The 144,179-nt window shown below is 37.1% G+C and overlaps 1 protein-coding gene and 1 long non-coding RNA gene across 6 annotated transcripts; both read left to right on the top strand.

The window, feature by feature from the left end:
* The first annotated feature begins 70,225 nt into the window (after positions 1–70,225).
* LOC143921910 (uncharacterized) lies at positions 70,226–127,655 on the top strand. Its single transcript, XR_013261522.1, has 2 exons — positions 70,226–71,137; positions 127,293–127,655. It is a non-coding gene; the product is annotated as an uncharacterized LOC143921910 (long non-coding RNA).
* On the top strand, positions 127,323–135,206 carry LOC143921908 (uncharacterized). 5 transcript variants are annotated; one of them, XM_077445231.1, is made up of 3 exons: positions 127,323–127,712; positions 133,533–133,557; positions 133,660–135,206. In XM_077445231.1, the coding sequence occupies exons 2-3, from the start codon at positions 133,552–133,554 to the stop codon at positions 133,957–133,959; spliced, it is 306 nt and encodes a 101-aa protein (XP_077301357.1). In that variant the 5' UTR covers positions 127,323–127,712; positions 133,533–133,551; the 3' UTR covers positions 133,960–135,206. The 5 variants fall into 5 exon arrangements, with proteins under 5 accessions (XP_077301357.1, XP_077301356.1, XP_077301354.1 ...); XM_077445230.1 differs by having other exon boundaries at positions 127,323–127,763; XM_077445228.1 differs by having other exon boundaries at positions 127,325–127,763; positions 133,077–133,557.
* Positions 135,207–144,179: the final 8,973 nt, after the last annotated feature.

Here is a 144,179-nt window from a genome sequence, read left to right as displayed (position 1 = left end):
CCTCAACAAACTTAACCCAACCTTGCCTAACTATCACCGAAATCAAAGAATTCGATATTGCAAAAATAGACACAAAACTCGCTTACCTCACCAATTCTAACCCAACCTAACCTAACTATCACCGAAATCAAAGAATTCGACATTGCAAAAAAATACACAAAACTCGCTTTCCTCACCAAACCTAACCCAACCTAGCCTAATTATCACCGAAATCAAACAATTCGACATTGCAAAAATATACACAAAACTCGCTTACCTCACCAATTCTAACCCAACCTAACCTAACTATCACCGAAATCAAAGAATTCGACATTGCAAAAATATACACAAAATTCGTTTTCCTCACCAAACCTAACCCAACCTAGCCTAACTATCACCGAAATCAAAGAATTCAACATTGCAAAAATATACACAAAATTCGTTTTCCTCACCAAACCTCACCCAACCTAGCCTAATTATCACCGAAATCAAACAATTCGACATTGCAAAAATATACACAAAACTCGCTTACCTCACCAATTCTAACCCAACCTAACCTAACTATCACCGAAATCAAAGAATTCGACATTGCAAAAATATACACAAAACTCGCTTTCCTCAACAAACCTAACCCAAACTAGCCTAACTATCACCGAAATCAAAGAATTCGACATTGCAAAAATATACACAAAACTCGCTTTCCTCAACAAACCTAACCCAAACTAGCCTAACTATCACCGAAATCAAAGAATTCGACATTGCAAAAATATACACAAAACTCGCTTTCCTTAACAAACCTAACCCAACCTTGCCTAACTATCACCGAAATCAAAGAATTCGACATTGCAAAAATAGACACAAAACTTGCTTTCCTCAACAAACCTAACCCAACCTAGCCTAACTTTCACCGAAATCAAAGAATTCGACATTGCAAAAATATACACAAAACTCGCTTTCCTCACCAAACCTAACCCAACCTAGCCTAATTATCACCGAAATCAAACAATTTGACATTGCAAAAATATACACAAAACTCGCTTACCTCACCAATTCTAACCCAACCTAACCTAACTATCACCGAAATCAAAGAATTCGACATTGCAAAAATATACACAAAATTCGTTTTCCTCACCAAACCTAACCCAACCTAGCCTAACTATCACCGAAATCAAAGAATTCAACATTGCAAAAATATACACAAAATTCGTTTTCCTCACCAAACCTCACCCAACCTAGCCTAATTATCACCGAAATCAAACAATTCGACATTGCAAAAATATACACAAAACTCGCTTACCTCACCAATTCTAACCCAACCTAACCTAACTATCACCGAAATCAAAGAATTCGACATTGCAAAAATATACACAAAACTCGCTTTCCTCAACAAACCTAACCCAAACTAGCCTAACTATCACCGAAATCAAAGAATTCGACATTGCAAAAATATACACAAAACTCGCTTTCCTCAACAAACCTAACCCAAACTAGCCTAACTATCACCGAAATCAAAGAATTCGACATTGCAAAAATATACACAAAACTCGCTTTCCTTAACAAACCTAACCCAACCTTGCCTAACTATCACCGAAATCAAAGAATTCGACATTGCAAAAATAGACACAAAACTTGCTTTCCTCAACAAACCTAACCCAACCTAGCCTAACTTTCACCGAAATCAAAGAATTCGACATTGCAAAAATATACACAAAACTCGCTTTCCTCACCAAACCTAACCCAACCTAGCCTAATTATCACCGAAATCAAACAATTCGACATTGCAAAAATATACACAAAACTCGCTTACCTCACCAATTCTAACCCAACCTAACCTAACTATCACCGAAATCAAAAAATTCGACATTGCAAAAATATACACAAAATTCGTTTTCCTCACCAAACCTAACCCAACCTAGCCTAACTATCACCGAAATCAAAGAATTCAACATTGCAAAAATATACACAAAATTCGTTTTCCTCACCAAACCTCACGCAACCTAGCCTAATTATCACCGAAATCAAACAATTCGACATTGCAAAAATATACACAAAACTCGCTTACCTCACCAATTTTAACCCAACCTAACCTAACTATCACCGAAATCAAAGAATTCGACATTGCAAAAATATACACAAAACTCGCTTTTCTCAACAAACCTAACCCAACCTAGCCTAACTATCACCGAAATCAAAGAATTCGACATTGCAAAAATATACACAAAACTCGCTTTCCTCAACAAACCTAACCCAAACTAGCCTAACTATCACCGAAATCAAAGAATTCGACATTGCAAAAATATACACAAAACTCGCTTTCCTCAACAAACTTAACCCAACCTTGCCTAACTATCACCGAAATCAAAGAATTCGATATTGCAAAAATAGACACAAAACTCGCTTACCTCACCAATTCTAACCCAACCTAACCTAACTATCACCGAAATCAAAGAATTCGACATTGCAAAAATATACACAAAACTTGCTTTCCTCAACAAACCTAACCCAACCTAGCCTAACTATCACCGAAATCAAACAATTCGACATTGCAAAAATATACACAAAACTCGCTTACCTCACCAATTCTAACCCAACCTAACCTAACTATCACCGAAATCAAAGAATTCGACATTGCAAAAATATACACAAAACTCGCTTTCCTCAACAAACCTAACCCAACCTAGCCTAACTTTCACCGAAATCAAAGAATTCGACATTGCAAAAATATACACAAAACTCGCTTTCCTCACCAAACCTAACCCAACCTAGCCTAATTATCACCGAAATCAAACAATTCGACATTGCAAAAATATACACAAAACTCGCTTACCTCACCAATTCTAACCCAACCTAACCTAACTATCACCGAAATCAAAGAATTCGACATTGCAAAAATATACACAAAATTCGTTTTCCTCACCAAACCTAACCCAACCTAACCTAACTATCACCGAAATCAAAGAATTCAACATTGCAAAAATATACACAAAACTCGCTTACCTCACCAATTCTAACCCAACCTAACCTAACTATCACCGAAATTAAAGAATTCGACATTGCAAAAATATACACAAAACTCGCTTTCCTCAACAAACCTAACCCAACCTAGCCTAACTATCACCGAAATCAAAGAATTCGACATTGCAAAAATATACACAAAATTCGTTTTCCTCACCAAACCTCACCCAACCTAGCCTAACTATCACGGAAATCAAAGAATTTGACATTGCAAAAATATACACATAACTCGCTTTCCTCACCAAACCTAACCCAACCTAGCCTAACTTTTAACGAAATCAAAGAATTCGACATTGCAAAAATATAAAACACAAAACTTGCTTTCCTCACCAAACCTAACCCAACCTAGCCTAACTATCACCGAAATCAAATAATTCGACATTGCAAAAATATACACAAATCTCGTTTACCTCACGAAACCTAACCCAACCTTGCCTAACTATCACCGAAATCAAAGAATTCGACATTGCAAAAATATACACAAAACTCGCTTTCCTCAACAAACCTAACCCAACCTAGCCTAACTATCACCGAAATCAAAGAATTCGACATTGCAAAAATATACACAAAATTCTTTTTCCTCACCAAACCTCACCCAACCTAGCCTAACTATCACCGAAATCAAAGAATCCGACATTGCAAAAATAGACACAAAACTCGCTTACCTCACCAAACCTAACCCAACCTAGCCTAATTATCACCGAAATCAAACAATTCGACATTGCAAAAATATACACAAAACTCGCTTACCTCACCAAACCTAACCCAACCTAGCCTAACTATTACCAAAATCAAAGAATTGGACATTGCAAAAATATACACAAAACTCGCTTTCCTCACCAAACCTAACCCAACCTAGCCTTACTATCACCAAAATCAAAGAATTCAACATTGCAAAAATATACACATAACTTGCTTACCTCACCAAACCTTACCCAACCTAGCCTAACTATTACCGAAATCAAAGAATTCGGCATTGCAAAAATATACACAAAACTTGCTTTCCTCAACAAACCTAACCCAACCTAGCCTAACTATCACCGAAATCAAAGAATTCGACATTGCAAAAATATACACAAAATTCGTTTTCCTCACCAAACCTAACCCAACCTAGCCTAACTATCACCGAAATCAAAGAATTCGACATTGCAAAAATATACACAAAATTCGTTTTCCTCACCAAACCTCACCCAACCTAGCCTAATTATCACCGAAATCAAACAATTCGACATTGCAAAAATATACACAAAACTCGCTTACCTCACCAATTTTAACCCAACCTAACCTAACTATCACCGAAATCAAACAATTCGACATTGCAAAAATATACACAAAACTCGCTTACCTCACCAATTCTAACCCAACCTAACCTAACTATCACCAAAATCAAAGAATTCGACATTGCAAAAATATACACAAAATTCGTTTTCCTCACCAAACCTAACACAACCTAGCTTAACTATCACCGATATCAAAGAATTCGACATTGCAAAAATATACACAAAACTCGCTTTTCTCAACAAACCTAACCCAACCTAGCCTAACTATCACCGAAATCAAAGAATTCGACATTGCAAAAATATACACAAAACTCGCTTTCCTCAACAAACCTAACCCAACCTAGCCTAACTATCACCGAAATCAAAGAATTCGACATTGCAAAAATATACACAAAACTCGCTTTCCTCAACAAACCTAACCCAACCTAGCCTAACTATCACCGAAATCAAAGAATTCGACATTGCAAAAATATACACAAAACTCGCTTTCCTCAACAAACCTAACCCAAACTAGCCTATTTATCACCGAAATCAAAGAATTCGACATTGCAAAAATATACACAAAACTCGCTTACCTCACCAATTCTAACCCAACCTAACCTAACTATCACCGAAATCAAAGAATTCGACATTGCAAAAATATACACAAAACTCGCTTTCCTCAACAAACCTAACCCAACCTAGCCTAACTTTCACCGAAATCAAAGAATTCGACATTGCAAAAATATACACAAAACTCGCTTTCCTCACCAAACCTAACCCAACCTAGCCTAATTATCACCGAAATCAAACAATTCGACATTGCAAAAATATACACAAAACTCGCTTACCTCACCAATTCTAACCCAACCTAACCTAACTATCACCGAAATCAAAGAATTCGACATTGCAAAAATATACACAAAACTCGCTTTCCTCAACAAACCTAACCCAACCTAGCCTAACTTTCACCGAAATCAAAGAATTCGACATTGCAAAAATATACACAAAACTCGCTTTCCTCACCAAACCTAACCCAACCTAGCCTAATTATCACCGAAATCAAACAATTCGACATTGCAAAAATATACACAAAACTCGCTTACCTCACCAATTCTAACCCAACCTAACCTAACTATCACCGAAATCAAAGAATTCGACATTGCAAAAATATACACAAAACTCGCTTTCCTCAACAAACCTAACCCAACCTAGCCTAACTTTCACCGAAATCAAAGAATTCGACATTGCAAAAATATACACAAAACTCGCTTTCCTCACCAAACCTAACCCAACCTAGCCTAATTATCACCGAAATCAAACAATTCGACATTGCAAAAATATACACAAAACTCGCTTACCTCACCAATTCTAACCCAACCTAACCTAACTATCACCGAAATCAAAGAATTCGACATTGCAAAAATATACACAAAATTCGTTTTCCTCACCAAACCTAACCCAACCTAACCTAACTATCACCGAAATCAAAGAATTCAACATTGCAAAAATATACACAAAACTCGCTTACCTCACCAATTCTAACCCAACCTAACCTAACTATCACCGAAATTAAAGAATTCGACATTGCAAAAATATACACAAAACTCGCTTTCCTCAACAAACCTAACCCAACCTAGCCTAACTATCACCGAAATCAAAGAATTCGACATTGCAAAAATATACACAAAATTCGTTTTCCTCACCAAACCTCACCCAACCTAGCCTAACTATCACGGAAATCAAAGAATTTGACATTGCAAAAATATACACATAACTCGCTTTCCTCACCAAACCTAACCCAACCTAGCCTAACTTTTAACGAAATCAAAGAATTCGACATTGCAAAAATATAAAACACAAAACTTGCTTTCCTCACCAAACCTAACCAACCTAGCCTAACTATCACCGAAATCAAATAATTCGACATTGCAAAAATATACACAAATCTCGTTTACCTCACGAAACCTAACCCAACCTAGCCTAACTATCACCGAAATCAAAGAATTCGGCATTGCAAAAATATACACAAAACTCGCTTTCCTCAACAAACCTAACCCAACCTAGCCTAACTATCACCGAAATCAAAGATTCGACATTGCAAAAATATACACAAAATTCTTTTTCCTCACCAAACCTCACCCAACCTAGCCTAACTATCACCGAAATCAAAGAATCCGACATTGCAAAAATAGACACAAAACTCGCTTACCTCACCAAACCTAACCCAACCTAGCCTAATTATCACCGAAATCAAACAATTCGACATTGCAAAAATATACACAAAACTCGCTTACCTCACCAAACCTAACCCAACCTAGCCTAACTATTACCAAAATCAAAGAATTGGACATTGCAAAAATATACACAAAACTCGCTTTCCTCACCAAACCTAACCCAACCTAGCCTTACTATCACCAAAATCAAAGAATTTAACATTGCAAAAATATACACATAACTTGCTTACCTCACCAAACCTTACCCAACCTAGCCTAACTATTACCGAAATCAAAGAATTCGGCATTGCAAAAATATACACAAAACTTGCTTTCCTCAACAAACCTAACCCAACCTAGCCTAACTATCACCGAAATCAAAGAATTCGACATTGCAAAAATATACACAAAATTCGTTTTCCTCACCAAACCTAACCCAACCTAGCCTAACTATCACCGAAATCAAAGAATTCGACATTGCAAAAATATACACAAAATTCGTTTTCCTCACCAAACCTCACCCAACCTAGCCTAATTATCACCGAAATCAAACAATTCGACATTGCAAAAATATACACAAAAACTCGCTTACCTCACCAATTCTAACCCAACCTAAACCTAACTATCACCGAAATCAAAGAATTCGACATTGCAAAAATATACACAAAATTCGTTTTCCTCACCAAACCTAACCCAACCTAGCCTAACTATCACCGAAATCAAAGAATTCAACATTGCAAAAATATACACAAAATTCGTTTTCCTCACCAAACCTCACGCAACCTAGCCTAATTATCACCGAAATCAAACAATTCGACATTGCAAAAATTATACACAAAACTCGCTTACCTCACCAATTTTAACCCAACCTAACCTAACTATCACGAAATCAAAGAATTCGACATTGCAAAAATATACACAAAACTCGCTTTTCTCAACAAACCTAACCCAACCTAGCCTAACTATCACCGAAATCAAAGAATTCGACATTGCAAAAATATACACAAAACTCGCTTTCCTCAACAAACCTAACCCAAACTAGCCTAACTATCACCGAAATCAAAGAATTCGACATTGCAAAAATATACACAAAACTCGCTTTCCTCAACAAACTTAACCCAACCTTGCCTAACTATCACCGAAATCAAAGAATTCGATATTGCAAAAATAGACACAAAACTCGCTTACCTCACCAATTCTAACCCAACCTAACCTAACTATCACCGAAATCAAAGAATTCGACATTGCAAAAATATACACAAAACTTGCTTTCCTCAACAAACCTAACCCAACCTAGCCTAACTATCACCGAAATCAAACAATTCGACATTGCAAAAATATACACAAAACTCGCTTACCTCACCAATTCTAACCCAACCTAACCTAACTATCACCGAAATCAAAGAATTCGACATTGCAAAAATATACACAAAACTCGCTTTCCTCAACAAACCTAACCCAACCTAGCCTAACTTTCACCGAAATCAAAGAATTCGACATTGCAAAAAATATACACAAAACTCGCTTTCCTCACCAAACCTAACCCAACCTAGCCTAACTTTCACCGAAATCAAAGAATTCGACATTGCAAAAATATACACAAAACTCGCTTTCCTCACAAACCTAACCCAACCTAGCCTAACTTTCACCGAAATCAAAGAATTCGACATTGCAAAAATATACACAAAACTCGCTTACCTCACCAATCTAACCCAACCTAACCTAACTATCACCGAAATCAAAGAATTCGACATTGCAAAAATATACACAAAACTCGCTTTCCTCAACAAACCTAACCCAACCTAGCCTAACTTTCACCGAAATCAAAGAATTCGACATTGCAAAAATATACACAAAACTCGCTTTCCTCACCAAACCTAACCCAACCTAGCCTAATTATCACCGAAATCAAACAATTCGACATTGCAAAAAATATCACAAAACTCGCTTACCTCACCAATTCTAACCCAACCTAACCTAACTATCACCGAAATCAAAGAATTCGACATTGCAAAAATATACACAAAATTCGTTTTCCTCACCAAACCTAACCCAACCTAACCTAACTATCACCGAAATCAAAGAATTCAACATTGCAAAAATATACACAAAACTCGCTTACCTCACCAATTCTAACCCAACCTAACCTAACTATCACCGAAATTAAAGAATTCGACATTGCAAAAATATACACAAAACTCGCTTTCCTCAACAAACCTAACCCAACCTAGCCTAACTATCACCGAAATCAAAGAATTCGACATTGCAAAAATATACACAAAATTCGTTTTCCTCACCAAACCTCACCCAACCTAGCCTAACTATCACGGAAATCAAAGAATTTGACATTGCAAAAATATACACATAACTCGCTTTCCTCACCAAACCTAACCCAACCTAGCCTAACTTTTAACGAAATCAAAGAATTCGACATTGCAAAAATATAAAACACAAAACTTGCTTTCCTCACCAAACCTAACCCAACCTAGCCTAACTATCACCGAAATCAAATAATTCGACATTGCAAAAATATACACAAATCTCGTTTACCTCACGAAACCTAACCCAACCTAGCCTAACTATCACCGAAATCAAAGAATTCGACATTGCAAAAATATACACAAAACTCGCTTTCCTCAACAAACCTAACCCAACCTAGCCTAACTATCACCGAAATCAAAGAATTCGACATTGCAAAAATATACACAAAATTCTTTTTCCTCACCAAACCTCACCCAACCTAGCCTAACTATCACCGAAATCAAAGAATTCGACATTGCAAAAATATACACAAAATTCGTTTTCCTCACCAAACCTCACCCAACCTAGCCTAATTATCACCGAAATCAAACAATTCGACATTGCAAAAATATACACAAAACTCGCTTACCTCACCAATTTTAACCCAACCTAACCTAACTATCACCGAAATCAAACAATTCGACATTGCAAAAATATACACAAAACTCGCTTACCTCACCAATTCTAACCCAACCTAACCTAACTATCACCGAAATCAAAGAATTCGACATTGCAAAAATATACACAAAATTCGTTTTCCTCACCAAACCTAACCCAACCTAGCCTAACTATCACCGAAATCAAACAATTCGACATTGCAAAAATATACACAAAACTCGCTTACCTCACCAATTTTAACCCAACCTAACCAAACTATCACCGAAATCAAAGAATTCGACATTGCAAAAATATACACAAAACTCGCTTTTCTCAACAAACCTAACCCAACCTAGCCTAACTATCACCGAAATCAAAGAATTCGACATTGCAAAAATATACACAAAACTCGCTTTCCTCAACAAACCTAACCCAAACTAGCCTAACTATCACCGAAATCAAAGAATTCGACATTGCAAAAATATACACAAAACTCGCTTTCCTCAACAAACTTAACCCAACCTTGCCTAACTATCACCGAAATCAAAGAATTCGATATTGCAAAAATAGACACAAAACTCGCTTACCTCACCAATTCTAACCCAACCTAACCTAACTATCACCGAAATCAAAGAATTCGACATTGCAAAAATATACACAAAACTCGCTTTCCTCACCAAACCTAACCCAACCTAGCCTAATTATCACCGAAATCAAACAATTCGACATTGCAAAAATATACACAAAACTCGCTTACCTCACCAATTCTAACCCAACCTAACCTAACTATCACCGAAATCAAAGAATTCGACATTGCAAAAATATACACAAAATTCGTTTTCCTCACCAAACCTAACCCAACCTAGCCTAACTATCACCGAAATCAAAGAATTCAACATTGCAAAAATATACACAAAATTCGTTTTCCTCACCAAACCTCACCCAACCTAGCCTAATTATCACCGAAATCAAACAATTCGACATTGCAAAAATATACACAAAACTCGCTTACCTCACCAATTCTAACCCAACCTAACCTAACTATCACCGAAATCAAAGAATTCGACATTGCAAAAATATACACAAAACTCGCTTTCCTCAACAAACCTAACCCAAACTAGCCTAACTATCACCGAAATCAAAGAATTCGACATTGCAAAAATATACACAAAACTCGCTTTCCTCAACAAACCTAACCCAAACTAGCCTAACTATCACCGAAATCAAAGAATTCGACATTGCAAAAATATACACAAAACTCGCTTTCCTTAACAAACCTAACCCAACCTTGCCTAACTATCACCGAAATCAAAGAATTCGACATTGCAAAAATATACACAAAATTCGTTTTCCTCACCAAACCTAACCCAACCTAGCCTAACTATCACCGAAATCAAAGAATTCAACATTGCAAAAATATACACAAAATTCGTTTTCCTCACCAAACCTCACGCAACCTAGCCTAATTATCACCGAAATCAAACAATTCGACATTGCAAAAATATACACAAAACTCGCTTACCTCACCAATTTTAACCCAACCTAACCTAACTATCACCGAAATCAAAGAATTCGACATTGCAAAAATATACACAAAACTCGCTTTTCTCAACAAACCTAACCCAACCTAGCCTAACTATCACCGAAATCAAAGAATTCGACATTGCAAAAATATACACAAAACTCGCTTTCCTCAACAAACCTAACCCAAACTAGCCTAACTATCACCGAAATCAAAGAATTCGACATTGCAAAAATATACACAAAACTCGCTTTCCTCAACAAACTTAACCCAACCTTGCCTAACTATCACCGAAATCAAAGAATTCGATATTGCAAAAATAGACACGAAACTCGCTTACCTCACCAATTCTAACCCAACCTAACCTAACTATCACCGAAATCAAAGAATTCGACATTGCAAAAATATACACAAAACTTGCTTTCCTCAACAAACCTAACCCAACCTAGCCTAACTATCACCGAAATCAAACAATTCGACATTGCAAAAATATACACAAAACTCGCTTACCTCACCAATTCTAACCCAACCTAACCTAACTATCACCGAAATCAAAGAATTCGACATTGCAAAAATATACACAAAACTCGCTTTCCTCAACAAACCTAACCCAACCTAGCCTAACTTTCACCGAAATCAAAGAATTCGACATTGCAAAAATATACACAAAACTCGCTTTCCTCACCAAACCTAACCCAACCTAGCCTAATTATCACCGAAATCAAACAATTCGACATTGCAAAAATATACACAAAACTCGCTTACCTCACCAATTCTAACCCAACCTAACCTAACTATCACCGAAATCAAAGAATTCGACATTGCAAAAATATACACAAAACTCGCTTTCCTCAACAAACCTAACCCAACCTAGCCTAACTTTCACCGAAATCAAAGAATTCGACATTGCAAAAATATACACAAAACTCGCTTTCCTCACCAAACCTAACCCAACCTAGCCTAATTATCACCGAAATCAAACAATTCGACATTGCAAAAATATACACAAAACTCGCTTACCTCACCAATTCTAACCCAACCTAACCTAACTATCACCGAAATCAAAGAATTCGACATTGCAAAAATATACACAAAATTCGTTTTCCTCACCAAACCTAACCCAACCTAACCTAACTATCACCGAAATCAAAGAATTCAACATTGCAAAAATATACACAAAACTCGCTTACCTCACCAATTCTAACCCAACCTAGCCTAACTATCACCGAAATCAAACAATTCGACATTGCAAAAATATACACAAAACTCGCTTACCTCACCAATTTTAACCCAACCTAACCAAACTATCACCGAAATCAAAGAATTCGACATTGCAAAAATATACACAAAACTCGCTTTTCTCAACAAACCTAACCCAACCTAGCCTAACTATCACCGAAATCAAAGAATTCGACATTGCAAAAATATACACAAAACTCGCTTTCCTCAACAAACCTAACCCAAACTAGCCTAACTATCACCGAAATCAAAGAATTCGACATTGCAAAAATATACACAAAACTCGCTTTCCTCAACAAACTTAACCCAACCTTGCCTAACTATCACCGAAATCAAAGAATTCGATATTGCAAAAATAGACACAAAACTCGCTTACCTCACCAATTCTAACCCAACCTAACCTAACTATCACCGAAATCAAAGAATTCGACATTGCAAAAATATACACAAAACTCGCTTTCCTCACCAAACCTAACCCAACCTAGCCTAATTATCACCGAAATCAAACAATTCGACATTGCAAAAATATACACAAAACTCGCTTACCTCACCAATTCTAACCCAACCTAACCTAACTATCACCGAAATCAAAGAATTCGACATTGCAAAAATATACACAAAATTCGTTTTCCTCACCAAACCTAACCCAACCTAGCCTAACTATCACCGAAATCAAAGAATTCAACATTGCAAAAATATACACAAAATTCGTTTTCCTCACCAAACCTCACCCAACCTAGCCTAATTATCACCGAAATCAAACAATTCGACATTGCAAAAATATACACAAAACTCGCTTACCTCACCAATTCTAACCCAACCTAACCTAACTATCACCGAAATCAAAGAATTCGACATTGCAAAAATATACACAAAACTCGCTTTCCTCAACAAACCTAACCCAAACTAGCCTAACTATCACCGAAATCAAAGAATTCGACATTGCAAAAATATACACAAAACTCGCTTTCCTCAACAAACCTAACCCAACCTAGCCTAACTTTCACCGAAATCAAAGAATTCGACATTGCAAAAATATACACAAAACTCGCTTTCCTCACCAAACCTAACCCAACCTAGCCTAATTATCACCGAAATCAAACAATTCGACATTGCAAAAATATACACAAAACTCGCTTACCTCACCAATTCTAACCCAACCTAACCTAACTATCACCGAAATCAAAGAATTCGACATTGCAAAAATATACACAAAATTCGTTTTCCTCACCAAACCTAACCCAACCTAACCTAACTATCACCGAAATCAAAGAATTCAACATTGCAAAAATATACACAAAACTCGCTTACCTCACCAATTCTAACCCAACCTAGCCTAACTATCACCGAAATCAAACAATTCGACATTGCAAAAATATACACAAAACTCGCTTACCTCACCAATTTTAACCCAACCTAACCAAACTATCACCGAAATCAAAGAATTCGACATTGCAAAAATATACACAAAACTCGCTTTTCTCAACAAACCTAACCCAACCTAGCCTAACTATCACCGAAATCAAAGAATTCGACATTGCAAAAATATACACAAAACTCGCTTTCCTCAACAAACCTAACCCAAACTAGCCTAACTATCACCGAAATCAAAGAATTCGACATTGCAAAAATATACACAAAACTCGCTTTCCTCAACAAACTTAACCCAACCTTGCCTAACTATCACCGAAATCAAAGAATTCGATATTGCAAAAATAGACACAAAACTCGCTTACCTCACCAATTCTAACCCAACCTAACCTAACTATCACCGAAATCAAAGAATTCGACATTGCAAAAATATACACAAAACTCGCTTTCCTCACCAAACCTAACCCAACCTAGCCTAATTATCACCGAAATCAAACAATTCGACATTGCAAAAATATACACAAAACTCGCTTACCTCACCAATTCTAACCCAACCTAACCTAACTATCACCGAAATCAAAGAATTCGACATTGCAAAAATATACACAAAATTCGTTTTCCTCACCAAACCTAACCCAACCTAGCCTAACTATCACCGAAATCAAAGAATTCAACATTGCAAAAATATACACAAAATTCGTTTTCCTCACCAAACCTCACCCAACCTAGCCTAATTATCACCGAAATCAAACAATTCGACATTGCAAAAATATACACAAAACTCGCTTACCTCACCAATTCTAACCCAACCTAACCTAACTATCACCGAAATCAAAGAATTCGACATTGCAAAAATATACACAAAACTCGCTTTCCTCAACAAACCTAACCCAAACTAGCCTAACTATCACCGAAATCAAAGAATTCGACATTGCAAAAATATACACAAAACTCGCTTTCCTCAACAAACCTAACCCAAACTAGCCTAACTATCACCGAAATCAAAGAATTTGACATTGCAAAAATATACACAAAACTCGCTTTCCTTAACAAACCTAACCCAACCTTGCCTAACTATCACCGAAATCAAAGAATTCGACATTGCAAAAATATACACAAAATTCGTTTTCCTCACCAAACCTAACCCAACCTAGCCTAACTATCACCGAAATCAAAGAATTCAACATTGCAAAAATATACACAAAATTCGTTTTCCTCACCAAACCTCACGCAACCTAGCCTAATTATCACCGAAATCAAACAATTCGACATTGCAAAAATATACACAAAACTCGCTTACCTCACCAATTTTAACCCAACCTAACCTAACTATCACCGAAATCAAAGAATTCGACATTGCAAAAATATACACAAAACTCGCTTTTCTCAACAAACCTAACCCAACCTAGCCTAACTATCACCGAAATCAAAGAATTCGACATTGCAAAAATATACACAAAACTCGCTTTCCTCAACAAACCTAACCCAAACTAGCCTAACTATCACCGAAATCAAAGAATTCGACATTGCAAAAATATACACAAAACTCGCTTTCCTCAACAAACTTAACCCAACCTTGCCTAACTATCACCGAAATCAAAGAATTCGATATTGCAAAAATAGACACAAAACTCGCTTACCTCACCAATTCTAACCCAACCTAACCTAACTATCACCGAAATCAAAGAATTCGACATTGCAAAAATATACACAAAACTTGCTTTCCTCAACAAACCTAACCCAACCTAGCCTAACTATCACCGAAATCAAACAATTCGACATTGCAAAAATATACACAAAACTCGCTTACCTCACCAATTCTAACCCAACCTAACCTAACTATCACCGAAATCAAAGAATTCGACATTGCAAAAATATACACAAAACTCGCTTTCCTCAACAAACCTAACCCAACCTAGCCTAACTTTCACCGAAATCAAAGAATTCGACATTGCAAAAATATACACAAAACTCGCTTTCCTCAGCAAACCTAACCCAACCTAGCCTAATTATCACCGAAATCAAACAATTCGACATTGCAAAAATATACACAAAACTCGCTTACCTCACCAATTCTAACCCAACCTAACCTAACTATCACCGAAATCAAAGAATTCGACATTGCAAAAATATACACAAAACTCGCTTTCCTCAACAAACCTAACCCAACCTAGCCTAACTATCACCGAAATCAAAGAATTCGACATTGCAAAAATATACACAAAATTCGTTTTCCTCACCAAACCTCACCCAACCTAGCCTAACTATCACGGAAATCAAAGAATTTGACATTGCAAAAATATACACATAACTCGCTTTCCTCACCAAACCTAACCCAACCTAGCCTAACTTTTAACGAAATCAAAGAATTCGACATTGCAAAAATATAAAACACAAAACTTGCTTTCCTCACCAAACCTAACCCAACCTAGCCTAACTATCACCGAAATCAAATAATTCGACATTGCAAAAATATACACAAATCTCGTTTACCTCACGAAACCTAACCCAACCTAGCCTAACTATCACCGAAATCAAAGAATTCGACATTGCAAAAATATACACAAAACTCGCTTTCCTCAACAAACCTAACCCAACCTAGCCTAACTATCACCGAAATCAAAGAATTCGACATTGCAAAAATATACACAAAATTCTTTTTCCTCACCAAACCTCACCCAACCTAGCCTAACTATCACCGAAATCAAAGAATCCGACATTGCAAAAATAGACACAAAACTCGCTTACCTCACCAAACCTAACCCAACCTAGCCTAATTATCACCGAAATCAAACAATTCGACATTGCAAAAATATACACAAAACTCGCTTACCTCACCAAACCTAACCCAACCTAGCCTAACTATTACCAAAATCAAAGAATTGGACATTGCAAAAATATACACAAAACTCGCTTTCCTCACCAAACCTAACCCAACCTAGCCTTACTATCACCAAAATCAAAGAATTCAACATTGCAAAAATATACACATAACTTGCTTACCTCACCAAACCTTACCCAACCTAGCCTAACTATTACCGAAATCAAAGAATTCGGCATTGCAAAAATATACACAAAACTTGCTTTCCTCAACAAACCTAACCCAACCTAGCCTAACTATCACCGAAATCAAAGAATTCGACATTGCAAAAATATACACAAAATTCGTTTTCCTCACCAAACCTAACCCAACCTAGCCTAACTATCACCGAAATCAAAGAATTCGACATTGCAAAAATATACACAAAATTCGTTTTCCTCACCAAACCTCACCCAACCTAGCCTAATTATCACCGAAATCAAACAATTCGACATTGCAAAAATATACACAAAACTCGCTTACCTCACCAATTTTAACCCAACCTAACCTAACTATCACCGAAATCAAACAATTCGACATTGCAAAAATATACACAAAACTCGCTTACCTCACCAATTCTAACCCAACCTAACCTAACTATCACCGAAATCAAAGAATTCGACATTGCAAAAATATACACAAAACTCGCTTTCCTCAACAAACCTAACCCAACCTAGCCTAACTTTCACCGAAATCAAAGAATTCGACATTGCAAAAATATACACAAAACTCGCTTTCCTCACCAAACCTAACCCAACCTAGCCTAATTATCACCGAAATCAAACAATTCGACATTGCAAAAATATACACAAAACTCGCTTACCTCACCAATTCTAACCCAACCTAACCTAACTATCACCGAAATCAAAGAATTCGACATTGCAAAAATATACACAAAATTCGTTTTCCTCACCAAACCTAACCCAACCTAACCTAACTATCACCGAAATCAAAGAATTCAACATTGCAAAAATATACACAAAACTCGCTTACCTCACCAATTCTAACCCAACCTAACCTAACTATCACCGAAATCAAAGAATTCGACATTGCAAAAATATACACAAAACTCGCTTTCCTCAACAAACCTAACCCAACCTAGCCTTACTTTCACCGAAATCAAAGAATTCGACATTGCAAAAATATACACAAAACTCGCTTTCCTCACCAAACCTAACCCAACCTAGCCTAATTATCACCGAAATCAAACAATTCGACATTGCAAAAATATACACAAAACTCGCTTACCTCACCAATTCTAACCCAACCTAACCTAACTATCACCGAAATCAAAGAATTCGACATTGCAAAAATATACACAAAACTCGCTTTCCTCAACGAACCTAACCCAACCTAGCCTAACTTTCACCGAAATCAAAGAATTCGACATTGCAAAAATATACACAAAACTCGCTTTCCTCACCAAACCTAACCCAACCTAGCCTAATTATCACCGAAATCAAACAATTCGACATTGCAAAAATATACACAAAACTCGCTTACCTCACCAATTCTAACCCAACCTAACCTAACTATCACCGAAATCAAAGAATTCGACATTGCAAAAATATACACAAAATTCGTTTTCCTCACCAAACCTAACCCAACCTAACCTAACTATCACCGAAATCAAAGAATTCAACATTGCAAAAATATACACAAAACTCGCTTACCTCACCAATTCTAACCCAACCTAACCTAACTATCACCGAAATTAAAGAATTCGACATTGCAAAAATATACACAAAACTCGCTTTCCTCAACAAACCTAACCCAACCTAGCCTAACTATCACCGAAATCAAAGAATTCGACATTGCAAAAATATACACAAAATTCGTTTTCCTCACCAAACCTCACCCAACCTAGCCTAACTATCACGGAAATCAAAGAATTTGACATTGCAAAAATATACACATAACTCGCTTTCCTCACCAAACCTAACCCAACCTAGCCTAATTATCACCGAAATCAAACAATTCGACATTGCAAAAATATACACAAAACTCGCTTACCTCACCAAACCTAACCCAACCTAGCCTAACTATTACCAAAATCAAAGAATTGGACATTGCAAAAATATACACAAAACTCGCTTTCCTCACCAAACCTAACCCAACCTAGCCTTACTATCACCAAAATCAAAGAATTCAACATTGCAAAAATATACACATAACTTGCTTACCTCACCAAACCTTACCCAACCTAGCCTAACTATTACCGAAATCAAAGAATTCGGCATTGCAAAAATATACACAAAACTTGCTTTCCTCAACAAACCTAACCCAACCTAGCCTAACTATCACCGAAATCAAAGAATTCGACATTGCAAAAATATACACAAAATTCGTTTTCCTCACCAAACCTAACCCAACCTAGCCTAACTATCACCGAAATCAAAGAATTCGACATTGCAAAAATATACACAAAATTCGTTTTCCTCACCAAACCTCACCCAACCTAGCCTAATTATCACCGAAATCAAACAATTCGACATTGCAAAAATATACACAAAACTCGCTTACCTCACCAATTTTAACCCAACCTAACCTAACTATCACCGAAATCAAACAATTCGACATTGCAAAAATATACACAAAACTCGCTTACCTCACCAATTCTAACCCAACCTAACCTAACTATCACCGAAATCAAAGAATTCGACATTGCAAAAATATACACAAAATTCGTTTTCCTCACCAAACCTAACCCAACCTAGCCTAACTATCACCGAAATCAAACAATTCGACATTGCAAAAATATACACAAAACTCGCTTACCTCACCAATTTTAACCCAACCTAACCAAACTATCACCGAAATCAAAGAATTCGACATTGCAAAAATATACACAAAACTCGCTTTTCTCAACAAACCTAACCCAACCTAGCCTAACTATCACCGAAATCAAAGAATTCGACATTGCAAAAATATACACAAAACTCGCTTTCCTCAACAAACCTAACCCAAACTAGCCTAACTATCACCGAAATCAAACAATTCGACATTGCAAAAATATACACAAAACTCGCTTTCCTCAACAAACCTAACCCAACCTAGCCTAACTTTCACCGAAATCAAAGAATTCGACATTGCAAAAATATACACAAAACTCGCTTTCCTCACCAAACCTAACCCAACCTAGCCTAATTATCACCGAAATCAAACAATTCGACATTGCAAAAATATACACAAAACTCGCTTACCTCACCAATTCTAACCCAACCTAACCTATCTATCACCGAAATCAAAGAATTCGACATTGCAAAAATATACACAAAATTCGTTTTCCTCACCAAACCTAACCCAACCTAGCCTAACTATCACCGAAATCAAAGAATTCAACATTGCAAAAATATACACAAAATTCGTTTTCCTCACCAAACCTCACCCAACCTAGCCTAATTATCACCGAAATCAAACAATTCGACATTGCAAAAATATACACAAAACTCGCTTACCTCACCAATTCTAACCCAACCTAACCTAACTATCACCGAAATCAAAGAATTCGACATTGCAAAAATATACACAAAACTCGCTTTCCTCAACAAACCTAACCCAACCTAGCCTAACTATCACCGAAATCAAAGAATTCGACATTGCAAAAATATACACAAAATTCGTTTTACTCACCAAACCTCACCCAACCTAGCCTAACTATCACGGAAATCAAAGAATTTGACATTGCAAAAATATACACATAACTCGCTTTCCTCACCAAACCTAACCCAACCTAGCCTAACTTTTAACGAAATCAAAGAATTCGACATTGCAAAAATATAAAACACAAAACTTGCTTTCCTCACCAAACCTAACCCAACCTAGCCTAACTATCACCGAAATCAAATAATTCGACATTGCAAAAATATACACAAATCTCGTTTACCTCACGAAACCTAACCCAACCTAGCCTAACTATCACCGAAATCAAAGAATTCGACATTGCAAAAATATACACAAAACTCGCTTTCCTCAACAAACCTAACCCAACCTAGCCTTACTATCACCGAAATCAAAGAATTCGACATTGCAAAAATATACACAAAACTCGCTTTCCTCAACAAACTCAACCCAACCTAGCCTAACTATCACCGAAATCAAAGAATTCGACATTGCAAAAATATACACAAAATTCTTTTTCCTCACCAAACCTCACCCAACCTAGCCTAACTATCACCGAAATCAAAGAATCCGACATTGCAAAAATAGACACAAAACTCGCTTACCTCACCAAACCTAACCCAACCTAGCCTAACTATTACCAAAATCAAAGAATTGGACATTGCAAAAATATACACAAAACTCGCTTTCCTCACCAAACCTAACCCAACCTAGCCTTACTATCACCAAAATCAAAGAATTCAACATTGCAAAAATATACACATAACTTGCTTACCTCACCAAACCTTACCCAACCTAGCCTAACTATTACCGAAATCAAAGAATTCGGCATTGCAAAAATATACACAAAACTTGCTTTCCTCAACAAACCTAACCCAACCTAGCCTAACTATCACCGAAATCAAAGAATTCGACATTGCAAAAATATACACAAAATTCGTTTTCCTCACCAAACCTCACCCAACCTAGCCTAACTATCACGGAAATCAAAGAATTTGACATTGCAAAAATATACACATAACTTGCTTTCCTCACCAAACCTAACCCAACCTAGCCTTACTTTTAACGAAATCAAAGAATTCGACATTGCAAAAATATAAAACACAAAACTTGCTTTCCTCACCAAACCTAACCCAACCTAGCCTAACTATCACCGAAATCAAATAATTCGACATTGCAAAAATATACAAAAATCTCGTTTACCTCACGTAACCTAACTTAACCTAGCCTATTTATCACCGAAATCAAAGAATTCGACATTGCAAAAATATACACAAAACTCGCTTTCCTCAACAAACCTAACCCAAACTAGCCTAACTATCACCGAAATCAAAGAATTCGATATTGCAAAAATAGACACAAAACTCGCTTACCTCCTCAATTCTAACCCAACCTAACCTAACTATCACCGAAATCAAAGAATTCGACATTGCAAAAATATACACAAAACTCGCTTTCCTCACCAAACCTAACCCAACCTAGCCTAATTATCACCGAAATCAAACAATTCGACATTGCAAAAATATACACAAAACTCGCTTACCTCACCAATTCTAACCCAACCTAACCTAACTATCACCGAAATCAAAGAATTCGACATTGCAAAAATATACACAAAATTCGTTTTCCTCACCAAACCTAACCCAACCTAGCCTAACTATCACCGAAATCAAAGAATTCAACATTGCAAAAATATACACAAAATTCGTTTTCCTCACCAAACCTCACCCAACCTAGCCTATTTATCACCGAAATCAAACAATTCGACATTGCAAAAATATACACAAAACTCGCTTACCTCACCAATTCTAACCCAACCTAACCTAACTATCACCGAAATCAAAGAATTCGACATTGCAAAAATATACACAAAACTCGCTTTCCTCAACAAACCTAACCCAAACTAGCCTAACTATCACTGAAATCAAAGAATTCGACAGTGCAAAAATATACACAAAACTCGCTTTCCTCAACAAACCTAACCCAAACTAGCCTAACTATCACCGAAATCAAAGAATTCGACATTGCAAAAATATACACAAAACTCGCTTTCCTTAACAAACCTAACCCAACCTTGCCTAACTATCACCGAAATCAAAGAATTCGACATTGCAAAAATAGACACAAAACTTGCTTTCCTCAACAAACCTAACCCAACCTAGCCTAACTTTCACCGAAATCAAAGAATTCGACATTGCAAAAATATACACAAAACTCGCTTTCCTCACCAAACCTAACCCAACCTAGCCTAATTATCACCGAAATCAAACAATTCGACATTGCAAAAATATACACAAAACTCGCTTACCTCACCAATTCTAACCCAACCTAACCTAACTATCACCGAAATCAAAGAATTCGACATTGCAAAAATATACACAAAATTCGTTTTCCTCACCAAACCTAACCCAACCTAGCCTAACTATCACCGAAATCAAAGAATTCAACATTGCAAAAATATACACAAAATTCGTTTTCCTCACCAAACCTCACCCAACCTAGCCTAATTATCACCGAAATCAAACAATTCGACATTGCAAAAATATACACAAAACTCGCTTACCTCACCAATTTTAACCCAACCTAACCTAACTAACACCAAAATCAAAGAATTCGACATTGCAAAAATATACACAAAACTCGCTTTTCTCAACAAACCTAACCCAACCTAGCCTAACTATCACCGAAATCAAAGAATTCGACATTGCAAAAATATACACAAAACTCGCTTTCCTCAACAAACTTAACCCAACCTTGCCTAACTATCACCGAAATCAAAGAATTCGATATTGCAAAAATAGACACAAAACTCGCTTACCTCACCAATTCTAACCCAACCTAACCTAACTATCACCGAAATCAAAGAATTCGACATTGCAAAAATATACACAAAACTTGCTTTCCTCAACAAACCTAACCCAACCTAGCCTAACTATCACCGAAATCAAACAATTCGACATTGCAAAAATATACACAAAACTCGCTTACCTCACCAATTCTAACCCAACCTAACCTAACTATCACCGAAATCAAAGAATTCGACATTGCAAAAATATACACAAAACTCGCTTTCCTCAACAAACCTAACCCAACCTAGCCTAACTTTCACCGAAATCAAAGAATTCGACATTGCAAAAATATACACAAAACTCGCTTTCCTCACCAAACCTAACCCAACCTAGCCTAATTATCACCGAAATCAAACAATTCGACATTGCAAAAATATACACAAAACTCGGTTACCTCACCAATTCTAACCCAACCTAACCTAACTATCACCGAAATCAAAGAATTCGACATTGCAAAAATATACACAAAATTCGTTTTCCTCACCAAACCTAACCCAACCTAGCCTAACTATCACCGAAATCAAAGAATTCAACATTGCAAAAATATACACAAAATTCGTTTTCCTCACCAAACCTCACCCAACCTAGCCTAATTATCACCGAAATCAAACAATTCGACATTGCAAAAATATACACAAAACTCGCTTACCTCACCAATTCTAACCCAACCTAACCTAACTATCACCGAAATCAAAGAATTCGACATTGCAAAAATATACACAAAACTCGCTTTCCTCAACAAACCTAACCCAACCTAGCCTAACTATCACCGAAATCAAAGAATTCGACATTGCAAAAATATACACAAAATTCGTTTTCCTCACCAAACCTCACCCAACCTAGCCTTACTATCACGGAAATCAAAGAATTTGACATTGCAAAAATATACACATAACTCGCTTTCCTCACCAAACCTAACCCAACCTAGCCTAACTTTTAACGAAATCAAAGAATTCGACATTGCAAAAATATAAAACACAAAACTTGCTTTTCTCACCAAACCTAACCCAACCTAGCCTAACTATCACCGAAATCAAATAATTCGACATTGCAAAAATATACACAAATCTCGTTTACCTCACGAAACCTAACCCAACCTAGCCTAACTATCACCGAAATCAAAGAATTCGACATTGCAAAAATATACACAAAACTCGCTTTCCTCAACAAACCTTACCCAACCTAGCCTAACTATCACCGAAATCAAAGAATTCGACATTGCAAAAATATACACAAAATTCTTTTTCCTCACCAAACCTCACCCAACCTAGCCTAACTATCACCGAAATCAAAGAATCCGACATTGCAAAAATAGACACAAAACTCGCTTACCTCACCAAACCTAACCCAACCTAGCCTAATTATCACCGAAATCAAACAATTCGACATTGCAAAAATATACACAAAACTCGCTTACCTCACCAAACCTAACCCAACCTAGCCTAACTATTACCAAAATCAAAGAATTGGACATTGCAAAAATATACACAAAACTCGCTTTCCTCACCAAACCTAACCCAACCTAGCCTTACTATCACCAAAATCAAAGAATTCAACATTGCAAAAATATACACATAACTTGCTTACCTCACCAAACCTTACCCAACCTAGCCTAACTATTACCGAAATCAAAGAATTCGGCATTGCAAAAATATACACAAAACTTGCTTTCCTCAACAAACCTAACCCAACCTAGCCTAACTATCACCGAAATCAAAGAATTCGACATTGCAAAAATATACACAAAATTCGTTTTCCTCACCAAACCTCACCCAACCTAGCCTAACTATCACGGAAATCAAAGAATTTGACATTGCAAAAATATACACATAACTCGCTTTCCTCACCAAACCTAACCCAACCTAGCCTAACTTTTAACGAAATCAAAGAATTCGACATTGCAAAAATATAAAACACAAAACTTGCTTTCCTCACCAAACCTAACCCAACCTAGCCTAACTATCACCGAAATCAAATAATTCGACATTTCAAAAATATACAAAAATCTCGTTTACCTCACGTAACCTAACTTAACCTAGCCTATTTATCACCGAAATCAAAGAATTCGACATTGCAAAAATATACACAAAACTCGCTTTCCTCAACAAACCTAACCCAAACTAGCCTAACTATCACCGAAATCAAAGAATTCGATATTGCAAAAATAGACACAAAACTCGCTTACCTCCTCAATTCTAACCCAACCTAACCTAACTATCACCGAAATCAAAGAATTCGACATTGCAAAAATATACACAAAACTCGCTTTCCTCACCAAACCTAACCCAACCTAGCCTAATTATCACCGAAATCAAACAATTCGACATTGCAAAAATATACACAAAACTCGCTTACCTCACCAATTCTAACCCAACCTAACCTAACTATCACCGAAATCAAAGAATTCGACATTGCAAAAATATACACAAAATTCGTTTTCCTCACCAAACCTAACCCAACCTAGCCTAACTATCACCGAAATCAAAGAATTCAACATTGCAAAAATATACACAAAATTCGTTTTCCTCACCAAACCTCACCCAACCTAGCCTATTTATCACCGAAATCAAACAATTCGACATTGCAAAAATATACACAAAACTCGCTTACCTCACCAATTCTAACCCAACCTAACCTAACTATCACCGAAATCAAAGAATTCGTCATTGCAAAAATATACACAAAACTCGCTTTCCTCAACAAACCTAACCCAAACTAGCCTAACTATCACCGAAATCAAAGAATTCGACAGTGCAAAAATATACACAAAACTCGCTTTCCTCAACAAACCTAACCCAAACTAGCCTAACTATCACCGAAATCAAAGAATTCGACATTGCAAAAATATACACAAAACTCGCTTTCCTTAACAAACCTAACCCAACCTTGCCTAACTATCACCGAAATCAAAGAATTCGACATTGCAAAAATAGACACAAAACTTGCTTTCCTCAACAAACCTAACCCAACCTAGCCTAACTTTCACCGAAATCAAAGAATTCGACATTGCAAAAATATACACAAAACTCGCTTTCCTCACCAAACCTAACCCAACCTAGCCTAATTATCACCGAAATCAAACAATTCGACATTGCAAAAATATACACAAAACTCGCTTACCTCACCAATTCTAACCCAACCTAACCTAACTATCACCGAAATCAAAGAATTCGACATTGCAAAAATATACACAAAATTCGTTTTCCTCACCAAACCTAACCCAACCTAGCCTAACTATCACCGAAATCAAAGAATTCAACATTGCAAAAATATACACAAAATTCGTTTTCCTCACCAAACCTCACCCAACCTAGCCTAATTATCACCGAAATCAAACAATTCGACATTGCAAAAATATACACAAAACTCGCTTACCTCACCAATTTTAACCCAACCTAACCTAACTAACACCAAAATCAAAGAATTCGACATTGCAAAAATATACACAAAACTCGCTTTTCTCAACAAACCTAACCCAACCTAGCCTAACTATCACCGAAATCAAAGAATTCGACATTGCAAAAATATACACAAAACTCGCTTTCCTCAACAAACTTAACCCAACCTTGCCTAACTATCACCGAAATCAAAGAATTCGATATTGCAAAAATAGACACAAAACTCGCTTACCTCACCAATTCTAACCCAACCTAACCTAACTATCACCGAAATCAAAGAATTCGACATTGCAAAAATATACACAAAACTTGCTTTCCTCAACAAACCTAACCCAACCTAGCCTAACTATCACCGAAATCAAACAATTCGACATTGCAAAAATATACACAAAACTCGCTTACCTCACCAATTCTAACCCAACCTAACCTAACTATCACCGAAATCAAAGAATTCGACATTGCAAAAATATACACAAAACTCGCTTTCCTCAACAAACCTAACCCAACCTAGCCTAACTTTCACCGAAATCAAAGAATTCGACATTGCAAAAATATACACAAAACTCGCTTTCCTCACCAAACCTAACCCAACCTAGCCTAATTATCACCGAAATCAAACAATTCGACATTGCAAAAATATACACAAAACTCGCTTACCTCACCAATTCTAACCCAACCTAACCTAACTATCACCGAAATCAAAGAATTCGACATTGCAAAAATATACACAAAATTCGTTTTCCTCACCAAACCTAACCCAACCTAGCCTAACTATCACCGAAATCAAAGAATTCAACATTGCAAAAATATACACAAAATTCGTTTTCCTCACCAAACCTCACCCAACCTAGCCTAATTATCACCGAAATCAAACAATTCGACATTGCAAAAATATACACAAAACTCGCTTACCTCACCAATTCTAACCCAACCTAACCTAACTATCACCGAAATCAAAGAATTCGACATTGCAAAAATATACACAAAACTCGCTTTCCTCAACAAACCTAACCCAACCTAGCCTAACTATCACCGAAATCAAAGAATTCGACATTGCAAAAATATACACAAAATTCGTTTTCCTCACCAAACCTCACCCAACCTAGCCTAACTATCACGGAAATCAAAGAATTTGACATTGCAAAAATATACACATAACTCGCTTTCCTCACCAAACCTAACCCAACCTAGCCTAACTTTTAACGAAATCAAAGAATTCGACATTGCAAAAATATAAAACACAAAACTTGCTTTCCTCACCAAACCTAACCCAACCTAGCCTAACTATCACCGAAATCAAATAATTCGACATTGCAAAAATATACACAAATCTCGTTTACCTCACGAAACCTAACCCAACCTAGCCTAACTATCACCGAAATCAAAGAATTCGACATTGCAAAAATATACACAAAACTCGCTTTCCTCAACAAACCTAACCCAACCTAGCCTAACTATCACCGAAATCAAAGAATTCGACATTGCAAAAATATACACAAAATTCTTTTTCCTCACCAAACCTCACCCAACCTAGCCTAACTATCACCGAAATCAAAGAATCCGACATTGCAAAAATAGACACAAAACTCGCTTACCTCACCAAACCTAACCCAACCTAGCCTAATTATCACCGAAATCAAACAATTCGACATTGCAAAAATATACACAAAACTCGCTTACCTCACCAAACCTAACCCAACCTAGCCTAACTATTACCAAAATCAAAGAATTGGACATTGCAAAAATATACACAAAACTCGCTTTCCTCACCAAACCTAACCCAACCTAGCCTTACTATCACCAAAATCAAAGAATTCAACATTGCAAAAATATACACATAACTTGCTTACCTCACCAAACCTTACCCAACCTAGCCTAACTATTACCGAAATCAAAGAATTCGGCATTGCAAAAATATACACAAAACTTGCTTTCCTCAACAAACCTAACCCAACCTAGCCTAACTATCACCGAAATCAAAGAATTCGACATTGCAAAAATATACACAAAATTCGTTTTCCTCACCAAACCTCACCCAACCTAGCCTAACTATCACGGAAATCAAAGAATTTGACATTGCAAAAATATACACATAACTCGCTTTCCTCACCAAACCTAACCCAACCTAGCCTAACTTTTAAAGAAATCAAAGAATTCGACATTGCAAAAATATAAAACACAAAACTTGCTTTCCTCACCAAACCTAACCCAACCTAGCCTAACTATCACCGAAATCAAATAATTCGACATTGCAAAAATATACAAAAATCTCGTTTACCTCACGTAACCTAACTTAACCTAGCCTATTTATTACCGAAATCAAAGAATTCGACATTGCAAAAATATACACAAAACTCGCTTTCCTCAACAAACCTAACCCAAACTAGCCTAACTATCACCGAAATCAAAGAATTCGATATTGCAAAAATAGACACAAAACTCGCTTACCTCCTCAATTCTAACCCAACCTAACCTAACTATCACCGAAATCAAAGAATTCGACATTGCAAAAATATACACAAAACTCGCTTTCCTCACCAAACCTAACCCAACCTAGCCTAATTATCACCGAAATCAAACAATTCGACATTGCAAAAATATACACAAAACTCGCTTACCTCACCAATTCTAACCCAACCTAACCTAACTATCACCGAAATCAAAGAATTCGACATTGCAAAAATATACACAAAATTCGTTTTCCTCACCAAACCTAACCCAACCTAGCCTAACTATCACCGAAATCAAAGAATTCAACATTGCAAAAATATACACAAAATTCGTTTTCCTCACCAAACCTCACCCAACCTAGCCTATTTATCACCGAAATCAAACAATTCGACATTGCAAAAATATACACAAAACTCGCTTACCTCACCAATTCTAACCCAACCTAACCTAACTATCACCGAAATCAAAGAATTCGACATTGCAAAAATATACACAAAACTCGCTTTCCTCAACAAACCTAACCCAAACTAGCCTAACTATCACCGAAATCAAAGAATTCGACAGTGCAAAAATATACACAAAACTCGCTTTCCTCAACAAACCTAACCCAAACTAGCCTAACTATCACCGAAATCAAAGAATTCGACATTGCAAAAATATACACAAAACTCGCTTTCCTTAACAAACCTAACCCAACCTTGCCTAACTATCACCGAAATCAAAGAATTCGACATTGCAAAAATAGACACAAAACTTGCTTTCCTCAACAAACCTAACCCAACCTAGCCTAACTTTCACCGAAATCAAAGAATTCGACATTGCAAAAATATACACAAAACTCGCTTTCCTCACCAAACCTAACCCAACCTAGCCTAATTATCACCGAAATCAAACAATTCGACATTGCAAAAATATACACAAAACTCGCTTACCTCACCAATTCTAACCCAACCTAACCTAACTATCACCGAAATCAAAGAATTCGACATTGCAAAAATATACACAAAATTCGTTTTCCTCACCAAACCTAACCCAACCTAGCCTAACTATCACCGAAATCAAAGAATTCAACATTGCAAAAATATACACAAAATTCGTTTTCCTCACCAAACCTCACCCAACCTAGCCTAATTATCACCGAAATCAAACAATTCGACATTGCAAAAATATACACAAAACTCGCTTACCTCACCAATTTTAACCCAACCTAACCTAACTAACACCAAAATCAAAGAATTCGACATTGCAAAAATATACACAAAACTCGCTTTTCTCAACAAACCTAACCCAACCTAGCCTAACTATCACCGAAATCAAAGAATTCGACATTGCAAAAATATACACAAAACTCGCTTTCCTCAACAAACTTAACCCAACCTTGCCTAACTATCACCGAAATCAAAGAATTCGATATTGCAAAAATAGACACAAAACTCGCTTACCTCCTCAATTCTAACCCAACCTAACCTAACTATCACCGAAATCAAAGAATTCGACATTGCAAAAATATACACAAAACTCGCTTTCCTCACCAAACCTAACCCAACCTAGCCTAATTATCACCGAAATCAAACAATTCGACATTGCAAAAATATACACAAAACTCGCTTACCTCACCAATTCTAACCCAACCTAACCTAACTATCACCGAAATCAAAGAATTCGACATTGCAAAAATATACACAAAATTCGTTTTCCTCACCAAACCTAACCCAACCTAGCCTAACTATCACCGAAATCAAAGAATTCAACATTGCAAAAATATACACAAAATTCGTTTTCCTCACCAAACCTCACCCAACCTAGCCTATTTATCACCGAAATTAAACAATTCGACATTGCAAAAATATACACAAAACTCGCTTACCTCACCAATTCTAACCCAACCTAACCTAACTATCACCGAAATCAAAGAATTCGACATTGCAAAAATATACACAAAACTCGCTTTCCTCAACAAACCTAACCCAAACTAGCCTAACTATCACCGAAATCAAAGAATTCGACAGTGCAAAAATATACACAAAACTCGCTTTCCTCAACAAACCTAACCCAAACTAGCCTAACTATCACCGAAATCAAAGAATTCGACATTGCAAAAATATACACAAAACTCGCTTTCCTTAACAAACCTAACCCAACCTTGCCTAACTATCACCGAAATCAAAGAATTCGACATTGCAAAAATAGACACAAAACTTGCTTTCCTCAACAAACCTAACCCAACCTAGCCTAACTTTCACCGAAATCAAAGAATTCGACATTGCAAAAATATACACAAAACTCGCTTTCCTCACCAAACCTAACCCAACCTAGCCTAATTATCACCGAAATCAAACAATTCGACATTGCAAAAATATACACAAAACTCGCTTACCTCACCAATTCTAACCCAACCTAACCTAACTATCACCGAAATCAAAGAATTCGACATTGCAAAAATATACACAAAATTCGTTTTCCTCACCAAACCTAACCCAACCTAGCCTAACTATCACCGAAATCAAAGAATTCAACATTGCAAAAATATACACAAAATTCGTTTTCCTCACCAAACCTCACCAGACCTAGCCTAATTATCACCGAAATCAAACAATTCGACATTGCAAAAATATACACAAAACTCGCTTACCTCACCAATTTTAACCCAACCTAACCTAACTAACACCAAAATCAAAGAATTCGACATTGCAAAAATATACACAAAACTCGCTTTTCTCAACAAACCTAACCCAACCTAGCCTAACTATCACCGAAATCAAAGAATTCGACATTGCAAAAATATACACAAAACTCGCTTTCCTCAACAAACTTAACCCAACCTTGCCTAACTATCACCGAAATCAAAGAATTCGATATTGCAAAAATAGACACAAAACTCGCTTACCTCACCAATTCTAACCCAACCTAACCTAACTATCACCGAAATCAAAGAATTCGACATTGCAAAAATATACACAAAACTTGCTTTCCTCAACAAACCTAACCCAACCTAGCCTAACTATCACCGAAATCAAACAATTCGACATTGCAAAAATATACACAAAACTCGCTTACCTCACCAATTCTAACCCAACCTAACCTAACTATCACCGAAATCAAAGAATTCGACATTGCAAAAATATACACAAAACTCGCTTTCCTCAACAAACCTAACCCAACCTAGCCTAACTTTCACCGAAATCAAAGAATTCGACATTGCAAAAATATACACAAAACTCGCTTTCCTCACCAAACCTAACCCAACCTAGCCTAATTATCACCGAAATCAAACAATTCGACATTGCAAAAATATACACAAAACTCGCTTACCTCACCAATTCTAACCCAACCTAACCTAACTATCACCGAAATCAAAGAATTCGACATTGCAAAAATATACACAAAATTCGTTTTCCTCACCAAACCTAACCCAACCTAGCCTAACTATCACCGAAATCAAAGAATTCAACATTGCAAAAATATACACAAAATTCGTTTTCCTCACCAAACCTCACCCAACCTAGCCTAATTATCACCGAAATCAAACAATTCGACATTGCAAAAATATACACAAAACTCGCTTACCTCACCAATTCTAACCCAACCTAACCTAACTATCACCGAAATCAAAGAATTCGACATTGCAAAAATATACACAAAACTCGCTTTCCTCAACAAACCTAACCCAACCTAGCCTAACTATCACCGAAATCAAAGAATTCGACATTGCAAAAATATACACAAAATTCTTTTTCCTCACCAAACCTCACCCAACCTAGCCTAACTATCACCGAAATCAAAGAATCCGACATTGCAAAAATAGACACAAAACTCGCTTACCTCACCAAACCTAACCCAACCTAGCCTAATTATCACCGAAATCAAACAATTCGACATTGCAAAAATATACACAAAACTCGCTTACCTCACCAAACCTAACCCAACCTAGCCTAACTATTACCAAAATCAAAGAATTGGACATTGCAAAAATATACACAAAACTCGCTTTCCTCACCAAACCTAACCCAACCTAGCCTTACTATCACCAAAATCAAAGAATTCAACATTGCAAAAATATACACATAACTTGCTTACCTCACCAAACCTTACCCAACCTAGCCTAACTATTACCGAAATCAAAGAATTCAGCATTGCAAAAATATACACAAAACTTGCTTTCCTCAACTAACCTAACCCAACCTAGCCTAACTATCACCGAAATCAAAGAATTCGACATTGCAAAAATATACACAAAATTCGTTTTCCTCACCAAACCTCACCCAACCTAGCCTAACTATCACGGAAATCAAAGAATTTGACATTGCAAAAATATACACATAACTCGCTTTCCTCACCAAACCTAACCCAACCTAGCCTAACTTTTAAAGAAATCAAAGAATTCGACATTGCAAAAATATAAAACACAAAACTTGCTTTCCTCACCAAACCTAACCCAACCTAGCCTAACTATCACCGAAATCAAATAATTCGACATTGCAAAAATATACAAAAATCTCGTTTACCTCACGTAACCTAACTTAACCTAGCCTATTTATTACCGAAATCAAAGAATTCGACATTGCAAAAATATACACAAAACTCGCTTTCCTCAACAAACCTAACCCAAACTAGCCTAACTATCACCGAAATCAAAGAATTCGATATTGCAAAAATAGACACAAAACTCGCTTACCTCCTCAATTCTAACCCAACCTAACCTAACTATCACCGAAATCAAAGAATTCGACATTGCAAAAATATACACAAAACTCGCTTTCCTCACCAAACCTAACCCAACCTAGCCTAATTATCACCGAAATCAAACAATTCGACATTGCAAAAATATACACAAAACTCGCTTACCTCACCAATTCTAACCCAACCTAACCTAACTATCACCGAAATCAAAGAATTCGACATTGCAAAAATATACACAAAATTCGTTTTCCTCACCAAACCTAACCCAACCTAGCCTAACTATCACCGAAATCAAAGAATTCAACATTGCAAAAATATACACAAAATTCGTTTTCCTCACCAAACCTCACCCAACCTAGCCTATTTATCACCGAAATCAAACAATTCGACATTGCAAAAATATACACAAAACTCGCTTACCTCACCAATTCTAACCCAACCTAACCTAACTATCACCGAAATCAAAGAATTCGACATTGCAAAAATATACACAAAACTCGCTTTCCTCAACAAACCTAACCCAAACTAGCCTAACTATCACCGAAATCAAAGAATTCGACAGTGCAAAAATATACACAAAACTCGCTTTCCTCAACAAACCTAACCCAAACTAGCCTAACTATCACCGAAATCAAAGAATTCGACATTGCAAAAATATACACAAAACTCGCTTTCCTTAACAAACCTAACCCAACCTTGCCTAACTATCACCGAAATCAAAGAATTCGACATTGCAAAAATAGACACAAAACTTGCTTTCCTCAACAAACCTAACCCAACCTAGCCTAACTTTCACCGAAATCAAAGAATTCGACATTGCAAAAATATACACAAAACTCGCTTTCCTCACCAAACCTAACCCAACCTAGCCTAATTATCACCGAAATCAAACAATTCGACATTGCAAAAATATACACAAAACTCGCTTACCTCACCAATTCTAACCCAACCTAACCTAACTATCACCGAAATCAAAGAATTCGACATTGCAAAAATATACACAAAATTCGTTTTCCTCACCAAACCTAACCCAACCTAGCCTAACTATCACCGAAATCAAAGAATTCAACATTGCAAAAATATACACAAAATTCGTTTTCCTCACCAAACCTCACCCAACCTAGCCTAATTATCACCGAAATCAAACAATTCGACATTGCAAAAATATACACAAAACTCGCTTACCTCACCAATTTTAACCCAACCTAACCTAACTAACACCAAAATCAAAGAATTCGACATTGCAAAAATATACACAAAACTCGCTTTTCTCAACAAACCTAACCCAACCTAGCCTAACTATCACCGAAATCAAAGAATTCGACATTGCAAAAATATACACAAAACTCGCTTTCCTCAACAAACTTAACCCAACCTTGCCTAACTATCACCGAAATCAAAGAATTCGATATTGCAAAAATAGACACAAAACTCGCTTACCTCACCAATTCTAACCCAACCTAACCTAACTATCACCGAAATCAAAGAATTCGACATTGCAAAAATATACACAAAACTTGCTTTCCTCAACAAACCTAACCCAACCTAGCCTAACTATCACCGAAATCAAACAATTCGACATTGCAAAAATATACACAAAACTCGCTTACCTCACCAATTCTAACCCAACCTAACCTAACTATCACCGAAATCAAAGAATTCGACATTGCAAAAATATACACAAAACTCGCTTTCCTCAACAAACCTAACCCAACCTAGCCTAACTTTCACCGAAATCAAAGAATTCGACATTGCAAAAATATACACAAAACTCGCTTTCCTCACCAAACCTAACCCAACCTAGCCTAATTAACACCGAAATCAAACAATTCGACATTGCAAAAATATACACAAAACTCGCTTACCTCACCAATTCTAACCCAACCTAACCTAACTATCACCGAAATCAAAGAATTCGACATTGCAAAAATATACACAAAACTCGCTTTCCTCAACAAACCTAACCCAACCTAGCCTAACTATCACCGAAATCAAAGAATTCGACATTGCAAAAATATACACAAAATTCGTTTTCCTCACCAAACCTCACCCAACCTAGCCTAACTATCACGGAAATCAAAGAATTTGACATTGCAAAAATATACACATAACTCGCTTTCCTCACCAATCCTAACCCAACCTAGCCTAACTTTTAACGAAATCAAAGAATTCGACATTGCAAAAATATAAAACACAAAACTTGCTTTCCTCACCAAACCTAACCCAACCTAGCCTAACTATCACCGAAATCAAATAATTCGACATTGCAAAAATATACACAAATCTCGTTTACCTCACGAAACCTAACCCAACCTAGCCTAACTATCACCGAAATCAAAGAATTCGACATTGCAAAAATATACACAAAACTCGCTTTCCTCAACAAACCTAACCCAACCTAGCCTAACTATCACCGAAATCAAAGAATTCGACATTGCAAAAATATACACAAAATTCTTTTTCCTCACCAAACCTCACCCAACCTAGCCTAACTATCACCGAAATCAAAGAATCCGACATTGCAAAAATAGACACAAAACTCGCTTACCTCACCAAACCTAACCCAACCTAGCCTAATTATCACCGAAATCAAACAATTCGACATTGCAAAAATATACACAAAACTCGCTTACCTCACCAAACCTAACCCAACCTAGCCTAACTATTACCAAAATCAAAGAATTGGACATTGCAAAAATATACACAAAACTCGCTTTCCTCACCAAACCTAACCCAACCTAGCCTTACTATCACCAAAATCAAAGAATTCAACATTGCAAAAATATACACATAACTTGCTTACCTCACCAAACCTTACCCAACCTAGCCTAACTATTACCGAAATCAAAGAATTCGGCATTGCAAAAATATACACAAAACTTGCTTTCCTCAACAAACCTAACCCAACCTAGCCTAACTATCACCGAAATCAAAGAATTCGACATTGCAAAAATATACACAAAATTCGTTTTCCTCACCAAACCTCACCCAACCTAGCCTAATTATCACCGAAATCAAACAATTCGACATTGCAAAAATATACACAAAACTCGCTTACCTCACCAATTCTAACCCAACCTAACCTAACTATCACCGAAATCAAAGAATTCGACATTGCAAAAATATACACAAAATTCGTTTTCCTCACCAAACCTCACCCAACCTAGCCTAACTATCACGGAAATCAAAGAATTTGACATTGCAAAAATATACACATAACTCGCTTTCCTCACCAAACCTAACCCAACCTAGCCTTACTTTTAACGAAATCAAAGAATTCGACATTGCAAAAATATAAAACACAAAACTTGCTTTCCTCACCAAACCTAACCCAACCTAGCCTAACTATCACCGAAATCAAATAATTCGACATTGCAAAAATATACACAAATCTCGTTTACCTCACGTAACCTAACTTAACCTAGCCTATTTATCACCGAAATCAAAGAATTCGACATTGCAAAAATATACACAAAACTCGCTTTCCTCAACAAACCTAACCCAAACTAGGCTAACTATCACCGAAATCAAAGAATTCGATATTGCAAAAATAGACACAAAACTCGCTTACCTCACCAATTCTAACCCAACCTAACCTAACTATCACCGAAATCAAAGAATTCGACATTGCAAAAATATACACAAAACTCGCTTTCCTCAACAAACCTTACCCAACCTAGCCTAACTATCACCGAAATCAAAGAATTCGACATTGCAAAAATATACACAAAATTCTTTTTCCTCACCAAACCTCACCCAACCTAGCCTAACTATCACCGAAATCAAAGAATCCGACATTGCAAAAATAGACACAAAACTCGCTTACCTCACCAAACCTAACCCAACCTAGCCTAATTATCACCGAAATCAAACAATTCGACATTGCAAAAATATACACAAAACTCGCTTACCTCACCAAACCTAACCCAACCTAGCTTAACTATTACCAAAATCAAAGAATTGAACATTGCAAAAATATACACAAAACTCGCTTTCCTCACCAAACCATACCCAACCTAGCCTTACTATCACCGAAATCAAAGAATTCAACATTGCAAAAATATACACATAACTTGCTTACCTCACCAAACCTAACCCAACCTAGCCTAACTATTACCGAAATCAAAGAATTTGACATTGCAAAAATATACACAAAACTCGCATTCCTCACCAAACCTAACCCAACCTAGTCTAACTTTTACCGAAATCAAGGAATTTGACATTGCAAAAATATACACAAAACTCGCTTTCCTCACCAAACCTAACCCAACCTAGCCTAACTATCACCAAAATCAAAGAATTCGACATTGCAAAAATATACACAAAACTCGCTTTCCTCAACAAACCTAACCCAACCTAGCCTAATTATCACCGAAATCAAACAATTCGACATTGCAAAAATATACACAAAACTCGCTTACCTCACCAAACCTAACCCAACCAAGCCTAACTATCACCGAAATCAAAGAATTCGACATTGCAAAAATATACACAAAACTCGCATTCGTCACCAAACCTTACCCAACCTAGCCTAACTATCACCGAAATTAAACTATTCGACATTGCAGAAATATAAAAAAAACTCGCTTACCTCACCAAACCTAACCCAACCTAACCTTACCATTACGAAATCAAAGATTTTGAGATTTACACAAAAGTCGCTTACGTCACCAAACCTAACCCACCCTAGCCTCACTATCACCGAAATCAAACAATTCGACATTGCAAAAATATACACAAAACTCGCTTACCTCACCAATTCTAACCCAACCTAGCCTTACTATCACCGAAATCAAAGAATTCGACATTGCAAAAATATACACAAAACTCGCTTTCCTCACCAAACCTATCCCAACCTAGCCTAACTATCACCGAAATCAAAGAATTCGACATTGCAAAAATATACACAAAACTCGCTTTCCTCACCAAACCTAACCCAACCTAGCCTAACTATCACCGAAATCAAAGAATTCGACATTGCAAAACTTACACAAAACTCGCTATCCTCACCAAACCTAACCTAACCTAGCCTAACTATCACCGAAATCAAAGAATTCGACATTGCAAAAATATACACAAAACTCGCTTCTCTCACCAAACTTTACCCAACCTAGCCTAACTATTACCGAAATCAAAGAATTCGACATTGCAAAAATATACACAAAATTCGTTTTCCTCACCAAACCTAACACAACCTAGCCTAACTATCACCGAAATCAAAGAATTCGACATTGCAAAAATATACACAAAACTCGCTTTCCTCAACAAACCTAACCCAACCTAGCCTAACTATCACCGAAATCAAATAATTCGACATTGCAAAAATATACACAAAACTCGCTTACCTCACTAATTCTAACCCAACCTAACCTAACTATCACCGAAATCATAGAATTCGACATTGCAAAAATATACACAAAACTCGTTTTCCTCACCAAACCTAACCCAACCTAGCCTAACTATCACCGAAATCAAAGAATTCGACATTGCAAAAATTTACACAAAACTCGCTTTCCTCAACAAACCTAACCCAAACTAGCCTAACTATCAACGAAATCAAAGAATTCGACATTGCAAAAATATAAAACACAAAACTTGCTTTCCTCAACAAACCTAACCCAACCTTGCCTAACTATCACCGAAATCAAAGAATTCGACATTGCAAAAATATACACAAAACTCGCTTTCCTCACCAATTCTAACCCAACCTAACCTAACTATCACCGAAATCAAAGAATTCGACATTGCAAAAATATACACAAAATTCGTTTTCCTCACCAAACCTCACCCAACCTAGCCTAACTATCACGGAAATCAAAGAATTTGACATTGCAAAAATATACACATAACTCGCTTTCCTCACCAAACCTAACCCAACCTAGCCTTACTTTTAACGAAATCAAAGAATTCGACATTGCAAAAATATAAAACACAAAACTTGCTTTCCTCACCAAACCTAACCCAACCTAGCCTAACTATCACCGAAATCAAATAATTCGACATTGCAAAAATATACACAAATCTCGTTTACCTCACGTAACCTAACTTAACCTAGCCTATTTATCACCGAAATCAAAGAATTCGACATTGCAAAAATATACACAAAACTCGCTTTCCTCAACAAACCTAACCCAAACTAGGCTAACTATCACCGAAATCAAAGAATTCGATATTGCAAAAATAGACACAAAACTCGCTTACCTCACCAATTCTAACCCAACCTAACCTAACTATCACCGAAATCAAAGAATTCGACATTGCAAAAATATACACAAAACTCGCTTTCCTCAACAAACCTTACCCAACCTAGCCTAACTATCACCGAAATCAAAGAATTCGACATTGCAAAAATATACACAAAATTCTTTTTCCTCACCAAACCTCACCCAACCTAGCCTAACTATCACCGAAATCAAAGAATCCGACATTGCAAAAATAGACACAAAACTCGCTTACCTCACCAAACCTAACCCAACCTAGCCTAATTATCACCGAAATCAAACAATTCGACATTGCAAAAATATACACAAAACTCGCTTACCTCACCAAACCTAACCCAACCTAGCTTAACTATTACCAAAATCAAAGAATTGGACATTGCAAAAATATACACAAAACTCGCTTTCCTCACCAAACCATACCCAACCTAGCCTTACTATCACCGAAATCAAAGAATTCAACATTGCAAAAATATACACATAACTTGCTTACCTCACCAAACCTAACCCAACCTAGCCTAACTATTACCGAAATCAAAGAATTTGACATTGCAAAAATATACACAAAACTCGCATTCCTCACCAAACCTAACCCAACCTAGTCTAACTTTTACCGAAATCAAGGAATTTGACATTGCAAAAATATACACAAAACTCGCTTTCCTCACCAAACCTAACCCAACCTAGCCTAACTATCACCAAAATCAAAGAATTCGACATTGCAAAAATATACACAAAACTCGCTTTCCTCAACAAACCTAACCCAACCTAGCCTAATTATCACCGAAATCAAACAATTCGACATTGCAAAAATATACACAAAACTCGCTTACCTCACCAAACCTAACCCAACCAAGCCTAACTATCACCGAAATCAAAGAATTCGACATTGCAAAAATATACACAAAACTCGCATTCGTCACCAAACCTTACCCAACCTAGCCTAACTATCACCGAAATTAAACTATTCGACATTGCAGAAATATAAAAAAAACTCGCTTACCTCACCAAACCTAACCCAACCTAACCTTACCATTACGAAATCAAAGATTTTGAGATTTACACAAAAGTCGCTTACGTCACCAAACCTAACCCACCCTAGCCTCACTATCACCGAAATCAAACAATTCGACATTGCAAAAATATACACAAAACTCGCTTACCTCACCAATTCTAACCCAACCTAGCCTTACTATCACCGAAATCAAAGAATTCGACATTGCAAAAATATACACAAAACTCGCTTTCCTCACCAAACCTATCCCAACCTAGCCTAACTATCACCGAAATCAAAGAATTCGACATTGCAAAAATATACACAAAACTCGCTTTCCTCACCAAACCTAACCCAACCTAGCCTAACTATCACCGAAATCAAAGAATTCGACATTGCAAAACTTACACAAAACTCGCTATCCTCACCAAACCTAACCTAACCTAGCCTAACTATCACCGAAATCAAAGAATTCGACATTGCAAAAATATACACAAAACTCGCTTCTCTCACCAAACTTTACCCAACCTAGCCTAACTATTACCGAAATCAAAGAATTCGACATTGCAAAAATATACACAAAATTCGTTTTCCTCACCAAACCTAACACAACCTAGCCTAACTATCACCGAAATCAAAGAATTCGACATTGCAAAAATATACACAAAACTCGCTTTCCTCAACAAACCTAACCCAACCTAGCCTAACTATCACCGAAATCAAATAATTCGACATTGCAAAAATATACACAAAACTCGCTTACCTCACTAATTCTAACCCAACCTAACCTAACTATCACCGAAATCATAGAATTCGACATTGCAAAAATATACACAAAACTCGTTTTCCTCACCAAACCTAACCCAACCTAGCCTAACTATCACCGAAATCAAAGAATTCGACATTGCAAAAATTTACACAAAACTCGCTTTCCTCAACAAACCTAACCCAAACTAGCCTAACTATCAACGAAATCAAAGAATTCGACATTGCAAAAATATAAAACACAAAACTTGCTTTCCTCAACAAACCTAACCCAACCTTGCCTAACTATCACCGAAATCAAAGAATTCGACATTGCAAAAATATACACAAAATTCGTTTTCCTCACCAAACCTCACCCAACCTAGCCTAACTATCACCGAAATCAAAGAATTCGACATTGCAAAAATATACACAAAACTCGCTTTCCTCAACAAACCTAACCCAACCTTGCCTAACTATCACCGAAATCAAAGAATTCGACATTGCAAAAATATACACAAAATTCGTTTTCCTCACCAAACCTCACCCAACCTAGCCTAACTATCACCGAAATCAAAGAATTCGACATTGCAAAAATAGACACAAAACTCGCTTACCTCACCAATTCTAACCCAACCTAACCTAACTATCACCGAAATCAAAGAATTCGACATTGCAAAAATATACACAAAACTCGCTTTCCTCAACAAACCTAACCCAACCTAGCCTAACTATCACCGAAATCAAAGAATTCGACACTGCAAAAATATACACAAAACTCGCTTTCCTCACCAAACCTAACCCAACCTAGCCTAATTATCACCGATATCAAACAATTCGACATTGCAAAAATATACACAAAACTCGCTTACCTCACCAATTCTAACCCAACCTAACCTAACTATCACCGAAATCAAAGAATTCGACATTGCAAAAATATACACAAAATTCGTTTTCCTCACCAAACCTAACCCAACCTAGCCTAACTATCACCGAAATCAAAGAATTTGACATTGCAAAAATATACACAAAATTCGTTTTCCTCACCAAACCTCACCCAACCTAGCCTAACTATCACCGAAATCAAAGAATTCGACATTGCAAAAATAGACACAAAACTCGCTTACCTCACCAATTCTAACCCAACCTAACCTAACTATCACCGAAATCAAAGAATTCGACATTGCAAAAATATACACAAAACTCGCTTTCCTCAACAAACCTAACCCAACCTAGCCTAACTATCACCGAAATCAAAGAATTCGACATTGCAAAAATATACACAAAACTCGCTTTCCTCACCAAACCTAACCCAACCTAGCCTAATTATCACCGAAATCAAACAATTCGACATTGCAAAAATATACACAAAACTCGCTTACCTCACCAAACCTAACCCAACCAAGCCTAACTATCACCGAAATCAAAGAATTCGACATTGCAAAAATATACACAAAACTCGCATTCGTCACCAAACCTTACCCAACCTAGCCTAACTATCACCGAAATTAAACTATTCGACATTGCAGAAATATAAAAAAAACTCGCTTACCTCACCAAACCTAACCCAACCTAACCTTACCATTACGAAATCAAAGATTTTGAGATTTACACAAAAGTCGCTTACGTCACCAAACCTAACCCACCCTAGCCTCACTATCACCGAAATCAAACAATTCGACATTGCAAAAATATACACAAAACTCGCTTACCTCACCAATTCTAACCCAACCTAGCCTTACTATCACCGAAATCAAAGAATTCGACATTGCAAAAATATACACAAAACTCGCTTTCCTCACCAAACCTATCCCAACCTAGCCTAACTATCACCGAAATCAAAGAATTCGACATTGCAAAAATATACACAAAACTCGCTTTCCTCACCAAACCTAACCCAACCTAGCCTAACTATCACCGAAATCAAAGAATTCGACATTGCAAAACTTACACAAAACTCGCTATCCTCACCAAACCTAACCTAACCTAGCCTAACTATCACCGAAATCAAAGAATTCGACATTGCAAAAATAGACACAAAACTCGCTTACCTCACCAATTCTAACCCAACCTAACCTAACTATCACCGAAATCAAAGAATTCGACATTGCAAAAATATACACAAAACTCGCTTTCCTCAACAAACCTAACCCAACCTAGCCTAACTATCACCGAAATCAAAGAATTCGACACTGCAAAAATATACACAAAACTCGCTTTCCTCACCAAACCTAACCCAACCTAGCCTAATTATCACCGAAATCAAACAATTCGACATTGCAAAAATATACACAAAACTCGCTTACCTCACCAATTCTAACCCAACCTAACCTAACTATCACCGAAATCAAAGAATTCGACATTGCAAAAATATACACAAAATTCGTTTTCCTCACCAAACCTAACCCAACCTAGCCTAACTATCACCGAAATCAAAGAATTCGACATTGCAAAAATATACACAAATCTCGTTTACCTCACGTAACCTAACTTAACCTAGCCTATTTATCACCGAAATCAAAGAATTCGACATTGCAAAAATATACACAAAACTCGCTTTCCTCAACAAACCTAACCCAAACTAGCCTAACTATCACCGAAATCAAAGAATTCGATATTGCAAAAATAGACACAAAACTCGCTTACCTCACCAATTCTAACCCAACCTAACCTAACTATCACCGAAATCAAAGAATTCGACATTGCAAAAATATACACAAAACTCGCTTTCCTCAACAAACCTTACCCAACCTAGCCTAACTATCACCGAAATCAAAGAATTCGACATTGCAAAAATATACACAAAATTCTTTTTCCTCACCAAACCTCACCCAACCTAGCCTAACTATCACCGAAATCAAAGAATCCGACATTGCAAAAATAGACACAAAACTCGCTTACCTCACCAAACCTAACCCAACCTAGCCTAATTATCACCGAAATCAAACAATTCGACATTGCAAAAATATACACAAAACTCGCTTACCTCACCAAACCTAACCCAACCTAGCTTAACTATTACCAAAATCAAAGAATTGGACATTGCAAAAATATACACAAAACTCGCTTTCCTCACCAAACCATACCCAACCTAGCCTTACTATCACCGAAATCAAAGAATTCAACATTGCAAAAATATACACATAACTTGCTTACCTCACCAAACCTAACCCAACCTAGCCTAACTATTACCGAAATCAAAGAATTTGACATTGCAAAAATATACACAAAACTCGCATTCCTCACCAAACCTAACCCAACCTAGTCTAACTTTTACCGAAATCAAGGAATTTGACATTGCAAAAATATACACAAAACTCGCTTTCCTCACCAAACCTAACCCAACCTAGCCTAACTATCACCAAAATCAAAGAATTCGACATTGCAAAAATATACACAAAACTCGCTTTCCTCAACAAACCTAACCCAACCTAGCCTAATTATCACCGAAATCAAACAATTCGACATTGCAAAAATATACACAAAACTCGCTTACCTCACCAAACCTAACCCAACCAAGCCTAACTATCACCGAAATCAAAGAATTCGACATTGCAAAAATATACACAAAACTCGCATTCGTCACCAAACCTTACCCAACCTAGCCTAACTATCACCGAAATTAAACTATTCGACATTGCAGAAATATAAAAAAAACTCGCTTACCTCACCAAACCTAACCCAACCTAACCTTACCATTACGAAATCAAAGATTTTGAGATTTACACAAAAGTCGCTTACGTCACCAAACCTAACCCACCCTAGCCTCACTATCACCGAAATCAAACAATTCGACATTGCAAAAATATACACAAAACTCGCTTACCTCACCAATTCTAACCCAACCTAGCCTTACTATCACCGAAATCAAAGAATTCGACATTGCAAAAATATACACAAAACTCGCTTTCCTCACCAAACCTATCCCAACCTAGCCTAACTATCACCGAAATCAAAGAATTCGACATTGCAAAAATATACACAAAACTCGCTTTCCTCACCAAACCTAACCCAACCTAGCCTAACTATCACCGAAATCAAAGAATTCGACATTGCAAAACTTACACAAAACTCGCTATCCTCACCAAACCTAACCTAACCTAGCCTAACTATCACCGAAATCAAAGAATTCGACATTGCAAAAATATACACAAAACTCGCTTTTCTCACCAAACCTAACCCAACCTAGCCTAACTATTACCGAAATCAAAGAATTCGACATTGCAAAAATATACACAAAATTCGTTTTCCTCACCAAACCTAACACAACCTAGCCTAACTATCACCGAAATCAAAGAATTCGACATTGCAAAAATATACACAAAACTCGCTTTCCTCAACAAACCTAACCCAACCTAGCCTAACTATCACCGAAATCAAATAATTCGACATTGCAAAAATATACACAAAACTCGCTTACCTCACTAATTCTAACCCAACCTAACCTAACTATCACCGAAATCATAGAATTCGACATTGCAAAAATATACACAAAACTCGTTTTCCTCACCAAACCTAACCCAACCTAGCCTAACTATCACCGAAATCAAAGAATTCGACATTGCAAAAATATACACAAAACTCGCTTTCCTCAACAAACCTAACCCAAACTAGCCTAACTATCAACGAAATCAAAGAATTCGACATTGCAAAAATATAAAACACAAAACTTGCTTTCCTCAACAAACCTAACCCAACCTTGCCTAACTATCACCGAAATCAAAGAATTCGACATTGCAAAAATATACACAAAATTCGTTTTCCTCACCAAACCTCACCCAACCTAGCCTAACTATCACCGAAATCAAAGAATTCGACATTGCAAAAATATACACAAAACTCGCTTTCCTCAACAAACCTAACCCAACCTTGCCTAACTATCACCGAAATCAAAGAATTCGACATTGCAAAAATATACACAAAATTCGTTTTCCTCACCAAACCTCACCCAACCTAGCCTAACTATCACCGAAATCAAAGAATTCGACATTGCAAAAATAGACACAAAACTCGCTTACCTCACCAATTCTAACCCAACCTAACCTAACTATCACCGAAATCAAAGAATTCGACATTGCAAAAATATACACAAAACTCGCTTTCCTCAACAAACCTAACCCAACCTAGCCTAACTATCACCGAAATCAAAGAATTCGACACTGCAAAAATATACACAAAACTCGCTTTCCTCACCAAACCTAACCCAACCTAGCCTAATTATCACCGATATCAAACAATTCGACATTGCAAAAATATACACAAAACTCGCTTACCTCACCAATTCTAACCCAACCTAACCTAACTATCACCGAAATCAAAGAATTCGACATTGCAAAAATATACACAAAATTCGTTTTCCTCACCAAACCTAACCCAACCTAGCCTAACTATCACCGAAATCAAAGAATTTGACATTGCAAAAATATACACAAAATTCGTTTTCCTCACCAAACCTCACCCAACCTAGCCTAACTATCACCGAAATCAAAGAATTCGACATTGCAAAAATAGACACAAAACTCGCTTACCTCACCAATTCTAACCCAACCTAACCTAACTATCACCGAAATCAAAGAATTCGACATTGCAAAAATATACACAAAACTCGCTTTCCTCACCAAACCTAACCCAACCTAGCCTAATTATCACCGAAATCAAACAATTCGACATTGCAAAAATATACACAAAACTCGCTTACCTCACCAAACCTAACCCAACCAAGCCTAACTATCACCGAAATCAAAGAATTCGACATTGCAAAAATATACACAAAACTCGCATTCGTCACCAAACCTTACCCAACCTAGCCTAACTATCACCGAAATTAAACTATTCGACATTGCAGAAATATAAAAAAAACTCGCTTACCTCACCAAACCTAACCCAACCTAACCTTACCATTACGAAATCAAAGATTTTGAGATTTACACAAAAGTCGCTTACGTCACCAAACCTAACCCACCCTAGCCTCACTATCACCGAAATCAAACAATTCGACATTGCAAAAATATACACAAAACTCGCTTACCTCACCAATTCTAACCCAACCTAGCCTTACTATCACCGAAATCAAAGAATTCGACATTGCAAAAATATACACAAAACTCGCTTTCCTCACCAAACCTATCCCAACCTAGCCTAACTATCACCGAAATCAAAGAATTCGACATTGCAAAAATATACACAAAACTCGCTTTCCTCACCAAACCTAACCCAACCTAGCCTAACTATCACCGAAATCAAAGAATTCGACATTGCAAAACTTACACAAAACTCGCTATCCTCACCAAACCTAACCTAACCTAGCCTAACTATCACCGAAATCAAAGAATTCGACATTGCAAAAATATACACAAAACTCGCTTTTCTCACCAAACCTAACCCAACCTAGCCTAACTATTACCGAAATCAAAGAATTCGACATTGCAAAAATATACACAAAATTCGTTTTCCTCACCAAACCTAACACAACCCAGCCTAACTATCACCGAAATCAAAGAATTCGACATTGCAAAAATATACACAAAATTCGTTTTCCTCACCAAACCTCACCCAACCTAGCCTAATTATCACCGAAATCAAACAATTCGACATTGCAAAAATAGACACAAAACTCGCTTACCTCACCAATTCTAACCCAACCTAACCTAACTATCACCGAAATCAAAGAATTCGACATTGCAAAAATATACACAAAACTCGCTTTCCTCAACAAACCTAACCCAACCTAGCCTAACTATCACCGAAATCAAAGAATTCGACACTGCAAAAATATACACAAAACTCGCTTTCCTCACCAAACCTAACCCAACCTAGCCTAATTATCACCGAAATCAAACAATTCGACATTGCAAAAATATACACAAAACTCGCTTACCTCACCAATTCTAACCCAACCTAACCTAACTATCACCGAAATCAAAGAATTCGACATTGCAAAAATATACACAAAATTCGTTTTCCTCACCAAACCTAACCCAACCTAGCCTAACTATCACCGAAATCAAAGAATTCGACATTGCAAAAATATACACAAATCTCGTTTACCTCACGTAACCTAACTTAACCTAGCCTATTTATCACCGAAATCAAAGAATTCGACATTGCAAAAATATACACAAAACTCGCTTTCCTCAACAAACCTAACCCAAACTAGCCTAACTATCACCGAAATCAAAGAATTCGATATTGCAAAAATAGACACAAAACTCGCTTACCTCACCAATTCTAACCCAACCTAACCTAACTATCACCGAAATCAAAGAATTCGACATTGCAAAAATATACACAAAACTCGCTTTCCTCAACAAACCTTACCCAACCTAGCCTAACTATCACCGAAATCAAAGAATTCGACATTGCAAAAATATACACAAAATTCTTTTTCCTCACCAAACCTCACCCAACCTAGCCTAACTATCACCGAAATCAAAGAATCCGACATTGCAAAAATAGACACAAAACTCGCTTACCTCACCAAACCTAACCCAACCTAGCCTAATTATCACCGAAATCAAACAATTCGACATTGCAAAAATATACACAAAACTCGCTTACCTCACCAAACCTAACCCAACCTAGCTTAACTATTACCAAAATCAAAGAATTGGACATTGCAAAAATATACACAAAACTCGCTTTCCTCACCAAACCATACCCAACCTAGCCTTACTATCACCGAAATCAAAGAATTCAACATTGCAAAAATATACACATAACTTGCTTACCTCACCAAACCTAACCCAACCTAGCCTAACTATTACCGAAATCAAAGAATTTGACATTGCAAAAATATACACAAAACTCGCATTCCTCACCAAACCTAACCCAACCTAGTCTAACTTTTACCGAAATCAAGGAATTTGACATTGCAAAAATATACACAAAACTCGCTTTCCTCACCAAACCTAACCCAACCTAGCCTAACTATCACCAAAATCAAAGAATTCGACATTGCAAAAATATACACAAAACTCGCTTTCCTCAACAAACCTAACCCAACCTAGCCTAATTATCACCGAAATCAAACAATTCGACATTGCAAAAATATACACAAAACTCGCTTACCTCACCAAACCTAACCCAACCAAGCCTAACTATCACCGAAATCAAAGAATTCGACATTGCAAAAATATACACAAAACTCGCATTCGTCACCAAACCTTACCAAACCTAGCCTAACTATCACCGAAATTAAACTATTCGACATTGCAGAAATATAAAAAAAACTCGCTTACCTCACCAAACCTAACCCAACCTAACCTTACCATTACGAAATCAAAGATTTTGAGATTTACACAAAAGTCGCTTACGTCACCAAACCTAACCCACCCTAGCCTCACTATCACCGAAATCAAACAATTCGACATTGCAAAAATATACACAAAACTCGCTTACCTCACCAATTCTAACCCAACCTAGCCTTACTATCACCGAAATCAAAGAATTCGACATTGCAAAAATATACACAAAACTCGCTTTCCTCACCAAACCTATCCCAACCTAGCCTAACTATCACCGAAATCAAAGAATTCGACATTGCAAAAATATACACAAAACTCGCTTTCCTCACCAAACCTAACCCAACCTAGCCTAACTATCACCGAAATCAAAGAATTCGACATTGCAAAACTTACACAAAACTCGCTATCCTCACCAAACCTAACCTAACCTAGCCTAACTATCACCGAAATCAAAGAATTCGACATTGCAAAAATAGACACAAAACTCGCTTACCTCACCAATTCTAACCCAACCTAACCTAACTATCACCGAAATCAAAGAATTCGACATTGCAAAAATATACACAAAACTCGCTTTCCTCAACAAACCTAACCCAACCTAGCCTAACTATCACCGAAATCAAAGAATTCGACATTGCAAAAATATACACAAAACTCGCTTTCCTCACCAAACCTAACCCAACCTAGCCTAATTATCACCGAAATCAAACAATTCGACATTGCAAAAATATACACAAAACTCGCTTACCTCACCAAACCTAACCCAACCAAGCCTAACTATCACCGAAATCAAAGAATTCGACATTGCAAAAATATACACAAAACTCGCATTCGTCACCAAACCTTACCCAACCTAGCCTAACTATCACCGAAATTAAACTATTCGACATTGCAGAAATATAAAAAAAACTCGCTTACCTCACCAAACCTAACCCAACCTAACCTTACCATTACGAAATCAAAGATTTTGAGATTTACACAAAAGTCGCTTACGTCACCAAACCTAACCCACCCTAGCCTCACTATCACCGAAATCAAACAATTCGACATTGCAAAAATATACACAAAACTCGCTTACCTCACCAATTCTAACCCAACCTAGCCTTACTATCACCGAAATCAAAGAATTCGACATTGCAAAAATATACACAAAACTCGCTTTCCTCACCAAACCTATCCCAACCTAGCCTAACTATCACCGAAATCAAAGAATTCGACATTGCAAAAATATACACAAAACTCGCTTTCCTCACCAAACCTAACCCAACCTAGCCTAACTATCACCGAAATCAAAGAATTCGACATTGCAAAACTTACACAAAACTCGCTATCCTCACCAAACCTAACCTAACCTAGCCTAACTATCACCGAAATCAAAGAATTCGACATTGCAAAAATATACACAAAACTCGCTTTTCTCACCAAACCTAACCCAACCTAGCCTAACTATTACCGAAATCAAAGAATTCGACATTGCAAAAATATACACAAAATTCGTTTTCCTCACCAAACCTAACACAACCCAGCCTAACTATCACCGAAATCAAAGAATTCGACATTGCAAAAATATACACAAAATTCGTTTTCCTCACCAAACCTCACCCAACCTAGCCTAATTATCACCGAAATCAAACAATTCGACATTGCAAAAATAGACACAAAACTCGCTTACCTCACCAATTCTAACCCAACCTAACCTAACTATCACCGAAATCAAAGAATTCGACATTGCAAAAATATACACAAAACTCGCTTTCCTCAACAAACCTAACCCAACCTAGCCTAACTATCACCGAAATCAAAGAATTCGACACTGCAAAAATATACACAAAACTCGCTTTCCTCACCAAACCTAACCCAACCTAGCCTAATTATCACCGAAATCAAACAATTCGACATTGCAAAAATATACACAAAACTCGCTTACCTCACCAATTCTAACCCAACCTAACCTAACTATCACCGAAATCAAAGAATTCGACATTGCAAAAATATACACAAAATTCGTTTTCCTCACCAAACCTAACCCAACCTAGCCTAACTATCACCGAAATCAAAGAATTCGACATTGCAAAAATATACACAAATCTCGTTTACCTCACGTAACCTAACTTAACCTAGCCTATTTATCACCGAAATCAAAGAATTCGACATTGCAAAAATATACACAAAACTCGCTTTCCTCAACAAACCTAACCCAAACTAGCCTAACTATCACCGAAATCAAAGAATTCGATATTGCAAAAATAGACACAAAACTCGCTTACCTCACCAATTCTAACCCAACCTAACCTAACTATCACCGAAATCAAAGAATTCGACATTGCAAAAATATACACAAAACTCGCTTTCCTCAACAAACCTTACCCAACCTAGCCTAACTATCACCGAAATCAAAGAATTCGACATTGCAAAAATATACACAAAATTCTTTTTCCTCACCAAACCTCACCCAACCTAGCCTAACTATCACCGAAATCAAAGAATCCGACATTGCAAAAATAGACACAAAACTCGCTTACCTCACCAAACCTAACCCAACCTAGCCTAATTATCACCGAAATCAAACAATTCGACATTGCAAAAATATACACAAAACTCGCTTACCTCACCAAACCTAACCCAACCTAGCTTAACTATTACCAAAATCAAAGAATTGGACATTGCAAAAATATACACAAAACTCGCTTTCCTCACCAAACCATACCCAACCTAGCCTTACTATCACCGAAATCAAAGAATTCAACATTGCAAAAATATACACATAACTTGCTTACCTCACCAAACCTAACCCAACCTAGCCTAACTATTACCGAAATCAAAGAATTTGACATTGCAAAAATATACACAAAACTCGCATTCCTCACCAAACCTAACCCAACCTAGTCTAACTTTTACCGAAATCAAGGAATTTGACATTGCAAAAATATACACAAAACTCGCTTTCCTCACCAAACCTAACCCAACCTAGCCTAACTATCACCAAAATCAAAGAATTCGACATTGCAAAAATATACACAAAACTCGCTTTCCTCAACAAACCTAACCCAACCTAGCCTAATTATCACCGAAATCAAACAATTCGACATTGCAAAAATATACACAAAACTCGCTTACCTCACCAAACCTAACCCAACCAAGCCTAACTATCACCGAAATCAAAGAATTCGACATTGCAAAAATATACACAAAACTCGCATTCGTCACCAAACCTTACCAAACCTAGCCTAACTATCACCGAAATTAAACTATTCGACATTGCAGAAATATAAAAAAAACTCGCTTACCTCACCAAACCTAACCCAACCTAACCTTACCATTACGAAATCAAAGATTTTGAGATTTACACAAAAGTCGCTTACGTCACCAAACCTAACCCACCCTAGCCTCACTATCACCGAAATCAAACAATTCGACATTGCAAAAATATACACAAAACTCGCTTACCTCACCAATTCTAACCCAACCTAGCCTTACTATCACCGAAATCAAAGAATTCGACATTGCAAAAATATACACAAAACTCGCTTTCCTCACCAAACCTATCCCAACCTAGCCTAACTATCACCGAAATCAAAGAATTCGACATTGCAAAAATATACACAAAACTCGCTTTCCTCACCAAACCTAACCCAACCTAGCCTAACTATCACCGAAATCAAAGAATTCGACATTGCAAAACTTACACAAAACTCGCTATCCTCACCAAACCTAACCTAACCTAGCCTAACTATCACCGAAATCAAAGAATTCGACATTGCAAAAATATACACAAAACTCGCTTTTCTCACCAAACCTAACCCAACCTAGCCTAACTATTACCGAAATCAAAGAATTCGACATTGCAAAAATATACACAAAATTCGTTTTCCTCACCAAACCTAACACAACCTAGCCTAACTATCACCGAAATCAAAGAATTCGACATTGCAAAAATATACACAAAACTCGCTTTCCTCAACAAACCTAACCCAACCTAGCCTAACTATCACCGAAATCAAATAATTCGACATTGCAAAAATATACACAAAACTCGCTTACCTCACTAATTCTAACCCAACCTAACCTAACTATCACCGAAATCATAGAATTCGACATTGCAAAAATATACACAAAACTCGTTTTCCTCACCAAACCTAACCCAACCTAGCCTAACTATCACCGAAATCAAAGAATTCGACATTGCAAAAACATACACAAAACTCGCTTTCCTCACCAAACCTATCCCAACCTAGCCTAACTATCACCGAAATCAAAGAATTCGACATTGCAAAAATATACACAAAACTCGCTTTCCTCACCAAACCTAACCCAACCTAGCCTAACTATCACCGAAATCAAAGAATTCGACATTGCAAAACTTACACAAAACTCGCTATCCTCACCAAACCTAACCTAACCTAGCCTAACTATCACCGAAATCAAAGAATTCGACATTGCAAAAATATACACAAAACTCGCTTTTCTCACCAAACCTAACCCAACCTAGCCTAACTATTACCGAAATCAAAGAATTCGACATTGCAAAAATATACACAAAATTCGTTTTCCTCACCAAACCTAACACAACCTAGCCTAACTATCACCGAAATCAAAGAATTCGACATTGCAAAAATATACACAAAACTCGCTTTCCTCAACAAACCTAACCCAACCTAGCCTAACTATCACCGAAATCAAATAATTCGACATTGCAAAAATATACACAAAACTCGCTTACCTCACTTATTCTAACCCAACCTAACCTAACTATCACCGAAATCATAGAATTCGACATTGCAAAAATATACACAAAACTCGTTTTCCTCACCAAACCTAACCCAACCTAGCCTAACTATCACCGAAATCAAAGAATTCGACATTGCAAAAATATACACAAAACTCGCTTTCCTCAACAAACCTAACCCAAACTAGCCTAACTATCAACGAAATCAAAGAATTCGACATTGCAAAAATATAAAACACAAAACTTGCTTTCCTCAACAAACCTAACCCAACCTTGCCTAACTATCACCGAAATCAAAGAATTCGACATTGCAAAAATATACACAAAATTCGTTTTCCTCACCAAACCTCACCCAACCTAGCCTAACTATCACCGAAATCAAAGAATTCGACATTGCAAAAATATACACAAAACTCGCTTTCCTCAACAAACCTAACCCAACCTTGCCTAACTATCACCGAAATCAAAGAATTCGACATTGCAAAAATATACACAAAATTCGTTTTCCTCACCAAACCTCACCCAACCTAGCCTAACTATCACCGAAATCAAAGAATTCGACATTGCAAAAATAGACACAAAACTCGCTTACCTCACCAATTCTAACCCAACCTAACCTAACTATCACCGAAATCAAAGAATTCGACATTGCAAAAATATACACAAAACTCGCTTTCCTCAACAAACCTAACCCAACCTAGCCTAACTATCACCGAAATCAAAGAATTCGACACTGCAAAAATATACACAAAACTCGCTTTCCTCACCAAACCTAACCCAACCTAGCCTAATTATCACCGATATCAAACAATTCGACATTGCAAAAATATACACAAAACTCGCTTACCTCACCAATTCTAACCCAACCTAACCTAACTATCACCGAAATCAAAGAATTCGACATTGCAAAAATATACACAAAATTCGTTTTCCTCACCAAACCTAACCCAACCTAGCCTAACTATCACCGAAATCAAAGAATTTGACATTGCAAAAATATACACAAAATTCGTTTTCCTCACCAAACCTCACCCAACCTAGCCTAACTATCACCGAAATCAAAGAATTCGACATTGCAAAAATAGACACAAAACTCGCTTACCTCACCAATTCTAACCCAACCTAACCTAACTATCACCGAAATCAAAGAATTCGACATTGCAAAAATATACACAAAACTCGCTTTCCTCAACAAACCTAACCCAACCTAGCCTAACTATCACCGAAATTAAACTATTCGACATTGCAGAAATATAAAAAAAACTCGCTTACCTCACCAAACCTAACCCAACCTAACCTTACCATTACGAAATCAAAGATTTTGAGATTTACACAAAAGTCGCTTACGTCACCAAACCTAACCCACCCTAGCCTCACTATCACCGAAATCAAACAATTCGACATTGCAAAAATATACACAAAACTCGCTTACCTCACCAATTCTAACCCAACCTAGCCTTACTATCACCGAAATCAAAGAATTCGACATTGCAAAAATATACACAAAACTCGCTTTCCTCACCAAACCTATCCCAACCTAGCCTAACTATCACCGAAATCAAAGAATTCGACATTGCAAAAATATACACAAAACTCGCTTTCCTCACCAAACCTAACCCAACCTAGCCTAACTATCACCGAAATCAAAGAATTCGACATTGCAAAACTTACACAAAACTCGCTATCCTCACCAAACCTAACCTAACCTAGCCTAACTATCACCGAAATCAAAGAATTCGACATTGCAAAAATATACACAAAACTCGCTTTTCTCACCAAACCTAACCCAACCTAGCCTAACTATTACCGAAATCAAAGAATTCGACATTGCAAAAATATACACAAAATTCGTTTTCCTCACCAAACCTAACACAACCTAGCCTAACTATCACCGAAATCAAAGAATTCGACATTGCAAAAATATACACAAAATTCGTTTTCCTCACCAAACCTCACCCAACCTAGCCTAATTATCACCGAAATCAAACAATTCGACATTGCAAAAATAGACACAAAACTCGCTTACCTCACCAATTCTAACCCAACCTAACTGTTCCGACTTTTGTAATGACGTGTGGCAAACAGTCTTATTAACTGATTGTCGATTGGCATTATTGACGAGTTGGCATTAGTGTCGGCCCAAGCGGAAATACGCGACGGTCGACAGAGTTCGAGCAGACGGCGTACGGACAACTTGTGTTCCGTACGCTCCGCTGAACCACCACGTGCAAATTTTACATTTCAATAAACTACATCAAACCATTATCGAAGTCTTTTCCATGATGGTCACTGGAAAAGACTTCGATAATGGTTTGATGTAGTTTATTGAAATGTAAAATTTGCACGTGGTGGGCCAGCGGAGCGTACGGAACACAAGCTGTCCGTACGCCGTCTACTCGGTGACTCTGTCGACCGTCGCGTATTTCCGCTTGGGCCGACACTAATGCCAACTCGTCAATAATGCCAATCGACAATCAGTTAATAAGACTGTTTGCCACACGTCATTACAAAAGTCGGAACATAGTCCCACATAGGAAAACTGTTGAACAATACAGTTATTCTACAGAGTTACAGCATTACTGACGAGTCGTTTACAATAAATCATAGTTCTTAAAATAATTAAATAGAGGGTGAATAATGAAACCTTTGCCTCATCCAGTGTGAGGATAAAATCAATTTATTGGTTCAGTAATATTTCAACTTATAGGTATACCTCTGGCGAATGTTGTTTCTATTTACATTAAAATTTTTGAAATCTCCTTTGAAGCTGTGAATAAGCATTACAAGATAAGTTTACTTTAAAGAAGAGAGAGTGGACTGTATATGGTTTAAAACTTAAGCATTCCTCATCTTGATGTTAACTTAGACAATACAATGTTGACACTGTTACAGTTGTCAAGACAGATCAGCTATTACCGATCAACTAAACTTGATTAGTGAGTGTAATGCTCCTAAGTTAACTTGATTTCATCAACAAGTAGCACAAACATTGCTAAATTAAAAGTAAATTGGAAAGTCATTCATTCATTCCTACAAGCAGGAAATGAAGGCGAACTATGATTATAGATGTCTCTACGTTAAACATCGAAATGTTCAGTATTATAATATTTACTTATTCTATGATTCACATAAATACTATAAACAGTAAGAGTTAACTTATGGTTTCATAACAAGAAACATAAGACCTGCGGATGACTCCCGGCAGGTTATAATTAAGTAGACATGAAATAATTTAAGATGCTCCATTAAGTGTGGCTTGGAGACTAACATTAACAAATCATGAATCTAATTTTAACTGTCAAATTTGAACAGTTTATTTTAAACTCGGATATAATCCTTCCGAGTGATGACATGAGACAAGTCTTATATTATAAAGACAAAATGATTAAATTAAATTCGGAGATATATATTGCCGAATGTTAAAATGAAAATAGCTTAAATTATACACACAACACAATTAAAGTGAATTACGGAGTACTACTATTAACATTGAATGATTTAAACTCATGATTACGTCTAATAAGTAATATGAGTTGGGGGTAGTGTCTTCGGGTTAAACTAAGCTACCGAAGTTGACGGAATTGAAGCTGCTGTTTCTCCTCCCTCTTGCTGATCTTCCTTCCTGTCAAGTGGTCCTTGTGGTAGAATCGGCAATGGCGCCACTAGATGACTGGACCGACGAAACTCTCCGCTGGCAGTAAAGACGTCGACGACTCGAACTCTGCCATCTGGTCCGGGATACAATTTAGTGATTCGACCCAAGACCCATCGGGTTGGCAGCATGTGTTCCTCCTTTAACAGGACCATTTGACCCACACTCAGATTGTTGCTCGAGTCCTTCTTCCATTTGTGTCGTAACTGCAAAGAATGTAAATATTCCGCCGACCAACGTTTCCAAAATGCTGCTGTGGTCAATTGTATCTGAAGCAGATTGGCATGGACATTAGTGTTATATTTAACCTCCATTGGAAGAGCGAGTAAGGATCTGCCAATTAAGAAATGTCCAGGTGTGAGGGGTAAAAGGTCTAGTGGATCCGAAGACAAGGGACTAAGAGGACGGGAATTCATGCAAGCTTCTATTTGAGTCAATACCGTACAAAATGATTCGAAATTTAAGGTGGTGGCCTTTAACACCTTGTTTAAATGAATCTTCATGGATTTAACCGCTGCTTCCCACAGCCCTCCCATGTGAGGCGCCCTTGGCGGGTTAAACTTCCAACGAATCCCTTCGGAGGCTACATACCGTAGTAGCTTCTCCTCATGAGGACGTTCGTAAATTAATTTTACTAAATTAACGAGTTCACGACTTGCACCGACAAAATTAGTAGCATTGTCGGAATATATCGTATTGGGCCTGCCACGTCTGGCTACGAATCTTCTTAAACAATTTAAGAAATTTGAACTCGTTAAGTCTCCGACAAGTTCCAAGTGAACTGCCTTACTGGAAAAACACACAAAGACACAAACGTAACCCTTAATTATCTTAGAATTCTTATTGCAACCACTCTTCACAGGAAAAGGTCCTGCGAAATCTATCCCCACATGACTGAAAGGAAAATTCGCAGTGGTACGTTCAAGCGGGAGTAATCCCATTAATCTATTGTGTGACAGTGGTTTATTTCTGAAACAAATGACACATGAACGCACCACTCCTTTGACAGTATTATGTCCGGCCAATGGCCAATAGGTCTGCCGCAATAACGACAGTAAGGCTTGAGTACCCAAGTGAATATATTTCAAGTGCGCATCTCGGACAATCATGTGTGTAAGTTTATGCTTATTTGACAAGATAATGGGTGACGTTGATAGAGTTGTTCCCAGAGGAAGTCTACTTCCAACACAAATTAAATTCTCGTGGAATAGAGGGGACAATTTAGCTAATTTACTGCTACTGGGAATTGGATGTCCCTTGCTCAGCAAACGATATTCCAATGGAAATGATTCCATTTGCGATAACCTTATCAAATTATTTAAAGCATCTTTTAATTCTAAAGCGGACGGTTCGTTATTTTCTTTAACGTTTAATTGTTTATTCCTTAGTGGCCGACGAACATATGATAAAACTCGAAGGAGTCTTGGAAGATGAGAATGTTTATCTATCCAATTATTTTCCCTCACAAGGGTAGCGTTAGTGACTACCCTTCTCTCTGGAAGATCTATTGTGATCTCAGGAGGTCTTCGAGGCCATCGTGATTCGTCTAATTTCAACCAACTAGGGCCGTCCCACCATAACGAATTATGATTTAATTCTGATGGTTGAGTCCCTCGAGAAATTAAATCTGCTGGATTGTCTGTAGAGGAGACATGGTACCACTCAATGGGTTGAGATATTGATTGGATTTCGGCCACTCGATTGGCAACGAAGGTGGTCCATTTACATGACTCTCCTCTAATCCAATGCAATGCGACGGTTGAATCCGTCCAATAATATTTTTCATTAATATGAATTGTTAATTGGTCTATTGTTGACTTCATTAACTTTGATAATAACATAGCGGAGCACAGCTCTAAACGCGGAATAGTTACAAAACTGAGCGGAGCGACTCTCGAACGAGAACACACAAGATGACATTTGGAATTTCCCAATTGATCAGTACATTTTACATAAATACAAGCACCATAAGCTTTCTCGGATGCGTCACAAAATCCGTGTGCCTGTATATTAATGGCATTATTTAGTATTATCAATCTAGGAATTTTATAAAGTTTCATGACTGTATTGGATAATTGGCAATCTTTCCATTTTTTGAAGATTGTCTGAGGAATGAATTCATCCCAACCAATGGTTTGTTGCCAGACAGATTGCATTAATATCTTATAATTAATTAACAATGGAGATAATAGTCCTAATGGGTCGAAGATCTGACTAATTACTGATAAAAAGTTTCTTTTTGTTATATTTTCAGTCTCGACTTCGGTTTGAACCTTAAATACAAAAACGTCTTCCCGCGGTTTCCAAAATAAACCTAAAGTTTTGTGTGATTCGTTAGAGAAGTTAAAATCTGAACAATCGTCAGCTTTAACATCCGTGATTATATCGGAGTTGTTCGATGTCCATTTGCTTAAGGGCATACCGGCTGATAATAATATGGTTTCCAGTTGAACCTTTAATAATTTACCAGCTTCAATAGTATTAGTTCCCGTGAGCAAATCATCAACATAAAAATCACGTTCGATCACTTTACTAGCGATGGGATATTTGTTTTCTATTCTCCTCTGCTAACTGATTTAGACATCTAGTAGCTAAAAATGGGGCTGAAGCAGTTCCGAATGTTACTGTATTAAGCTTGTAATGCTTGAATTTACTCTGGGGATCTGTTCGCCAAATGATTCGTTGTACATTTTTATTTTTCTCTGCTATTTGAATCTGTCGGTACATCTGCTTAATATCCGCAGTAATCACGTATTTATGGAGTCGAAAGTTGAGTAGTAAACTTAACAAATCTGATTGGACATTAGGTCCCACCATCAAAATATTATTTAGTGAGATATTAGACGTTGTCTTTGCGGACGCATCAAAAACTACACGATATTTAGTGGTAAGGCTAGACTCCTTAACCACGACGTGATGAGGTAAATAACAATGAACCTCATGTGCCTCCGGAGGTTCACACTCTGACATATGTCCTAAATTTATGTACTCTTCTAAAACTTTATTGTATTCCATTTTTAAATTATTATTGGCTAAAAAACGTCTTTCCAAAGTTTTGTGTCTTTTCTCCGCAATGTGCAATGAACTTCCTAATACTACCGGGGAATTTTTATATGGTAAAGCTACACAAAATCTACCGTTTTTATCTCGTGATGTGTGTGCTTGGAAATGTTCCTCACATCTTTTCTCCTCAAGAGATTGATGCTTTACCATAGGAACCTGGTCTATCATCCAAAAGTTTTGAATGTGACTGTCTAATTGACTTAAGCCTATGTGGCTCTTCCCTGGAGCATTATTTACTTCGGGATATGGACCAACTATTGTCCATCCGAATTCGGTATCCTTTAAGATAGGCATACCTTTTCCTAACTGGATGGTTCCTGCTTTCATAGCATGAACGCAAATCTCGGCGCCGAGCAATAAATCGATTGGCGTCGGTTTATTCCAAAGGGGATCTGATAACTTGATTCCCGCTGGTATTGAAATTAACTGTTGATCCAGTTTCACAGTTGGAATTTCGCCAGTAATTTCTGGTAATACCAAACACAACACTTTGGTTGAGTAATTAGTGGTTGAAGACCTTATGGTCACCTTGGTGATGTGACGAATGCTACTTTCTTGATTAGCGATACCTACAATTTTTTGAGAGATTTTCTCTAATTTGAAGTTATTCTTCTTAGCGAAAGATGTGGTAACATAGTTGACTTGTGAGCCGGAATCTAATAATGTGCGACCCTTAACGACCGTTCCATTGGACGTTATAATGTCTACTTGTACCGTCGGTAAAATTATCTCCCTTTGAGAGAAATGAGTAGAATGAGCATTAATTGACTTCCTTCCCGTATTATTGGAACTAAATGTATCGTCCTGATGCAACAAAGTGTGATGGTTTTGTTTGCACCTTAAGCAATTATAGTTAGACTTGCAATTTGTTATCTTATGCGATGAATTTAAACATTTAAAACACATGTTATTAGATTTAACGAATTCATTTCTTTCCATACTGGATTTTGCTTTGAATTTATCACATTTGCCTATGAAATGATTATTTCGACAGAATGCGCATGCGTTTACCTTACTTGATGGGTTTTTGTTCGCGACATGAGTTCTCATGATTCTTTGACGACTATGAGGGAATTCCTTCACCGTAGTTACAGATGCAGTAGATTGTAATACATTACATCTATTCTGCAAGAATGTCTCTAAACTTTCATATGGTGGCATTTCTCTGCTAACCAGCGATATTTCCCAGTCTCTTACTATATTAAAAGGTAATTTCCTTAGAACTAAACATGTTACCCATGGATCTAAAATTTCTCTCGCGTAACCCAACGATTCAATGTTTTTAATACACACTGTTACCTGATTCAATAGATTTCTCAATTCGATATGTGATTCTCTTGTGATTAATTTTAAGTCACAAAGTGAATTAATCCTAGTTTTGAGATTAAGTCTTGGTAAATTATATTGCTTGTCTAAAATACTCCAAGCTATTTCGTAATTGTCTGAGCTAATATCTAAACCTGATACAGCTGCCAAAGCGGGACCGATTAAAGATTGATGCAAATATTGCAATTTCGTGACATTCGAATATTCCGTTTTGTTTCCTATTATATTCTTAAAAGCTTGTTGAAACGATTGCCATTCAGATGGATCTCCCTGAAATGTGGGAATGGTTAACGTCGGTAACTTATCTCTAGCAAATTTAATTGTTGCTTGCTCTACCTTTAGTTTACAATCTTGAATGGATTGTCTCTCTAATGCTGCTTTAAGATTTTGAATTGTCATTGTGATTATGTAGAACTCTTCGTCTATTTGATCCGCCTGCTCTATATCTGTGATGTTGTCTAAATACTCATAATGGAGTTTTTGGAGATAGTCGTATGCTTTTTCAATAAATTGATACTGTCCTTCATTTATTTCGGAGATTCTGTCTATTTTCTCCTGTAGTCTTTTAAACGCGCCCGAATACCTTAATTCTATTGACGTCATTGTAACTTCTACTTTATTTTCTTTCGCTAATGTTTTTATCGATTGAGTCTGACTTCGAGTCTGATGTCTTCTAGAGCTTGACCTGTCTCTAATAGGTTCTACGTCCCTAGTTGGATTTCGACCTTTATGCGACTGGGAAGTCGAAGCTTCTATTTCCTCGTTTTCAGCACTTGACATTTGTTTCAGAAAGTTGCACTATTTCGTCTCATAAATACAGTTATTCTCTACTATAGCTGTCAATTGAACTATTCGTAGAGATAAGGTAATAATATTCAATGATTCACCGTGAATCTTAATATTCTACTTTAACTATTATCACCAGAATCTATCCAACATATTTTGGAAGAAATAACAACCCTAAATTGGTGGGTGCTTGATTTAAACCACTTTGGGGCTACAAGTCTTGTGATTTATTTTAAATCACCACTGTTTCATCACACATTATGAAACAAAGAGATCTACCGATGTATGAATATGCCGGTATGTACTTGATTTAATCCACTTTGGGGCTACAAGTGTAATTCCACATTTATCGTGGAAGGGGGGGGGGGGGAGGGTGTTTCTACACACATTAAGAAACAAAGATCTACCGATATGAATATACCGGTATGTACTTGGTTTAAGCCACTTTGGGGCTACAAGTATAATTCCACATTTATCGTGGAAGGGGGGGGGGGGAGGGTGTTTCTACACACATTAAGAAACAAAGATCTACCGCTATGAATATACCGGTATGTACTTGGTTTAAGCCACTTTGGGGCTACAAGTATAATTCCACATTTATCGTGGAAGGGGGGGGGGGGGAGGGTGTTTCTACACACATTAAGAAACAAAGATCTACCGATATGAATATACCGGTATGTACTTGATTTAATCCACTTTGGGGCTACAAGTATAATTCTCCACGTGCTTTGCTAATTTTACACTACATCTGATTTTACACTTTTAATACGAAATTCGATGCGACCGATGAAACATTCCTTCGTAGCGCGATATTATTTTATACAATCGCGTTAATTAATTGTTATACTTTAAAACATATTTTAAAACTGACCTACCCACATGATTGCCTTTTGAACAGATTGCCTGAGATTGAATACATTCACTTACTTGAATATCCTTTACGATGTTTATGTGATCGTTCCGATAATTTTGGATTACCTCTGTGTCCCATGCGTCTTTGTAGGTTATGTTTTTATTTATATATTTTCTGCGTCAATCACGCGGTCATGTACCTCTGTACATCAATCAATATATTGCTGAAATAGAAGCAAACATGTTATTAGTATTGGAAAGGTATGGATAGTAACAAAGGAACGATACCGATTTCTTAATTGACATCCATTTTTTCTCGACCACGTTTTTTCCTATTGGTTTGTCCGTTTGGTGTTGTGGCCTAGGTTACTGGTGTCCGGTTCGAAGTGACCATCATGGAAAAGACTTCGATAATGGTTTGATGTAGTTTATTGAAATGTAAAATTTGCACGTGGTGGGCCAGCGGAGCGTACGGAACACAAGCTGTCCGTACGCCGTCTACTCGCTGACTCTGTCGACCGTCGCGTATTTCCGCTTGGGCCGACACTAATGCCAACTCGTCAATAATGCCAATCGACAATCAGTTAATAAGACTGTTTGCCACACGTCATTACAAAAGTCGGAACAGTCACTTCGAACCGGACACCAGTAACCTAGGCCACAACACCAAACGGACAAACCAATAGGAAAAAACGTGGTCGAGAAAAAATGGATGTCAATTAAGAAATCGGTATCGTTCCTTTGTTACTATCCATACCTTTCCAATACTAATAACATGTTTGCTTCTATTTCAGCAATATATTGATTGATGTACAGAGGTACATGACCGCGTGATTGACGCAGAAAATATATAAATAAAAACATAACCTACAAAGACGCATGGGACACAGAGGTAATCCAAAATTATCGGAACGATCACATAAACATCGTAAAGGATATTCAAGTAAGTGAATGTATTCAATCTCAGGCAATCTGTTCAAAAGGCAATCATGTGGGTAGGTCAGTTTTTAAAAATATGTTTTAAAGTATAACAATTAATTAACGCGATTGTATAAAATAATATCGCGCTACGAAGGAATGTTTCATCGGTCGCATCGAATTTCGTATTAAAAGGGTAAAATCAGATGTAGTGTAAAATTAGCAAAGCACGTGGGGAATTATACTTGTAGCCCCAAAGTGGCTTAAACCAAGTACATACCGGTATATTCATATACCGGCAGATCTCTTTGTTTCTTAATGTGTGTAGAAACTTTCTCCCCCTTCCCCCCTCCACAATAAATGTGGAATTATACTTGTAGCCCCAAAGTGGCTTAAACCAAGTACATACCGGTATATTCATATCGGTAGATCTTTGTTTCTTAATGTGTGTAGAAACACCCTCCCCCCCCCCCCCTTCCACGATAAATGTGGAATTATACTTGTAGCCCCAAAGTGGCTTAAACCAAGTACATACCGGTATATGCATATCGGTAGATCTTTGTTTCTTAATGTGTGTAGAAACACCCTCCCCCCCCCCCCCTTCCACGATAAATGTGGAATTACACTTGTAGCCCCAAAGTGGATTAAATCAAGTACATACCGGCATATTCATACATCGGTAGATCTCTTTGTTTCATAATGTGTGATGAAACAGTGGTGATTTAAAATAAATCACAAGACTTGTAGCCCCAAAGTGGTTTAAATCAAGCACCCACCAATTTAGGGTTGTAATTTCTTCCAAAATATGTTGGATAGATTCTGGTGATAATAGTTAAAGTAGAATATTAAGATTCACGGTTAATCATTGAATATTATTACCTTATCTCTACGAATAGTTCAATTGACAGCTATAGTAGAGAACAACTGTATTTATGAGACGAAATAGTGCAACTTTCTGAAACAAATGTCAAGTGCCGAAAACGAGGAAATAGAAGCTTCGACTTCCAAGTCGCATAAAGGTCGAAATCCAACTAGGGACGTAGAACCTATTAGAGACAGGTCAAGCTCTAGAATACATCAGACTCGAAGTCAGACTCAATCGATAGAAATATTAGCGAAGGAAAATAAAGTAGAAGTTATAATGACGTCAATAGAATTAAGGTATTCAGGCGCGGTACAAAGACTAAAAGGAAAAATAGATAAATCCTCCGAATTAGATGAAGGACAGTATCAAACCATTAAAGAAGCATACGATTATGTCCGAAAACTCCATTACGAATATTTAGATAACCTTACAGACATACCGAAAGCGGCCAAAATAGACGAAGAGTACGATGCAATTACAATAACAGTTAAAAATCTTAAAGCAGCATTAGATTGCCAATCCTTTCAAGATAGTAAACTAAAGGTAGAGCAAGCAACAATTAAATTTGCTAGAGATAAGTTACCGACGTTAACCATTCCCACATTTCAGGGAGATCCATCTGAATGGCAATCGTTTCAACAAGCTTTTAAGAATATAATAGGAAACAAAACGGAATATTCGAATGTCACGAAATTGCAATATTTGCATCAATCCTTAATCGGTCCCGCTTTGGCAGCTGTATCAGGTTTAGATATTAGCTCAGACAATTACGAAATAGCTTGGAGTATTTTAGACAAGCAATATAATTTACCAAGACTTAATCTCAAAACTAGGATTAATTCACTTTGTGACTTAAAATTAATCACAAGAGAATCACATATCGAATTGAGAAATCTATTGAATCAGGTAACAGTGTGTATTAAAAACATTGAATCGTTGGGTTACGCGAGAGAAATTTTAGATCCATGGGTAACATGTTTAGTTCTAAGGAAATTACCTTTTAATATAGTAAGAGACTGGGAAATATCGCTGGTTAGCAGAGAAATGCCACCATATGAAAGTTTAGAGACATTCTTGCAGAATAGATGTAATGTATTACAATCTACTGCATCTGTAACTACGGTGAAGGAATTCCCTCATAGTCGTCAAAGAATCATGAGAACTCATGTCGCGAACAAAAACCCATCAAGTAAGGTAAACGCATGCGCATTCTGTCGAAATAATCATTTCATAGGCAAATGTGATAAATTCAAAGCAAAATCCAGTATGGAAAGAAATGAATTCGTTAAATCTAATAACATGTGTTTTAAATGTTTAAATTCATCGCATAAGATAACAAATTGCAAGTCTAACTATAATTGCTTAAGGTGCAAACAAAACCATCACACTTTGTTGCATCAGGACGATACATTTAATTCCAATAGTACGGGAAGGAAGTCAATTAATGCTCATTCTACTCATTTCTCTCAAAGGGAGATAATTTTACCCACGGTACAAGTAGACATTATAACGTCCAATGGAACGGTCGTTAAGGGTCGCACATTATTAGATTCCGGCTCACAAGTCAACTATGTTACCACATCTTTCGCTAAGAAGAATAACTTCAAATTAGAGAAAATCTCTCAAAAAATTGTAGGTATCGCTAATCAAGAAAGTAGCATTCGTCACATCACCAAGGTGACCATAAGGTCTTCAACCACTAATTACTCAACCAAAGTGTTGTGTTTGGTATTACCAGAAATTACTGGCGAAATTCCAACTGTGAAACTGGATCAACAGTTAATTTCAATACCAGCGGGAATCAAGTTATCAGATCCCCTTTGGAATAAACCGACGCCAATCGATTTCTTGCTCGGCGCCGAGATTTGCGTTCATGCTATGAAAGCAGGAACCATCCAGTTAGGAAAAGGTATGCCTATCTTAAAGGATACCGAATTCGGATGGACAATAGTTGGTCCATATCCCGAAGTAAATAATGCTCCAGGGAAGAGCCACATAGGCTTAAGTCAATTAGACAGTCACATTCAAAACTTTTGGATGATCGACCAGGTTCCTATGGTAAAACATCAATCTCTTGAGGAGAAAAGATGTGAGGAACATTTCCAAGCACACACATCACGAGATAAAAACGGTAGATTTTGTGTAGCTTTACCATATAAAAATTCCCCGGTAGTATTAGGAAGTTCATTGCACATTGCGGAGAAAAGACACAAAACTTTGGAAAGACGTTTTTTAGCCAATAATAATTTAAAAATGGAATACAATAAAGTTTTAGAAGAGTACATAAATTTAGGACATATGTCAGAGTGTGAACCTCCGGAGGCACATGAGGTTCATTGTTATTTACCTCATCACGTCGTGGTTAAGGAGTCTAGCCTTACCACTAAATATCGTGTAGTTTTTGATGCGTCCGCAAAGACAACGTCTAATATCTCACTAAATAATATTTTGATGGTGGGACCTAGTGTCCAATCAGATTTGTTAAGTTTACTACTCAACTTTCGACTCCATAAATACGTGATTACTGCGGATATTAAGCAGATGTACCGACAGATTCAAATAGCAGAGAAAAATAAAAATGTACAATTAAATCATAATTCGTTATGGTGGGACGGCCCTAGTTGGTTGAAATTAGACGAATCACGATGGCCTCGAAGACCTCCTGAGATCACAATAGATCTTCCAGAGAGAAGGGTAGTCACTAACGCTACCCTTGTGAGGGAAAATAATTGGATAGATAAACATTCTCATCTTCCAAGACTCCTTCGAGTTTTATCATATGTTCGTCGGCCACTAAGGAATAAACAATTAAACGTTAAAGAAAATAACGAACCGTCCGCTTTAGAATTAAAAGATGCTTTAAATAATTTGATAAGGTTATCGCAAATGGAATCATTTCCATTGGAATATCGTTTGCTGAGCAAGGGACATCCAATTCCCAGTAGCAGTAAATTAGCTAAATTGTCCCCTCTATTCCACGAGAATTTAATTTGTGTTGGAAGTAGACTTCCTCTGGGAACAACTCTATCAACGTCACCCATTATCTTGTCAAATAAGCATAAACTTACACACATGATTGTCCGAGATGCGCACTTGAAATATATTCACTTGGGTACTCAAGCCTTACTGTCGTTATTGCGGCAGACCTATTGGCCATTGGCCGGACATAATACGGTCAAAGGAGTGGTGCGTTCATGTGTCATTTGTTTCAGAAATAAACCACTGTCACACAATAGATTAATGGGATTACTCCCGCTTGAACGTACCACTGCGAATTTTCCTTTCAGTCATGTGGGGATAGATTTCGCAGGACCTTTTCCTGTGAAGAGTGGTTGCAATAAGAATTCTAAGATAATTAAGGGTTACGTTTGTGTCTTTGTGTGTTTTTCCAGTAAGGCAGTTCACTTGGAACTTGTCGGAGACTTAACGAGTTCAAATTTCTTAAATTGTTTAAGAAGATTCGTAGCCAGACGTGGCAGGCCCAATACGATATATTCCGACAATGCTACTAATTTTGTCGGTGCAAGTCGTGAACTCGTTAATTTAGTAAAATTAATTTACGAACGTCCTCATGAGGAGAAGCTACTACGGTATGTAGCCTCCGAAGGGATTCGTTGGAAGTTTAACCCGCCAAGGGCGCCTCACATGGGAGGGCTGTGGGAAGCAGCGGTTAAATCCATGAAGATTCATTTAAACAAGGTGTTAAAGGCCACCACCTTAAATTTCGAATCATTTTGTACGGTATTGACTCAAATAGAAGCTTGCATGAATTCCCGTCCTCTTAGTCCCTTGTCTTCGGATCCACTAGACCTTTTACCCCTCACACCTGGACATTTCTTAATTGGCAGATCCTTACTCGCTCTTCCAATGGAGGTTAAATATAACACTAATGTCCATGCCAATCTGCTTCAGATACAATTGACCACAGCAGCATTTTGGAAACGTTGGTCGGCGGAATATTTACATTCTTTGCAGTTACGACACAAATGGAAGAAGGACTCGAGCAACAATCTGAGTGTGGGTCAAATGGTCCTGTTAAAGGAGGAACACATGCTGCCAACCCGATGGGTCTTGGGTCGAGTCACTAAATTGTATCCCGGACCAGATGGCAGAGTTCGAGTCGTCGACGTCTTTACTGCCAGCGGAGAGTTTCGTCGGTCCAGTCATCTAGTGGCGCCATTGCCGATTCTACCACAAGGACCACTTGACAGGAAGGAAGATCAGCAAGAGGGAGGAGAAACAGCAGCTTCAATTCCGTCAACTTCGGTAGCTTAGTTTAACCCGAAGACACTACCCCCAACTCATATTACTTATTAGATGTAATCATGAGTTTAAATCATTCAATGTTAATAGTAGTACTCCGTAATTCACTTTAATTGTGTTGTGTGTATAATTTAAGCTATTTTCATTTTAACATTCGGCAGTATATATCTCCGAATTTAATCTAATCATTTCGTCGTTATAATATAAGACTTGTCTCATGTCATCACTCGGAAGGATTATATCCGAGTTTAAAATAAACTGTTCAAATTTGACAGTTAAAATTAGATTCATGATTTGTTAATGTTAGTCTCCAAGCCACACTTAATGGAGCATCTTAAATTATTTCATGTCTACTTAATTATAACCTGCCGGGAGTCAGCCGCAGGTCTTATGTTTCTTGTTATGAAAACATAAGTTAACTCTTACTGTTTATAGTATTTATGTGAATCATAGAATAAGTAAATATTATAATACTGAACATTTCGATGTTTAACGTAGAGACATCTATAATCATAGTTCGCCTTCATTTCCTGCTTGTAGGAATGAATGAATGACTTTCCAATTTACTTTTAATTTAGCAATGTTTGTGCTACTTGTTGATGAAATCAAGTTAACTTAGGAGCATTACACTCATTAATCAAGTTTAGTTGATCGGTAATAGCTGATCTGTCTTGACAACTGTAACAGTGTCAACATTGTATTGTCTAAGTTAACATCAAGATGAGGAATGCTTAAGTTTTAAACCATATACAGTCCACTCTCTCTTCTTTAAAGTAAACTTATCTTGTAATGCTTATTCACAGCTTCAAAGGAGATTTCAAAAATTTTAATGTAAATAGAAACAACATTCGCCAGAGGTATACCTATAAGTTGAAATATTACTGAACCAATAAATTGATTTTATCCTCACACTGGATGAGGCAAAGGTTTCATTATTCACCCTCTATTTAATTATTTTAAGAACTATGATTTATTGTAAACGACTCGTCAGTAATGCTGTAACTCTGTAGAATAACTGTATTGTTCAACAGTTTTCCTATGTGGGACTATGTTCCGACTTTTGTAATGACGTGTGGCAAACAGTCTTATTAACTGATTGTCGATTGGCATTATTGACGAGTTGGCATTAGTGTCGGCCCAAGCGGAAATACGCGACGGTCGACAGAGTTCGAGCAGACGGCGTACGGACAACTTGTGTTCCGTACGCTCCGCTGAACCACCACGTGCAAATTTTACATTTCAATAAACTACATCAAACCATTATCGAAGTCTTTTCCACTAACCTAACTATCACCGAAATCAAAGAATTCGACATTGCAAAAATATACACAAAACTCGCTTTCCTCAACAAACCTAACCCAACCTAGCCTAACTATCACCGAAATCAAAGAATTCGACACTGCAAAAATATACACAAAACTCGCTTTCCTCACCAAACCTAACCCAACCTAGCCTAATTATCACCGAAATCAAACAATTCGACATTGCAAAAATATACACAAAACTCGCTTACCTCACCAATTCTAACCCAACCTAACCTAACTATCACCGAAATCAAAGAATTCGACATTGCAAAAATATACACAAAATTCGTTTTCCTCACCAAACCTAACCCAACCTAGCCTAACTATCACCGAAATCAAAGAATTCGACATTGCAAAAATATACACAAAATTCGTTTTCCTCACCAAACCTCACCCAACCTAGCCTAACTATCACCGAAATCAAAGAATTCGACATTGCAAAAATAGACACAAAACTCGCTTACCTCACCAATTCTAACCCAACCTAACCTAACTATCACCGAAATCAAAGAATTCGACATTGCAAAAATATACACAAAACTCGCTTTCCTCAACAAACCTAACCCAACCTAGCCTAACTATCACCGAAATCAAAGAATTCGACATTGCAAAAATATACACAAAACTCGCTTTCCTCACCAAACCTAACCCAACCTAGCCTAATTATCACCGAAATCAAACAATTCGACATTGCAAAAATATACACAAAACTCGCTTACCTCACCAAACCTAACCCAACCAAGCCTAACTATCACCGAAATCAAAGAATTCGACATTGCAAAAATATACACAAAACTCGCATTCGTCACCAAACCTTACCCAACCTAGCCTAACTATCACCGAAATTAAACTATTCGACATTGCAGAAATATAAAAAAAACTCGCTTACCTCACCAAACCTAACCCAACCTAACCTTACCATTACGAAATCAAAGATTTTGAGATTTACACAAAAGTCGCTTACGTCACCAAACCTAACCCACCCTAGCCTCACTATCACCGAAATCAAACAATTCGACATTGCAAAAATATACACAAAACTCGCTTACCTCACCAATTCTAACCCAACCTAGCCTTACTATCACCGAAATCAAAGAATTCGACATTGCAAAAATATACACAAAACTCGCTTTCCTCACCAAACCTATCCCAACCTAGCCTAACTATCACCGAAATCAAAGAATTCGACATTGCAAAAATATACACAAAACTCGCTTTCCTCACCAAACCTAACCCAACCTAGCCTAACTATCACCGAAATCAAAGAATTCGACATTGCAAAACTTACACAAAACTCGCTATCCTCACCAAACCTAACCTAACCTAGCCTAACTATCACCGAAATCAAAGAATTCGACATTGCAAAAATATACACAAAACTCGCTTTTCTCACCAAACCTAACCCAACCTAGCCTTACTATTACCGAAATCAAAGAATTCGACATTGCAAAAATATACACAAAATTCGTTTTCCTCACCAAACCTAACACAACCTAGCCTAACTATCACCGAAATCAAAGAATTCGACATTGCAAAAATATACACAAAATTCGTTTTCCTCACCAAACCTTACCCAACCTAGCCTAATTATCACCGAAATCAAACAATTCGACATTGCAAAAATAGACACAAAACTCGCTTACCTCACCAATTCTAACCCAACCTAACCTAACTATCACCGAAATCAAAGAATTCGACATTGCAAAAATATACACAAAACTCGCTTTCCTCAACAAACCTAACCCAACCTAGCCTAACTATCACCGAAATCAAAGAATTCGACACTGCAAAAATATACACAAAACTCGCTTTCCTCACCAAACCTAACCCAACCTAGCCTAATTATCACCGAAATCAAACAATTCGACATTGCAAAAATATACACAAAACTCGCTTACCTCACCAATTCTAACCCAACCTAACCTAACTATCACCGAAATCAAAGAATTCGACATTGCAAAAATATACACAAAATTCGTTTTCCTCACCAAACCTAACCCAACCTAGCCTAACTATCACCGAAATCAAAGAATTCGACATTGCAAAAATATACACAAAATTCGTTTTCCTCACCAAACCTCACCCAACCTAGCCTAACTATCACCGAAATCAAAGAATTCGACATTGCAAAAATAGACACAAAACTCGCTTACCTCACCAATTCTAACCCAACCTAACCTAACTATCACCGAAATCAAAGAATTCGACATTGCAAAAATATACACAAAACTCGCTTTCCTCAACAAACCTAACCCAACCTAGCCTAACTATCACCGAAATCAAAGAATTCGACATTGCAAAAATATACACAAAACTCGCTTTCCTCACCAAACCTAACCCAACCTAGCCTAATTATCACCGAAATCAAACAATTCGACATTGCAAAAATATACACAAAACTCGCTTACCTCACCAAACCTAACCCAACCAAGCCTAACTATCACCGAAATCAAAGAATTCGACATTGCAAAAATATACACAAAACTCGCATTCGTCACCAAACCTTACCCAACCTAGCCTAACTATCACCGAAATTAAACTATTCGACATTGCAGAAATATAAAAAAAACTCGCTTACCTCACCAAACCTAACCCAACCTAACCTTACCATTACGAAATCAAAGATTTTGAGATTTACACAAAAGTCGCTTACGTCACCAAACCTAACCCACCCTAGCCTCACTACCACCGAAATCAAACAATTCGACATTGCAAAAATATACACAAAACTCGCTTACCTCACCAATTCTAACCCAACCTAGCCTTACTATCACCGAAATCAAAGAATTCGACATTGCAAAAATATACACAAAACTCGCTTTCCTCACCAAACCTATCCCAACCTAGCCTAACTATCACCAAAATCAAAGAATTCGACATTGCAAAAACATACACAAAACTCGCTTTCCTCACCAAACCTATCCCAACCTAGCCTAACTATCACCGAAATCAAAGAATTCGACATTGCAAAAATATACACAAAACTCGCTTTCCTCACCAAACCTAACCCAACCTAGCCTAACTATCACCGAAATCAAAGAATTCGACATTGCAAAACTTACACAAAACTCGCTATCCTCACCAAACCTAACCTAACCTAGCCTAACTATCACCGAAATCAAAGAATTCGACATTGCAAAAATATACACAAAACTCGCTTACCTCACCAATTCTAACCCAACCTAACCTAACTATCACCGAAATCAAAGAATTCGACATTGCAAAAATATACACAAAATTCGTTTTCCTCACCAAACCTAACCCAACCTAGCCTAACTATCACCGAAATCAAAGAATTTGACATTGCAAAAATATACACAAAATTCGTTTTCCTCACCAAACCTCACCCAACCTAGCCTAACTATCACCGAAATCAAAGAATTCGACATTGCAAAAATAGACACAAAACTCGCTTACCTCACCAATTCTAACCCAACCTAACCTAACTATCACCGAAATCAAAGAATTCGACATTGCAAAAATATACACAAAACTCGCTTTCCTCAACAAACCTAACCCAACCTAGCCTAACTATCACCGAAATCAAACAATTCGACATTGCAAAAATATACACAAAACTCGCTTACCTCACCAAACCTTACCCAACCTAGCCTAACTATCACCGAAATTAAACTATTCGACATTGCAGAAATATAAAAAAAACTCGCTTACCTCACCAAACCTAACCCAACCTAACCTTACCATTACGAAATCAAAGATTTTGAGATTTACACAAAAGTCGCTTACGTCACCAAACCTAACCCACCCTAGCCTCACTACCACCGAAATCAAACAATTCGACATTGCAAAAATATACACAAAACTCGCTTACCTCACCAATTCTAACCCAACCTAGCCTTACTATCACCGAAATCAAAGAATTCGACATTGCAAAAATATACACAAAACTCGCTTTCCTCACCAAACCTATCCCAACCTAGCCTAACTATCACCAAAATCAAAGAATTCGACATTGCAAAAATATACACAAAACTCGCTTTCCTCACCAAACCTAACCCAACCTAGCCTAACTATCACCGAAATCAAAGAATTCGACATTGCAAAACTTACACAAAACTCGCTATCCTCACCAAACCTAACCTAACCTAGCCTAACTATCACCGAAATCAAAGAATTCGACATTGCAAAAATATACACAAAACTCGCTTTTCTCACCAAACCTAACCCAACCTAGCCTAACTATTACCGAAATCAAAGAATTCGACATTGCAAAAATATACACAAAATTCGTTTTCCTCACCAAACCTAACACGACCTAGCCTAACTATCACCGAAATCAAAGAATTCGACATTGCAAAAATATACACAAAATTCGTTTTCCTCACCAAACCTCACCCAACCTAGCCTAATTATCACCGAAATCAAACAATTCGACATTGCAAAAATAGACACAAAACTCGCTTAACTCACCAATTCTAACCCAACCTAACCTAACTATCACCGAAATCAAAGAATTCGACATTGCAAAAATATACACAAAACTCGCTTTCCTCAACAAACCTAACCCAACCTAGCCTAACTATCACCGAAATCAAATAATTCGACATTGCAAAAATATACACAAAACTCGCTTACCTCACTAATTCTAACCCAACCTAACCTAACTATCACCGAAATCATAGAATTCGACATTGCAAAAATATACACAAAACTCGTTTTCCTCACCAAACCTAACCCAACCTAGCCTAACTATCACCGAAATCAAAGAATTCGACATTGCAAAAATATACACAAAATTCGTTTTCCTCACCAAACCTCACCCAACCTAGCCTAACTATCACCGAAATCAAAGAATTCGACATTGCAAAAATATACACAAAACTCGCTTTCCTCAACAAACCTAACCCAACCTTGCCTAACTATCACCGAAATCAAAGAATTCGACATTGCAAAAATATACACAAAATTCGTTTTCCTCACCAAACCTCACCCAACCTAGCCTAACTATCACCGAAATCAAAGAATTCGACATTGCAAAAATAGACACAAAACTCGCTTACCTCACCAATTCTAACCCAACCTAACCTAACTATCACCGAAATCAAAGAATTCGACATTGCAAAAATATACACAAAACTCGCTTTCCTCACCAAACCTAACCCAACCTAGCCTAACTATCACCGAAATCAAAGAATTCGACATTGCAAAACTTACACAAAACTCGCTATCCTCACCAAACCTAACCTAACCTAGCCTAACTATCACCGAAATCAAAGAATTCGACATTGCAAAAATATACACAAAACTCGCTTACCTCACCAATTCTAACCCAACCTAACCTAACTATCACCGAAATCAAAGAATTCGACATTGCAAAAATATACACAAAATTCGTTTTCCTCACCAAACCTAACCCAACCTAGCCTAACTATCACCGAAATCAAAGAATTTGACATTGCAAAAATATACACAAAATTCGTTTTCCTCACCAAACCTCACCCAACCTAGCCTAACTATCACCGAAATCAAAGAATTCGACATTGCAAAAATAGACACAAAACTCGCTTACCTCACCAATTCTAACCCAACCTAACCTAACTATCACCGAAATCAAAGAATTCGACATTGCAAAAATATACACAAAACTCGCTTTCCTCAACAAACCTAACCCAACCTAGCCTAACTATCACCGAAATCAAACAATTCGACCTAATTCTAACCTAACCTAACCTAACCTAACCTAACCTAACCCAACCTAGCCTAACTATCACCGAAATCAAATAATTCGACATTGCAAAAATATACACAAAATTCGTTTTCCTCACCAAACCTAACCCAACCTAGCCTAACTATCACCGAAATCAAAGAATTTGACATTGCAAAAATATACACAAAATTCGTTTTCCTCACCAAACCTCACCCAACCTAGCCTAACTATCACCGAAATCAAAGAATTCGACATTGCAAAAATAGACACAAAACTCGCTTACCTCACCAATTCTAACCCAACCTAACCTAACTATCACCGAAATCAAAGAATTCGACATTGCAAAAATATACACAAAACTCGCTTTCCTCAACAAACCTAACCCAACCTAGCCTAACTATCACCGAAATCAAACAATTCGACATTGCAAAAATATACACAAAACTCGCTTACCTCACCAAACCTTACCCAACCTAGCCTAACTATCACCGAAATTAAACTATTCGACATTGCAGAAATATAAAAAAAACTCGCTTACCTCACCAAACCTAACCCAACCTAACCTTACCATTACGAAATCAAAGATTTTGAGATTTACACAAAAGTCGCTTACGTCACCAAACCTAACCCACCCTAGCCTCACTACCACCGAAATCAAACAATTCGACATTGCAAAAATATACACAAAACTCGCTTACCTCACCAATTCTAACCCAACCTAGCCTTACTATCACCGAAATCAAAGAATTCGACATTGCAAAAATATACACAAAACTCGCTTTCCTCACCAAACCTATCCCAACCTAGCCTAACTATCACCAAAATCAAAGAATTCGACATTGCAAAAATATACACAAAACTCGCTTTCCTCACCAAACCTAACCCAACCTAGCCTAACTATCACCGAAATCAAAGAATTCGACATTGCAAAACTTACACAAAACTCGCTATCCTCACCAAACCTAACCTAACCTAGCCTAACTATCACCGAAATCAAAGAATTCGACATTGCAAAAATATACACAAAACTCGCTTTTCTCACCAAACCTAACCCAACCTAGCCTAACTATTACTGAAATCAAAGAATTCGACATTGCAAAAATATACACAAAATTCGTTTTCCTCACCAAACCTAACACGACCTAGCCTAACTATCACCGAAATCGAAGAATTCGACATTGCAAAAATATACACAAAATTCGTTTTCCTCACCAAACCTCACCCAACCTAGCCTAATTATCACCGAAATCAAACAATTCGACATTGCAAAAATAGACACAAAACTCGCTTAACTCACCAATTCTAACCCAACCTAACCTAACTATCACCGAAATCAAAGAATTCGACATTGCAAAAATATACACAAAACTCGCTTTCCTCAACAAACCTAACCCAACCTAGCCTAACTATCACCGAAATCAAATAATTCGACATTGCAAAAATATACACAAAACTCGCTTACCTCACTAATTCTAACCCAACCTAACCTAACTATCACCGAAATCATAGAATTCGACATTGCAAAAATATACACAAAACTCGTTTTCCTCACCAAACCTAACCCAACCTAGCCTAACTATCACCGAAATCAAAGAATTCGACATTGCAAAAATATACACAAAACTCGTTTTCCTCACCAAACCTCACCCAACCTAGCCTAACTATCACCGAAATCAAAGAATTCGACATTGCAAAAATATACACAAAACTCGCTTTCCTCAACAAACCTAACCCAACCTTGCCTAACTATCACCGAAATCAAAGAATTCGACATTGCAAAAATATACACAAAATTCGTTTTCCTCACCAAACCTCACCCAACCTAGCCTAACTATCACCGAAATCAAAGAATTCGACATTGCAAAAATAGACACAAAACTCGCTTACCTCACCAATTCTAACCCAACCTAACCTAACTATCACCGAAATCAAAGAATTCGACATTGCAAAAATATACACAAAACTCGCTTTCCTCACCAAACCTAACCCAACCTAGCCTAACTATCACCGAAATCAAAGAATTCGACATTGCAAAACTTACACAAAACTCGCTATCCTCACCAAACCTAACCTAACCTAGCCTAACTATCACCGAAATCAAAGAATTCGACATTGCAAAAATATACACAAAACTCGCTTACCTCACCAATTCTAACCCAACCTAACCTAACTATCACCGAAATCAAAGAATTCGACATTGCAAAAATATACACAAAATTCGTTTTCCTCACCAAACCTAACCCAACCTAGCCTAACTATCACCGAAATCAAAGAATTTGACATTGCAAAAATATACACAAAATTCGTTTTCCTCACCAAACCTCATCCAACCTAGTCTAACTATCACCGAAATCAAAGAATTCGACATTGCAAAAATAGACACAAAACTCGCTTACCTCACCAATTCTAACCCAACCTAACCTAACTATCACCGAAATCAAAGAATTCGACATTGCAAAAATATACACAAAACTCGCTTTCCTCAACAAACCTAACCCAACCTAGCCTAACTATCACCGAAATCAAACAATTCGACATTGCAAAAATATACACAAAACTCGCTTACCTCACCAAACCTTACCCAACCTAGCCTAACTATCACCGAAATTAAACTATTCGACATTGCAGAAATATAAAAAAAACTCGCTTACCTCACCAAACCTAACCCAACCTAACCTTACCATTACGAAATCAAAGATTTTGAGATTTACACAAAAGTCGCTTACGTCACCAAACCTAACCCACCCTAGCCTCACTACCACCGAAATCAAACAATTCGACATTGCAAAAATATACACAAAACTCGCTTACCTCACCAATTCTAACCCAACCTAGCCTTACTATCACCGAAATCAAAGAATTCGACATTGCAAAAATATACACAAAACTCGCTTTCCTCACCAAACCTATCCCAACCTAGCCTAACTATCACCAAAATCAAAGAATTCGACATTGCAAAAATATACACAAAACTCGCTTTCCTCACCAAACCTAACCCAACCTAGCCTAACTATCACCGAAATCAAAGAATTCGACATTGCAAAACTTACACAAAACTCGCTATCCTCACCAAACCTAACCTAACCTAGCCTAACTATCACCGAAATCAAAGAATTCGACATTGCAAAAATATACACAAAACTCGCTTTTCTCACCAAACCTAACCCAACCTAGCCTAACTATTACCGAAATCAAAGAATTCGACATTGCAAAAATATACACAAAATTCGTTTTCCTCACCAAACCTAACACGACCTAGCCTAACTATCACCGAAATCAAAGAATTCGACATTGCAAAAATATACACAAAATTCGTTTTCCTCACCAAACCTCACCCAACCTAGCCTAATTATCACCGAAATCAAACAATTCGACATTGCAAAAATAGACACAAAACTCGCTTAACTCACCAATTCTAACCCAACCTAACCTAACTATCACCGAAATCAAAGAATTCGACATTGCAAAAATATACACAAAACTCGCTTTCCTCAACAAACCTAACCCAACCTAGCCTAACTATCACCGAAATCAAATAATTCGACATTGCAAAAATATACACAAAACTCGCTTACCTCACTAATTCTAACCCAACCTAACCTAACTATCACCGAAATCATAGAATTCGACATTGCAAAAATATACACAAAACTCGTTTTCCTCACCAAACCTAACCCAACCTAGCCTAACTATCACCGAAATCAAAGAATTCGACATTGCAAAAATATACACAAAACTCGCTTTCCTCAACAAACCTAACCCAAACTAGCCTTACTATCACCGAAATCAAAGAATTCGACATTGCAAAAATATACACAAAATTCGTTTTCCTCACCAAACCTCACCCAACCTAGCCTAACTATCACCGAAATCAAAGAATTCGACATTGCAAAAATATACACAAAACTCGCTTTCCTCAACAAACCTAACCCAACCTTGCCTAACTATCACCGAAATCAAAGAATTCGACATTGCAAAAATATACACAAAATTCGTTTTCCTCACCAAACCTCACCCAACCTAGCCTAACTATCACCGAAATCAAAGAATTCGACATTGCAAAAATAGACACAAAACTCGCTTACCTCACCAATTCTAACCCAACCTAACCTAACTATCACCGAAATCAAAGAATTCGACATTGCAAAAATATACACAAAACTCGCTTTCCTCAACAAACCTAACCCAACCTAGCCTAACTATCACCGAAATCAAAGAATTCGACACTGCAAAAATATACACAAAACTCGCTTTCCTCACCAAACCTAACCCAACCTAGCCTAATTATCACCGAAATCAAACAATTCGACATTGCAAAAATATACACAAAACTCGCTTACCTCACCAATTCTAACCCAACCTAACCTAACTATCACCGAAATCAAAGAATTCGACATTGCAAAAATATACACAAAATTCGTTTTCCTCACCAAACCTAACCCAACCTAGCCTAACTATCACCGAAATCAAAGAATTCGACATTGCAAAAATATACACAAAATTCGTTTTCCTCACCAAACCTCACCCAACCTAGCCTAACTATCACCGAAATCAAAGAATTCGACATTGCAAAAATAGACACAAAACTCGCTTACCTCACCAATTCTAACCCAACCTAACCTAACTATCACCGAAATCAAAAAATTCGACATTGCAAAAATATACACAAAATTCGTTTTCCTCACCAAACCTAACCCAACCTAGCCTAACTATCACCGAAATCAAAGAATTCGACATTGCAAAAATATACACAAAATTCGTTTTCCTCACCAAACCTCACCCAACCTAGCCTAATTATCACCGAAATCAAACAATTCGACATTGCAAAAATATACACAAAACTCGCTTACCTCACCAATTTTAACCCAACCTAACCTAACTATCACCGAAATCAAAGAATTCGACATTGCAAAATTATACACAAAACTCGCTTTCCTCACCAAACCTAACCCAACCTAGCCTAATTATCACCGAAATCAAACAATTCGACATTGCAAAAATATACACAAAACTCGCTTACCTCACCAACTTTAACCCAACCTAACCTAACTATCACCGAAATCAAAGAATTCGACATTGCAAAAATATACACAAAATTCGTTTTCCTCACCAAACCTCACCCAACCTAGCCTAACTATCACCGAAATCAAAGAATTCGACATTGCAAAAATAGACACAAAACTCGCTTACCTCACCAATTCTAACCCAACCTAACCTAACTATCACCGAAATCAAAGAATTCGACATTGCAAAAATATACACAAAACTCGCTTTCCTCAACAAACCTAACCCAACCTAGCCTAACTATCACCGAAATCAAAGAATTCGACATTGCAAAAATATACACAAAACTCGCTTTCCTCACCAAACCTAACCCAACCTAGCCTAATTATCACCGAAATCAAACAATTCGACATTGCAAAAATATACACAAAACTCGCTTACCTCACCAACTTTAACCCAACCTAACCTAACTATCACCGAAATCAAAGAATTCGACATTGCAAAAATATACACAAAACTCGCTTTCCTCAACAAACCTAACCCAACCTAGCCTAACTATCACCGAAATCCAAGAATTCGACATTGCAAAATTATACACAAAACTCGCTTTCCTCACCACACCTAACCCAACCTAGCCTAATTATCACCGAAATCAAACAATTCGACATTGCAAAAATATACACAAAACTCGCTTACCTCACCAATTCTAACCCAACCTAACCCAACTATCACCGAAATCAAAGAATTCGACATTGCAAAAATATACACAAAATTCGTTTTCCTCACCAAACCTAACACAACCTAGCTTAACTATCACCGATATCAAAGAATTCGACATTGCAAAAATATACACAAATTTCGTTTTCCTCACCAAACCTCACCCAACCTAGTCAAATTATCACCGAAATCAAACAATTTGACATTGCAAAAATATACACAAAACTCGCTTACCTCACCAATTCTAACCCAACCTAACCTAACTATCACCAAAATCAAAGAATTCGACATTGCAAAAATATACACAAAACTTGCTTTCCTCAACAAACCTAACCCAACCTAGCCTAACTATCACCGAAATCAAATAATTCGACATTGCAAAAATATACACAAAACTCGCTTACCTCACTAATTCTAACCCAACCTAACCTAACTATCACCGAAATCATAGAATTCGACATTGCAAAAATATACACAAAACTCGTTTTCCTCACCAAACCTAACCCAACCTAGCCTAACTATCACCGAAATCAAAGAATTCGACATTGCAAAAATATACACAAAACTCGCTTTCCTCAACAAACCTAACCCAAACTAGCCTTACTATCACCGAAATCAAAGAATTCGACATTGCAAAAATATACACAAAATTCGTTTTCCTCACCAAACCTCACCCAACCTAGCCTAACTATCACCGAAATCAAAGAATTCGACATTGCAAAAATATACACAAAACTCGCTTTCCTCAACAAACCTAACCCAACCTTGCCTAACTATCACCGAAATCAAAGAATTCGACATTGCAAAAATATACACAAAATTCGTTTTCCTCACCAAACCTCACCCAACCTAGCCTAACTATCACCGAAATCAAAGAATTCGACATTGCAAAAATAGACACAAAACTCGCTTACCTCACCAATTCTAACCCAACCTAACCTAACTATCACCGAAATCAAAGAATTCGACATTGCAAAAATATACACAAAACTCGCTTTCCTCAACAAACCTAACCCAACCTAGCCTAACTATCACCGAAATCAAAGAATTCGACACTGCAAAAATATACACAAAACTCGCTTTCCTCACCAAACCTAACCCAACCTAGCCTAATTATCACCGAAATCAAACAATTCGACATTGCAAAAATATACACAAAACTCGCTTACCTCACCAATTCTAACCCAACCTAACCTAACTATCACCGAAATCAAAGAATTCGACATTGCAAAAATATACACAAAATTCGTTTTCCTCACCAAACCTAACCCAACCTAGCCTAACTATCACCGAAATCAAAGAATTCGACATTGCAAAAATATACACAAAATTCGTTTTCCTCACCAAACCTCACCCAACCTAGCCTAACTATCACCGAAATCAAAGAATTCGACATTGCAAAAATAGACACAAAACTCGCTTACCTCACCAATTCTAACCCAACCTAACCTAACTATCACCGAAATCAAAAAATTCGACATTGCAAAAATATACACAAAATTCGTTTTCCTCACCAAACCTAACCCAACCTAGCCTAACTATCACCGAAATCAAAGAATTCGACATTGCAAAAATATACACAAAATTCGTTTTCCTCACCAAACCTCACCCAACCTAGCCTAATTATCACCGAAATCAAACAATTCGACATTGCAAAAATATACACAAAACTCGCTTACCTCACCAATTTTAACCCAACCTAACCTAACTATCACCGAAATCAAAGAATTCGACATTGCAAAATTATACACAAAACTCGCTTTCCTCACCAAACCTAACCCAACCTAGCCTAATTATCACCGAAATCAAACAATTCGACATTGCAAAAATATACACAAAACTCGCTTACCTCACCAACTTTAACCCAACCTAACCTAACTATCACCGAAATCAAAGAATTCGACATTGCAAAAATATACACAAAATTCGTTTTCCTCACCAAACCTCACCCAACCTAGCCTAACTATCACCGAAATCAAAGAATTCGACATTGCAAAAATAGACACAAAACTCGCTTACCTCACCAATTCTAACCCAACCTAACCTAACTATCACCGAAATCAAAGAATTCGACATTGCAAAAATATACACAAAACTCGCTTTCCTCAACAAACCTAACCCAACCTAGCCTAACTATCACCGAAATCAAAGAATTCGACATTGCAAAAATATACACAAAACTCGCTTTCCTCACCAAACCTAACCCAACCTAGCCTAATTATCACCGAAATCAAACAATTCGACATTGCAAAAATATACACAAAACTCGCTTACCTCACCAACTTTAACCCAACCTAACCTAACTATCACCGAAATCAAAGAATTCGACATTGCAAAAATATACACAAAACTCGCTTTCCTCAACAAACCTAACCCAACCTAGCCTAACTATCACCGAAATCCAAGAATTCGACATTGCAAAATTATACACAAAACTCGCTTTCCTCACCACACCTAACCCAACCTAGCCTAATTATCACCGAAATCAAACAATTCGACATTGCAAAAATATACACAAAACTCGCTTACCTCACCAATTCTAACCCAACCTAACCCAACTATCACCGAAATCAAAGAATTCGACATTGCAAAAATATACACAAAATTCGTTTTCCTCACCAAACCTAACACAACCTAGCTTAACTATCACCGATATCAAAGAATTCGACATTGCAAAAATATACACAAATTTCGTTTTCCTCACCAAACCTCACCCAACCTAGTCAAATTATCACCGAAATCAAACAATTTGACATTGCAAAAATATACACAAAACTCGCTTACCTCACCAATTCTAACCCAACCTAACCTAACTATCACCAAAATCAAAGAATTCGACATTGCAAAAATATACACAAAACTTGCTTTCCTCAACAAACCTAACCCAACCTAGCCTAACTATCACCGAAATCAAACAATTCGACATTGCAAAAATATACACAAAACTCGCTTACCTCAACAATTCTAACCCAACCTAACCTAACTATCACCGAAATCAAAGAATTCGACATTGCAAAAATATACACAAAACTCGCTTTCCTCAACAAACCTAACCCAACCTAGCCTAACTATCACCGAAATCAAAGAATTCGACATTGCAAAACTTACACAAAACTCGCTATCCTCACCAAACCTAACCTAACCTAGCCTAACTATCACCGAAATCAAAGAATTCGACATTGCAAAAATATACACAAAACTCGCTTTTCTCACCAAACCTAACCCAACCTAGCCTAACTATTACCGAAATCAAAGAATTCGACATTGCAAAAATATACACAAAATTCGTTTTCCTCACCAAACCTAACACGACCTAGCCTAACTATCACCGAAATCAAAGAATTCGACATTGCAAAAATATACACAAAATTCGTTTTCCTCACCAAACCTCACCCAACCTAGCCTAACTATCACCGAAATCAAAGAATTCGACATTGCAAAAATATACACAAAACTCGCTTTCCTCAACAAACCTAACCCAACCTTGCCTAACTATCACCGAAATCAAAGAATTCGACATTGCAAAAATATACACAAAATTCGTTTTCCTCACCAAACCTCACCCAACCTAGCCTAACTATCACCGAAATCAAAGAATTCGACATTGCAAAAATATACACAAAACTCGCTTTCCTCAACAAACCTAACCCAACCTTGCCTAACTATCACCGAAATCAAAGAATTCGACATTGCAAAAATATACACAAAATTCGTTTTCCTCACCAAACCTCACCCAACCTAGCCTAACTATCACCGAAATCAAAGAATTCGACATTGCAAAAATAGACACAAAACTCGCTTACCTCACCAATTCTAACCCAACCTAACCTAACTATCACCGAAATCAAAGAATTCGACATTGCAAAAATATACACAAAACTCGCTTTCCTCAACAAACCTAACCCAACCTAGCCTAACTATCACCGAAATCAAAGAATTCGACACTGCAAAAATATACACAAAACTCGCTTTCCTCACCAAACCTAACCCAACCTAGCCTAATTATCACCGATATCAAACAATTCGACATTGCAAAAATATACACAAAACTCGCTTACCTCACCAATTCTAACCCAACCTAACCTAACTATCACCGAAATCAAAGAATTCGACATTGCAAAAATATACACAAAATTCGTTTTCCTCACCAAACCTAACCCAACCTAGCCTAACTATCACCGAAATCAAAGAATTTGACATTGCAAAAATATACACAAAATTCGTTTTCCTCACCAAACCTCACCCAACCTAGCCTAACTATCACCGAAATCAAAGAATTCGACATTGCAAAAATAGACACAAAACTCGCTTACCTCACCAATTCTAACCCAACCTAACCTAACTATCACCGAAATCAAAGAATTCGACATTGCAAAAATATACACAAAACTCGCTTTCCTCAACAAACCTAACCCAACCTAGCCTAACTATCACCGAAATCAAAGAATTCGACATTGCAAAAATATACACAAAACTCGCTTTCCTCACCAAACCTAACCCAACCTAGCCTAATTATCACCGAAATCAAACAATTCGACATTGCAAAAATATACACAAAACTCGCTTACCTCACCAAACCTAACCCAACCAAGCCTAACTATCACCGAAATCAAAGAATTCGACATTGCAAAAATATACACAAAACTCGCATTCGTCACCAAACCTTACCCAACCTAGCCTAACTATCACCGAAATTAAACTATTCGACATTGCAGAAATATAAAAAAAACTCGCTTACCTCACCAAACCTAACCCAACCTAACCTTACCATTACGAAATCAAAGATTTTGAGATTTACACAAAAGTCGCTTACGTCACCAAACCTAACCCACCCTAGCCTCACTATCACCGAAATCAAACAATTCGACATTGCAAAAATATACACAAAACTCGCTTACCTCACCAATTCTAACCCAACCTAGCCTTACTATCACCGAAATCAAAGAATTCGACATTGCAAAAATATACACAAAACTCGCTTTCCTCACCAAACCTATCCCAACCTAGCCTAACTATCACCGAAATCAAAGAATTCGACATTGCAAAAATATACACAAAACTCGCTTTCCTCACCAAACCTAACCCAACCTAGCCTAACTATCACCGAAATCAAAGAATTCGACATTGCAAAAATATACACAAAACTCGCTTTTCTCACCAAACCTAACCCAACCTAGCCTAACTATTACCGAAATCAAAGAATTCGACATTGCAAAAATATACACAAAATTCGTTTTCCTCACCAAACCTAACACAACCTAGCCTAACTATCACCGAAATCAAAGAATTCGACATTGCAAAAATATACACAAAATTCGTTTTCCTCACCAAACCTCACCCAACCTAGCCTAATTATCACCGAAATCAAACAATTCGACATTGCAAAAATAGACACAAAACTCGCTTACCTCACCAATTACCCAACCTAACCTAACTATCACCGAAATCAAAGAATTCGACATTGCAAAAATATACACAAAACTCGCTTTCCTCAACAAACCTAACCCAACCTAGCCTAACTATCACCGAAATCAAAGAATTCGACACTGCAAAAATATACACAAAACTCGCTTTCCTCACCAAACCTAACCCAACCTAGCCTAATTATCACCGAAATCAAACAATTCGACATTGCAAAAATATACACAAAACTCGCTTACCTCACCATTTCTAACCCAACCTAACCTAACTATCACCGAAATCAAAGAATTCGACATTGCAAAAATATACACAAAATTCGTTTTCCTCACCAAACCTAACCCAACCTAGCCTAACTATCACCGAAATCAAAGAATTCGACATTGCAAAAATATACACAAAATTCGTTTTCCTCACCAAACCTCACCCAACCTAGCCTAACTATCACCGAAATCAAAGAATTCGACATTGCAAAAATAGACACAAAACTCGCTTACCTCACCAATTCTAACCCAACCTAACCTAACTATCACCGAAATCAAAGAATTCGACATTGCAAAAATATACACAAAACTCGCTTTCCTCAACAAACCTAACCCAACCTAGCCTAACTATCACCGAAATCAAAGAATTCGACATTGCAAAAATATACACAAAACTCGCTTTCCTCACCAAACCTTACCCAACCTAGCCTAACTATCACCGAAATTAAACTATTCGACATTGCAGAAATATAAAAAAAACTCGCTTACCTCACCAAACCTAACCCAACCTAACCTTACCATTACGAAATCAAAGATTTTGAGATTTACACAAAAGTCGCTTACGTCACCAAACCTAACCCACCCTAGCCTCACTATCACCGAAATCAAACAATTCGACATTGCAAAAATATACACAAAACTCGCTTACCTCACCAATTCTAACCCAACCTAGCCTTACTATCACCGAAATCAAAGAATTCGACATTGCAAAAATATACACAAAACTCGCTTTCCTCACCAAACCTATCCCAACCTAGCCTAACTATCACCGAAATCAAAGAATTCGACATTGCAAAAATATACACAAAACTCGCTTTCCTCACCAAACCTAACCCAACCTAGCCTAACTATCACCGAAATCAAAGAATTCGACATTGCAAAACTTACACAAAACTCGCTATCCTCACCAAACCTAACCTAACCTAGCCTAACTATCACCGAAATCAAAGAATTCGACATTGCAAAAATATACACAAAACTCGCTTTTCTCACCAAACCTAACCCAACCTAGCCTAACTATTACCGAAATCAAAGAATTCGACATTGCAAAAATATACACAAAATTCGTTTTCCTCACCAAACCTAACACAACCTAGCCTAACTATCACCGAAATCAAAGAATTCGACATTGCAAAAATATACACAAAATTCGTTTTCCTCACCAAACCTCACCCAACCTAGCCTAATTATCACCGAAATCAAACAATTCGACATTGCAAAAATAGACACAAAACTCGCTTACCTCACCAATTCTAACCCAACCTAACCTAACTATCACCGAAATCAAAGAATTCGACATTGCAAAAATATACACAAAACTCGCTTTCCTCAACAAACCTAACCCAACCTAGCCTAACTATCACCGAAATCAAAGAATTCGACACTGCAAAAATATACACAAAACTCGCTTTCCTCACCAAACCTAACCCAACCTAGCCTAATTATCACCGAAATCAAACAATTCGACATTGCAAAAATATACACAAAACTCGCTTACCTCACCAATTCTAACCCAACCTAACCTAACTATCACCGAAATCAAAGAATTCGACATTGCAAAAATATACACAAAATTCGTTTTCCTCACCAAACCTAACCCAACCTAGCCTAACTATCACCGAAATCAAAGAATTCGACATTGCAAAAATATACACAAAATTCGTTTTCCTCACCAAACCTCACCCAACCTAGCCTAACTATCACCGAAATCAAAGAATTCGACATTGCAAAAATAGACACAAAACTCGCTTACCTCACCAATTCTAACCCAACCTAACCTAACTATCACCGAAATCAAAGAATTCGACATTGCCAAAATATACACAAAACTCGCTTTCCTCAACAAACCTAACCCACACTAGCCTAACTATCACCGAAATCAAAGAATTCGACATTGCAAAAATATACACAAAACTCGCTTTCCTTACCAAACCTAACCCAACCTAGCCTAATTATCACCGAAATCAAACAATTCGACATTGCAAAAATATACACAAAACTCGCTTACCTCACCAAACCTAACCCAACCAAGCCTAACTATCACCGAAATCAAAGAATTCGACATTGCAAAAATATACACAAAACTCGCATTCGTCACCAAACCTTACCCAACCTAGCCTAACTATCACCGAAATTAAACTATTCGACATTGCAGAAATATAAAAAAAACTCGCTTACCTCACCAAACCTAACCCAACCTAACCTTACCATTACGAAATCAAAGATTTTGAGATTTACACAAAAGTCGCTTACGTCACCAAACCTAACCCACCCTAGCCTCACTACCACCGAAATCAAACAATTCGACATTGCAAAAATATACACAAAACTCGCTTACCTCACCAATTCTAACCCAACCTAGCCTTACTATCACCGAAATCAAAGAATTCGACATTGCAAAAATATACACAAAACTCGCTTTCCTCACCAAACCTATCCCAACCTAGCCTAACTATCACCAAAATCAAAGAATTCGACATTGCAAAAATATACACAAAACTCGCTTTCCTCACCAAACCTATCCCAACCTAGCCTAACTATCACCGAAATCAAAAAATTCGACATTGCAAAAATATACACAAAACTCGCTTTCCTCACCAAACCTAACCCAACCTAGCCTAACTATCACCGAAATCAAAGAATTCGACATTGCAAAACTTACACAAAACTCGCTATCCTCACCAAACCTAACCTAACCTAGCCTAACTATCACCGAAATCAAAGAATTCGACATTGCAAAAATATACACAAAACTCGCTTACCTCACCAATTTTAACCCAACCTAACCTAACTATCACCGAAATCAAAGAATTCGACATTGCAAAAATATACACAAAATTCGTTTTCCTCACCAAACCTAACCCAACCTAGCCTAACTATCACCGAAATCAAAGAATTTGACATTGCAAAAATATACACAAAATTCGTTTTCCTAACCAAACCTCACCCAACCTAGCCTAACTATCACCGAAATCAAAGAATTCGACATTGCAAAAATAGACACAAAACTCGCTTACCTCACCAATTCTAACCCAACCTAACCTAACTATCACCGAAATCAAAGAATTCGACATTGCAAAAATATACACAAAACTCGCTTTCCTCACCAAACCTAACCCAACCTAGCCTAATTATCACCGAAATCAAACAATTCGACATTGCAAAAATATACACAAAACTCGCTTACCTCACCAAACCTAACCCAACCAAGCCTAACTATCACCGAAATCAAAGAATTCGACATTGCAAAAATATACACAAAACTCGCATTCGTCACCAAACCTTACCCAACCTAGCCTAACTATCACCGAAATTAAACTATTCGACATTGCAGAAATATAAAAAAAACTCGCTTACCTCACCAAACCTAACCCAACCTAACCTTACCATTACGAAATCAAAGATTTTGAGATTTACACAAAAGTCGCTTACGTCACCAAACCTAACCCACCCTAGCCTCACTATCACCGAAATCAAACAATTCGACATTGCAAAAATATACACAAAACTCGCTTACCTCACCAATTCTAACCCAACCTAGCCTTACTATCACCGAAATCAAAGAATTCGACATTGCAAAAATATACACAAAACTCGCTTTCCTCACCAAACCTATCCCAACCTAGCCTAACTATCACCGAAATCAAAGAATTCGACATTGCAAAAATATACACAAAACTCGCTTTCCTCACCAAACCTAACCCAACCTAGCCTAACTATCACCGAAATCAAAGAATTCGACATTGCAAAACTTACACAAAACTCGCTATCCTCACCAAACCTAACCTAACCTAGCCTAACTATCACCGAAATCAAAGAATTCGACATTGCAAAAATATACACAAAACTCGCTTTTCTCACCAAACCTAACCCAACCTAGCCTAACTATTACCGAAATCAAAGAATTCGACATTGCAAAAATATACACAAAATTCGTTTTCCTCACCAAACCTAACACAACCTAGCCTAACTATCACCGAAATCAAACAATTCGACATTGCAAAAATAGACACAAAACTCGCTTACCTCACCAATTACCCAACCTAACCTAACTATCACCGAAATCAAAGAATTCGACATTGCAAAAATATACACAAAACTCGCTTTCCTCAACAAACCTAACCCAACCTAGCCTAACTATCACCGAAATCAAAGAATTCGACACTGCAAAAATATACACAAAACTCGCTTTCCTCACCAAACCTAACCCAACCTAGCCTAATTATCACCGAAATCAAACAATTCGACATTGCAAAAATATACACAAAACTCGCTTACCTCACCAATTCTAACCCAACCTAACCTAACTATCACCGAAATCAAAGAATTCGACATTGCAAAAATATACACAAAATTCGTTTTCCTCACCAAACCTAACCCAACCTAGCCTAACTATCACCGAAATCAAAGAATTCGACATTGCAAAAATATACACAAAATTCGTTTTCCTCACCAAACCTCACCCAACCTAGCCTAACTATCACCGAAATCAAAGAATTCGACATTGCAAAAATAGACACAAAACTCGCTTACCTCACCAATTCTAACCCAACCTAACCTAACTATCACCGAAATCAAAGAATTCGACATTGCAAAAATATACACAAAACTCGCTTTCCTCAACAAACCTAACCCAACCTAGCCTAACTATCACCGAAATCAAAGAATTCGACATTGCAAAAATATACACAAAACTCGCTTTCCTCACCAAACCTAACCCAACCTAGCCTAATTATCACCGAAATCAAACAATTCGACATTGCAAAAATATACACAAAACTCGCTTACCTCACCAAACCTAACCCAACCAAGCCTAACTATCACCGAAATCAAAGAATTCGACATTGCAAAAATATACACAAAACTCGCATTCGTCACCAAACCTTACCCAACCTAGCCTAACTATCACCGAAATTAAACTATTCGACATTGCAGAAATATAAAAAAAACTCGCTTACCTCACCAAACCTAACCCAACCTAACCTTACCATTACGAAATCAAAGATTTTGAGATTTACACAAAAGTCGCTTACGTCACCAAACCTAACCCACCCTAGCCTCACTATCACCGAAATCAAACAATTCGACATTGCAAAAATATACACAAAACTCGCTTACCTCACCAATTCTAACCCAACCTAGCCTTACTATCACCGAAATCAAAGAATTCGACATTGCAAAAATATACACAAAACTCGCTTTCCTCACCAAACCTATCCCAACCTAGCCTAACTATCACCGAAATCAAAGAATTCGACATTGCAAAAATATACACAAAACTCGCTTTCCTCACCAAACCTAACCCAACCTAGCCTAACTATCACCGAAATCAAAGAATTCGACATTGCAAAACTTACACAAAACTCGCTATCCTCACCAAACCTAACCTAACCTAGCCTAACTATCACCGAAATCAAAGAATTCGACATTGCAAAAATATACACAAAACTCGCTTTTCTCACCAAACCTAACCCAACCTAGCCTAACTATTACCGAAATCAAAGAATTCGACATTGCAAAAATATACACAAAATTCGTTTTCCTCACCAAACCTAACACAACCTAGCCTAACTATCACCGAAATCAAAGAATTCGACATTGCAAAAATATACACAAAATTCGTTTTCCTCACCAAACCTCACCCAACCTAGCCTAATTATCACCGAAATCAAACAATTCGACATTGCAAAAATAGACACAAAACTCGCTTACCTCACCAATTCTAACCCAACCTAACCTAACTATCACCGAAATCAAAGAATTCGACATTGCAAAAATATACACAAAACTCGCTTTCCTCAACAAACCTAACCCAACCTAGCCTAACTATCACCGAAATCAAAGAATTCGACACTGCAAAAATATACACAAAACTCGCTTTCCTCACCAAACCTAACCCAACCTAGCCTAATTATCACCGAAATCAAACAATTCGACATTGCAAAAATATACACAAAACTCGCTTACCTCACCAATTCTAACCCAACCTAACCTAACTATCACCGAAATCAAAGAATTCGACATTGCAAAAATATACACAAAATTCGTTTTCCTCACCAAACCTAACCCAACCTAGCCTAACTATCACCGAAATCAAAGAATTCGACATTGCAAAAATATACACAAAATTCGTTTTCCTCACCAAACCTCACCCAACCTAGCCTAACTATCACCGAAATCAAAGAATTCGACATTGCAAAAATAGACACAAAACTCGCTTACCTCACCAATTCTAACCCAACCTAACCTAACTATCACCGAAATCAAAGAATTCGACATTGCAAAAATATACACAAAACTCGCTTTCCTCAACAAACCTAACCCAACCTAGCCTAACTATCACCGAAATCAAAGAATTCGACATTGCAAAAATATACACAAAACTCGCTTTCCTTACCAAACCTAACCCAACCTAGCCTAATTATCACCGAAATCAAACAATTCGACATTGCAAAAATATACACAAAACTCGCTTACCTCACCAAACCTAACCCAACCAAGCCTAACTATCACCGAAATCAAAGAATTCGACATTGCAAAAATATACACAAAACTCGCATTCGTCACCAAACCTTACCCAACCTAGCCTAACTATCACCGAAATTAAACTATTCGACATTGCAGAAATATAAAAAAAACTCGCTTACCTCACCAAACCTAACCCAACCTAACCTTACCATTACGAAATCAAAGATTTTGAGATTTACACAAAAGTCGCTTACGTCACCAAACCTAACCCACCCTAGCCTCACTACCACCGAAATCAAACAATTCGACATTGCAAAAATATACACAAAACTCGCTTACCTCACCAATTCTAACCCAACCTAGCCTTACTATCACCGAAATCAAAGAATTCGACATTGCAAAAATATACACAAAACTCGCTTTCCTCACCAAACCTATCCCAACCTAGCCTAACTATCACCAAAATCAAAGAATTCGACATTGCAAAAATATACACAAAACTCGCTTTCCTCACCAAACCTATCCCAACCTAGCCTAACTATCACCGAAATCAAAGAATTCGACATTGCAAAACTTACACAAAACTCGCTATCCTCACCAAACCTAACCTAACCTAGCCTAACTATCACCGAAATCAAAGAATTCGACATTGCAAAAATATACACAAAACTCGCTTACCTCACCAATTTTAACCCAACCTAACCTAACTATCACCGAAATCAAAGAATTCGACATTGCAAAAATATACACAAAATTCGTTTTCCTCACCAAACCTAACCCAACCTAGCCTAACTATCACCGAAATCAAAGAATTTGACATTGCAAAAATATACACAAAATTCGTTTTCCTCACCAAACCTCACCCAACCTAGCCTAACTATCACCGAAATCAAAGAATTCGACATTGCAAAAATAGACACAAAACTCGCTTACCTCACCAATTCTAACCCAACCTAACCTAACTATCACCGAAATCAAAGAATTCGACATTGCAAAAATATACACAAAACTCGCTTTCCTCAACAAACCTAACCCAACCTAGCCTAACTATCACCGAAATCAAACAATTCGACATTGCAAAAATATACACAAAACTCGCTTACCTCACTAATTCTAACCCAACCTAACCTAACTATCACCGAAATCATAGAATTCGACATTGCAAAAATATACACAAAACTCGTTTTCCTCACCAAACCTAACCCAACCTAGCCTAACTATCACCGAAATCAAAGAATTCGACATTGCAAAAATATACACAAAACTCGCTTTCCTCAACAAACCTAACCCAAACTAGCCTTACTATCACCGAAATCAAAGAATTCGACATTGCAAAAATATACACAAAATTCGTTTTCCTCACCAAACCTCACCCAACCTAGCCTAACTATCACCGAAATCAAAGAATTCGACATTGCAAAAATATACACAAAACTCGCTTTCCTCACCAAACCTATCCCAACCTAGCCTAACTATCACCAAAATCAAAGAATTCGACATTGCAAAAATATACACAAAACTCGCTTTCCTCACCAAACCTATCCCAACCTAGCCTAACTATCACCGAAATCAAAGAATTCGACATTGCAAAAATATACACAAAACTCGCTTTCCTCACCAAACCTAACCCAACCTAGCCTAACTATCACCGAAATCGAAGAATTCGACATTGCAAAACTTACACAAAACTCGCTATCCTCACCAAACCTAACCTAACCTAGCCTAACTATCACCGAAATCAAAGAATTCGACATTGCAAAAATATACACAAAACTCGCTTTCCTCACCAAACCTATCCCAACCTAGCCTTACTATCACCAAAATCAAAGAATTCGACATTGCAAAAATATACACAAAACTCGCTTTCCTCACCAAACCTATCCCAACCTAGCCTAACTATCACCGAAATCAAAGAATTCGACATTGCAAAAATATACACAAAACTCGCTTTCCTCACCAAACCTAACCCAACCTAGCCTAACTATCACCGAAATCAAAGAATTCGACATTGCAAAACTTACACAAAACTCGCTATCCTCACCAAACCTAACCTAACCTAGCCTTACTATCACCGAAATCAAAGAATTCGACATTGCAAAAATATACACAAAACTCGCTTACCTCACCAATTCTAACCCAACCTAACCTAACTATCACCGAAATCAAAGAATTCGACATTGCAAAAATATACACAAAATTCGTTTTCCTCACCAAACCTAACCCAACCTAGCCTAACTATCACCGAAATCAAAGAATTTGACATTGCAAAAATATACACAAAATTCGTTTTCCTCACCAAACCTCACCCAACCTAGCCTAACTATCACCGAAATCAAAGAATTCGACATTGCAAAAATAGACACAAAACTCGCTTACCTCACCAATTCTAACCCAACCTAACCTAACTATCACCGAAATCAAAGAATTCGACATTGCAAAAATATACACAAAACTCGCTTTCCTCAACAAACCTAACCCAACCTAGCCTAACTATCACCGAAATCAAACAATTCGACATTGCAAAAATATACACAAAACTCGCTTACCTCACCAAACCTTACCCAACCTAGCCTAACTATCACCGAAATTAAACTATTCGACATTGCAGAAATATAAAAAAAACTCGCTTACCTCACCAAACCTAACCCAACCTAACCTTACCATTACGAAATCAAAGATTTTGAGATTTACACAAAAGTCGCTTACGTCACCAAACCTAACCCACCCTAGCCTCACTACCACCGAAATCAAACAATTCGACATTGCAAAAATATACACAAAACTCGCTTACCTCACCAATTCTAACCCAACCTAGCCTTACTATCACCGAAATCAAAGAATTCGACATTGCAAAAATATACACAAAACTCGCTTTCCTCACCAAACCTATCCCAACCTAGCCTAACTATCACCAAAATCAAAGAATTCGACATTGCAAAAATATACACAAAACTCGCTTTCCTCACCAAACCTAACCCAACCTAGCCTAACTATCACCGAAATCAAAGAATTCGACATTGCAAAACTTACACAAAACTCGCTATCCTCACCAAACCTAACCTAACCTAGCCTAACTATCACCGAAATCAAAGAATTCGACATTGCAAAAATATACACAAAACTCGCTTTTCTCACCAAACCTAACCCAACCTAGCCTAACTATTACCGAAATCAAAGAATTCGACATTGCAAAAATATACACAAAATTCGTTTTCCTCACCAAACCTAACACGACCTAGCCTAACTATCACCGAAATCAAAGAATTCGACATTGCAAAAATATACACAAAATTCGTTTTCCTCACCAAACCTCACCCAACCTAGCCTAATTATCACCGAAATCAAACAATTCGACATTGCAAAAATAGACACAAAACTCGCTTAACTCACCAATTCTAACCCAACCTAACCTAACTATCACCGAAATCAAAGAATTCGACATTGCAAAAATATACACAAAACTCGCTTTCCTCAACAAACCTAACCCAACCTAGCCTAACTATCACCGAAATCAAATAATTCGACATTGCAAAAATATACACAAAACTCGCTTACCTCACTAATTCTAACCCAACCTAACCTAACTATCACCGAAATCATAGAATTCGACATTGCAAAAATATACACAAAACTCGTTTTCCTCACCAAACCTAACCCAACCTAGCCTAACTATCACCGAAATCAAAGAATTCGACATTGCAAAAATATACACAAAACTCGCTTTCCTCAACAAACCTAACCCAAACTAGCCTTACTATCACCGAAATCAAAGAATTCGACATTGCAAAAATATACACAAAATTCGTTTTCCTCACCAAACCTCACCCAACCTAGCCTAACTATCACCGAAATCAAAGAATTCGACATTGCAAAAATATACACAAAACTCGCTTTCCTCAACAAACCTAACCCAACCTTGCCTTACTATCACCGAAATCAAAGAATTCGACATTGCAAAAATATACACAAAATTCGTTTTCCTCACCAAACCTCACCCAACCTAGCCTAACTATCACCGAAATCAAAGAATTCGACATTGCAAAAATAGACACAAAACTCGCTTACCTCACCAATTCTAACCCAACCTAACCTAACTATCACCGAAATCAAAGAATTCGACATTGCAAAAATATACACAAAACTCGCTTTCCTCAACAAACCTAACCCAACCTAGCCTAACTATCACCGAAATCAAAGAATTCGACACTGCAAAAATATACACAAAACTCGCTTTCCTCACCAAACCTAACCCAACCTAGCCTAATTATCACCGAAATCAAACAATTCGACATTGCAAAAATATACACAAAACTCGCTTACCTCACCAATTCTAACCCAACCTAACCTAACTATCACCGAAATCAAAGAATTCGACATTGCAAAAATATACACAAAATTCGTTTTCCTCACCAAACCTAACCCAACCTAGCCTAACTATCACCCAAATCAAAGAATTCGACATTGCAAAAATATACACAAAATTCGTTTTCCTCACCAAACCTCACCCAACCTAGCCTAACTATCACCGAAATCAAAGAATTCGACATTGCAAAAATAGACACAAAACTCGCTTACCTCACCAATTCTAACCCAACCTAACCTAACTATCACCGAAATCAAAAAATTCGACATTGCAAAAATATACACAAAATTCGTTTTCCTCACCAAACCTAACCCAACCTAGCCTAACTATCACCGAAATCAAAGAATTCGACATTGCAAAAATATACACAAAATTCGTTTTCCTCACCAAACCTCACCCAACCTAGCCTTATTATCACCGAAATCAAACAATTCGACATTGCAAAAATATACACAAAACTCGCTTACCTCACCAATTTTAACCCAACCTAACCTAACTATCACCGAAATCAAAGAATTCGACATTGCAAAATTATACACAAAACTCGCTTTCCTCACCAAACCTAACCCAACCTAGCCTAATTATCACCGAAATCAAAAAATTCGACATTGCAAAAATATACACAAAACTCGCTTACCTCACCAACTTTAACCCAACCTAACCTAACTATCACCGAAATCAAAGAATTCGACATTGCAAAAATATACACAAAATTCGTTTTCCTCACCAAACCTCACCCAACCTAGCCTAACTATCACCGAAATCAAAGAATTCGACATTGCAAAAATAGACACAAAACTCGCTTACCTCACCAATTCTAACCCAACCTAACCTAACTATCACCGAAATCAAAGAATTCGACATTGCAAAAATATACACAAAACTCGCTTTCCTCAACAAACCTAACCCAACCTAGCCTAACTATCACCGAAATCAAAGAATTCGACATTGCAAAAATATACACAAAACTCGCTTTCCTCACCAAACCTAACCCAACCTAGCCTAATTATCACCGAAATCAAACAATTCGACATTGCAAAAATATACACAAAACTCGCTTACCTCACCAATTCTAACCCAACCTAACCTTACTATCACCGAAATCAAAAAATTCGACATTGCAAAAATATACACAAAATTCGTTTTCCTCACCAAACCTAACCCAACCTAGCCTAACTATCACCGAAATCAAAGAATTCGACATTGCAAAAATATACACAAAATTCGTTTTCCTCACCAAACCTCACCCAACCTAGCCTTATTATCACCGAAATCAAACAATTCGACATTGCAAAAATATACACAAAACTCGCTTACCTCACCAATTTTAACCCAACCTAACCTAACTATCACCGAAATCAAAGAATTCGACATTGCAAAATGATACACAAAACTCGCTTTCCTCACCAAACCTAACCCAACCTAGCCTAATTATCACCGAAATCAAACAATTCGACATTGCAAAAATATACACAAAACTCGCTTACCTCACCAACTTTAACCCAACCTAACCTAACTATCACCGAAATCAAAGAATTCGACATTGCAAAAATATACACAAAACTCGCTTTCCTCAACAAACCTAACCCAACCTAGCCTAACTATCACCGAAATCCAAGAATTCGACATTGCAAAATTATACACAAATTTCGTTTTCCTCACCAAACCTCACCCAACCTAGTCAAATTATCACCGAAATCAAACAATTTGACATTGCAAAAATATACACAAAACTCGCTTACCTCACCAATTCTAACCCAACCTAACCTAACTATCACCAAAATCAAAGAATTCGACATTGCAAAAATATACACAAAACTTGCTTTCCTCAACAAACCTAACCCAACCTAGCCTAACTATCACCGAAATCAAACAATTCGACATTGCAAAAATATACACAAAACTCGCTTACCTCACCAATTCTAACCCAACCTAACCTAACTATCACCGAAATCAAAGAATTCGACATTGCAAAAATATACACAAAACTCGCTTTCCTCAACAAACCTAACCCAACCTAGCCTCACTATCACGGAAATCAAAGAATTCGACATTGCAAAAATATACACAAAATTCGTTTTCCTCACCAAACCTCACCCAACCTAGCCTAACTATCACGGAAATCAAAGAATTTGACATTGCAAAAATATACACAAAACTCGCTTTCCTCACCAAACCTAACCCAACCTAGCCTAACTTTTAAAGAAATCAAAGAATTCGACATTGCAAAAAGATAAAACACAAAACTTGCTTTCCTCACCAAACCTAACCCAACCTAGCCTAACTATCACCGAAATCAAATAATTCGACATTGCAAAAATATACACAAATCTCGTTTACCTCACGAAACCTAACCCAACCTAGCCTAACTATCACCGAAATCATAGAATTCGACATTGCAAAAATATACACAAAACTCGCTTTCCTCAACAAACCTAACCCAACCTAGCCTAACTATCACCGAAATCAAAGAATTCGACATTGCAAAAATATACACAAAACTCGCTTTCCTCAACAAACCTAACCCAAACTATCCTAACTATCACCGAAATCAAAGAATTCGACATTGCAAAAATATACACAAAACTCGCTTTCCTCACCAAACCTAACCCAACCTAGCCTAATTATCACCGAAATCAAACAATTCGACATTGCAAAAATATACACAAAACTCGCTTACCTCACCAATTCTAACCCAACCTAGCCTAACTATCACCGAAATCAAAGAATTCGACATTGCAAAAATATACACAAAATTCGTTTTCCTCACCAAACCTCACCCAACCTAGCCTAATTATCACCGAAATCAAACAATTCGACATTGCAAAAATATACACAAAACTCGCTTACCTCACCAATTTTAACCCAACCTAACCTAACTATCACCGAAATCAAAGAATTCGACATTGCAAAATTATACACAAAACTCGCTTTCCTCACCAAACCTAACCCAACCTAGCCTAATTATCACCGAAATCAAACAATTCGACATTGCAAAAATATACACAAAACTCGCTTACCTCACCAACTTTAACCCAACCTAACCTAACTATCACCGAAATCAAAGAATTCGACATTGCAAAAATATACACAAAATTCGTTTTCCTCACCAAACCTCACCCAACCTAGCCTAACTATCACCGAAATCAAAGAATTCGACATTGCAAAAATAGACACAAAACTCGCTTACCTCACCAATTCTAACCCAACCTAACCTAACTATCACCGAAATCAAAGAATTCGACATTGCAAAAATATACACAAAACTCGCTTTCCTCAACAAACCTAACCCAACCTAGCCTAACTATCACCGAAATCAAAGAATTCGACATTGCAAAAATATACACAAAACTCGCTTTCCTCACCAAACCTAACCCAACCTAGCCTAATTATCACCGAAATCAAACAATTCGACATTGCAAAAATATACACAAAACTCGCTTACCTCACCAATTCTAACCCAACCCAACCTAACTATCACCGAAATCAAAAAATTCGACATTGCAAAAATATACACAAAATTCGTTTTCCTCACCAAACCTAACCCAACCTAGCCTAACTATCACCGAAATCAAAGAATTCGACATTGCAAAAATATACACAAAATTCGTTTTCCTCACCAAACCTCACCCAACCTAGCCTTATTATCACCGAAATCAAACAATTCGACATTGCAAAAATATACACAAAACTCGCTTACCTCACCAATTTTAACCCAACCTAACCTAACTATCACCGAAATCAAAGAATTCGACATTGCAAAATGATACACAAAACTCGCTTTCCTCACCAAACCTAACCCAACCTAGCCTAATTATCACCGAAATCAAACAATTCGACATTGCAAAAATATACACAAAACTCGCTTTCCTCAACAAACCTAACCCAACCTAGCCTAACTATCACCGAAATCCAAGAATTCGACATTGCAAAATTATACACAAAACTCGCTTTCCTCACCACACCTAACCCAACCTAGCCTAATTATCACCGAAATCAAACAATTCGACATTGCAAAAATATACACAAAACTCGCTTACCTCACCAATTCTAACCCAACCTAACCTAACTATCACCGAAATCAAAGAATTCGACATTGCAAAAATATACACAAAACTCGCTTTCCTCAACAAACCTAACCCAACCTAGCCTAACTATCACCGAAATCAAAGAATTCGACACTGCAAAAATATACACAAAACTCGCTTTCCTCACCAAACCTAACCCAACCTAGCCTAATTATCACCGAAATCAAACAATTCGACATTGCAAAAATATACACAAAACTCGCTTACCTCACCAATTCTAACCCAACCTAACCTAACTTTCACCGAAATCAAAGAATTCGACATTGCAAAAATATACACAAAATTCGTTTTCCTCACCAAACCTCACCCAACCTAGCCTAACTATCACCGAAATCAAAGAATTCGACATTGCAAAAATATACACAAAATTCGTTTTCCTCACCAAACCTCACCCAACCTAGCCTAACTATCACCGAAATCAAAGAATTCGACATTGCAAAAATAGACACAAAACTCGCTTACCTCACCAATTCTAACCCAACCTAACCTAACTATCACCGAAATCAAAGAATTCGACATTGCAAAAATATACACAAAACTCGCTTTCCTCAACAAACCTAACCCAACCTAGCCTAACTATCACCGAAATCAAAGAATTCGACATTGCAAAAATATACACAAAACTCGCTTTCCTCACCAAACCTAACCCAACCTAGCCTAATTATCACCGAAATCAAAGAATTCGACATTGCAAAAATATACACAAAACTCGCTTACCTCACCAATTCTAACCCAACCCAACCTAACTATCACCGAAATCAAAAAATTCGACATTGCAAAAATATACACAAAATTCGTTTTCCTCACCAAACCTAACCCAACCTAGCCTAACTATCACCGAAATCAAAGAATTCGACATTGCAAAAATATACACAAAATTCGTTTTCCTCACCAAACCTCACCCAACCTAGCCTTATTATCACCGAAATCAAACAATTCGACATTGCAAAAATATACACAAAACTCGCTTACCTCACCAATTTTAACCCAACCTAACCTAACTATCACCGAAATCAAAGAATTCGACATTGCAAAATGATACACAAAACTCGCTTTCCTCACCAAACCTAACCCAACCTAGCCTAATTATCACCGAAATCAAACAATTCGACATTGCAAAAATATACACAAAACTCGCTTTCCTCAACAAACCTAACCCAACCTAGCCTAACTATCACCGAAATCCAAGAATTCGACATTGCAAAATTATACACAAAACTCGCTTTCCTCACCACACCTAACCCAACCTAGCCTAATTATCACCGAAATCAAACAATTCGACATTGCAAAAATATACACAAAACTCGCTTACCTCACCAATTCTAACCCAACCTAACCTAACTATCACCGAAATCAAAGAATTCGACATTGCAAAAATATACACAAAACTCGCTTTCCTCAACAAACCTAACCCAACCTAGCCTAACTATCACCGAAATCAAAGAATTCGACACTGCAAAAATATACACAAAACTCGCTTTCCTCACCAAACCTAACCCAACCTAGCCTAATTATCACCGAAATCAAACAATTCGACATTGCAAAAATATACACAAAACTCGCTTACCTCACCAATTCTAACCCAACCTAACCTAACTATCACCGAAATCAAAGAATTCGACATTGCAAAAATATACACAAAATTCGTTTTCCTCACCAAACCTCACCCAACCTAGCCTAACTATCACCGAAATCAAAGAATTCGACATTGCAAAAATAGACACAAAACTCGCTTACCTCACCAATTCTAACCCAACCTAACCTAACTATCACCGAAATCAAAGAATTCGACATTGCAAAAATATACACAAAACTCGCTTTCCTCAACAAACCTAACCCAACCTAGCCTAACTATCACCGAAATCAAAGAATTCGACATTGCAAAAATATACACAAAACTCGCTTTCCTCACCAAACCTAACCCAACCTAGCCTAATTATCACCGAAATCAAACAATTCGACATTGCAAAAATATACACAAAACTCGCTTACCTCACCAATTCTAACCCAACCTAACCTAACTATCACCGAAATCAAAAAATTCGACATTGCAAAAATATACACAAAATTCGTTTTCCTCACCAAACCTAACCCAACCTAGCCTAACTATCACCGAAATCAAAGAATTCGACATTGCAAAAATATACACAAAATTCGTTTTCCTCACCAAACCTCACCCAACCTAGCCTTATTATCACCGAAATCAAACAATTCGACATTGCAAAAATATACACAAAACTCGCTTACCTCACCAATTTTAACCCAACCTAACCTAACTATCACCGAAATCAAAGAATTCGACATTGCAAAATGATACACAAAACTCGCTTTCCTCACCAAACCTAACCCAACCTAGCCTTATTATCACCGAAATCAAACAATTCGACATTGCAAAAATATACACAAAACTCGCTTACCTCACCAACTTTAACCCAACCTAACCTAACTATCACCGAAATCAAAGAATTCGACATTGCAAAAATATACACAAAACTCGCTTTCCTCAACAAACCTAACCCAACCTAGCCTAACTATCACCGAAATCCAAGAATTCGACATTGCAAAATTATACACAAATTTCGTTTTCCTCACCAAACCTCACCCAACCTAGTCAAATTATCACCGAACTCAAACAATTTGACATTGCAAAAATATACACAAAACTCGCTTACCTCACCAATTCTAACCCAACCTAACCTAACTATCACCAAAATCAAAGAATTCGACATTGCAAAAATATACACAAAACTTGCTTTCCTCAACAAACCTAACCCAACCTAGCCTAACTATCACCGAAATCAAACAATTCGACATTGCAAAAATATACACAAAACTCGCTTACCTCACCAATTCTAACCCAACCTAACCTAACTATCACCGAAATCAAAGAATTCGACATTGCAAAAATATACACAAAACTCGCTTTCCTCAACAAACCTAACCCAACCTAGCCTCACTATCACGGAAATCAAAGAATTCGACATTGCAAAAATATACACAAAATTCGTTTTCCTCACCAAACCTCACCCAACCTAGCCTAACTATCACGGAAATCAAAGAATTTGACATTGCAAAAATATACACAAAACTCGCTTTCCTCACCAAACCTAACCCAACCTAGCCTAACTTTTAAAGAAATCAAAGAATTCGACATTGCAAAAAGATAAAACACAAAACTTGCTTTCCTCACCAAACCTAACCCAACCTAGCCTAACTATCACCGAAATCAAATAATTCGACATTGCAAAAATATACACAAATCTCGTTTACCTCACGAAACCTAACCCAACCTAGCCTAACTATCACCGAAATCATAGAATTCGACATTGCAAAAATATACACAAAACTCGCTTTCCTCAACAAACCTAACCCAACCTAGCCTAACTATCACCGAAATCAAAGAATTCGACATTGCAAAAATATACACAAAACTCGCTTTCCTCAACAAACCTAACCCAAACTAGCCTAACTATCACCGAAATCAAAGAATTCGACATTGCAAAAATATACACAAAACTCGCTTTCCTCACCAAACCTAACCCAACCTAGCCTAATTATCACCGAAATCAAACAATTCGACATTGCAAAAATATACACAAAACTCGCTTACCTCACCAATTCTAACCCAACCTAGCCTAACTATCACCGAAATCAAAGAATTCGACATTGCAAAAATATACACAAAATTCGTTTTCCTCACCAAACCTCACCCAACCTAGCCTAATTATCACCGAAATCAAACAATTCGACATTGCAAAAATATACACAAAACTCGCTTACCTCACCAATTTTAACCCAACCTAACCTAACTATCACCGAAATCAAAGAATTCGACATTGCAAAATTATACACAAAACTCGCTTTCCTCACCAAACCTAACCCAACCTAGCCTAATTATCACCGAAATCAAACAATTCGACATTGCAAAAATATACACAAAACTCGCTTACCTCACCAACTTTAACCCAACCTAACCTAACTATCACCGAAATCAAAGAATTCGACATTGCAAAAATATACACAAAATTCGTTTTCCTCACCAAACCTCACCCAACCTAGCCTAACTATCACCGAAATCAAAGAATTCGACATTGCAAAAATAGACACAAAACTCGCTTACCTCACCAATTCTAACCCAACCTAACCTAACTATCACCGAAATCAAAGAATTCGACATTGCAAAAATATACACAAAACTCGCTTTCCTCAACAAACCTAACCCAACCTAGCCTTACTATCACCGAAATCAAAGAATTCGACATTGCAAAAATATACACAAAACTCGCTTTCCTCACCAAACCTAACCCAACCTAGCCTAATTATCACCGAAATCAAACAATTCGACATTGCAAAAATATACACAAAACTCGCTTACCTCACCAATTCTAACCCAACCCAACCTAACTATCACCGAAATCAAAAAATTCGACATTGCAAAAATATACACAAAATTCGTTTTCCTCACCAAACCTAACCCAACCTAGCCTAACTATCACCGAAATCAAAGAATTCGACATTGCAAAAATATACACAAAATTCGTTTTCCTCACCAAACCTCACCCAACCTAGCCTTATTATCACCGAAATCAAACAATTCGACATTGCAAAAATATACACAAAACTCGCTTACCTCACCAATTTTAACCCAACCTAACCTAACTATCACCGAAATCAAAGAATTCGACATTGCAAAATGATACACAAAACTCGCTTTCCTCACCAAACCTAACCCAACCTAGCCTAATTATCACCGAAATCAAACAATTCGACATTGCAAAAATATACACAAAACTCGCTTTCCTCAACAAACCTAACCCAACCTAGCCTAACTATCACCGAAATCCAAGAATTCGACATTGCAAAATTATACACAAAACTCGCTTTCCTCACCACACCTAACCCAACCTAGCCTAATTATCACCGAAATCAAACAATTCGACATTGCAAAAATATACACAAAACTCGCTTACCTCACCAATTCTAACCCAACCTAACCTAACTATCACCGAAATCAAAGAATTCGACATTGCAAAAATATACACAAAATTCGTTTTCCTCACCAAATTTAACACAACCTAGCTAAACTATCACCGATATCAAAGAATTCGACATTGCAAAAATATACACAAATTTCGTTTTCCTCACCAAACCTCACCCAACCTAGTCTAATTATCACCGAAATCAAACAATTTGACATTGCAAAAATATACACAAAACTCGCTTACCTCACCAATTCTAACCCAACCTAACCTAACTATCACCAAAATCAAAGAATTCGACATTGCAAAAATATACACAAAACTTGCTTTCCTCAACAAACCTAACCCAACCTAGCCTAACTATCACCGAAATCAAACAATTCGACATTGCAAAAATATACACAAAACTCGCTTACCTCACCAATTCTAACCCAACCTAACCTAACTATCACCGAAATCAAAGAATTCGACATTGCAAAAATATACACAAAACTTGCTTTCCTCAACAAACCTAACCCAACCTAGCCTAACTATCACCGAAATCAAAGAATTCGACATTGCAAAAATATACACAAAACTCGCTTTCCTCACCAAACCTAACCCAACCTAGCCTAATTATCACCGAAATCAAACAATTCGACATTGCAAAAATATACACAAAACTCGCTTACCTCACCAATTCTAACCCAACCTAACCTAACTATCACCGAAATCAAAGAATTCGACATTGCAAAAATATACACAAAACTCGCTTTCCTCAACAAACCTAACCCAACCTAGCCTAACTATCACCGAAATCAAAGAATTCGACATTGCAAAAATATACACAAAATTTGTTTTCCTCACCAAACCTCACCCAACCTAGCCTTACTATCACGGAAATCAAAGAATTTGACATTGCAAAAATATACACATAACTCGATTTCCTCACCAAACCTAACCCAACCTAGCCTAACTTTTAACGAAATCAAAGAATTCGACATTGCAAAAATATAAAACACAAAACTTGCTTTCCTCACCAAACCTAACCCAACCTAGCCTAACTATCACCGAAATCAAAGAATTCGACATTGCAAAAATATACACAAAATTCGTTTTCCTCACCAAACCTCACCCAACCTAGCCTAATTATCACCGAAATCAAACAATTCGACATTGCAAAAATATACACAAAACTCGCTTACCTCACCAATTCTAACCCAACCTAACCTAACTATCACCGAAATCAAAGAATTCGACATTGCAAAAATATACACAAAATTCGTTTTCCTCACCAAACCTAACACAACCTAGCTTAACTATCACCGATATCAAAGAATTCGACATTGCAAAAATATACACAAATTTCGTTTTCCTCACCAAACCTCACCCAACCTAGTCTAATTATCACCGAAATCAAACAATTTGACATTGCAAAAATATACACAAAACTCGCTTACCTCACCAATTCTAACCCAACCTAACCTAACTATCACCAAAATCAAAGAATTCGACATTGCAAAAATATACACAAAACTTGCTTTCCTCAACAAACCTAACCCAACCTAGCCTAACTATCACCGAAATCAAACAATTCGACATTGCAAAAATATACACAAAACTCGCTTACCTCACCAATTCTAACCCAACCTAACCTAACTATCACCGAAATCAAAGAATTCGACATTGCAAAAATATACACAAAACTCGCTTTCCTCAACAAACCTAACCCAACCTAGCCTCACTATCACGGAAATCAAAGAATTCGACATTGCAAAAATATACACAAAATTCGTTTTCCTCACCAAACCTCACCCAACCTAGCCTAACTATCACGGAAATCAAAGAATTTGACATTGCAAAAATATACACAAAACTCGCTTTCCTCACCAAACCTAACCCAACCTAGCCTAACTTTTAAAGAAATCAAAGAATTCGACATTGCAAAAATATAAAACACAAAACTTGCTTTCCTCACCAAACCTAACCCAACCTAGCCTAACTATCACCGAAATCAAATAATTCGACATTGCAAAAATATACACAAATCTCGTTTACCTCACGAAACCTAACCCAACCTAGCCTAACTATCACCGAAATCAAAGAATTCGACATTGCAAAAATATACACAAAACTCGTTTTCCTCACCAAACCTAACCAAACCTAGCCTAACTATCACGGAAATCAAAGAATTTGACATTGCAAAAATATACATAAAACTCGCTTTCCTCACCAAACCTAACCCAACCTAGCCTAACTATCACCGAAATCAAAGAATTCGACATTGCAAAAATATACACAAAACTCGCTTTCCTCAACAAACCTAACCCAACCTAGCCTAACTATCACCGAAATCAAAGAATTCGACATTGCAAAAAAAAACACAAAATTCTTTTTCCTCACGAAACCTCACCCAACCTAGCCTAACTATCACCGAAATCAAAGAATCCGACATTGCAAAAATAGACACAAAACTCGCTTACCTCACCAAACCTAACCCAACCTAGCCTAATTATCACCGAAATCAAACAATTCGACATTGCAAAAATATACACAAAACTCGCTTACCTCACCAAACCTAACCCAACCTAGCCTAACTATTACCAAAATCAAAGAATTGGACATTGCAAAAATATACACAAAACTCGCTTTCCTCACCAAACCTAACCCAACCTAGCCTTACTATCACCGAAATCAAAGAATTCAACATTGCAAAAATATACACATAACTTGCTTACCTCACCAAACCTAACCCAACCTAGCCTAACTATTACCGAAATCAAAGAATTCGACATTGCAGAAATATACACAAAACTCGCATTCCTCACCAAATCTAACCCAACCTAGTCTAACTTTTACCGAAATCAAGGAATTCGACATTGCAAAAATATACACAAAACTCGCTTTCCTCACCAAACCTAACCCAACCTAGCCTAACTTTTAAAGAAATCAAAGAATTCGACATTGCAAAAATATAAAACACAAAACTTGCTTTCCTCACCAAACCTAACCCAACCTAGCCTAACTATCACCGAAATCAAATAATTCGACATTGCAAAAATATACACAAATCTCGTTTACCTCACGAAACCTAACCCAAGCTAGCCTAACTATCACCGAAATCATAGAATTCGACATTGCAAAAATATACACAAAACTCGCTTTCCTCAACAAACCTAACCCAACCTAGCCTAACTATCACCGAAATCAAAGAATTCGACATTGCAAAAATATACACAAAACTCGCTTTCCTCAACAAACCTAACCCAAACTAGCCTAACTATCACCGAAATCAAAGAATTCGACATTGCAAAAATATACACAAAACTCGCTTTCCTCACCAAACCTAACCCAACCTAGCCTAATTATCACCGAAATCAAACAATTCGACATTGCAAAAATATACACAAAACTCGCTTACCTCACCAATTCTAACCCAACCTAACCTAACTATCACCGAAATCAAAGAATTCGACATTGCAAAAATATACACAAAACTTGCTTTCCTCAACAAACCTAACCCAACCTAGCCTAACTATCACCGAAATCAAAGAATTCGACATTGCAAAAATATACACAAAACTCGCTTTCCTCACCAAACCTAACCCAACCTAGCCTAATTATCACCGAAATCAAACAATTCGACATTGCAAAAATATACACAAAACTCGCTTACCTCACCAATTCTAACCCAACCTAACCTAACTATCACCGAAATCAAAGAATTCGACATTGCAAAAATATACACAAAACTCGCTTTCCTCAACAAACCTAACCCAACCTAGCCTAACTATCACCGAAATCAAAGAATTCGACATTGCAAAAATATACACAAAATTTGTTTTCCTCACCAAACCTCACCCAACCTAGCCTTACTATCACGGAAATCAAAGAATTTGACATTGCAAAAATATACACATAACTCGATTTCCTCACCAAACCTAACCCAACCTAGCCTTACTTTTAACGAAATCAAAGAATTCGACATTGCAAAAATATAAAACACAAAACTTGCTTTCCTCACCAAACCTAACCCAACCTAGCCTAACTATCACCGAAATCAAAGAATTCGACATTGCAAAAATATACACAAAATTCGTTTTCCTCACCAAACCTCACCCAACCTAGCCTAATTATCACCGAAATCAAACAATTCGACATTGCAAAAATATACACAAAACTCGCTTACCTCACCAATTCTAACCCAACCTAACCTAACTATCACCGAAATCAAAGAATTCGACATTGCAAAAATATACACAAAACTCGCTTTCCTCAACAAACCTAACCCAACCTAGCCTAACTATCACCGAAATCAAAGAATTCGACATTGCAAAAATATACACAAAATTCGTTTTCCTCACCAAACCTCACCCAACCTAGCCTAACTATCACGGAAATCAAAGAATTTGACATTGCAAAAATATACACATAACTCGCTTTCCTCACCAAACCTAACCCAACCTAGTCTAACTTTTAACGAAATCAAAGAATTCGACATTGCAAAAATATAAAACACAAAACTTGCTTTCCTCACCAAACCTAACCCAACCTAGCCTAACTATCACCGAAATCAAATAATTCGACATTGCAAAAATATACACAAATCTCGTTTACCTCACGAAACCTAACCCAACCTAGCCTAACTATCACCGAAATCAAAGAATTCGACATTGCAAAAATATACACAAAACTCGTTTTCCTCACCAAACCTAACCAAACCTAGCCTAACTATCACGGAAATCAAAGAATTTGACATTGCAAAAATATACATAAAACTCGCTTTCCTCACCAAACCTAACCCAACCTAGCCTAACTATCACCGAAATCAAAGAATTCGACATTGCAAAAATATACACAAAACTCGCTTTCCTCAACAAACCTAACCCAACCTAGCCTAACTATCACCGAAATCAAAGAATTCGACATTGCAAAAAAAAACACAAAATTCTTTTTCCTCACGAAACCTCACCCAACCTAGCCTAACTATCACCGAAATCAAAGAATCCGACATTGCAAAAATAGACACAAAACTCGCTTACCTCACCAAACCTAACCCAACCTAGCCTAATTATCACCGAAATCAAACAATTCGACATTGCAAAAATATACACAAAACTCGCTTACCTCACCAAACCTAACCCAACCTAGCCTAACTATTACCAAAATCAAAGAATTGGACATTGCAAAAATATACACAAAACTCGCTTTCCTCACCAAACCTAACCCAACCTAGCTTTACTATCACCGAAATCAAAGAATTCAACATTGCAAAAATATACACATAACTTGCTTACCTCACCAAACCTAACCCAACCTAGCCTAACTATTACCGAAATCAAAGAATTCGACATTGCAGAAATATACACAAAACTCGCATTCCTCACCAAATCTAACCCAACCTAGTCTAACTTTTACCGAAATCAAGGAATTCGACATTGCAAAAATATACACAAAACTCGCTTTCCTCACCAAACCTAACCAAACCTAGCCTAACAATCACGGAAATCAAAGAATTTGACATTGCAAAAATATACATAAAACTCGCTTTCCTCACCAAACCTAACCCAACCTAGCCTAACTATCACCAAAATCAAAGAATTCGACATTGCAAAAATATACACAAAACTCGCTTTCCTCAACAAACCTAACCCAACCTAGCCTCACTATCACGGAAATCAAAGAATTCGACATTGCAAAAATATACACAAAATTCGTTTTCCTCACCAAACCTAACCCAACCTAGCCTAACTTTTAACGAAATCAAAGAATTCGACATTGCAGAAATGTAAAAAAAACTCGCTTACCTCACCAAACCTAACCCAACCTAGCCTTACTATCACGGAAATCAAAGAATTTGACATTGCAAAAATATACACAAAACTCGCTTTCCTCACCAAACCTAACCCAACCTAGCCTAACTATCACCAAAATCAAAGAATTCGACATTGCAAAAATATACACAAAACTCGCTTTCCTTACCAATTCTAACCCAACCTAACCTAACTATCACCGAAATCAAAGAATTCGACATTGCAAAAATATACACAAAACTCGCTTTCCTCAACAAACCTAACCCAACCTAGCCTCACTATCACGGAAATCAAAGAATTCGACATTGCCAAAATATACACAAAATTCGTTTTCCTCACCAAACCTCACCCAACCTAGCCTACCTATCACGGAAATCAAAGAATTTGACATTGCAAAAATATACACAAAACTCGCTTTCCTCACCAAACCTAACCCAACCTAGCCTAACTTTTAAAGAAATCAAAGAATTCGACATTGCAAAAATATAAAACACAAAACTTGCTTTCCTCACCAAACCTAACCCAACCTAGCCTAACTTTCACCGAAATCAAATAATTCGACATTGCAAAAATATACACAAATCTCGTTTACCTCACGAAACCTAACCCAACCTAGCCTAACTATCACCGAAATCATAGAATTCGACATTGCAAAAATATACACAAAACTCGTTTTCCTCACCAAACTTAACCCAACCTAGCCTAACTATCACCAAAATCAAAGAATTCGACATTGCAAAAATATACACAAAACTCGCTTTCCTCAACAAACCTAACCCAACCTAGCCTTACTATCACCGAAATCAAAGAATTCGACATTGCAAAAATATACACAAAACTCGCTTTCCTCAACAAACCTAACCCAAACTAGCCTAACTATCACCGAAATCAAAGAATTCGACATTGCAAAAATATACACAAAACTCGCTTTCCTCAACAAACCTAACCCAACCTTGCCTAACTATCACCGAAATCAAAGAATTCGATATTGCAAAAATATACACAAAATTCGTTTTCCTCACCAAACCTCACCCAACCTAGCCTAACTATCACCGAAATCAAAGAATTCGACATTGCAAAAATAGACACAAAACTCGCTTACCTCACCAATTCTAACCCAACCTAACCTAACTATCACCGAAATCAAAGAATTCGACATTGCAAAAATATACACAACACTTGCTTTCCTCAACAAACCTAACCCAACCTAGCCTAACTATCACCGAAATCAAAGAATTCGACATTTCAAAAATATACACAAAACTCGCTTTCCTCACCAAACCTAACCCAACCTAGCCTAATTATCACCGAAATCAAACAATTCGAAATTGCAAAAATATACACAAAACTCGCTTACCTCACCAATTCTAACCCAACCTAACCTAACTATCACCGAAATCAAAGAATTCGACATTGCAAAAATATACACAAAATTCGTTTTCCTCACCAAACCTAACCCAACCTAGCCTAACTATCACCGAAATCAAAGAATTCGACATTGCAAAAATATACACAAAATTCGTTTTCCTCACCAAACCTCACCCAACCTAGCCTAATTATCACCAAAATCAAACAATTCGACATTGCAAAAATATACACAAAACTCGCTTACCTCACCAATTCTAACCCAACCTAACCTAACTATCACCGAAATCAAAGAATTCGACATTGCAAAAATATACACAAAACTCGCTTTCCTCAACAAACCTAACCCAACCTAGCCTAACTATCACCGAAATCAAAGAATTCGACATTGCAAAAATATACACAAAATTCGTTTTCCTCACCATACCTCACCCAACCTAGCCTAACTATCACGGAAATCAAAGAATTTGACATTGCAAAAATATACACATAACTCGCTTTCCTCACCAAACCTCACCCAACCTAGCTTAACTTTTAACGAAATCAAAGAATTCGACATTGCAAAAATATAAAACACAAAACTTGCTTTCCTCACCAAACCTAACCCAACCTAGCCTAACTATCACCGAAATCAAATAATTCGACATTGCAAAAATATACACAAAACTCGTTTTCCTCACCAAACCTAACCCAACCTAGCCTAACTATCACCAAAATCAAAGAATTCGACATTGCAAAAATATACACAAAACTCGCTTTCCTCAACAAACCTAACCCAACCTAGCCTAACTATCACCGAAATCAAAGAATTCGACATTGCAAAAAAAAACACAAAATTCTTTTTCCTCACCAAACCTCACCCAACCTAGCCTAACTATCACCGAAATCAAAGAATCCGACATTGCAAAAATAGACACAAAACTCGCTTACCTCACCAAACCTAACCCAACCTAGCCTAATTATCACCGAAATCAAACAATTCGACATTGCAAAAATATACACAAAACTCGCTTACCTCACCAATTCTAACCCAACCTAACCTAACTATCACCGAAATCAAAGAATTCGACATTGCAAAAATATACACAAAACTCGCTTTCCTCAACAAACCTAACCCAACCTAGCCTAACTATCACCGAAATCAAAGAATTCGACATTGCAAAAATATACACAAAATTTGTTTTCCTCACCAAACCTCACCCAACCTAGCCTTACTATCACGGAAATCAAAGAATTTGACATTGCAAAAATATACACATAACTCGATTTCCTCACCAAACCTAACCCAACCTAGCCTTACTTTTAACGAAATCAAAGAATTCGACATTGCAAAAATATAAAACACAAAACTTGCTTTCCTCACCAAACCTAACCCAACCTAGCCTAACTATCACCGAAATCAAAGAATTCGACATTGCAAAAATATACACAAAATTCGTTTTCCTCACCAAACCTCACCCAACCTAGCCTAATTATCACCGAAATCAAACAATTCGACATTGCAAAAATATACACAAAACTCGCTTACCTCACCAATTCTAACCCAACCTAACCTAACTATCACCGAAATCAAAGAATTCGACATTGCAAAAATATACACAAAACTCGCTTTCCTCAACAAACCTAACCCAACCTAGCCTAACTATCACCGAAATCAAAGAATTCGACATTGCAAAAATATACACAAAATTCGTTTTCCTCACCAAACCTCACCCAACCTAGCCTAACTATCACGGAAATCAAAGAATTTGACATTGCAAAAATATACACATAACTCGCTTTCCTCACCAAACCTAACCCAACCTAGTCTAACTTTTAACGAAATCAAAGAATTCGACATTGCAAAAATATAAAACACAAAACTTGCTTTCCTCACCAAACCTAACCCAACCTAGCCTAACTATCACCGAAATCAAATAATTCGACATTGCAAAAATATACACAAATCTCGTTTACCTCACGAAACCTAACCCAACCTAGCCTAACTATCACCGAAATCAAAGAATTCGACATTGCAAAAATATACACAAAACTCGTTTTCCTCACCAAACCTAACCAAACCTAGCCTAACTATCACGGAAATCAAAGAATTTGACATTGCAAAAATATACATAAAACTCGCTTTCCTCACCAAACCTAACCCAACCTAGCCTAACTATCACCGAAATCAAAGAATTCGACATTGCAAAAATATACACAAAACTCGCTTTCCTCAACAAACCTAACCCAACCTAGCCTAACTATCACCGAAATCAAAGAATTCGACATTGCAAAAAAAAACACAAAATTCTTTTTCCTCACGAAACCTCACCCAACCTAGCCTAACTATCACCGAAATCAAAGAATCCGACATTGCAAAAATAGACACAAAACTCGCTTACCTCACCAAACCTAACCCAACCTAGCCTAATTATCACCGAAATCAAACAATTCGACATTGCAAAAATATACACAAAACTCGCTTACCTCACCAAACCTAACCCAACCTAGCCTAACTATTACCAAAATCAAAGAATTGGACATTGCAAAAATATACACAAAACTCGCTTTCCTCACCAAACCTAACCCAACCTAGCTTTACTATCACCGAAATCAAAGAATTCAACATTGCAAAAATATACACATAACTTGCTTACCTCACCAAACCTAACCCAACCTAGCCTAACTATTACCGAAATCAAAGAATTCGACATTGCAGAAATATACACAAAACTCGCATTCCTCACCAAATCTAACCCAACCTAGTCTAACTTTTACCGAAATCAAGGAATTCGACATTGCAAAAATATACACAAAACTCGCTTTCCTCACCAAACCTAACCAAACCTAGCCTAACAATCACGGAAATCAAAGAATTTGACATTGCAAAAATATACATAAAACTCGCTTTCCTCACCAAACCTAACCCAACCTAGCCTAACTATCACCAAAATCAAAGAATTCGACATTGCAAAAATATACACAAAACTCGCTTTCCTCAACAAACCTAACCCAACCTAGCCTCACTATCACGGAAATCAAAGAATTCGACATTGCAAAAATATACACAAAATTCGTTTTCCTCACCAAACCTAACCCAACCTAGCCTAACTTTTAACGAAATCAAAGAATTCGACATTGCAGAAATGTAAAAAAAACTCGCTTACCTCACCAAACCTAACCCAACCTAGCCTTACTATCACGGAAATCAAAGAATTTGACATTGCAAAAATATACACAAAACTCGCTTTCCTCACCAAACCTAACCCAACCTAGCCTAACTATCACCAAAATCAAAGAATTCGACATTGCAAAAATATACACAAAACTCGCTTTCCTTACCAATTCTAACCCAACCTAACCTAACTATCACCGAAATCAAAGAATTCGACATTGCAAAAATATACACAAAACTCGCTTTCCTCAACAAACCTAACCCAACCTAGCCTCACTATCACGGAAATCAAAGAATTCGACATTGCCAAAATATACACAAAATTCGTTTTCCTCACCAAACCTCACCCAACCTAGCCTACCTATCACGGAAATCAAAGAATTTGACATTGCAAAAATATACACAAAACTCGCTTTCCTCACCAAACCTAACCCAACCTAGCCTAACTTTTAAAGAAATCAAAGAATTCGACATTGCAAAAATATAAAACACAAAACTTGCTTTCCTCACCAAACCTAACCCAACCTAGCCTAACTTTCACCGAAATCAAATAATTCGACATTGCAAAAATATACACAAATCTCGTTTACCTCACGAAACCTAACCCAACCTAGCCTAACTATCACCGAAATCATAGAATTCGACATTGCAAAAATATACACAAAACTCGTTTTCCTCACCAAACTTAACCCAACCTAGCCTAACTATCACCAAAATCAAAGAATTCGACATTGCAAAAATATACACAAAACTCGCTTTCCTCAACAAACCTAACCCAACCTAGCCTTACTATCACCGAAATCAAAGAATTCGACATTGCAAAAATATACACAAAACTCGCTTTCCTCAACAAACCTAACCCAAACTAGCCTAACTATCACCGAAATCAAAGAATTCGACATTGCAAAAATATACACAAAACTCGCTTTCCTCAACAAACCTAACCCAACCTTGCCTAACTATCACCGAAATCAAAGAATTCGATATTGCAAAAATATACACAAAATTCGTTTTCCTCACCAAACCTCACCCAACCTAGCCTAACTATCACCGAAATCAAAGAATTCGACATTGCAAAAATAGACACAAAACTCGCTTACCTCACCAATTCTAACCCAACCTAACCTAACTATCACCGAAATCAAAGAATTCGACATTGCAAAAATATACACAACACTTGCTTTCCTCAACAAACCTAACCCAACCTAGCCTAACTATCACCGAAATCAAAGAATTCGACATTTCAAAAATATACACAAAACTCGCTTTCCTCACCAAACCTAACCCAACCTAGCCTAATTATCACCGAAATCAAACAATTCGAAATTGCAAAAATATACACAAAACTCGCTTACCTCACCAATTCTAACCCAACCTAACCTAACTATCACCGAAATCAAAGAATTCGACATTGCAAAAATATACACAAAATTCGTTTTCCTCACCAAACCTAACCCAACCTAGCCTAACTATCACCGAAATCAAAGAATTCGACATTGCAAAAATATACACAAAATTCGTTTTCCTCACCAAACCTCACCCAACCTAGCCTAATTATCACCAAAATCAAACAATTCGACATTGCAAAAATATACACAAAACTCGCTTACCTCACCAATTCTAACCCAACCTAACCTAACTATCACCGAAATCAAAGAATTCGACATTGCAAAAATATACACAAAACTCGCTTTCCTCAACAAACCTAACCCAACCTAGCCTAACTATCACCGAAATCAAAGAATTCGACATTGCAAAAATATACACAAAATTCGTTTTCCTCACCATACCTCACCCAACCTAGCCTAACTATCACGGAAATCAAAGAATTTGACATTGCAAAAATATACACATAACTCGCTTTCCTCACCAAACCTCACCCAACCTAGCTTAACTTTTAACGAAATCAAAGAATTCGACATTGCAAAAATATAAAACACAAAACTTGCTTTCCTCACCAAACCTAACCCAACCTAGCCTAACTATCACCGAAATCAAATAATTCGACATTGCAAAAATATACACAAAACTCGTTTTCCTCACCAAACCTAACCCAACCTAGCCTAACTATCACCAAAATCAAAGAATTCGACATTGCAAAAATATACACAAAACTCGCTTTCCTCAACAAACCTAACCCAACCTAGCCTAACTATCACCGAAATCAAAGAATTCGACATTGCAAAAAAAAACACAAAATTCTTTTTCCTCACCAAACCTCACCCAACCTAGCCTAACTATCACCGAAATCAAAGAATCCGACATTGCAAAAATAGACACAAAACTCGCTTACCTCACCAAACCTAACCCAACCTAGCCTAATTATCACCGAAATCAAACAATTCGACATTGCAAAAATATACACAAAACTCGCTTACCTCACCAATTCTAACCCAACCTAACCTAACTATCACCGAAATCAAAGAATTCGACATTGCAAAAATATACACAAAACTCGCTTTCCTCAACAAACCTAACCCAACCTAGCCTAACTATCACCGAAATCAAAGAATTCGACATTGCAAAAATATACACAAAATTTGTTTTCCTCACCAAACCTCACCCAACCTAGCCTAACTATCACGGAAATCAAAGAATTTGACATTGCAAAAATATACACAAAACTCGCTTTCCTCACCAAACCTAACCCAACCTAGCCTAACTTTTAAAGAAATCAAAGAATTCGACATTGCAAAAATATAAAACACAAAACTTGCTTTCCTCACCAAACCTAACCCAACCTAGCCTAACTTTCACCGAAATCAAATAATTCGACATTGCAAAAATATACACAAATCTCGTTTACCTCACGAAACCTAACCCAACCTAGCCTAACTATCACCGAAATCATAGAATTCGACATTGCAAAAATATACACAAAACTCGTTTTCCTCACCAAACTTAACCCAACCTAGCCTAACTATCACCAAAATCAAAGAATTCGACATTGCAAAAATAAACACAAAACTCGCTTTCCTCAACAAACCTAACCCAACCTAGCCTAACTATCACCGAAATCAAAGAATTCGACATTGCAAAAATATACACAAAACTCGCTTTCCTCAACAAACCTAACCCAAACTAGCCTAACTATCACCGAAATCAAAGAATTCGACATTGCAAAAATATACACAAAACTCGCTTTCCTCAACAAACCTAACCCAACCTTGCCTAACTATCACCGAAATCAAAGAATTCGATATTGCAAAAATATACACAAAATTCGTTTTCCTCACCAAACCTCACCCAACCTAGCCTAACTATCACCGAAATCAAAGAATTCGACATTGCAAAAATAGACACAAAACTCGCTTACCTCACCAATTCTAACCCAACCTAACCTAACTATCACCGAAATCAAAGAATTCGACATTGCAAAAATATACACAACACTTGCTTTCCTCAACAAACCTAACCCAACCTAGCCTAACTATCACCGAAATCAAAGAATTCGACATTTCAAAAATATACACAAAACTCGCTTTCCTCACCAAACCTAACCCAACCTAGCCTAATTATCACCGAAATCAAACAATTCGACATTGCAAAAATATACACAAAACTCGCTTACCTCACCAATTCTAACCCAACCTAACCTAACTATCACCGAAATCAAAGAATTCGACATTGCAAAAATATACACAAAATTCGTTTTCCTCACCAAACCTAACCCAACCTAGCCTAACTATCACCGAAATCAAAGAATTCGACATTGCAAAAATATACACAAAATTCGTTTTCCTCACCAAACCTCACCCAACCTAGCCTAACTATCACGGAAATCAAAGAATTTGACATTGCAAAAATATACACATAACTCGCTTTCCTCACCAAACCTAACCCAACCTAGCCTAACTTTTAACGAAATCAAAGAATTCGACATTGCAAAAATATAAAACACAAAACTTGCTTTCCTCACCAAACCTAACCCAACCTAGCCTAACTATCACCGAAATCAAATAATTCGACATTGCAAAAATATACACAAAACTCGCTTTCCTCAACAAACCTAACCCAACCTAGCCTAACTATCACCGAAATCAAAGAATTCGACATTGCAAAAAAAAACACAAAATTCTTTTTCCTCACGAAACCTCACCCAACCTAGCCTAACTATCACCGAAATCAAAGAATCCGACATTGCAAAAATAGACACAAAACTCGCTTACCTCACCAAACCTAACCCAACCTAGCCTAATTATCACCGAAATCAAACAATTCGACATTGCAAAAATATACACAAAACTCGCTTACCTCACCAAACCTAACCCAACCTAGCCTAACTATTACCAAAATCAAAGAATTGGACATTGCAAAAATATACACAAAACTCGCTTTCCTCACCAAACCTAACCCAACCTAGCCTTACTATCACCGAAATCAAAGAATTCAACATTGCAAAAATATACACGTAACTTGCTTACCTCACCAAACCTAACCCAACCTAGCCTAACTATAACCGAAATCAAAGAATTCGACATTGCAGAAATATACACAAAACTCGCATTCCTTACCAAATCTAACCCAACCTAGTCTAACTTTTACCGAAATCAAGGAATTCGACATTGCAAAAATATACACAAAACTCGCTTTCCTCACCAAACCTAACCAAACCTAGCCTAACTATCACGGAAATCAAAGAATTTGACATTGCAAAAATATACATAAAACTCGCTTTCCTCACCAAACCTAACCCAACCTAGCCTAACTATCACCAAAATCAAAGAATTCGACATTGCAAAAATATACACAAAACTCGCTTTCCTCAACAAACCTAACCCAACCTAGCCCAACTATCACCGAAATCAAAGAATTCGACATTGCAAAAATATACACAAAACTCGTTTTCCTCACCAAACCTAACCCAACCTAGCCTAACTATCACCAAAATCAAAGAATTCGACATTGCAAAAATATACACAAAACTCGCTTTCCTCAACAAACCTAACCCAACCTAGCCTAACTATCACCGAAATCAAAGAATTCGACATTGCAAAAAAAAACACAAAATTCTTTTTCCTCACGAAACCTCACCCAACCTAGCCTAACTATCACCGAAATCAAAGAATCCGACATTGCAAAAATAGACACAAAACTCGCTTACCTCACCAAACCTAACCCAACCTAGCCTAATTATCACCGAAATCAAACAATTCGACATTGCAAAAATATACACAAAACTCGCTTACCTCACCAAACCTAACCCAACCTAGCCTAACTATTACCAAAATCAAAGAATTGGACATTGCAAAAATATACACAAAACTCGCTTTCCTCACCAAACCTAACCCAACCTAGCCTTACTATCACCGAAATCAAAGAATTCAACATTGCAAAAATATACACATAACTTGCTTACCTCACCAAACCTAACCCAACCTAGCCTAACTATTACCGAAATCAAAGAATTCGACATTGCAGAAATATACACAAAACTCGCATTCCTCACCAAATCTAACCCAACCTAGTCTAACTTTTACCGAAATCAAGGAATTCGACATTGCAAAAATATACACAAAACTCGCTTTCCTCACCAAACCTAACCAAACCTAGCCTAACAATCACGGAAATCAAAGAATTTGACATTGCAAAAATATACATAAAACTCGCTTTCCTCACCAAACCTAACCCAACCTAGCCTAACTATCACCAAAATCAAAGAATTCGACATTGCAAAAATATACACAAAACTCGCTTTCCTCAACAAACCTAACCCAACCTAGCCCAACTATCACCGAAATCAAAGAATTCGACATTGCAAAAATATACACAAAACTCGCTTTCCTCAACAAACCTAACCCAACCTAGCCTCACTATCACGGAAATCAAAGAATTCGACATTGCAAAAATATACACAAAATTCGTTTTCCTCACCAAACCTAACCCAACCTAGCCTAACTTTTAACGAAATCAAAGAATTCGACATTGCAGAAATGTAAAAAAAACTCGCTTACCTCACCAAACCTAACCCAACCTAGCCTTACTATCACGGAAATCAAAGAATTTGACATTGCAAAAATATACACAAAACTCGCTTTCCTCACCAAACCTAACCCAACCTAGCCTAACTATCACCAAAATCAAAGAATTCGACATTGCAAAAATATACACAAAACTCGCTTTCCTTACCAATTCTAACCCAACCTAACCTAACTATCACCGAAATCAAAGAATTCGACATTGCAAAAATATACACAAAACTCGCTTTCCTCAACAAACCTAACCCAACCTAGCCTCACTATCACGGAAATCAAAGAATTCGACATTGCAAAAATATACACAAAATTCGTTTTCCTCACCAAACCTCACCCAACCTAGCCTAACTATCACGGAAATCAAAGAATTTGACATTGCAAAAATATACACAAAACTCGCTTTCCTCACCAAACCTAACCCAACCTAGCCTAACTTTTAAAGAACTCAAAGAATTCGACATTGCAAAAATATAAAACACAAAACTTGCTTTCCTCACCAAACCTAACCCAACCTAGCCTAACTATCACCGAAATCAAATAATTCGACATTGCAAAAATATACACAAATCTCGTTTACCTCACGAAACCTAACCCAACCTAGCCTAACTATCACCGAAATCATAGAATTCGACATTGCAAAAATATACACAAAACTCGTTTTCCTCACCAAACTTAACCCAACCTAGCCTAACTATCACCAAAATCAAAGAATTCGACATTGCAAAAATATACACAAAACTCGCTTTCCTCAACAAACCTAACCCAACCTAGCCTAACTATCACCGAAATCAAAGAATTCGACATTGCAAAAATATACACAAAACTCGCTTTCCTCAACAAACCTAACCCAAACTAGCCTAATTATCACCGAAATCAAAGAATTCGACATTGCAAAAATATACACAAAACTCGCTTTCCTCAACAAACCTAACCCAACCTTGCCTAACTATCACCGAAATCAAAGAATTCGATATTGCAAAAATATACACAAAATTCGTTTTCCTCACCAAACCTCACCCAACCTAGCCTAACTATCACCGAAATCAAAGAATTCGACATTGCAAAAATAGACACAAAACTCGCTTACCTCACCAATTCTAACCCAACCTAACCTAACTATCACCGAAATCAAAGAATTCGACATTGCAAAAATATACACAACACTTGCTTTCCTCAACAAACCTAACCCAACCTAGCCTAACTATCACCGAAATCAAAGAATTCGACATTTCAAAAATATACACAAAACTCGCTTTCCTCACCAAACCTAACCCAACCTAGCCTAATTATCACCGAAATCAAACAATTCGACATTGCAAAAATATACACAAAACTCGCTTACCTCACCAATTCTAACCCAACCTAACCTAACTATCACCGAAATCAAAGAATTCGACATTGCAAAAATATACACAAAATTCGTTTTCCTCACCAAACCTAACCCAACCTAGCCTAACTATCACCGAAATCAAAGAATTCGACATTGCAAAAATATACACAAAATTCGTTTTCCTCACCAAACCTCACCCAACCTAGCCTAATTATCACCAAAATCAAACAATTCGACATTGCAAAAATATACACAAAACTCGCTTACCTCACCAATTCTAACCCAACCTAACCTAACTATCACCGAAATCAAAGAATTCGACATTGCAAAAATATACACAAAACTCGCTTTCCTCAACAAACCTAACCCAACCTAGCCTAACTATCACCGAAATCAAAGAATTCGACATTGCAAAAATATACACAAAATTCGTTTTCCTCACCATACCTCACCCAACCTAGCCTAACTATCACGGAAATCAAAGAATTTGACATTGCAAAAATATACACATAACTCGCTTTCCTCACCAAACCTAACCCAACCTAGCTTAACTTTTAACGAAATCAAAGAATTCGACATTGCAAAAATATAAAACACAAAACTTGCTTTCCTCACCAAACCTAACCCAACCTAGCCTAACTATCACCGAAATCAAATAATTCGACATTGCAAAAATATACACAAAACTCGTTTTCCTCACCAAACCTAACCCAACCTAGCCTAACTATCACCAAAATCAAAGAATTCGACATTGCAAAAATATACACAAAACTCGCTTTCCTCAACAAACCTAACCCAACCTAGCCTAACTATCACCGAAATCAAAGAATTCGACATTGCAAAAAAAAACACAAAATTCTTTTTCCTCACCAAACCTCACCCAACCTAGCCTAACTATCACCGAATTCAAAGAATCCGACATTGCAAAAATAGACACAAAACTCGCTTACCTCACCAAACCTAACCCAACCTAGCCTAATTATCACCGAAATCAAACAATTCGACATTGCAAAAATATACACAAAACTCGCTTACCTCACCAAACCTAACCCAACCTAGCCTAACTATTACCAAAATCAAAGAATTGGACATTGCAAAAAGATACACAAAACTCGCTTTCCTCACCAAACCTAACCCAACCTAGCCTTACTATCACCGAAATCAAAGAATTCAACATTGCAAAAATATACACATAACTTGCTTACCTCACCAAACCTAACCCAACCTAGCCTAACTATTAACGAAATCAAAGAATTCGACATTGCAGAAATGTAAAAAAAATTCGCATACATCACTAAACTTAACCCAACCTAACTGTTCCGACTTTTGTAATGACGTGTGGCAAACAGTCTTATTAACTGATTGTCGATTGGCATTATTGACGAGTTGGCATTAGTGTCGGCCCAAGCGGAAATACGCGACGGTCGAGAGAGTCACCGAGTAGACGGCGTACGGACAGCTTGTGTTCCGTACGCTCCGCTGGCCCACCACGTGCAAATTTTACATTTCAATAAACTACATCAAACCATTATCGAAGTCTTTTCCATGATGGTCACTTCGAACCGGACACCAGTAACCTAGGCCACAACACCAAACGGACAAACCAATAGGAAAAAACGTGGTCGAGAAAAAATGGATGTCAATTAAGAAATCGGTATCGTTCCTTTGTTACTATCCATACCTTTCCAATACTAATAACATGTTTGCTTCTATTTCAGCAATATATTGATTGATGTACAGAGGTACATGACCGCGTGATTGACGCAGAAAATATATAAATAAAAACATAACCTACAAAGACGCATGGGACACAGAGGTAATCCAAAATTATCGGAACGATCACATAAACATCGTAAAGGATATTCAAGTAAGTGAATGTATTCAATCTCAGGCAATCTGTTCAAAAGGCAATCATGTGGGTAGGTCAGTTTTAAAATATGTTTTAAAGTATAACAATTAATTAACGCGATTGTATAAAATAATATCGCGCTACGAAGGAATGTTTCATCGGTCGCATCGAATTTCGTATTAAAAGTGTAAAATCAGATGTAGTGTAAAATTAGCAAAGCACGTGGAGAATTATACTTGTAGCCCCAAAGTGGATTAAATCAAGTACATACCGGTATATTCATATCGGTAGATCTTTGTTTCTTAATGTGTGTAGAAACACCCTCCCCCCCCCCCCTTCCACGATAAATGTGGAATTATACTTGTAGCCCCAAAGTGGCTTAAACCAAGTACATACCGGTATATGCATATCGGTAGATCTTTGTTTCTTAATGTGTGTAGAAACACCCTCCCCCCCCCCCCCCTTCCACGATAAATGTGGAATTATACTTGTAGCCCCAAAGTGGCTTAAACCAAGTACATACCGGTATATGCATATCGGTAGATCTTTGTTTCTTAATGTGTGTAGAAACACCCTCCCCCCCCCCCCCTTCCACGATAAATGTGGAATTACACTTGTAGCCCCAAAGTGGATTAAATCAAGTACATACCGGCATATTCATACATCGGTAGATCTCTTTGTTTCATAATGTGTGATGAAACAGTGGTGATTTAAATTAAATCACAAGACTTGTAGCCCCAAAGTGGTTTAAATCAAGCACCCACCAATTTAGGGTTGTTATTTCTTCCAAAATATGTTGGATAGATTCTGGTGATAATAGTTAAAGTAGAATATTAAGATTCACGGTGAATCATTGAATATTATTACCTTATCTCTACGAATAGTTCAATTGACAGCTATAGTAGAGAATAACTGTATTTATGAGACGAAATAGTGCAACTTTCTGAAACAAATGTCAAGTGCTGAAAACGAGGAAATAGAAGCTTCGACTTCCCAGTCGCATAAAGGTCGAAATCCAACTAGGGACGTAGAACCTATTAGAGACAGGTCAAGCTCTAGAATACATCAGACTCGAAGTCAGACTCAATCGATAAAAACATTAGCGAAAGAAAATAAAGTAGAAGTTACAATGACGTCAATAGAATTAAGGTATTCGGGCGCGTTTAAAAGACTACAGGAGAAAATAGACAGAATCTCCGAAATAAATGAAGGACAGTATCAATTTATTGAAAAAGCATACGACTATCTCCAAAAACTCCATTATGAGTATTTAGACAACATCACAGATATAGAGCAGGCGGATCAAATAGACGAAGAGTTCTACATAATCACAATGACAATTCAAAATCTTAAAGCAGCATTAGAGAGACAATCCATTCAAGATTGTAAACTGAAGGTAGAGCAAGCAACAATTAAATTTGCTAGAGATAAGTTACCGACGTTAACCATTCCCACATTTCAGGGAGATCCATCTGAATGGCAATCGTTTCAACAAGCTTTTAAGAATATAATAGGAAACAAAACGGAATATTCGAATGTCACGAAATTGCAATATTTGCATCAATCCTTAATCGGTCCCGCTTTGGCAGCTGTATCAGGTTTAGATATTAGCTCAGACAATTACGAAATAGCTTGGAGTATTTTAGACAAGCAATATAATTTACCAAGACTTAATCTCAAAACTAGGATTAATTCACTTTGTGACTTAAAATTAATCACAAGAGAATCACATATCGAATTGAGAAATCTATTGAATCAGGTAACAGTGTGTATTAAAAACATTGAATCGTTGGGTTACGCGAGAGAAATTTTAGATCCATGGGTAACATGTTTAGTTCTAAGGAAATTACCTTTTAATATAGTAAGAGACTGGGAAATATCGCTGGTTAGCAGAGAAATGCCACCATATGAAAGTTTAGAGACATTCTTGCAGAATAGATGTAATGTATTACAATCTACTGCATCTGTAACTACGGTGAAGGAATTCCCTCATAGTCGTCAAAGAATCATGAGAACTCATGTCGCGAACAAAAACCCATCAAGTAAGGTAAACGCATGCGCATTCTGTCGAAATAATCATTTCATAGGCAAATGTGATAAATTCAAAGCAAAATCCAGTATGGAAAGAAATGAATTCGTTAAATCTAATAACATGTGTTTTAAATGTTTAAATTCATCGCATAAGATAACAAATTGCAAGTCTAACTATAATTGCTTAAGGTGCAAACAAAACCATCACACTTTGTTGCATCAGGACGATACATTTAGTTCCAATAATACGGGAAGGAAGTCAATTAATGCTCATTCTACTCATTTCTCTCAAAGGGAGATAATTTTACCGACGGTACAAGTAGACATTATAACGTCCAATGGAACGGTCGTTAAGGGTCGCACATTATTAGATTCCGGCTCACAAGTCAACTATGTTACCACATCTTTCGCTAAGAAGAATAACTTCAAATTAGAGAAAATCTCTCAAAAAATTGTAGGTATCGCTAATCAAGAAAGTAGCATTCGTCACATCACCAAGGTGACCATAAGGTCTTCAACCACTAATTACTCAACCAAAGTGTTGTGTTTGGTATTACCAGAAATTACTGGCGAAATTCCAACTGTGAAACTGGATCAACAGTTAATTTCAATACCAGCGGGAATCAAGTTATCAGATCCCCTTTGGAATAAACCGACGCCAATCGATTTATTGCTCGGCGCCGAGATTTGCGTTCATGCTATGAAAGCAGGAACCATCCAGTTAGGAAAAGGTATGCCTATCTTAAAGGATACCGAATTCGGATGGACAATAGTTGGTCCATATCCCGAAGTAAATAATGCTCCAGGGAAGAGCCACATAGGCTTAAGTCAATTAGACAATCACATTCAAAACTTTTGGATGATAGAACAGGTTCCTATTGTAAAACATCAATCTCTTGAGGAGAAAAGGTGTGAGGAACATTTCCAAGCACACACATCACGAGATAAAAACGGTAGATTTTGTGTAGCTTTACCATATAAAAATTCCCCGGTAGTATTAGGAAGTTCATTGCACATTGCGGAGAAAAGACACAAAACTTTGGAAAGACGTTTTTTAGCCAATAATAATTTAAAAATGGAATACAATAAAGTTTTAGAAGAGTACATAAATTTAGGACATATGTCAGAGTGTGAACCTCCGGAGGCACATGAGGTTCATTGTTATTTACCTCATCACGTCGTGGTTAAGGAGTCTAGCCTTACCACTAAATATCGTGTAGTTTTTGATGCGTCCGCAAAGACAACGTCTAATATCTCACTAAATAATATTTTGATGGTGGGACCTAGTGTCCAATCAGATTTGTTAAGTTTACTACTCAACTTTCGACTCCATAAATACGTGATTACTGCGGATATTAAGCAGATGTACCGACAGATTCAAATAGCAGAGAAAAATAAAAATGTACAACGAATCATTTGGCGAACAGATCCCCAGAGTAAATTCAAGCATTACAAGCTTAATACAGTAACATTCGGAACTGCTTCAGCCCCATTTTTAGCTACTAGATGTCTAAATCAGTTAGCAGAGGAGAATAGAAACAAATATCCCATCGCTAGTAAAGTGATCGAACGTGATTTTTATGTTGATGATTTGCTCACGGGAACTAATACTATTGAAGCTGGTAAATTATTAAAGGTTCAACTGGAAACCATATTATTATCAGCCGGTATGCCCTTAAGCAAATGGACATCGAACAACTCCGATATAATCACGGATGTTAAAGCTGACGATTGTTCAGATTTTAACTTCTCTAACGAATCACACAAAACTTTAGGTTTATTTTGGAAACCGCGGGAAGACGTTTTTGTATTTAAGGTTCAAACCGAAGTCGAGACTGAAAATATAACAAAAAGAAACTTTTTATCAGTAATTAGTCAGATCTTCGACCCATTAGGACTATTATCTCCATTGTTAATTAATTATAAGATATTAATGCAATCTGTCTGGCAACAAACCATTGGTTGGGATGAATTCATTCCTCAGACAATCTTCAAAAAATGGAAAGATTGTCAATTATCCAATACAGTCATGAAACTTTATAAAATTCCTAGATTGATAATACTAAATAATGTCATTAATATACAGGCACACGGATTTTGTGACGCATCCGAGAAAGCTTATGGTGCTTGTATTTATGTAAAATGTACTGATCAATTGGGAAATTCCAAATGTCATCTTGTGTGTTCTCGTTCGAGAGTCGCTCCGCTCAGTTTGGTAACTATTCCGCGTTTAGAGCTGTGCTCCGCTATGTTATTATCAAAGTTAATGAAGTCAACAATAGACCAATTAACAATTCATATTAATGAAAAATATTATTGGACGGATTCAACCGTCGCATTGCATTGGATTAGAGGAGAGTCATGTAAATGGACCACCTTCGTTGCCAATCGAGTGGCCGAAATCCAATCAATATCTCAACCCATTGAGTGGTACCATGTCTCCTCTACAGACAATCCAGCAGATTTAATTTCTCGAGGGACTCAACCATCAGAATTAAATCATAATTCGTTATGGTGGGACGGCCCTAGTTGGTTGAAATTAGACGAATCACGATGGCCTCGAAGACCTCCTGAGATCACAATAGATCTTCCAGAGAGAAGGGTAGTCACTAACGCTACCCTTGTGAGGGAAAATAATTGGATAGATAAATATTCTCATCTTCCAAGACTCCTTCGAGTTTTATCATATGTTCGTCGGCCACTAAGGAATAAACAATTAAACGTTAAAGAAAATAACGAACCGTCCGCTTTAGAATTAAAAGATGCTTTAAATAATTTGATAAGGTTATCGCAAATGGAATCATTTCCATTGGAATATCGTTTGCTGAGCAAGGGACATCCAATTCCCAGTAGCAGTAAATTAGCTAAATTGTCCCCTCTATTCCACGAGAATTTAATTTGTGTTGGAAGTAGACTTCCTCTGGGAACAACTCTATCAACGTCACCCATTATCTTGTCAAATAAGCATAAACTTACACACATGATTGTCCGAGATGCGCACTTGAAATATATTCACTGGGGTACTCAAGCCTTACTGTCGTTATTGCGGCAGACCTATTGGCCATTGGCCGGACATAATACTGTCAAAGGAGTGGTGCGTTCATGTGTCATTTGTTTCAGAAATAAACCACTGTCACACAATAGATTAATGGGATTACTCCCGCTTGAACGTACCACTGCGAATTTTCCTTTCAGTCATGTGGGGATAGACTTCGCAGGACCTTTTCCTGTGAAGAGTGGTTGCAATAAGAATTCTAAGATAATTAAGGGTTACGTTTGTGTCTTTGTGTGTTTTTCCAGTAAGGCAGTTCACTTGGAACTTGTCGGAGACTTAACGAGTTCAAATTTCTTAAATTGTTTAAGAAGATTCGTAGCCAGACGTGGCAGGCCCAATACGATATATTCCGACAATGCTACTAATTTTGTCGGTGCAAGTCGTGAACTCGTTAATTTAGTAAAATTAATTTACGAACGTCCTCATGAGGAGAAGCTACTACGGTATGTAGCCTCCGAAGGGATTCGTTGGAAGTTTAACCCGCCAAGGGCGCCTCACATGGGAGGGCTGTGGGAAGCAGCGGTTAAATCCATGAAGATTCATTTAAACAAGGTGTTAAAGGCCACCACCTTAAATTTCGAATCATTTTGTACGGTATTGACTCAAATAGAAGCTTGCATGAATTCCCGTCCTCTTAGTCCCTTGTCTTCGGATCCACTAGACCTTTTACCCCTCACACCTGGACATTTCTTAATTGGCAGATCCTTACTCGCTCTTCCAATGGAGGTTAAATATAACACTAATGTCCATGCCAATCTGCTTCAGATACAATTGACCACAGCAGCATTTTGGAAACGTTGGTCGGCGGAATATTTACATTCTTTGCAGTTACGACACAAATGGAAGAAGGACTCGAGCAACAATCTGAGTGTGGGTCAAATGGTCCTGTTAAAGGAGGAACACATGCTGCCAACCCGATGGGTCTTGGGTCGAGTCACTAAATTGTATCCCGGACCAGATGGCAGAGTTCGAGTCGTCGACGTCTTTACTGCCAGCGGAGAGTTTCGTCGGTCCAGTCATCTAGTGGCGCCATTGCCGATTCTACCACAAGGACCACTTGACAGGAAGGAAGATCAGCAAGAGGGAGGAGAAACAGCAGCTTCAATTCCGTCAACTTCGGTAGCTTAGTTTAACCCGAAGACACTACCCCCAACTCATATTACTTATTAGATGTAATCATGAGTTTAAATCATTCAATGTTAATAGTAGTACTCCGTAATTCACTTTAATTGTGTTGTGTGTATAATTTAAGCTATTTTCATTTTAACATTCGGCAGTATATATCTCCGAATTTAATCTAATCATTTTGTCTTTATAATATAAGACTTGTCTCATGTCATCACTCGGAAGGATTATATCCGAGTTTAAAATAAACTGTTCAAATTTGACAGTTAAAATTAGATTCATGATTTGTTAATGTTAGTCTCCAAGCCACACTTAATGGAGCATCTTAAATTATTTCATGTCTACTTAATTATAACCTGCCGGGAGTCATCCGCAGGTCTTATGTTTCTTGTTATGAAAACATAAGTTAACTCTTACTGTTTATAGTATTTATGTGAATCATAGAATAAGTAAATATTATAATACTGAACATTTCGATGTTTAACGTAGAGACATCTATAATCATAGTTCGCCTTCATTTCCTGCTTGTAGGAATGAATGAATGACTTTCCAATTTACTTTTAATTTAGCAATGTTTGTGCTACTTGTTGATGAAATCAAGTTAACTTAGGAGCATTACACTCACTAATCAAGTTTAGTTGATCGGTAATAGCTGATCTGTCTTGACAACTGTAACAGTGTCAACATTGTATTGTCTAAGTTAACATCAAGATGAGGAATGCTTAAGTTTTAAACCATATACAGTCCACTCTCTCTTCTTTAAAGTAAACTTATCTTGTAATGCTTATTCACAGCTTCAAAGGAGATTTCAAAAATTTTAATGTAAATAGAAACAACATTCACCAGAGGTATACCTATAAGTTGAAATATTACTGAACCAATAAATTGATTTTATCCTCACACTGGATGAGGCAAAGGTTTCATTATTCACCCTCTATTTAATTATTTTAAGAGCTATGATTTATTGTAAACGACTCGTCAGTAATGCTGTAACTCTGTAGAATAACTGTATTGTTCAACAGTTTTCCTATGTGGGACTATGTTCCGACTTTTGTAATGACGTGTGGCAAACAGTCTTATTAACTGATTGTCGATTGGCATTATTGACGAGTTGGCATTAGTGTCGGCCCAAGCGGAAATACGCGACGGTCGAGAGAGTCACCGAGTAGACGGCGTACGGACAGCTTGTGTTCCGTACGCTCCGCTGGCCCACCACGTGCAAATTTTACATTTCAATAAACTACATCAAACCATTATCGAAGTCTTTTCCACTAACCTTACCATCACCAAAATCAAAGAATTTGAGATTGTAAGATTTACACAAAATGCGCTAAACTCACCAAACCTAACCCAACCTAGCCTTACTATCAACGAAATCAAAGAATTCGATATTGCAAAAATATACACAAAACTCGCTTACCTCACCAAACCTAACCCAACCTAGCCTTACTATCACGGAAATCAAAGAATTTGACATTGCAAAAATATACACAAAACTCGCTTTCCTCACCAAATCTAACCCAACCTAGTCTAACTTTTACCGAAATCAAGGAATTCGACATTGCAAAAATATACACAAAACTCGCTTTCCTCACCAAACCTAACCCAACCTTGCCTAACTATCACGGAAATCAAAGAATTTGACATTGCAAAAATATACATAAAACTCGCTTTCCTCACCAAACCTAACCCAACCTAGCCTAACTTTTAACGAAATCAAAGAATTCGACATTGCAGAAATGTAAAAAAAACTCGCTTACCTCACCAAACCTAACCCAACCTAGCCTTACTATCACGGAAATCAAAGAATTTGACATTGCAAAAATATACACAAAACTCGCTTTCCTCACCAAACCTAACCCAACCTAGCCTAACTATCACCGAAATCAAAGAATTCGACATTGCAAAAATATACACAAAACTCGCTTTCCTCAACAAACCTAACCCAAACTAGCCTAACTATCACCGAAATCAAAGAATTCGACATTGCAAAAATATACACAAAACTCGCTTTCCTCAACAAACCTAACCCAACCTTGCCTAACTATCACCGAAATCAAAGAATTCGATATTGCAAAAATATACACAAAATTCGTTTTCCTCACCAAACCTCACCCAACCTAGCCTAACTATCACCGAAATCAAAGAATTCGACATTGCAAAAATAGACACAAAACTCGCTTACCTCACCAATTCTAACCCAACCTAACCTAACTATCACCGAAATCAAAGAATTCGACATTGCAAAAATATACACAACACTTGCTTTCCTCAACAAACCTAACCCAACCTAGCCTAACTATCACCGAAATCAAAGAATTCGACATTTCAAAAATATACACAAAACTCGCTTTCCTCACCAAACCTAACCCAACCTAGCCTAATTATCACCGAAATCAAACAATTCGGCATTGCAAAAATATACACAAAACTCGCTTACCTCACCAATTCTAACCCAACCTAACCTAACTATCACCGAAATCAAAGAATTCGACATTGCAAAAATATACACAAAATTCGTTTTCCTCACCAAACCTTACCCAACCTAGCCTAACTATCACCGAAATCAAAGAATTCGACATTGCAAAAATATACACAAAATTCGTTTTCCTCACCAAACCTCACCCAACCTAGCCTAATTATCACCAAAATCAAACAATTCGACATTGCAAAAATATACACAAAACTCGCTTACCTCACCAATTCTAACCCAACCTAACCTAACTATCACCGAAATCAAAGAATTCGACATTGCAAAAATATACACAAAACTCGCTTTCCTCAACAAACCTAACCCAACCTAGCCTAACTATCACCGAAATCAAAGAATTCGACATTGCAAAAATATACACAAAATTCGTTTTCCTCACCATACCTCACCCAACCTAGCCTAACTATCACGGAAATCAAAGAATTTGACATTGCAAAAATATACACATAACTCGCTTTCCTCACCAAACCTAACCCAACCTAGCTTAACTTTTAACGAAATCAAAGAATTCGACATTGCAAAAATATAAAACACAAAACTTGCTTTCCTCACCAAACCTAACCCAACCTAGCCTAACTATCACCGAAATCAAATAATTCGACATTGCAAAAATATACACAAAACTCGTTTTCCTCACCAAACCTAACCCAACCTAGCCTAACTATCACCAAAATCAAAGAATTCGACATTGCAAAAATATACACAAAACTCGCTTTCCTCAACAAACCTAACCCAACCTAGCCTAACTATCACCGAAATCAAAGAATTCGACATTGCAAAAAAAAACACAAAATTCTTTTTCCTCACCAAACCTCACCCAACCTAGCCTAACTATCACCGAAATCAAAGAATCCGACATTGCAAAAATAGACACAAAACTCGCTTACCTCACCAAACCTAACCCAACCTAGCCTAATTATCACCGAAATCAAACAATTCGACATTGCAAAAATATACACAAAACTCGCTTACCTCACCAAACCTAACCCAACCTAGCCTAACTATTACCAAAATCAAAGAATTGGACATTGCAAAAAGATACACAAAACTCGCTTTCCTCACCAAACCTAACCCAACCTAGCCTTACTATCACCGAAATCAAAGAATTCAACATTGCAAAAATATACACATAACTTGCTTACCTCACCAAACCTAACCCAACCTAGCCTAACTATTAACGAAATCAAAGAATTCGACATTGCAGAAATGTAAAAAAAATTCGCATACATCACTAAACTTAACCCAACCTAACCTTACCATCACCAAAATCAAAGAATTTGAGATTGTAAGATTTACACAAAATGCGCTAAACTCACCAAACCTAACCCAACCTAGCCTTACTATCAACGAAATCAAAGAATTCGATATTGCAAAAATATACACAAAACTCGCTTACCTCACCAAACCTAACCCAACCTAGCCTTTCTATCACGGAAATCAAAGAATTTGACATTGCAAAAATATACACAAAACTCGCTTTCCTCACCAAATCTAACCCAACCTAGTCTAACTTTAACCGAAATCAAGGAATTCGACATTGCAAAAATATACACAAAACTCGCTTTCCTCACCAAACCTAACCCAACCTAGCCTAACTATCACGGAAATCAAAGAATTTGACATTGCAAAAATATACATAAAACTCGCTTTCCTCACCAAACCTAACCCAACCTAGCCTAACTTTTAACGAAATCAAAGAATTCGACATTGCAGAAATGTAAAAAAAACTCGCTTACCTCACCAAACCTAACCCAACCTAGCCTTACTATCACGGAAATCAAAGAATTTGACATTGCAAAAATATACACAAAACTCGCTTTCCTCACCAAACCTAACCCAACCTAGCCTAACTATCACCAAAATCAAAGAATTCGACATTGCAAAAATATACACAAAACTCGCTTTCCTCAACAAACCTAACCCAACCTAGCCCAACTATCACCGAAATCAAAGAATTCGACATTGCAAAAATATACACAAAACTCGCTTTCCTCACCAAACCTAACCCAACCTAGCCTAATTATCACCGAAATCAAACAATTCGACATTGCAAAAATATACACAAAACTCGCTTACCTCACCAATTCTAACCCAACCTAACCTAACTATCACCGAAATCAAAGAATTCGACATTGCAAAAATATACACAAAATTCGTTTTCCTCACCAAACCTAACCCAACCTAGCCTAACTATCACCGAAATCAAAGAATTCGACATTGCAAAAATATACACAAAATTCGTTTTCCTCACCAAACCTCACCCAACCTAGCCTAATTATCACCGAAATCAAACAATTCGACATTGCAAAAATATACACAAAACTCGCTTACCTCACCAATTCTAACCCAACCTAACCTAACTATCACCGAAATCAAAGAATTCGACATTGCAAAAATATACACAAAACTCGCTTTCCTCAACAAACCTAACCCAACCTAGCCTAACTATCACCGAAATCAAAGAATTTGACATTGCAAAAATATACACAAAATTCGTTTTCCTCACCAAACCTCACCCAACCTAGCCTAACTATCACGGAAATCAAAGAATTTGACATTGCAAAAATATACACATAACTCGCTTTCCTCACCAAACCTAACCCAACCTAGCCTAACTTTTAACGAAATCAAAGAATTCGACATTGCAAAAATATAAAACACAAAACTTGCTTTCCTCACCAAACCTAACCCAACCTAGCCTAACTATCACCGAAATCAAATAATTCGACATTGCAAAAATATACACAAATCTCGTTTACCTCACGAAACCTAACTTAACCTAGCCTAACTATCACCGAAATCAAAGAATTCGACATTGCAAAAATATACACAAAACTCGTTTTCCTCACCAAACCTAACCCAACCTAGCCTAACTATCACCAAAATCAAAGAATTCGACATTGCAAAAATATACACAAAACTCGCTTTCCTCAACAAACCTTACCCAACCTAGCCCAACTATCACCGAAATCAAAGAATTCGACATTGCAAAAATATACACAAAATTCTTTTTCCTCACCAAACCTCACCCAACCTAGCCTATCTATCACCGAAATCAAAGAATCCGACATTGCAAAAATATACACAAAACTCACTTACCTCACCAAACCTAACCCAACCTAGCCTAACTTTTACCAAAATCAAAGAATTGGACATTGCAAAAATATACACAAAACTCGCTTTCCTCACCAAACCTAACCCAACCTAGCCTTACTATCACCGAAATCAAAGAATTCAACATTGCAAAAATATACACATAACTTGCTTACCTCACCAAACCTAACCCAACCTAGCCTAACTATTACCGAAATCAAAGAATTCGACATTGCAAAAATATACACAAAACTCGCTTTCCTCAACAAACCTAACCCAACCTAGCCCAACTTTCACCGAAATCAAAGAATTCGACATTGCAAAAATAGACACAAAACTCGCTTTCCTCACCAAACCTAACCCAACCTAGCCTAATTATCACCGAAATCAAACAATTCGACATTGCAAAAATATACACAAAACTCGCATTCCTCACCAAACCTAACCCAACCTAGTCTAACTTTTACCGAAATCAAGGAATTTGACATTGCAAAAATATACACAAAACTCGCTTTCCTCACCAAACCTAACCCAACCTAGCCTAACTATCACCAAAATCAAAGAATTCGACATTGCAAAAATATACACAAAACTCGCTTTCCTCAACAAACCTAACCCAACCTAGCCCAACTTTCACCGAAATCAAAGAATTCGACATTGCAAAAATAGACACAAAACTCGCTTTCCTCACCAAACCTAACCCAACCTAGCCTAATTATCACCGAAATCAAACAATTCGACATTGCAAAAATATACACAAAACTCGCTTACCTCACCAAACCTAACCCAACCAAGCCTAACTATCACCGAAATCAAAGAATTCAACATTGCAAAAATATACACAAAACTCGCATTCGTCACCAAACCTTACCCAACCTAGCCTAACTATCACCGAAATTAAACTATTCGACATTGCAAAAATATAAAAAAAACTCGCTTACCTCACCAAACCTAACCTAACCTAACCTTACCATTACGAAATCAAAGATTTTGAGATTAACACAAAATTCGCTTACCTCACCAAACCTAACCCAACCTAGCCTAACTATCACCGAAATCAAACAATTCGACATTGCAAAATTATACACAAATCTCCGCTTACCTCACCAAACTAACCTAACTTAGCCTAACTTTTACCGAAATCAAAGAATTCGACATTGCAAAAATATAAAAAAAACTCGCTTTCCTCAAAAAACCTAACCCAACCTAGCCTAACTATCACCGAAATCAAAGAATTTGACATTGCAAAAATATACACAAAATTCGTTTTCCTCACCAAACCTCACCCAACCTAGCCTAACTATCACGGAAATCAAAGAATTTGACATTGCAAAAATATACACATAACTCGCTTTCCTCACCAAACCTAACCCAACCTAGCCTAACTTTTAACGAAATCAAAGAATTCGACATTGCAAAAATATAAAACACAAAACTTGCTTTCCTCACCAAACCTAACCCAACCTAGCCTAACTATCACCGAAATCAAATAATTCGACATTGCAAAAATATACACAAATCTCGTTTACCTCACGAAACCTAACTTAACCTAGCCTAACTATCACCGAAATCAAAGAATTCGACATTGCAAAAATATACACAAAACTCGTTTTCCTCACCAAACCTAACCCAACCTAGCCTAACTATCACCAAAATCAAAGAATTCGACATTGCAAAAATATACACAAAACTCGCTTTCCTCAACAAACCTTACCCAACCTAGCCCAACTATCACCGAAATCAAAGAATTCGACATTGCAAAAATATACACAAAATTCTTTTTCCTCACCAAACCTCACCCAACCTAGCCTAACCATCACCGAAATCAAAGAATCCGACATTGCAAAAATATACACAAAACTCACTTACCTCACCAAACCTAACCCAACCTAGCCTAACTTTTACCAAAATCAAAGAATTGGACATTGCAAAAATATACACAAAACTCGCTTTCCTCACCAAACCTAACCCAACCTAGCCTTACTATCACCGAAATCAAAGAATTCAACATTGCAAAAATATACACATAACTTGCTTACCTCACCAAACCTAACCCAACCTAGCCTAACTATTACCGAAATCAAAGAATTCGACATTGCAAAAATATACACAAAACTCGCATTCCTCACCAAACCTAACCCAACCTAGTCTAACTTTTACCGAAATCAAGGAATTTGACATTGCAAAAATATACACAAAACTCGCTTTCCTCACCAAACCTAACCCAACCTAGCCTAACTATCACCAAAATCAAAGAATTCGACATTGCAAAAATATACACAAAACTCGCTTTCCTCAACAAACCTAACCCAACCTAGCCCAACTTTCACCGAAATCAAAGAATTCGACATTGCAAAAATAGACACAAAACTCGCTTTCCTCACCAAACCTAACCCAACCTAGCCTAATTATCACCGAAATCAAACAATTCGACATTGCAAAAATATACACAAAACTCGCTTACCTCACCAAACCTAACCCAACCAAGCCTAACTATCACCGAAATCAAAGAATTCAACATTGCAAAAATATACACAAAACTCGCATTCGTCACCAAACCTTACCCAACCTAGCCTAACTATCACCGAAATTAAACTATTCGACATTGCAAAAATATAAAAAAAACTCGCTTACCTCACCAAACCTAACCCAACCTAACCTTACCATTACGAAATCAAAGATTTTGAGATTAACACAAAATTCGCTTACCTCACCAAACCTAACCCAACCTAGCCTAACTATCACCGAAATCAAACAATTCGACATTGCAAAATTATACACAAATCTCCGCTTACCTCACCAAACTAACCTAACTTAGCCTAACTTTTACCGAAATCAAAGAATTCGTCATTGCAAAAATATAAAAAAAACTCCCTTACCTCACCAAACCTAACTCAACCTAAACTAACAATCACCGAAATCAAAGAATTCGCCATTGCAGAAATATAAAAAAAACTCCCTTACTTCACCAAACCTAACCCAACCTAACCAAACCATCACGGACATCAAAGAATTTGAGATTGTCAGATTTACACAAAACTCGCTAACCTTACCAAACCAAACCCAACCTAGCCTAACCGTCACGGAAATCAAAGAATTTGGGTTTTTAAGATTTTCACAAAATTCGCTAACCTCACAAACCCTAACCAAACCTAGCCTTACTATCACCGAAATCAAAGAATTCGACATTGCAAAAATATACACAAAACTCGCTTACCTCTCCAAACCTAACCTTACCATCACCGAAATCAAAAAATTCGAGATTGTAAGATTTACACAAAACTCGCTTTCCTAACCAAATCTAACCCAACCTTACCTAACCATCACGGAAATCAAAGAATTTCAGATTGTAAGATTTACACAAAACTCGCTTTCCTAACAAAGCCTAACCCAACCTTGCCTAACCATCCCGGAAATCAAAGAATTTGAAATTGTTAGATTAACACAAAATTCGCTAACCTAACCAAACCTAACCCAACCCAGCCTAACTATCACCGAAATCAAAGAATTCGACATTGCAAAAATATACACAAAACTCGCTTACCTCACCAAACCTAACCCAACCTAGCCTAACTTTTAACGAAATCAAAGAATTCGACATTGCAAAAATATAAAACACAAAACTCGCTTTCCTCACCAAACCTTACCCAACCTAGACTAACTTTAACTGAAATCAAAGAATTCGACATTGCAGAAATGTAAAAAAAACTCGCATACCTCACCAAACCTAAACCAACCTAACCTAACAATCACCGAAATCAAAGAATTTGAGATTGTAAGATTTATACAAAAGTCGCTTACGTCACCAAACCTAACCCACCCTAGCCTCACTATCACCGAAATCAAACAATTCGACATTGCAAAAATATACACAAAACTCGCTTACCTCACCAAATCTAACCCAACCTAGCCTAACTATCACCGAAATCAAAGAATTCGACATTGCAAAAATATACACAAAACTCGCTTTCCTCAACAAACCTAACCCAAACTAGCCTAACTATCACCGAAATCAAAGAATTCGACATTGCAAAAATATACACAAAACTCGCTTTCTTCAACAAACCTAACCCAACCTTGCCTAACTATCACCGAAATCAAAGAATTCGATATTGCAAAAATATACACAAAATTCGTTTTCCTCACCAAACCTCACCCAACCTAGCCTAACTATCACCGAAATCAAAGAATTCGACATTGCAAAAATAGACACAAAACTCGCTTACCTCACCAATTCTAACCCAACCTAACCTAACTATCACCGAAATCAAAGAATTCGACATTGCAAAAATATACACAAAACTCGCTTTCCTCAACAAACCTAACCCAACCTAGCCTAACTATCACCGAAATCAAAGAATTCGACATTGCAAAAATATACACAAAACTCGCTTTCCTCACCAAACCTAACCCAACCTAGCCTAATTATCACCGAAATCAAACAATTCGACATTGCAAAAATATACACAAAACTCGCTTACCTCACCAATTCTAACCCAACCTAACCTAACTATCACCGAAATCAAAGAATTCGACTTTGCAAAAATATACACAAAATTCGTTTTCCTCACCAAACCTAACCCAACCTAGCCTAACTATCACCGAAATCAAAGAATTCGACATTGCAAAAATATACACA

The sequence above is a fragment of the Arctopsyche grandis genome, unplaced genomic scaffold, assembly GCF_051622035.1.
Source record: "Arctopsyche grandis isolate Sample6627 unplaced genomic scaffold, ASM5162203v2 HiC_scaffold_42, whole genome shotgun sequence".
Taxonomy (NCBI): domain Eukaryota; kingdom Metazoa; phylum Arthropoda; class Insecta; order Trichoptera; family Hydropsychidae; genus Arctopsyche; species Arctopsyche grandis.
This window is presented reverse-complemented; position numbering and strand designations above follow the sequence as displayed.

Bases quoted from the DNA above. Each gene is read 5' to 3' on its own strand.
- LOC143921908 (XM_077445227.1), top strand. From the start codon at position 133,330: ATGGGAGGGCTGTGGGAAGCAGCGGTTAAATCCATGAAGATTCATTTA.